The sequence below is a fragment of the Monodelphis domestica genome, chromosome 1 (assembly GCF_027887165.1).
Source record: "Monodelphis domestica isolate mMonDom1 chromosome 1, mMonDom1.pri, whole genome shotgun sequence".
Taxonomy (NCBI): domain Eukaryota; kingdom Metazoa; phylum Chordata; class Mammalia; order Didelphimorphia; family Didelphidae; genus Monodelphis; species Monodelphis domestica.
The window spans coordinates 442,030,824-442,168,580 of NC_077227.1; the positions used below are offsets into that span (position 1 = coordinate 442,030,824).

Below are 137,757 nucleotides of genomic sequence, written 5' to 3' on the forward strand. Positions count from 1 at the left end.
TTCATAAGAGTTTCCTCAGCAAAACTACGAGTAAAATGCCTTGTATGGAATATAAGCTCAGTGAATATTTGATAATTGTGAATGAATGAATATATTAAGAATTGGAATTTTGCTTCCTCTATATATAAGCAACTATTTTTTAAAATTAAAACCCTTACCTTCTGTCTTGGAGTCAATACTGTGTATTGGTTCCAAGGCAAAAGAGCAGTAAGGGCTAGGCAATGGGGGTTAAGTGACTTACCCAGGGTCACACATCTGGGAAGTATCTAAGGTCAGATTTGAACCCAGGACCTCCTGAGCTACCCAGCTGCCCCCTAAGCAACTATTTTTTGTTTTTAAAAAAACCATCTAACAAATGTCTTCTAAGTGTGTGCTATATACAAGACACTGGATCTGGTGCTGTGAATAACAAGGAAAAGAAAGTCCCTACTCTCAAGGAGTTTATGGTATGATGAGAGAGACAGAGAGAGAGAGAGAGAGAGAGAGAGAGAGAGAGAGAGAGAGAGAGAGAGAGAGAGAGAGAGAGAGAGAGAGAGAGAGAGAGAGAGAGAGAGAGAGAGAAAATTTCAGATACTCTAGAATATCAGTGAAAAACAAAAACCTGCCACCAAAACTGGATAGCAATTCAGCTACTAGTAGCCCTTCTTTGGGAGTTCTGACTTTCTCTATCAGACCCCAGGAAGCTCATCCCTGGGAAACCTTCATCAGCCCTGGTATTCACACCTCATTACTACTCTCTGTCCCTCTGACTGGAGGGCAGAGCCATGAACTCTAAAGTCTCTATTTAAACAGAGGCCTCAGCACAGGCATTTATTTCCTCATTTCCCACCTGGCTACACTCCTTTAAGAATTTTCTGACTTCTCCACCATGTTCCTCTTCTCTCTCCCCCTTTTTCAACTTTTTTTTTTAAACCCTTACCTTCTGTCTTGGAGCCAATACTGTGTTTTGGTTCCAAGGCAAAAGAGCTGGGGAATGGGGGTTAAGTGACTTGCCCAGGGTCACACAGCTAGGAAGTATCTAAGGCTAGATTTGACCCCAGGACCTCCTGTCTCTGGGCCTGACTCTCAATCCACTGAGCCACTCAGCTGCCCCTTCAACTTGTCTTTTTGTGTTGTCTTCCTCCAGTAGACTGTAAGCTCCTAGAGGGCAGGGATATTTATATTCCCAAAACTTAGTACAATACCTGGTATATGATAAGAGCTTAATAAATGTTTATTGTCCCTGAACAATCTGCAGGGATCTAAAAAACACTATCTACAAGCAGAGGATAAACTGTGGGAGTAAAAACACCGATGAAAAGCAACTGCTTAACTACAGGGGTGGAGGGGATATGACTGAGGAGAGACTCTAAATGAACACTAATGCAAATACCAACAACATGGAAATAGGTTCGAATCAAGGACACACGTGATACCCAGTGGAATCGTGAGCCGGCTATGGGAGAGGTGGGGGGGGGGGGGGGGAAGGAAAAAAAATGATCTTTGTTTCCAATGAACAATGTTTGGAAATGACCAAATAAAATAATGTTTAATAATTAAAAAAAGAAAAGAAAAGAAATGAGAAGAAAAGTGATTCTAAAAAAAATAAAAATAAAAAAATAAATGTTTATTGACTACTTACCAAATAGGAATAGATCAGCATATTATTTTGTATATGATAATATGCCCCAAATTGATCAGTGATCTAAATATTTTTTTAAATTACACCACAAACAAATGAGAAGAGTTTTTACCAAGTCCTGAGAGGATATCATTGGTGTACAAAAAATCTTATGTAAAATATTGGTGAATGCAGAAATAAATTAAACATTTTTTTAGCAAGTCAGATTTATACCAAGAATTCTATGATGATGTTAAGAGAATGGCATAATAAATCTAAATAATTAACATTCACAAAATACAAAGTGCTTTCCATTTATTATTTCATTTGATCCTCACAACCATATGAGGCTGGTACTACAGATATTATCCCCATTTTAGAGATGAGGAAAAGAGATTAAGTGCCTTACCTATGGAACCTCAGCTAATAAAATGCCTGAGGTAAGATATAAACACAGGGCTCTTCTACATCTAACCCTAGCATTTTTTCCCCATACTTCTTACTTATTCTCTATTCTTCTTAAAAAGAAAAAAAAATTAATCTTATTAATAGTTACAGAAACTCTTTAATAAGATTCAACATCCCCATACATTAAAAAAATGCAAAAGAAAGGTGAGATTTTTTCCTTAACACAATAAATAACATGTATCTGAATTCATAAACCAACAACACTCTATGAAATAGAGAAAACTTAGAACCTTTCCCCCTAAGAACAAGGACAAATAAAGCCTGCTTGCTCTCAACATTATTATTTGGCACAATTCTACAAATGTTAATAATCGCAACATAAAAATATTAAGGGAATAGCATTAGTAAAGAGGAGGCTAAAAATGTGGAGGTTAAAGAGGAAGCAAATATTATAATGGTTAATTTAGAAAACCCTGGAGTAGAAATGAAAATGTTAAACAGATAATGAGTAGCTTCAACAAAGTAGTAGTATAGAAGATAAATCTACAAAGTATTCAAATTTCCATATATCACCATCAACAAAAAAGAAATTGATATAGAAATTAACAAAAAAGATAACTTTTATATATGCACAAAGGTCAGAGGGATGGTTAACATTTGGAGCAACAAAGTCAGAGTTCAAATAGCTCTTTTCTTTAAAACCTTCTGTCTTAGAATCAATACTAAATACCAGTTACAAGACAGAAGAATGGTAAGGGCTAGGCAATAGCCTTTAAAAAGATTAAGGTTTTTAAGAGATATTTGTTTCTTCTCCTCCATTAAAATGTTGGCTCTACATTATCATGTAGTTCCTTTCAAAAGTCCACATAAATTTACCTTTCTAGGTTTCTCTGGATTCTTGTATTTGATATTTCAAGTTCCTAATCAGAATACTCAGCTTTGCAGGGTAAATTACTCTTGGTTGTAAGCCTATATCTTTTGCATTCTGGAAAATTATGTTCCAATATTTCCTCTCATTTATAATAGCAGCTTCTAGATTTATGCAAACCTGATTGTGGTTCCTTGTACTTGAACTGTTTTTATTTTTCTATATATTTATGATTCTTTTTCTTTGACATAAGAGCTCCGAATTTTGGCTATGACATTCCTGGGACTTTGCTTTTAGGGTTCCTTTCCTGAAGTGATCAATGGATTCTAATTCTATTATGCCTTCTGGTTCTTATAGATATGGGCAGTTTTCATTTATGATTTCTTGAAATGTAGATTCCAAGGGCAGCTGGGTGGCTCAGTGGATTGAGAGCCAAGCCTAGAGATAGGAGGTCCTAGGTTCAAATCTGGCCTCAGACACTTCCTAGCTGTGTGACCCTGGGTAAGTCACTTAACCCTCATTGCCTAACCCTTTCCACTCTTCTACCTTGGAACCAATATGTAGTATTTATTCTAAGGCAGAAGGTAAGGATTTTTAGGGAAAAAAAAAGAAATATAGACTCTAGGCTTTTTTTTTTTTAATCATGGTTTTAAGGGAAGCAAATTATTCTCAAATTCTCTTTCCTTGGTCTGTTTTCTATATTAGTTGTTTTTGATGTAGCTATGACTCCAGCCCCTTACTCTTCTAGACTTAGGCTGGCACATCTTCTCCTCAGGATTCTAAGGGTTCTCCCAAAGGGTTGAGATGAACTTACTGTTATCAAGTTGAGACCCCATTCCAATGTATTCTCCCTCACTGTTGACAAGTAGTCCTTAACTCTCTAGTTTTATTTAACCAATTAATATTGATTAGCTTGTACAAAGGGATATTTATTTCACAGATACAGCAAGAACAGAAGTATAAATATTTCTTTCCAATACTTTAGGGGCACACTATTCTTTATGTCATCTCAGTCTCTGGGGGAAGTAGATTTATATTCAACGTAGTTTCTACATATTATCTCCAACAAGTTCACAACCAAATGTGGAATCACTTGATTTCAGGAAAACCTGGGAAGATTTATGTGAACTGAGCAGAACCAGACTATTGTCCACAGTAATACCAATATTGTAATGATCATCAACTGTGAAAGCTTATCTACTATGATCAATGAAATGATCCAAGACAATTACAAAGAATCCATGATGAAAAATACTATCTACCTCCAAACAGAAAACTAATGAACTCTGAGTGCAGATTAAGGTATATTATTTTTCACTTTATTTTTCTTGGGAATTTTTTTTGCAACAGAAATTTCAAATGATTTCACATGTATAATGGATATTATATTGCTTATCTTCTCAATGCGTAAGGAAGGAGAAGAGGGAGAGAATTTGGAACTCAAATTTTTAAAAAATGAATGTTAAAACAACCACAACTAATGTGGCATCACTGTTGGATAAGTCCTTATCTCTTCTGTGGGTGGATTAAGTCTGAAAAATTATTCCTCAACTTGAAGCCTTGATGATGGACAAGTTGACCACAAAACCTAATTTGGACTCCATTCCTGGGTTTTCTGATAGTTTGCTTTTCTAATCTTTCAATATTCAGTGTTATAGCAATGTCCAATTTCTTTGCCTAGAATTGGGAAAGAATGCACACAAGAGAAACTGGAACAACAGCGGGGCTATTCACTCTCAGCTTCATGCCATCTCCCAGTGTTAGACTCGTCCCATTGTGAGACCGATAACCCATTCTCTACCAGAGGCCCTTAGCATCTTCTCCTCCTCCTCCAAAACCAGCAAGTCTGGGAAAACAAAAAGAACCTGCATATCACATCACTAACATAGCAGAACCATTTACATAGTGTCTACAATTGCCCCAAAGCTCTACAAGACATTTGCATTACATGTCATTATGCCTTTCTGAAAACAGGTACCCCCTCTTTTCCATGTGGGTTTATTTCTCTACAATATCGGATATCTCATATTTTTTTCTTTTTTTCCATTAAATTTTTTTCCTCTAATAGTTCTGTCTCATTGATTTCTCTTTAGTCTATTCTAGTTTTCAGAAAATCTATTTCTTTGGCAAGGTTTACTACTATATCTTCTCAGCTACTTATTCTCCTTTCAATTTTTTTCCTCCAGCATTCTCATTTCACTTTTTTAATCTCGTTTCATGTCTCCTAGGAATTCATGTAGTTCTTGTGGAAAACCATTTTGTTCTTTGAGAATCACTGCCTTAGATATAATAGATTCTTCTTTAGAGGCATCTGTATAATTGAAAAAATTATTGATACATCTATTTTCTTTGACCTATGCATCTCTGTAGTTTTAGTTCTTCAAGTGGGGCTTTCTGCCAGGGCCGTTTCCTGCCTCTCTTTTTTTTGGAGGGCTGGTCATTCCTGCCTGATCTTGCTCTAGGTTCCCTGTGTTTCTTCTCTGATTTCTACCTTTCCAGAATTGTTTTCCTGAATCACTGAGTATTAGATTAGTATTAGATCTCCAGGGCTCTCTTTGGCATTTCAAGATAGAGTGTTAGGGATTACAGAGCCCAGGGGACAGGGTTGTCCTGGTCTGAGCACTACAGCTCTGTGTGAAACATTGCTTCCTACTGCCACTCCCTGGGACTTCTGAGGTCTTCACCCTGGGATTTTCTCAGGGGCCCCCCTGCTCCTGTAAACCAACTGGAAGGAAGTGATGCTATTTTGGTTGGGGTGGGGTGGAGGACAGGTGAATTTTCCTATTACCCCATGGCTTCTGGTTGGCTTTTTGTTCAGTTCTAGGTAGAAAAAATCACTTGCATTGATAAATTATTATTTGGTTGATAAAAATTTCACAGTTTTTCTGGAGTAGCTATGTGGAAGCTGGGTGCTTTATCTCCCATTATGGCAGCCATCTTGGCCAGAAGTCTGTACTGCAAGTTCCATTGTGTCACCAAACTGCTTTAGAGATCTGCCATGTCCACGACTAGGTAGATGATAATCCTTTTATATTCTGCATTGATCAGACATTTGAAATGTGTTTTGAGCACCACAATTTAGGAAAATCATTGGTCATTGGGAGAATGTTTAGAGAGAAATGACCAGTATGGTAAAGAGCTTCAAAGATTCACTCAAGGAACTTGAGTTGAAGATATGAGGTAGAGGCGATTGGGGAAAGGGACATAAAAGTTGTTCTCAAGTATTTGAAAAGCTGTCATTGTAGAAGGGAGATCAAACTGACCAAGTAGGCAGATTTTTGTGGCAGTGGGTAGAAGTTACCAAAGGAGGCATATAATGGTAAGGTTAAACTTTCTAATCTAGGTGGTTGCAATGGATAGAGTTAAGAGGTCAGGAAGTTTTGAGTTCAAATATGGCCTATAAGGGGGAAAAGGAGTTATTTTTAAAAGGGTTGGACTTGATTATTTAAGAGTGTGGTCACCAGGAATTTAATTAATTCCAAAGAGATTTTTATTTACAATTTACTTAAAAAATGAAGAAAGAGTGAAGCAAGAAATCAGAGAGAATAAGGCAAGATATCTAGCCTGAGCACTAAGTAATATACTCCCGGCCCCTCTGGGCAGGGAGAATTAGTTTCAACCGGCCTCAGCAAAGCCAAGGAACTGGGAAGTGTCTCTCAAGAGTAGGTCTCTCCAGAGGATAGTTTTTTTTTTTAATCCAGCAGTTAAGAGTCAGCCTTTCACTCACCACATGTCAGTCCAGTCAGCAGATTCTTCTGCCCCTCTTCACCAACCTCAACTTGAAAGCAGGAAGAATTCTTCCAGACTCCACTTCCAAAAACAATTAAGAACTCAACTCACAGGAAATAATACCTCCTTTTCAAGATGCTTCTTTTGCATCACTTCCTGTGTCTTCCCCTAATTTTACGTCTACCAATCACAGTTGATGCTTTGTTTTAGGACTGCCCAGAAGGAAGTCAGTCGATTCTGATTCATCATCCACTATTACACACTGTAGGTCAAAGACCTTCCCCACTCAATGTGTGAAATGGGGTGTTTTCACCTTTGGTGATTAAATCTAAAAATGGGTAGATCTCCATACTTAACTTTTAAGTACCGTGTTCTAAAAATAGACAAGGATTAAAATTTAATCTTCACAATCAGGGGAGAATTATTTTCATTGTTATAATCAGGGGAGTGTTAAATTTAATCTTCACAGGCCTTAGACACTTAGTAGCAGTGTGAGTTTAGGAAATTCACTTAACCCATTTACTTCAGTTTCCTTATCTATAAAATGAGAATACTTCCTTCCTATGGTTGTTGTGAGGATCAAATAAGAAAATAATTGTAAAGTGTTTAAAAAAATAGTAAATACTATATAAATGTCAGCTATTGTTTTTTAATTCTTATTAACAAGCCACTGGGGTGCATGGGGTACTCAGGGAGGAATAATATCTTTGGTATGGAGGGCTTGTTGTGCCCTCCTAGGGCAGCTCTCCAGCCTCTGACCCTCACCTGACACCCAGCTCTCACTTGTGGCTCCCCGTAGCTGCTAGCATGCGGCAGCGGTCACACCCCAGGCAACGACTTTGACAGGCCGGCTAAACTTTGTGAGGGTAGCCATCGGGTCGACGTAGACCCCTGGTGAACCAGGGCTTTGCTTACCCAGCATGTGAAGACTATTTCGGCAGAACAGATGGAAGAAACCAACAAGAAGGTTCAACGGCTGAGATGGTGACGCAGCAAAGCACTGTGGAGTGCTTAGGGCGTGTTGGAGCACAAAAGACAACACGGTTATCCAATGCAGCTGAGGAAATCTCCAGGTGTAACGACTTTTCGTGCCACTGGACTCAGGCTTCCAACGCCAAGAGAGTGGGACTGTCTCTGTGCATCGACTTTTCCACTTAAATCTTCACACACAAGTATCTTTGTGCACAAAAATGCACAAAGACAATCGTCATCCTCGGTTACTGAGAGACTACTACTACTACTACTACTACTACTACTACTACTAACAAGCCATTAGAGCTATCTCAAAATTTTCTCTTCATTGGAAGTCTTCAAACAAGCAAAGTCTGGATGATCACTTGGTAGGTACATATATTGAAAAGCAGATTCCTATTCAAATACTGCATAGACTCTATAGTCTATATGAAGTCCTTTTGTAATCTGAGTTTGTAATAGTCTCTGAGAGCCAATTTTTTAAAGCATTCAAAATAATGAAAAAACATATTAGATATCTTAGAACTAACCTACAAGATTTATGCAAACATAACTATAAATTTTTTCAGAAATAAAAGAATTAAATTATTAATTATTCTGTGTAAATGATTAGGTCAAGCTAAAAGAACATTACCCAAACAAATTTATAAATGTTTTACTGCAATGATCAAAATTTTAATGGTTATATTTCATATGACTTGATAAAATAATTGCAAAATTCACATGGAAGAACAAAAAAAATCAAGAATATCAAAGAAATTATGAAAAAGTAGGGGTTAAAGAACAAGAATTTATACCCTCATCTTAAATTATACTATAAATCAGTAACTTACTATAGAAAAATAGATCATGAATAGATAATGAGTTAGAAGCAAATGCATACAGTAGTCTAATGTTTGACAAACCCAGGATCACAATATGCTGGGGGGGAAAATATTCATTATTCAACAAAATCCACTGGGAAAACCAGGTTGCAGTTTAGCAAAAATTGAGAGCAAACCAGCATTTCACATAATCCATTATAATGAATCCCAAATGAATCAATACCTAATTTTTTCAAATAATAAAGAAGAGGAAAATGGATTATTTTATCTTTCACAACTATAGAGAGAACAAATTTTTAAGTCACTCTAAGTTAGAGTTAATTATAAAAGATAAAATATTACTTGTCAGCTCTGGGAAGGAGGAGGGAAGGAAGGAGGGAAAGAACATGAATCACATAACCATGGAAAAATATTCTAAATAAGTAAATAATTTTTTAAAAGATAAAATAGATTAAATTATAAAAAACTAAAATTTTTGCACAATAAAAAGCTATATAATCAGAAGAAGGAAATAGGCAAGGTAAAATTGCTAAGCATTTCTGATAAAAGTATATAACATACAATCTACAAGAAAGTAACACAAATTTATGAGTAAATCATTCTTTAGTAGAGGATATTATTAGTTATAATTATATATTCTAATTATTTGGAATAATCAGTATTAATAATAAATTTATTCTATTGCTAATAAATAGTAATTATATCAATAATAAACAATACAAATACTGATAATAATTAATAATGTTTGCAAAGCCTTTTACAGATTTTGGTTTTCATTCTCACAACCCTGGGAGGTAGATGCTATTATTATCTTCATTTTACAGATGAGGAAACTGAGTCTACCCCAGGGTCACAACAACTAGTAAGAATCTGAGGTAGGATTTGAATTCAAGTCCTCTTCACTGTGCTACCTATTTGCCTCAAAATTTTAAAATGACCCTTGAGATTCTACCCTAGATCAATTTAATAACAATAAAAAACAATTCATGCATATGTTAGTATCATAAAAGATGAAACAAGCACAAAGATAATTTTGCTCAGTGACTCTCAGATTATTCATGTTAAGCAAGGAATAATAAAAGCATGTGTATGTTCACAAATGGTTTTCACCAGGGTCCAAATGGAAGAGGGTTTCTCATGGTGGATGAAGCCATCCAGATGGTGCTCCTTATAATGAATACTGCTGATCACATGGAACCTTAGAATATCGTAAGGACTTGGTAAGCCCTCACACTAAAGGTGCTAGTCCTCTTGGAACACCGCATGCACCCCAGGCACTAGACTAATAATGTTTAAAGGAGCAGATAAGTATTATTCTAGCCTAGGACACCCTTTCCTTAATGAGACAAGAGTGGCCAACCAATCCCAACCTCCTGCTGCCCTCCTGGTAGAAATGAACATTTCCTTTGTGGAGAGGTAGGTGGAGAAAAGGCTGTATATGTCTGTTCTGCCCTACTTTGAGTCACACAATGACACTTCAGTACTACTGTGAGGAACTGCCCTCACTATACGTGTTTATTCTATTTTTTTCCTGTTAATTTAATTTGAACATTCATCCTTTCCCATGGAAGTCAAAATATCATTTATTAATTATATAATAATGAAAATATAATATAATCTATATAATGATCTAATAATAAATATGTAATAATAAATAATTTATTAATGGAAAAAAGAAATTAAATGCTTATAGGGGTTCAAAGAAGGGGGAAAGAGGACATATTATAAAAAGGTAGGATGGTCAGTAAAGCAGTTATGGAAGAGACAAACTTAAGCTAGGCAGTAAAGGAAGGGTAGGACTGAGGTAGGTGAAGGTGTGGGGAGAGAATATGTCAAGCCCCATCTCTGACACTTGTACCTACCTGTGTGACCCTGGCATACACTCAAACTTCTTGGGCCCTCTGTCTCCTCAACTGTAAAATGAGAGGACTAGGCTAAGTGGCCTCCAAGTTCCTTCTAGTTTTAGATATATGACCCTATGTGAAGGGAACAACTAACAAGTTGCCCTGAATACAGTGGAAGTAAAGAAATGTTCGTGGTATTGACAAAGTTGGAGCATTTTTTTCCCTGATGTCATATTATAATGAAAAGTAGAACTCGTTTGCAAGTTTGATTATCAACAGGGTGTCAGTAGATGGGTAATTTGTAATATAAGATGGCAAATCTTAGTTCAGAAGCCCAAATATTTATTCTTATTTTCGCTTTAGAAAGTATTTTATAAATGTTTAATTATTTAATTACATTAATAATATTAATAAAATATCAATATTTTAAACCCAAAAGAAAGTAAATGTGTTCTGTTTGCAGAGCAAGAGAATACCTTGGAGATTCTGGAATCCCCAAAGCAAACAACTGACATTTACCAGTAAGCCACCACTGGAAGTTGATTGCCACCTAGCAACAGAAAAAGGAATATTCCAGGGACAGATTCCCATATATTTTAAGAAACTCAGATTTGTTTTCTCATTCATCTTACTACAAGTAAAACTTAAGCAATGGAATACCAATTGTTACTGTGACATAAAGCAAGATACTTTGTATTATAGAAATTAGAAATGCAATTTCAAAAAAAGCATTTAAAAAATCAGGATAGATTAAGGATTGATTATAGGGGCAAAGAGCACATAGCAGTGTGTGAATGACTCTCAAAGCCACTATTTATCCAGCCCTAGGTGCTTTCCTGAGCTTTAGGACTAGTCATCACTGACTGACTACTAGACATTTCCAAATGGATGTTCCAATTGAGCAAGTCTAAATAAAACCGAACTTCTCCCAAACCTGGCCTCTTCTAAATTCTCCTCGCCCCCAACTTTTTCACCTGGGGAAGGAATCACCATATTTATAGACCCCCAGATCGGCCACTTTGACTTTCTCCTTGACTATTTCTCACTCTTATCCCAAGTATTGTATTAATTGCCAAATCTTGTCATTTCTTCCTCCAAAATAATTTCAACCTGTTTCCTTTGCTTTATTCACATAGTCCTAGTTTAGGTCCTAATCATCTCTCATGTAGATTACCTCAGAAGCCTTCCAATTGGTCCTCTCACCTAAAAATGTCTTGGCTCCACTTTTTCCTCCATGCAGCTGCCAAAGTGTTTTTCCATAAGGGCTAGTCTAATCATGCCCTCTATTCAATAAATTCTAGTGGTTTCTAAGATCAAATATAAGCTTCTCTGTCTGACTACAAAGCAAAAACTGAGAAAGAAAATGTTCCTATTGACTATTGTTGCAGAAACTTTTAATAAACTTTTAATAAAATACTAGTAACAAGATTACAGTGATATATCACACAGATCATATGGGATATATACCAGGAATGCAGATCTGGTTCAGTATTAGGAAAACTATAAGGATAATTGATTATATCAATAACAAAAACAACAAAAAATTAGCTGGTTAGGTCAATATATTCAGAAAAAGGCTTTCAACAAACTACAACACCCATTCCTACTAAAAAGTGTAGAAAGCATAGAAATAAAACTCTATTCAGGACAAGTTGGAAGCCTTCCCAATAAGATTAGGGGTGAAACAAGGATGTCTATTATCACCACTATTATTCAATAATGTACTAGAACTGCTAGCTACAGCAATAAGAAAAGTAAAAGAAATTAAAGGAATAAAAACAGACAAGGAAGCAAAACAAAGCATTCTTTGCTTTTGATACAATGGTGTATTTGGAATCTCCTGTTTCCTTCAAAACTTGCTGAAGTATTATTTTCCATATTAAGCCTTTCCTATTTCCTTTAAATGTCCCTCCAAGAACCTGGTAGGGAAGTTAAATGGCAACAGTGGATACAGTGCCAGGCCTAAAATCAGGAAGAACTGAGTTCAAATTCAGCCTCAAATGCTAGCTGTATAACTAGACAAGTTATTTAACACTGTTTGCCTTAGTTCCTTCATCTGTAAAATGAAGAAAATGGCAAATCTTTGCCAAGAAAATCCTAAAAGGGGTCACAAAGAGACAGACACAACTGAAAATAACTAAACAATTTAGTTTAATTCCTACCAAAAAATATTACCTTATATAGATCTTGTATATACCTATTTATGTATGTGTTTTCTCCTCTAAAGAAATGAAGTTCCTTGAAGGCATTTTCCCTAGCTGTCTCCCATGCTGGAAATCTCTTCTTCCTCATTTCCACTTCCTCTATTCCTTGGCTTCCTTCAAATCTCAGATAAAATCCCATCTTTTGTAAGAAATCATTCTCCGTCCCCTTTAATTTCAGTGACATCACTCTATGATCTCTAGTATTTCCTGTATTTATCTTGTTTGTACATTTTCACATCGTTTCTCCCATTAGATTGTGAGCTCCTTGATGACTGGAACCTGCTTTTGCTCTTCTTTGCATCTTTTCAGAGCTTAGCGCAGTGTCTGGAATATAGCAGGTACTGGATAAATATTTGCTGATTAATCTTTTGAAGATTAGATAGATTAGTGACCTAAAAATATACTACCAGCCCACACCAAACTATAGGAATTCTTTCAAAGTACTGTATGTCGGGGCAGCTGGGCAGCTCAGTGGATTGAGAGTCAGGCCTAGAGACGGGAGGTCCTAGGTTCAAATCTGACCTCAGACACTTCCCAGCTGTGTGACAATACACAGTATTGACTCCAAGATGGAAGGTAAGGGTTTAAAAAATAAAAACAAAGTACTGTATGTCATTCCAAAAATACTTCGTAATTACATCTGGGGAGCTGTTTAGCCAAGAATTACATTACAATGAGCACTGAAAAGACTCTGAAACAGATCTCCCCAGTAATAACAGAGGTAATAAAAAAATGTATGTACATATATATGTTTATATCCATTCAAGCCTCCTGGAAGTCATACCAGTGCCTCCAAATAATTTAAATCTGAAAAGAAAATGAGACAGAAGCAACCATCCTTTTCCACAGAGCAGAAAATTCTCTGCTTCCAGAATCCATAGTGATTTTCCTATGGCTTCCAAGTTTAATAAGGTCTATCTGATGGCCTTTTCACGCATTTTAAAAACCACAAACATCCTTGGATTGAATGTGGGGTCACTTATCCAGTAAGAGACCCACTTATGACAATGGAAGCAATCACGATTAAGTTATTTGACAGGTTCTTATTTCTTCCAGGCCATTATTGCTATAAAGGCATTTCCTATTTTTAAAAATCTAATTCTGTGCCATATTTGAAGAGACTTATTGTAGAGTAGGCAAACTAATCTGTTTTGAGGTGTATATAAACTGTGCCTTCTATTATGTTGCTTAGAAACAACCTAACAGTTTGGCTTTTGTTTTATAAAAATGTTGACAGAGGTTGTCTTGACCAACATTATTTCAAAATTAGAAGCTCTCTCAAAAAATGGGGGAGGGAGGGCAGCTAGGTGGCTCAGTGTATTGCGAGCCAGGCTCAAAGACAAGAGGTCCTAGGTTCAAAACTGACCTGAGACATTTCCTAGCTATATGATCTTTAGCAAGGCACTTAATCCCCATTGTCTAGGCCTTACCACTCTTCTTCCTTAGGACCAATACACAGTATTAATTCTAAGATGGAAGGTAAGGGTTTTTTTAAAAATCCTATCAGCTGCTCTAGAAGTCTTATGCACTTCTCACCTCAAAGAACATGTTGCCAGTCGTTGTCAGAAGTAGTCCTGGGCCAAATTCATTCTTTATTTTTTAAAAGAACAATTTAAAATCCTTACCTTCTATCCTAGAATCAATACTAAAAAAAAACCTTCTATCCTAGAATCAATACTAAATCAATACTAAATTGGTTCTAAGGCAGAAGAGTGGTAAAGCTAGGCAATGGGTAGTAAGTGACTTGCCCAGAGTCACACAGCTAGATCATGATTTCTTTTTTTTAAAAACTCATGGTGACAGATCCAAGATGGCAGCTTAGTAGCACCAAAAGCTGGATCCACTCAGAATCCTCTCAAATCAACCTTGAAATAGATCCTCAAAACAACTGGAGACACAGAGCCAGAGGACTGAGAGGACACAGTAAAGTGGCTCACAGAAAGAGTCTGTTTTTGTGAAATAAGGGGAAATCTGAAGTAAAACTACTTACAGAGGAGTGCAGGCTGCCCACCCACATTCGCACCTATTGCACCAAGTTCTGAACCTGGGCACAGAGCAACTTTAGGTGTAAAGATTAAAATTTAGGAATATGGGGAGACTGAGGCAGGTAGAAATTAGTTTCTCTCTGCAAAAGTATTATATTTTTTAGAGGTTTATTAAAGGTTAAAGATTAAAGAATATACAAGTAAGAAACATGTGCCTAGGCCAGAGGCCTAGACAAAATAACCTCACATCACGCAAGAGACGCGCCTGCTCCAAAACGGAAGTCCAAAAGAGCTAAGAGCCCGCAAAAGCTTTTGAATCAGCTTAAACACCTTCTCGATCTCAGCCCAGGTGAGATTACAAGGCATTCTGGGGAAGTGGAGCAAAGGCTCATGGGGATTGTAGTCCTGTATTCGAGTCTATTTTTCACACAGGGCCACAGGACCCTGCATAGGTCAGCAGCAGAGTATCCCACCTTGAAGTCCCAAGCCTTGGTGATGAGGGTTGCAGCAAAGAAAAATTCTAATTTAAGATAGTGTTCCCTCTAACCAGAAAACAGAATCTACCTTTTAGATATAGGTAAAAGAAAAGGAAAAAAGAAAAAGAAAAGAAAGGCTGGGAAATGAGCAAACAGCAAAAAGAAACATCAAACCATAGAAAATTTCTATGGTAACAAAGATGAGCAAGGCACAGATTCAGTAGGGGACAGAGATCAAAGAAGACACAAGCAAAACTACAATAGAAAAATGGGAATTGGTCTCAAGTGCTAAAAGAGCTAAAAAAAGAATTCAAAAATCAAATAAAAGAAGTGAAAGAAAAATGGGGGAAAGAAATTAAAGTAATGCAAAAAGAAAATAACAGGAAAATGAGGGGATGCCCTTCAATTAGAGAATGGATGAACAAATTGTGGTATATGTTAGTGATGGAATACTATTGTGCTAAAAGGAATAATAAAGTGGAGGAATTCCATGGAGACTGGAACAACCTCCAGGAAGTGATGCCGAGTGAGAGGAGCAGAACCAGGAAAACATTGTACACAGAGACTGATGTGGTACAATCGAACGTAATGGACTTCTCCATTAGTGGCAATGCAATGTCCCTGAACAATCTGCAGGGATCTAGGAGAAAAACACTATCCACAAGCAGAGGACAAACTGTGGGAGTAAAAACACCGAGGAAAAGCAACTGCTTGACTACAGGGGTTGAGGGGATATGACTGAGGAGAGACTCTAATTGAACATTCTAATGCAAATACCAACAACATGGAAATGGGTTCAAATCAAGAACACATGTGATACCCAGTGGAATCACGCATCAGCTATGGGAGAGGTGGGGGGGGGGAAGGAAGAAAATGATCTTTGTCTCTAATGAATAATGTTTGGGAATGATCAAATAAAATATTGTTTAAAAAAAAAGAAAACAGTTTGAAAAGCAAAATTGCTCAAATGGAAAAAGAGACATAAAAAATCCAATAAAGAAAAGATTTCCATGAAAAGCAGAACTGATCAAGTGGAAAAGGAGGTTAAAAGATCATGGAAGGAAATAATTATTTAAAAATTAGAATAGGTGGGGCAGCCGGGTAGCTCAGTGGATTTAGAGCCATGCCTAGAGATAGGAGGTTGTAGGTTCAAATCCAGCATCAGACCTATCCCAGCTGGGTGACCCTGGGCAAGTGACTTAACCCCCATTGCCTAGCCTTCTAACCGCTCTTCTTCCTTGGAACCAATACATGGTATTGATTCTAATGCAGAAAGTAAGGTTTGTTTTCTTTTAATTAAAATTGGGAAAAAATAAGCTAATGACTTCATGGTGTAAAAATGGAGAGTTGAACCCCAGACTTCAATCCCCAGAAGTCCTTGGAACTTCCCAGAGTTCCCCAGAATCTCACTTGAGTGCAAGATTACAAATTATTATTTAAAGAGGCTCTCCTCCTACTCGCTCTCTCTTCCTACTTCCGCTTCTTAGCACACGCGGCTCTCTACCAGGCAGGCAAGATATAGAGTGAGTGGTTGTGAATGGGCTCTCTGGGCCTAAACACATGCTTTCTATATTTGTATTTTCTTTATTTATTAATCTTTAATAAACCTCTAAAAATATAATACTTTTACCAGAGAAACTAATTTTAATCTTAACAATGGACATCAAGAAACAATAAAACAAAATAAAAAAGAATGAAAAAAATAGAACAAAATATGAAATATCTCATTGAAAAAAAACTGACCTGGAAAGCAGATCCAGGAAAGACAATTTAAGAATTGTTGGACTAGAGGTGAAATCAAGATGGCAGCTTAGAAGCAGCAAAAGTTCAGATCTTTGAAAACCCTTCCTTACTGATCACAAACTGAATGCTCCTAGGGGACTGAAATTCAAACTTAACAACAGGACAGAGGCAGGGAACCCTCCTTCTGGACTCAATTCAAAAGGTATGCCCCCTCCCCCCCAAAAGCCAGAATCCGAAAAACACTCCAGTCTAAGGGAAAGTCAGAAGAAAGGTCCCAGGGCCCCTCCCCCCCAACCCAGAGCATTGAGCCCCCAGTAGCAGAAGGAATCTCTGGGTGGGCAAAGGAGCTGGTCTGGAGGGTGTACCTTGAGAGCAACCTGGGCCAGGCTCAGAGCATCCAACACAGGCGGCAGGGAGCAGCCAGAGAGAGATCGAAGAGCCTGCAGCCCCGTGGCTGGGTCCTTCCATCTGGCTCCAGTTTCACAGGAGGTTTTTGCCTCAGGGCACATCCAGACCAACCCAGTTGAACCTAATCCCATCAGGAGTCCTCAGAGCTCAAGGAAGCCAGGATCTGCTCTCTCCCTCCCCCCGCCCCCGCTAGAGTGCAGGGCCTCCTGCAAGGACAGGAACCTCTGGGCGGGCAAAGGGACTGTTGTACCTTGAGGACAGTGCTGTGCCAGGCTCAGAGCATCAGGCAGTGGAGAAGCAGCTAGAGAGAACTTCAGAGAGCCTGGGGGGCTGAGACCTTCCATTTGGCTCCAGCCTTCCAGGAGTCTTTGGCCTCAGAGCACATACAGCCCAAACCAGTTGAACTTTATCCGTTCAAAAGCCTCCAGAGGACAGGGAAGCCAACATTCCTCCCCCCAGAGACTGTACCAAGAGATCTGACAAAGCTCCAAGAAGGGAGATTGACAGCCCCAAAACAAAACAAAAAAAATGAGAGGAGCAAGAGCACAGACAAATACAGGGAGCAAAGAAGGGGGTAAACATAAGCAAACAACAGAAAAAGAAGAAAGAAATTACAATAGACAGCTTCTGTACAGGTAACGAGCAAAGAGCGAACAAAATAGAGGGCGAGGGATGAGCAAAGGAAAAATCTGAAATCCCAGCGAATTGGATACAGACTTTGGAAGAACTCAAAATGCAGTTCAAATGCAACTCAAAACACAATTAAGAGAGGCTGAAGACAATTGGGAAAAGAACTTAAAAACTATGACAAATCATCTGGAAACAGAAAATAGTGTCTTGAAAGCCAAAATCAACCAGGTAGAAAATGAGGCAAAGGAGATGAAAGATGAGGTGAAGAAAATGAAAGATGAGAAAAAGGAGATGAAAGACAAGGTAAAGAGGATGAAAGATGACCTCCAAAGAAAATCAGACCAGAAGGAAAAGGATGACCAAAAAGCCAGGAATGAAATCCAGTCTTTAAGAACCAGAATACAACAACTAGAATTAAGTGACCTCACAAGGCAGCAGGACACTATAAAATGAAACTAAAAGAATGAAAAAAATGAGGAAAATATGAAGCATCTCATTCACAAAACAGAGGATTTAGAAAATCGTTCAAGGAGAGACAATTTAAGAATCATTGGCCTACCAGAAGACCATGACAAAAGAAAAAGCCTGGACATCATATTACAGGAAATTATTAAAGAAAACTGGCCTGATATCCTAGAACAAGAGGGAAAAGTGGAGATTGAAAGAATCCACAGATCACCTCCTGTACTTAATCCCCAGCTGATAACACCCAGGAATGTTATAGCTAAATTCAAGAACTATCAGACCAAAGAAAAGATATTACAAGCTGCCAAGAAGAAGTCATTCAAATACCATGGAACCACAGTGAGGATAACACAGGATCTGGCTGCATCCACACTGAAAACCGAAAGGCATGGAATATGATATTCCAGAAAGCAAGGGAACTAGGTCTACAACCAAGAATCAACTACCCAGCAAAACTGACTATATTCTTACAGGGGAAAATATAGTCATTCAACAAAATAGAAGAATTCCAAGAAGTTGTAAAGAAAAGTCCAGACCTGAACAGAAAATTTGATGTCCAAGCACAGAACTCAAGAGAATCATCAAAAGGTAATTTAAAGAGGGGGAAAAGAAAAAACAAAATTTTTGAAGAGACTCAATAAGTTAAAATGATATGTATCCCTATGAGAAAAGAGGTCATTAGTAACTCTTAAAAACTGTTGTTATTGCCTAGGCAGCAAAAAGAAGTACACTTAGAGGGAACAGTGACAAACTGTATAGGATGAAAGGACAAGACATAAATAGGAATATAGATATATGCATGCATAAATAAATACACATGTGTATGCATATATATGTATGCATATATATAACTAGAGCTAAAAAATAGGTTAATATTAAAAGAAATGGGAAAAGAAACAAATGGGGGTAAATTTATATGTCACAAAGAAGCTCATGGTGGGAGGGGGGAGAACATCAACACACTGGAAGGGTAAAGAGGTCGGAAATAGGAAATACTCAACTCTTACGTGCTTTGAAATTGACCCTCAAAGAGGGAAGAACAATCCAATCAATTGGGGCAGAGAATAGATTTGCTCCCTATAGGAGAGTAGAAGGGTAACAAATGGACTGGTGGGGAGGGAAGCAGTACAAGGGAGGGAGGGGGTGGGAGGTTAATTTTAGAAAGAATATAGGGAAAATAAGGGGGGGTGGAAGAAGGGGGGGTAGAAAGGGAAGTAAAATAAGGGTGGGAACTAGGGACTGATTAAAAACAAACATTGGTGTAGAAGGAAATAGTGAAAGAAGAAAAGGCAGGAACAGGAGTAGAAATCAAAATGCTGGGTAATACACAGCTAGTAATCATAACTCTGAATGTAAATGGAATGAACTCACCCATAAAACGCAAGCGAATAGCAGAGTGGATTAGAATCCAAAACCCTACTATATGCTGAAAACATAGAAAAAACCATAACTAAGTTCATTAGGAAGAACAAAGGATCAAGGATATCCATGGAAATCATGAAAAAAAATGCAAAGGAAGGAGACTTGCATTCCCAGATCTCAAACTCTATTATAAAGCAGTGGTCATCAAAACAATTTGGTACTGGCTAATAGACAGAAAGGAGGATCAGTGGAATAGACTTGGGGTAAATGACCTCAGCATGACCATCTATGACAAACCCAAAGACCCCAGCTTTTGGGACAAAAATCCACTATTTGATTAAAAAAAAACTGCTGGGAAAATTGGAAGACAGTGTGGGAGAGATTAGGTTTGGATCAACACCTCACACCCTACACCAAGATAAATTCAGAATGGGTGAATGACTTGAACATAAAGAAGGAAACTATAAGTAAATTAGGTGAACACAGAATAGTATACATGTCAGACCTTTGGGAAGGGAAAGATTTTAAAACCAAGCAAGGCTTAGAAAGAGTCACAAAATGTAAAATAAATAACTTTGACTACATCAAATTAAAAAGTTTTTGTACAAACAAGACTAATATAACTAAAATCAGAAGGGAAGCAACAAATTGGGAAACAATCTTCATAAAAACCTCTGACAAAGGTTTAATTACTCAAATTTACAAAGAGCTAAATCAATTGTACAAAAAATCAAGCCATTCTCCAATTGATAAATGGGCAAGGGACATGAATAGGCAGTTTTCAGATAAAGAAATCAAAACTATTAATAAGCACAAGAAAAAGTGTTCTAAATCTCTTATAATCAGAGAGATGCAAATCAAAACAACTCTGAGGTATCACCTCACACCTAGCAGATTGGCTAACATGACAGCAAAGGAAAGTAATGAATGCTGGAGAGAATGTGGCAAAGTAGGGACATTAATTCATTGCTGGTGGAGTTGTGAATTGATCCAACCATTCTGGAGGGCAATTTGGAACTATGCCCAAAGGGCGATAAAAAACTGTCTGCCCTTTGATCCAGCCATAGCACTGCTGGATTTGTACCCCAAAGAGATAATAAGGAAAAAGTCTTGTACAAGAATATTCATAGCTGCTCTCTTTGTGGTGGCCAAAAATTGGAAAATGAGGGGATGCCCTTCAATTGGGGAATGGCTGAACAAATTGTGGTATATGTTGGTGATGGAATACTGTTGTGCTAGTAGTAGTAGTAGTCTCTCGGTAACCGAGGATGACGATTGTCTTTATGCGTTTTCATCTATGATAGATGAGTGTGCACAAAGACACTTGTGCTAAAAGGAATAATAAAGTGGAGGAATTCCATGGAGACTGGAAGAACCTCCAGGAAGTGATGCAGAGCGAGAGGAGCAGAACCAGGAAAATATTGTATACAGAGACTGATACACTGTGGTACAATCGAACATAATGGACTTCTCCATTAGTGGCAATGCAATGTCCCTGAACAATCTGCAGGGATCTAGGAGAAAAAACACTATCCACAAGCAGAGGACAAACTGTGGGAGTAAAAGCACCAAGGAAAAGCAACTGCTTGACTTCAAGGGTTGAGGGGATATGATTGAGGAGACTCTAAATGAACACCCTAATGCAAATACCAACAACATGGAAATGGGTTCGAATCAAGGACACATGTGATACCCAGTGGAATCTCGTGCCAGCTATGGAAGGGGGGGGGGGGGGGAGGAAAAGAAAATGATCTTTGTTTCCAATGAATAATGTTTGAAAATGACCAAATAAAATAGTGTTCAAAAGGAAAAGAAAAAGAATTGTTGGACTACCTGAAAATCATGATAAAAAAGCCTATACATAATATTATAAGAAATTATCAAAGAGCCCTACTATTCTTGAACAAGAGAGTAAAATAGAAATCGAAAGAATCCATAGATCCTGCCATAAATAAATGACAACTCCCAGGAATATTACAGTCAAATTCAAGAGCTGCCAGGTCAAGAATAAAATAATGTAAGCAGTCAGTAAGAAACAATTGAAATATTGTGAAGCCCCAGTCAGGATTACACAGGATCTTGCAGCTTCTACACTGAAGGATTAGAAGGCTTGAAATAATGATATTCCAGAAGGCAAGGGAATTGGGTTCACAATCAAGAATCACTACTCATCAAAAGTGTCTATATTCTTTTAGGGGGAAATGATCATTTAATAAAATAGAAGATTTCTAAATATTCCCTTTTTTTTAAACCCTTACCTTTTGTCTTGGAGTCAATACTGTGTATTGGCTCCAAGGCAGAAGAGTGATAAGGGCTAGGCAATGGGGGTTAAGTGACTTGCCCAGGGTCACACAGCTGGGAAGTGTCTGAGGCCAGATTTGAACCTAGGACCTCCCGTCTCTAGGCCTGGCTCTCAATCCACTGAGCTACCCAGCTGCTCCCTCTAAGTATTCTTAATGAAGAGACCAAACCTAAACAGAAAATCTGATGTCCAAATGCAAAATTCAAGGGAATCATAATAAGGCAATATGAAAGAGAAAATTTAAGGGGTTCAATAAGATTGAATTGTTTATATTCATACATGGAAGGATATTTATAACTTAAAATTTTTTATCATCATAGTAGGTGGGAGACATATATATAAACAGAGGGTGTGATAGTAAGCTGTTTAAGATAATATGCAAAAAAATCAAGGGATGAAAAAGGGCTTTGCAATGAGAGAAATGTGAAGAGAGAGGTAAAATGGAGCAAATTATATCGCATAAAGAGGTTCAAGGAAAAAATATTATCACAGCTGAGGGGAATTATTACAGCAGAGGGGAGGTTGAAGGTAGTGACAGGTAATACTTAAACCTTACTCTCATCAGATTGCCTCAGAGAGGGAATAACAGTCATACTCACTGAGATATAGAATCCTGTCTTACTCTATAGAGAAGTTGAAGGGGGAAAGAAAGGTGATGGTGGGGAAAAAGTAATATAATGGAGGGGGAATGGGAGGTAGTGATTAAAAGCAAAACACTTGTGAGGAAGGACAGAGTGAAAGGAGAAAGTGCAGGATTAAAAGAAGAAAATAAGATAGAGGGGAATATATAAATGGTAATCATAACTGTGAATGTAAATAGGATAAACTTACCTATAAAAAGGAAGTGGTTAGCAAAGTGGATTAAAAACCAGAATCCTCTGAAATTCTGTTTACAAGAAACCCATTCAAGGCAGACACATACCCAGAGTAAAAGTAAAGGCACAAAGCAGAATCTATTGGACACCAATTGAGATTTTTAAAAAAGCAGGCTGATCTCCGACAAAGCTAAAACAAAAATAGATCTGATGAAAAGAGATAAGGAAAGTAATTACATCTTGATAAAAGGTATGACAGACAAAGAAGTAATATCAGTACTTAATACATACACATCAAATGGTATATAACCTCCAAATTTTTGAAGGAGAAACTAAAGGAACTTCAGGAGGAAATACACAATAAAAATATACTAGTGGGGAACCTCAACCTTCCCCTAACAGAACATAACCAAAAAATAAACAAGAAGTAAAGAAAGTGAATTAAATTTTAGAAATAGATCTCTGGAGAAAACTAAATGAAGATAAAAAAGAATATACCTTTTTTTTAGTAGCACATGGTACATTTACAAAAATTGATCATGTACTCGGCCTTCACAACAAAACAAAAACTTCACAACAAAATGCTGAAAAGCCAAAATAATAAAGGCATCCTTTTCAGATCATAATGCAATAAAATTATAATCAATAAGGTTTCATGTAAAGGCAAATTAAAAAGCAATTGGAAACTAAATGATCTAATTCTTCAAAAGGGATGGATCAAAGAACAAATTATAGAAACATTCAATGATTTCATTAAGGAGAATGACAATGAAGAGACAACATATCAGAATTTATGGGATACAGCCAAAGCAGTACATAGGGGAAAATTTATATCCCTGAATGCTTATATTAATAAAATAGAGAAAAAGCAGATCAATGAAATTAGCATACAATTTTTAAAAAACTATAAAAAGAACAATTTCAAATCCTTAATTAAGGACTAAGTTGGAAATCCTAAAACTCAAAGGAGAAATTAATAAAATTGAAAGTAAGAGAACTATTGAACTAATAATTAAGACTAGGAATTGGTTTTATGAGAAAAAACAAATAAAATAAATAGAGCACTGGTTGATTTGATTTTTTTTTAAAAGAAAAGATAGAGTCAAATTATCAGTATCAAAAATGAAAAGGGTGAATTCATCTTCAATGAAGAGGAAATTAAAGCAATCATTAGGAGCTATTTGCCCAATTATATGCCAAAAAATCTGACAATCTAGATGAAATGAATATTTACAAAAATTTAAATTGCCCAAATTAACAAAAAGGGAAATGAAATACTTAAATAGTCCCATCTCAGAAAAAAAATTGAACAAAACATCAATGAACTCCCTTAAAAAATCCCCAGAACCAGATGGATTCACAACTGAATTCTATCAAAAATTTAAAGAACAATTAATCCCAATACTATATAAACTATTTGGCAAAATAAGCAATGAAGAAATCTTACCAAATTCTTTTTACAGCACAAATAGGGTGCCAATACCTAAGCCAGGAAGACTAAAAACAGAGAAAGAAAATTAAAGACCAATTTCCTTAATAAATATTGATGCAAAAAATCTTGAGTAAAATACTAGTAGACTATAGCAATATATCACACCAAGATTATTCACTATGACCACATGGCATTTATACTACAAAATGCAAGGCTGGTTTAATATTTTTTTTAAAAGTCATGACTTTTTATCCAGCTCATTATTTAGTTTCACCAACTGTCAAGACTTTTATCTCCTTTGGAAAAGATATTACTGCTTCTTATTACTAAATTTTTGCTTGCCTATAGGGTTTACCTTTTAGTTATTTAAAGGAATGCTTCTCCCACTGCCACCAATCTTAAATCCCTAGTTTTTAAGAGAGAACTGATTAATATATAAATTAGATGTAGTGTGTGTAGTAATTCAGGAAGATGACCCTTGACTCATTCTGGCTGTGAGACTATGAACAAGACATTTAAAATCTCAGTGTTCAGATCTATAAGTTGAGGAGCAGTGCTGTTCCCCATTATAAAGTAAATTTCCTCATTGGGAATTTCAACACCAATGGAATCACAGGTACTTAATTCCAAAACAAACAAAAAACCAAACACACACACACACACACACACACACACACACATGTAATCAGAAGGAACAAATAAGATTATTTTGGTCAAATATATGTTTTTTGCATTTTAAAAAATGATAAATGTTTTGGATATTATGGTTTTACATATTATTATATGAGTTTAATAATTTTGCTAATTATTAGGTCAATATCTACTTATTAAAATTCATCAGATAGCTAAGAGCTCCTAGAATAACCATAATAGACATTTCATCTGATCTCACTTGATCCTTATACAATCTTAAAAAGCAGGTGTTATCTCTATTTTATAATTGAGGAAATGTAGTCTTGAGATTTGATTTGCCCAGTTTAAATACTTCTGGCAAGTGTGTGAGGGAGATTTCAAACCCAAGTCCTACCTCCAAGGCTCCACCCACATTATACTGCCAAATAATTATTAATTAAAATTTATAAACACAGGCAGCAACTATGCCCATAAGTTTAACTGAAAACTGAGGTATTACTGTCAATATAATTATCACTTCCAGAAATGTGAAAAAAATGGTTGTAGGAGGACCTTTGGGCAGGAGCCAAGATGGCAGAGGAGAGCTCCCATCCATAACTCCTTCAAACAGATCTATATCCTGATGGGGAAATACAGAAAACATTCATAGTAAACACTGTCTGGTCCAAATCAGCAATAGCAAGACAAAGAGATCGGCAGATACTGGGGACAGGGTTGGTACTGTTTTCTTGTTAGCATGGATTAACATTTTAGCTTCTGAGGGCCTACCGTAATTTATAGGTATCTAGCTCCCCAATAAGAGCTCTTATTTTCTATAGATCATTCTTTTCAATGAAATTGTACATGTGATGACATGACATAACATTTGAGAGTCTACCTGACCAAATAAAATATAGGTAAATAATGGGATCATACAAGGTATTAGAAAAACCACTGGACATTAAGTCTGAATGATGAGGCACAAGCAGAATAACCTAATTGGTGTGTGACTAAAACACTGTCCTTGGCCTCATGAAGATTGTATTCTAGGAAAAAGATCATGCCAATACAAATAGTTATCAGTAAACAATATTACCTAAGTGCACTAGAAAGTAAAACTGTTTAACTGGAGCTGAAAGCATTTTGCCTCAAATAAGAAACTTCCTAGAGCAGAAGATATTGAAGTTGGGTTTTGAAGGATAGGTAAAGAATTTAGCAGGTAAAGGTGGGAAAGGAAAAATAATACATGTGATATTTAAAGAAGGTTATACAAAGTAGTTCAATGCAGGATGGTTTTAGAAAGAATCACTGACCAGAAAAATAGGAAGAAGCTGCAGAGTTGCAGTCATGGGCATCCAGGTCTGATGAGGAACTGAAGAAATGTAATGAGAGTGAGAAAGAAATGGACAAATTTGAAAAACATGATAATGGAAGACTCAGCAGGATTTGATGATTGGCTAGAAACAGGAAATAAGGAAAAGTCAAAATAATTCTAAATTTAAACCCTATATTCTCTTTTAAGGAAAAGGATACTTATGTATCAGTTCAAAAGTTTTGTTTTAAGAAGGTGAGATAATGTAAAGGGCATAGGCTAACTTTCCAAGCTATCAGAAAAAAAGACATGTTAATTATGTATATTTCATTTAAAAATCCCTTAAAATTTCATGATAATGTGTAATATCCACAAAAGGTAGGTCAAAAGACTCCAGATACAAGTTTAACCACTAAACATTTGATATTTTTGCAAAATGGAAAGGCATATCAGTTACTAGCAACACATTCGTCCAGAAAACAAACTAATTTTCAAAACTTAACAGTGGATAATAGGGGAAGATTATAGATAGCACTGTCTCACAAACAGCAAACAAGGCTGAAGGGGAAATGAGTCTGCAGAAAGCTTGGCATGAAACCCAGATAAACCAGATTGTCTCAAGAGTTTTCATAGATGAAACTGAAAGATGACAAAGAGCCTGGAACAGATCTGTGCTGTTTTCATCAGTAATGACAATGGAATCACCATGTTTCAAGACTAATACAGCAGTCCCTGTTTTGCTATATAAAAAAAGCCGAAATGAAAAAAGTAAAGGCTGATTTTCTAAATAGTTGAAGGCCTAGATACTTGAAAAACTAAAAAAGAATGATGGGTGTTAATATTACAAGGGAGGGGGGGGAGCATTTTGTTTTGACACAATACACACTTCCAACAAATCCTCAAACAACATTTCCCTTCCTCCCCAAAGAACATTCCCTCAAAATAGTTTAGCAAAGTGTCCAAAAGGGCAATTGGACCTTAGAGTACATCATTTTCTACTTCTTGGCTTACCAATTATTAACAGAAAGAAAGTATGCTTTAATTTTGATACAGTGGTACCAATATAATCTAATTATGGCTGATCTGAGTTTTGTTGCCTTTTAGAGTTGCTGTTATTTAGATTGTTTTAATTTTTATTTAGTAAAAAAACAACAACAAAAAAAAAACACCTTGCCTTAAAGCTTAGAATCAATACCAAATTGGTTCCAAGGCAGAAGAGTGGTAAGGGCTAGGCAATGGAAGTTAAGTGACTTGCCCGTGGTCCCACAGCTGGGAAGTGTCTGAGGTCACATTTGAACCCAGGACCTCCCGTCTCTAGGCCTGACTCAACCCACTGAGTCACCAAGCTGCCCCCATCCTTGTTAAGTTTAGTATGTATATGTTCTCATTTGCCATATGCGACACTGACCTTTGTTATAGGAAACAAAACTGCCATTTAAAAACTATCCCCTTGCCTTGCTCTCAGATCAAGTGAGAGAAGAGGGAGGAAGAAGAGAAAGAAGGTGGAGATGAGGAGGAGAAAGGAAGGAAGGATTGAAAGGAGGGAGGGAAGCAGTGAATATTATATTTCAATCAACAACTACTAGAGCATTATTTTATTATAAGGCTAGAAAAAAATAATAAAGTATATATGGGAGAGAAAAGATGATCAAGAATCTCAAAAGAATTTTCTTAAAAGGAACAGGGTGGAGGCTAATAGACCCAGAAGCTCAAACTCTCAAACTATACTACAAAACAATAAAAATTAAAAATAACTTGGTCCTGATTTTAAAAAAACAGAATAATCAATGGAATGGATTAGATATACAACATATAGAAGCAAAAATGTCTAATACCCAAGTATTCAATAAACACAAACCCAGTGGTTAGGATAACGACTATTAGACCAACACTTTATACATTATACCAAAATAAACTACAAATGGATATGTGATCTAGCTATAAAAGATCACATAAAAATATGGGGAAAATTACCTTTCAGATTCAAGAATAGAAGAAAATTTCATGACCAAACAAAGAATAAAGAATCACAGGAGATTAAAAGAATACTTTTGATTACATAAAACTTAAAATGTTTTGCACAAACAAATCTAATAAAGTTAAGATTAAAAGAGAAGTGCGAAAAAAATCTTTGCATCAAATTTCTCTGATAAAAGTATCATTTCCAAGGAAAATAAGGAACAAATTTATAAGAATAAGAGCCATTCCCAAATGAAAAATGGTCTAAGAATATGGAGACAGTTCTCAAGAGAAGAAACCCAGGCTATCTATCTATCTATCTATCTATCTATCTATCTATCTATCTATCTATCTATCTATCTATCTATCTGTCTGTCTGTCTATCTATCTCTATATATGAATGTGCCAAATTACTACTAATTAGAAAAATACACATTAAAGCAATTTCATCTTCTATCCACCAGAGTGGCAAAGACCACAAAAAAGGAAAATTACAATTTTAGAGGGACTGTGGAAAAATATACACTTTGATACATTGCTGGAAGATCTGTGAATTGATAGTTATTCTGGAAAGTAATTTGGAATTATGCCCAAAAAGTTTCTAATATGCCCATTGAACCAGATATATCTTTGCTAGGCTTATACTCAAAAGAGATTGGGGGTGGGGGAAAGGAAAAGCTCCTAGATACATAAAAATATTTATAACAGCTCTTTTTGTGATGACAAAAAAAATTAAGAAATAAAGGCTGTCCATCATTTGAAGAATAGCAGAATAAGTTGAGATATAGGAATGTGATAGAATATTATTGTGCTTTAAGAAATGAAGAAATAGATTATTTTGAAAAGGCATATGAACTGATGCAGAATGAAGTAAAGTAGAACCAGTATAATTTATACTATCACATCAATATTATAAAAATCAACAGTTTTAAGGACTTTTATAAACTAATGAATTAAATTAGCAGAACCAGAACCAGAAGAACAATTTATACAATTACAACATTGTAAAAACAACTTTGAAAACTGAAAGAACTATAATCAATACAATGAACATCTATGATTCTAGAGGACCAGTGATGAAACCAAATACCCATTGCTAAGACATGACAAAACTAGGGACCAGAATGAGGATTTTGTAAAAAAAAAAGTTCTCTCGCTCTCTCCCTTCTCTCTCTCTCTCTCTCTTTCTCTCTCCTCTCTCTCTCTCTCTCTCTCTCCCTCTCTCTCTCTCTTTCTCTCTCCTCTCTCTCTCTCTCTCTCCTCTCTCTCTCTCTCCCTCTCTCTCTCTCTCTCTCTCTCTCTCTCTCTCTCTCTCTCTCTCTCTCTCTCTCTCTCTCTCTCTCTCTCTCTCTCTCTCTCTCCTTTCCTTGTTCTCAACCCTTCCTTGAGGAAGGAGATTACCCTTGAATCTCACTTTCATCTAAACTTATCAAAAGAAAGTAAAATATACACATAACCACTCCTGTAGAGTCACCTTAAATGCCTGTGCTGTCTTCTTTTTATTGAGTCTTCCCTTAAACAGAAAAAGACAACTCTAATTGGTGGACTTTTAAAAAGAAGTTAGACGAAGAGCTCTCAGTCCCTCCTAATGACCACATTGTTAATGGGAATATATAAACTGAGAAACTGGCCTAGTTATGAGATTTCAGCAGCCCCCTGTAATCAGGGCAAGAAAAACTCCTTTTTTCTATTTAGATGTCTCCTTCATGATCCAAGTCACCCCAAACCTCAGTGAAGGGGCATAAAGACAGGAGTTGATCACCTGGGAGATGGATCTAGCTCAAGCCAGGTCCTATTTACTAAGTGAAGAGAACCCAGATTCCCAGTGTGTAAGACCCAGCCCAACCTGGGTTAATGCCTTAAGAACAGGAATGCAATTGCCTTCCTAACATTCTCCTTGCTGATTCAGCTTTAGATCTGATCTGGTTTCTTCTGGTCAACATAACTTAGATCCTTAGTTAAGGGTTTCTCCATAGGCAGAGGTTGTCCAATTTCCCAGAAGTATAGGGGTAGATTAAAATAATAAAATATGGTTTTATCCCAATTACCACAACTGAATACAATTTTCTCACAAGACAAGTTTGACCAGACACATAATTGGATAGAAAGGGCTAGCTCCCGAATTGAGTCACAAGATGAAGTCAGAGTAACCACTTGCTATCCTAATCCTCCTAATTTTCTTAATTTCATCAAATACATATATGGCCTTTGTTCCTAAATCAAGGAGAGATGAGAAATAAAATTAGGAACTAGTATGCCTATTACTAATTATTCTTAATAATAACTGTTGTGTAAAAAATTAAATTAGCAAAGAAACTAAATCAACATTAAGCATTGGGACCAGGTAGGATTTTTACCAGGACTTGGTTCAGTTTAGGAGAATTATCACCATAGTAGAGGATATTAATAATAAGAACAACAAAAAATATATTATTATATAAACAGATGCAGAAAAACATAACAAGGTACCATACACATTTCTGTTGTTTTGTTTTTTTAACCCTTACCTTCTGTATTGGAGTCAATACTGTGTATTGGCTCCAAGGCAGAAAAGTGGTAAGGGCTAGGCAATGGGGATTAAGTGACTTGCCCAGGGTCACACAGCTGCAAAGTGTCTGAGGCCAGATTTTAACCTAGGACCTCCCGTCTCTAGGCCTGGCTCTCAATCCACTGAGCTACCCAGCCCACATTTCTGTTTTTTAAAAACAAAGCATACTAGGAAACATAAGAATTAATGGATCTTTCCTCAGTATGCTAAATAGAATATCTAAAACTAAGAGTCATAATTTTCTGTAGGGAACATTTTTGAGCATAGCATAAACTTTGGTTTGCTTGTATAGGATTTTTCCCTCAAGAAATATTGAGAATACAATAAACTATACTACTTCAAAATAACTCATTAGCTACAATTCTTTCAATACCCACTTCCAAAAGCAAACTTCAGGTCTTTTGAAAGGTGAATTGTTATTCTTATTGTATATCTTCTGGAGCACATGGCTGGCTGGTCCTCCTTGGGTCTTACCCCCTTCCCCACTCTCCTCCTAACCTAAGCGTGGAGGAGTTTTAGCCTCAAGACTTTCACAAAACAAAAGCCAAGCAGCAGCCCAAAAGCTGAGGGCAAAGTCACTGTTTATTGTAGTATTTTTGTATTTATTAACCACTTAACATATATAAAACCATGCTGCCATTTTTATAAGGTTCCTTTCTTTCTTTATGTGTCACTGATGAAGTTTCTAAGCATTGTACACTTAACCCCATTTCCCCCATAAGCTCTGTGGTTGTGGTATGACTACATATTGAAATAACTTTTGAAAGTGCATATTATAGCATAACTTATATACCAATATAAATTCCAGTTGAATACATGATTTAGACATAAAAAAAGAATTAGAGGTGCAAGGGAGAAATTACTTTTCAGATTTATAGATAAAGAGTTAAGGATCAAACAAAGGATATAATCACAGAAGATAAGATGGACACTTTTGATTAAGTAAAATTATAAACTTTGCACAAAATCAATGAGGTCAAAATTAGAAGGGAAACAAGTAACTAGGGGAAAATCTTTCTACAAATCTCTCTGAAAAAGGTCCCAGTTGCACGGAACCAATTCAAACATACGAGTCATTTCCCAGTGGTCAAAGAATATGAACAGGACATTTTCAAATAAAGAAATCCAAGCTATCAATAGCAATTATGAAAATGTAAAATAAAACTCTGAGGTTCCAGTTCACATCCATCACATTTACTAATTTGAAAAAAAAAGGAAAAAAGGAAAATATTGGATGAACTTAGGGAAAAACAACTGCAGTGATGCATTGCTGTTGGAACTGTGAAACAGTTCAACCATTCTGGGAAGCAATTTGAACCATGCCCCAAAAGTCAATATACTTTGCATGCCTTTTGACCCCACCCCCCCAAAAAAAAACCACTACTAGGCATATATGACAAACAGATCAAAGAAAAAAGATAGAATCCATATTAAAAATTCATTCAAAACATCTATTATACAGAGACGGATATACAGTGCTACAATCTAATGTAATGGACTTCTCCATTAGTGGCAATGAAGTGATCCTAAACAATAATACAGAAGGAAAAACAACTGCTTGATTACATGGATCGAAGGGATATGGTTGGGGATATAGACTCTAAATGAACATCCTAGTGCAAACATCAACAACATGGAAATAGGTTTTGATCAAGGACACATGTAATACCCAGTGGAATTGCACATTGTCTACAGGAAGGGTGGGGGCAGGGGAGGGAGGGAAATATGATTCTTATAACCAAGGAATAATGTTCTAAATTGACTAAATAAAATTTAAAAAATTAAAAAAACAAACATCTATTATAAGAGAAAAACCAATTAAACAATTCTGAGCTTTCAAATCATGGAAGAAAGAAAGGAAGAAAAGAATGAATGGATAGATGGATAGATGGAAGGAGGAACCAGAAATTTTGACATGAAATCCAACTAAGCCATAGTTCATTTTAAGAATGTTCATAGAAGAAACAGGGAGATTTCTGGTCAAGATGGCAATGTTTTATAGGTTGTACAGAAACTCAGTTTTTCCTCAGAAACCTCAATAAATATTTGAAACTAACATCTAGATAAACTGATGATAAATATGAAAAGATTCAAGTGAATTCTAGAAATGCATAAAAAGATGGCCAGAAGGTAAAACTTAATAGGTGTCTTAATCAGTGTCAAAAGAAAAAAATATGCTAATACTTATTCTTAATGCTTTTTATGTTCAAGTCTTCGAGAATCTATTTATTTAATCTACATCTAAACCATTTCTACCTTGGAGGAAGAAATGTCCATACTTGACTAGTACTCTATGCCATCTGACTGCTCCAAGAAGGTTTCAGGAAACATTTATAGGAACCTTGAACAAAGAAAAGATAATATGTAAAAATAGCTCGGTTTAACATTCCAGAACTGAGTAACCAAATTGCCATTACATTCCCTCCACAAGACTACTTCCTCTCATACTGTGAACTTTAGATTTACTCCACCCTGCTTAGTCTAACAAAACAGGAATGCCTACACCCCTAACTTAAGGATTAAGTATTGAGGAGGATGGCCTATGACAGACATGTGCTAGCAAATGACAAATCAGAAACAACTGACAGACTCCTGGGCTGTCCTAAGTCAAGCTTAAGCTACCATTGGTACATGTGAGACGTAGGAAAGTGATGTAAAAATGGTCTATATATTTTGTGTCACTTCCTCTCTCCAACCGTCTTTGTGTGGAGAGGTGGCTGGTGGCAGGGTGCTGAGCATCTTGGCGTGGCGGCAGCTATTTGTCCAGGTTTGGTGGTGAGTTTCCTTGATACAATATTGGGAGAAACTTAGTGGCCTGGTTCAGGTGAGGCATCTTCACTGAGTTCTCTCAGAGTTTAGGCTGATTCTTTTCTCCTTTACCTTCTAAGCACTATCCTCTTAGGAAAGCCTCTAATCTTCTGAAGGGACCTCGTGGCAGAGGTCTTTGAACTCCCCAGGCAGAAGAAATCCTATAACCTTTCCCTCTCTCTTCTCCTTAATTCCTTCCCTCTATATTAATTAAACCACCATAAAATTTCCAAACTGTCTTGGGTATTTTGTTTGGGATATTCCCTGGTGACCAAATTAATTTAGATTAAGTCACAACCCTAAAATTACCCTTACAATACCTGGTGTTAAACAAAGAGACCATTTCTTTCTTTAAAAAAAAGTTTTTTAATGATTTGTTTTTATACCAAAATCACTTCCTAATTTACCTCCCCTTCCCATAATAATAATATGTGCCAGGCACTGTGCTAAGGGCCTTACAATGATCATAAAGAAAGCAAAACTGCTGCAATCAACCACATTTCTTAGTCCTTCAATTTTCTTTTAAGATATTTCATGATCTCTGCTCCAACTCTAAGACTGGTGAATGTATTTTTGTCCAGTTCAAATGTCCTTTCTTATAATTTTCATTTATATTTTTGCCATTGTACATATTTTCCTCTTAATACTGCTTGTTTCACTATCTTCCAGGGATATTTTTTAAAGTTTTCTCAACTGAGAAAGATACATCCTAATGTAATCACTTCAAGTGGGTGGGAAGGCAATTACTGAACAAGGGAAGAGTTAAATTTAGTTATTACCTTTAATCCATTTTCCCTAGAAAAAGCCTTTTTCCCCTTTACCTATACTAATCTTCCCAATGGCTTTTCCTGGAGTCTAAAAAGAGTTTTTGATAAGAATGTTATTTCTTCATATTTTCAGTTCTACAAAAGGGCTTTAAATATGCTTCTACACCAGGGAAGCCAGAACCAGCTCAAATAAACTCAGAAGCATCAGAGGCTAGAGTGGGGTTCCATCAGGGGTGTGCTGACAAATGTTTAACAATAAGTGTATGACAAAAACATTTTACAGTGTAACTTACATTATCAACATTTTCTCTATCACTCAATGATTCCTGGGATATATATATATGCTTAAACTGAAAATTTAACAATCAGTTTTCCCAAGTTGTAATAAATCAAATCCAGCACTCCACTGGGTCCAACACAAACATTGGCAATCTGGCTGAAGTCATCATAGGTGGGGAGAGGAGAGACAGCTATGGTGTCTGGAGCTACCATTGATAAATACAAAACACAAAAATACATGGTTATGACTACAGCAATAAGAAAAATAAATTGAAGGAAAAAGAAAAAACAAAATAATCTATGCAGATAATATAGTGGTTTACCTAAAGATTCAATTAAATAATAAAAACAGTACTCTGAAAAAATTCTCAGCTTCTCTATACTGTACCAACAAAGACTTGAAGATAGAAGAAAATCCATTTAAATTAAATGAGAACATATAAACTATTGGAAGTTCATTTGCAAGACAAACACAGGAATTGTACAAATACAACTATAGAACACTCTTTACAGAGTTAAAACAAATAATTGGAGAAAAATTAATTGATCATGGTTGGGCCATGCTAATATTCTGACAATGCTACAAAAAAATAATTTAGTTATTTAGGGCCATACCAGACTAGCAAAGGATTATTTAATAGAACTAGGCAAAATTATAACAAAATTCATCTGAAGGAATAAAAAAAGGACAGAAATCTTAAGAGAAATAATGAAAAACATGGGAAGGAAGGCATCTAGCAGTATAATATCTCAATATATATTATGAAATAGTAATCATCAAAACAATTTGGTCATGGCTAACAAAAACAGAAAATGCTATTAATGGAACAAATTAGAGAGACAAGATCCAGAAACAATTGGACATAATTACAAGGTGTTTCTTAAATCCAAAGACATGAACTACTTAGGTAAGGACTCATTACTGACCAAAACTTCTAAGAAAATTGAAGAGCAAACTGATAGAAGTTAGGCACAGGGTAACGGCTCAAACCATATTCCAAGACAATTTATTCACACATATATGGACTATATATAAAAGATCAGATAATAAATAAGAGAATGGAAAGGAATCTCTTCATAACTTTGGACAGTAGATAAATTCTTGAGCAAACAGGAGGAGATAAGAATTGATCACTGGAGATAAAATGGACAATTTTGAGTATATATGGTTGAAAAGCTTTTGCATAAATACAAGCAATTTTATAATGAATTAGAAAGGAAGCTGTTATCAGGGTTCAGATGAGAGATTTTTGTAGCAAATTTCTCTGATAAAGCTCTAATTGATAGGGAATAGGAACTAGGCCTATGATTTAACTGGAGTAAAGAATTCCTTGATGTCAGAACTCTCTTCACCACACTAAAAGTTTTAGAAATTTGCCTACAGCATTGAAAAGTTATGTCTTGCCAGTGTGTGTTACAGGCAGAATTTCCACTTGGGTTGGGGGTGGGGGGAGGGAGTTGTGTAGCTCAGTGGACTGATGGCCTCGAGATAGGAGGTCCTGGTGGCCTCAGATCCTTCCTAGCTGTGTGACCCTGGGCAAGTCACTTAACCTCCACTGCCTAGCCCTTACTGCTCTTTTGATTTGGAACCAATACTTAGTACTGATTCCAAGGCAGAGGGTAAGGGCTTAAAAAAAATTTTTTTTTCAACTCAGGTCTTCCTGACTTCAAAGCCAGTTCTCTATTACAGAAAGAGAGGGAGAGAGGTCTGTTCAAAGGATATGAACAGGCACTTCCAGGAAGAAGTCTAATAACTACGAATAATATGAAAATTGCTTCAAATTACTAATAACTAAAAAAAGGCAAATTAAACTCTCTAGATCCTACCGCACACCCATCATATTTGCAGGGATGACATAAAAAAGGAAAGTGACAATTGCTGGGAGGGGCTCTGGGTGGATAAGCACACTTAAAGCACTATTGGCAGAACTATGAAGCAGCTCAACCATTCTGGAAAGCAGATGGAATTAAACTGTGCATATTGTTTTGACTGTAGCTTATTAAAGAAATCTGTTATGATTAAAGTTATCTTGAGAGACTGATTTTTTGATAAGAATATAAATTTATTGATTTCTATTCAAGTTCAATGAGCAACATAACTGATAGTGGAACAGGTCTCCCTGGTCTCTCTTGGGAACCAGGGACAACCTGAGCTGGGTCAGACAGTCTAACAGATTTTTAGTAGCTTAGTATTCAGCCCCTCCCTTGACAATCCCAAGACATCTTTAATTAAGAGATGGTAAATCAACCCATCCACCCATCCCCATTCCCACAGGTGACTAGATCAAGTCCACAGGAAAAGAACCTCATCTCCATTTATTAACCACATTTTCTTTAAAAGGAAGACATTCCTTAAGATTCCCAAGGGCAAAGAAAATGCAAAAAGCAGCAAACTAGATGATATCTATGACCCAGATCCCAGACACAGGAATACTAGTGATTCTCCCTAATATACAAGAATACATAAATTGACAGATCATGACAAAGGGAAAGGACTCATATTTATAAAAGCATTTATAGCACTACCTGCTATTGTTGCAAAGAACTAGAAATTAAAAGGATGTTCATCAATTGGGGAATGGATGAACAAATTATTGTATATGAATGTAATAGATTATAACATCATAAGAAATGAGGAGAGAGATCCAGAGAAACCAGGGGAAAATTGAAGTGATATGAAGTAAAATAAGCAAAACCAGAAGTATAAATATAATGTATTGAAAACAATTTTCTAAGTTTTAAGAATGCAATGACTAATAATGACTTGATAAATGCATGAATCTCACCTCTTGAAGAATGATGGGACTCAAAGTACATAGTTAAACACCTTCAGACACAAAAAATAAGAATGGACTTGTTACACTTCTTTGTCATAAGGTAGGGTTCTTATTTAAGGAGAAAGTAAGGTGTAGTGATAGTGTTATTAAAAAAAAAACACAAAACACCAGTGAAATATTTTTTAAATACACAGGAGAGATCAAGTTCAGGAGACAGAAGCAAATAAGGCAATGTTGGTACTATACCATTAAATTTTCAAAACTATATGTAATACATTCAATTTCATATGTAATCCTCTTTTTTCTGGCCTTTGTATATAGAAATGTTTACCTTTATTGATAATTTTTTAGATTTTTTTAAAGAAAGGAAGACAACAGGGGCAAAAAAAAGATGTGGGGGTGCTATCTATTTTTCCCATTGATGACAGTGGAACCATCATATTTAGACTATAACCTCAGTAAACAATTGCCTTTTGAGGAAGTAGAAAAGTATAGAGATCAGATTAAGTACACACAAGAAATATATATATTGAAGCAAAAAATACAAAACCAAAAGAATTGCATTAATACCAAATAAACTACATTAAAAGAAGTATCAATGAGAATGAAAACAAAAAATCCTGATGAGCCCTTAGTGACTGAAAATTATATTCGATATGTTGAAACTTAACTGCAGGTAATTATTGAGTATGTTTGATTGTATTGTCATTTGAAGTTATTTTTTAATAACACATTTTAAAGAGAAATCAATTGGAAACTTGTTAGACTATCATATGGTACAGAGTTTGGCTTGGGTCTCCTATATTTTTGAACTTGTATCCAAGGGGTGGTTCATCTCATTGAGATAAAAGACCATATTTAAAGAGACTCCACTTAACCAATTAACTTAAAAGGTAGTGTTATCTGACCCTTAAAATGCCCTATCTTCATAACTATTCAGAAAATTGCCTGAAAACTAATACTAATTTAAAAAACCTTATAGGGCACACTTTAACATTTTCAAAGCATTGCTGATGGCACTGGGTTTGGAGTCAGAAAACCTAAGTTTGAATCCTGGCTCTCCTCTTTGTATGTGACAAGCTCTCTGAACCTCAGGTTCTTTCATCTATAAAATAAGATTGGAATAGATGATCTCTATTACAGCCTCCAGTTCTACATCCACAATTCTATGTCTTCCTATAATATCTTTATGAAAATGGTTTTATGTAAGAGACAGTATGGAAAAGTGGAAAGAGCATCAGATGTGGAATCAAAAGAGCTGTTTAAATTCCAGCTCTGCCACGTAAACTACCTGTTAACCTAAAGCAATTAATTTCACAATCTTTCTGAGCTCATTTTCTCATTTTTTAAATGAGAAATTTACAATGAAAGGTTGTAAATGAAGTAGATGTGAAAAATAGCTCTAAAATCACTAATAATTAAAAAAACATAAATTAAAGTAACTCATGTTCTACCCATCACACATTGAAAATGTTGACAAAAAAAAAAAAAGACAATCGTTGGAAGGGCTTCAGGAACACAAAATAGTATTGGTGCATTGTTGGAACCACGAAGTGGGCCAGCCATTCTGGAAAGCAATTTGAACTATGCCCAAGATATATTGACCCAGATCATGACTAAAACACGGCAGCTTTTTTTTTGTTGTTATAGCAGGACTGAAAACTATGGAGATATCCATTAGTAGGGGAATGGATGAATACATGAAAATGGAGTATTATCATTTTCTAAGAAATTACTCTAAATGGACTGTTTTAGAGAAAGAGGAAGATTTGTATGAAATGATGCAGTTAGGCAGAAACAAAAGTTATTGACAAAATGATCACAATACTGTAGGAAAAGCAACTCTGCAAGACTTTTGATCAGTGACATAACCAATGATTCCAGAGGGTCGATATATGTATAATACCCATCTCCTGATTCAGGATGATGGACTCAGGGCAAGTAGCATGAAACACACTTTTAATCATGAATAATGTGGGAACTTATTTTACTTGATTCCATTTTCCACAAGACTTACTATCTTTAGTGATAGGGGATGAGTGCAAAGGAGCAACAGGTGAGCAAGTGTTGCCAAAAAAAAAAAGGAGAGTAAATGAAGCATTTCTTTTAATGTACAGAAAAGATCTGAAGGGGGGAAAACACAAAGGGTTCTTTTTGAAACTTTGAAAGTTACAGACTGAATTTATTATATATGTGAGGTATGTGATATCCATGTAAGGTGTGTATATATCCATGGTGGTTGTTTAAATGCACAGGGTACAATGTATAACTCTCTGGAATCGTGCCTACCTTTCTCCAGGGGAAACTGATTGCTCTTTTGAAGGGTGTAAAAGTAGCCATAAGACCACCCTTTCTCCAAGGGCCTAGAATCAAATACCTCTAAATATTTCTCTTCTAATTCTACCTTCTCATGACAGCATACAATAGCACTGAGTCATCATTCTCTCCACTTAACAGTCTAATTCAAAATGCTCCAGGCGTGAAATCTAGTTTACATATACCCAAGAAATGTTATACATTATATAAATGTTCAACTGAATGTATAATCCCCTTTTTTATTCTATTTTGCATATTAAAATACTCCATTTGGAGTGAATATCAAAATAAAATTAAATGTGGAAATTTAACTAGATGACTTAAGATCTTTGATAGCTCTAAAAATTCATGATGCTATATATTAAATATATATTGAATCCTTGGGGGAAATTTATTTTCACAGATGGTTTGCCACTACAGTAGACCATGCCTTCAGAGTCACAAATGACAAAGACAAGGAATACAGGGCAGAATGGCAGAACTGGGAATCGAAGTTGAGATTCTAGATCCTTTGACTCTAAATCCAGTGACCTTCCCCCTGTGATAGTGCCTCTACAAGATAAAACCCCATTATCATTTATAGCTGCTCTCTTTGTGGTGGCAAAGAATTGGAAACTAAAAGGATGTCCCTCAAATGGGAAATGACTGAACAAATTGTGGTGTTGTATAACAGCAATGGAATATTATTGTGCTATAAAGAATGATGAACAGGATGATTTCAGACAGAACTAGAAAGACCTGTGTGAATTGATGCACAGTGAAATTAGCAAAACCAGGAGAACATTGTACACAGTCACTGAAATACTGCACAATGATCAAATGTGATAGATTTTGCTACTAACAGCAACACAATGATCCAGGACAATTCTGAGGGATTAATGAAAAATACTATCCCTTCAGAAGAACTATTAGAGTATAAATACAGATGAAAACATGATTTTGGGGGGTATATGTTTAAAGGTTTTGGTTTTATAAGATTATTCACTTACAAAAGTGAATAAAATGGAAATGCTTTGTGTGATAATATATGTATAACCAACCCAGATTGAATTGCTTGTCAGCTCTGGGAGAGGGAAGGGAAGAAGAGACAGAGTATGGATCATATAACTTCAGAAAACTTGGGGAAATTTGTTAATTTTAAAAAAACATTATCTCCAAACTTCATTATAATGACCAAGTTTGCCCCAAAAAAGAGCTGAAAAATATTTTCCCATCCTTCTTGACAGAAGAAGGCATCTAAGAGAATATGGGGGGATATTACATATACCATTAGATTTTGTTGATATGTAGATTACTTTTGCTGAATTGCTTACTTTTTTTCTCATTTTTTGTTACCAGGGACAGCTTCATGGGGAACTGAGGGAAAGATATATTTAAAAATTAATGTTAAAAACAAAAGATATCAATAACTTTTTAAAAGTTAAAAGCCTTAAATGTAATATTATATCATTACTACTAGCATGGAATTATTCACTGAATGGATTTTCAAAGATAATTTTAAGTAAAACATACCTTCTCAAAAAATTATCAAGCTGACAAATAAAAATACGAATTTTATAACAAAATATGGATCATAAAAGAATTTCACACTGGAGTTGACAATTTTGAAAAAAGGGATTTTCAAGATATCTCCAAGAGGAAGATCTAAAAAGTGGGGTGAGGGAGTTGAGAGATACTCTATTAGCAGCAACTATAAGAAAAAAAGCAACTGAGTAAAGTAATAAATTAACCCCAGACGCCTTCTCACCTAAATTCTATGGGAGAAAGATCTATGTATAAGGTTATTATAGCACAAGGGAAAGCATATTTCAGGAGGCCTAGGTTTGAATCCCAGCACTACCACTTAATTATCTGTGTGTCCTTTGGCCTCTAGACTTGTTTCTTCATCTGATCTTTAGTTATCATTTATCACTCAAATAATCCCTTATTACAATCTGTAACATGGTGTTGGACTAGACCCTCTAAGGTTCCTTCCAAATCTAAAAATCTATGAACCTATATTTTGAATGTATACTTAACAAAAATATTCAACAGGAATAGGTTAATTTTCACAGATTTACTAGAGTAGACCAAACCTTTAGTCACAAGTTGACAAAGATAAAGAGAATGCAATGTTTCTTTGAGTTCTATTTAACTTCATATAATGAATTCTATATATTATTTATATTTAAGACTGAACAGCTCATGAAAAGACTTCTATATTGATGGAACCATTTCAGAATTTTTGAATAATCTGCTTTACATACATTTTAACTGTCATAAAAATTATACTTAACAATTACGGGAGACAATTATGTTCTTAAAATTTTTGCTGACTAGTCATTTGAAGATCAATTTTTTATACCAAAATTGAAGGCCTATTTCTGAGACCACTGATCAAATGTATAAAATGCTTAAACAAATCATTTTCTAAAAATATTGCTTTAATAAGACAAAATGTAAATGATAAAATATATATTAAATCCAATCTCAAGCAGAAAACCTAGTGTCCCTTTCTTGTAAATTTTAAGCAAATGATTTCATATCTACATTATTTTCTAAACAAATGTCTGAAAATTAAATTAACCATCTTCTACGTCTGTCAATCTGTCTTTACAGTAACCTTACCTGTTATCATCACTGTTTTTAATTAAGATTTTAAAATCACTTTTCTAGTGGTTTGTTAGCTCTATATGTATGACTCATACATTAGCACTACTTTGGGAGAAGTCTAATCTACACTCCTTCAAATGGTTACTACAATGACGAAAAATAAAGTAAATGGCCTTTTAGGACACCATCCCCCAACCTATATCCTCTATACTATTATTGAAGCAGAAGAGGCACTAAAGGTTGAGAATAAATATAACCAGACTCCTAATTTTATTGCCTTACCTTAATATAAGCCACACTAATTTGGATTTTATAAAAGATTTGAGGATTGAATATGTGAAATCATTAAGTTTATGGGTAAAGACTTTAATAGCATTTAGTGCAAAATAGATAAGCTATAACAATAACATTTCACACACTGAAAAAACAAAAGAAATGAAATACATGACAATCTTCACTAGAACAAATGGCTGAGCAATATTATTAAAACCATATACTTGGTTTTACCTTAAGAGTTATTATTTCCAGAGAACAATGTTGTTACATTTTAATCATTTTGAGTATGTTGGATATAAATCCATCCAGACAGAACATTACTGCTTAAAAAGTAATAACCATGAAACATTTTGCCTATAATATAATTTATGTTTAGGTTAACAGGCACCAACTTGAGAGCAGAAAAAAACTTTTGTTCAACCAAGAAATAAATCATACTCAAGAGGACATGGTGGTATTTCTGAATTTTACTGACATATCCTTAATATTTATCTTCAAGTATTACCCAACTTCTCCACTAGCTGTCTAGAAGCATCACCAGGATACAAGCTAGACTCTAGACCTTCAACCATAAAAATAAAAGACCAAGAACAAACCTTAATTAAAGAGAAAAATTACATTATATATTCTCTTAATATTCAGTTCAATAAAATAACAATTACCAGTTTATTAAAGGTTAGATGAACTGTACATATGTAAACTGTTAAGAGCTGAAAAATCCGAAATATATTTTGAAAAGCAAAATCACTCTCTGAAAGTATTTAAAATATTCCATTTCTGGTGGCAAATCTAAATGCTATGAAGCATTTTATTTCCCTGCTCTTCTCTTACTTCTCCCCCCCTTTGCATTCATCCAGCATATATTTTCAAAAGACCAAATATAGTCACATATTCCAGACATGAAACACTGACACTGCTTCTTGGTAAACAAGAGAGACACAGAAAAGTCCAAGTTTACAACTCTGCTCCAAAAGTGTTGCACAGGCTAAATGATGTGAAGGATAAAAGGGGAGGGGGGAAGGAGAGGAAAGAATCAATGGCCCTTGTTGATGCAGGCAGAGTACTCCTGAGAGTCCTTAAGAATTTAAGAATTTGTTGATGTAATCCTGAAGAAAGTTCCAGCAGTTTTGCAGACAAGTATTAGAGAATAAGTCTTTGATTGATAATTTTTCTATTTATTTCTGCCAAGGCGACTGAAAATACGAAAGCCTTTTCATCAGAAAGGTTAGCATAGATGTCAACTTCCTTTTCCTGTCTCTCTGTTAAAAGAAAAAGTTAAAACATCATTATGTTTAGAGGTAAATACAATAATTAAAAATCAGACAGCTCAATAATGTACTAGTAAAGCAGATGTAAAATCTTTGATGTTACTAATGCTATGTTCTAGAACTAAAGTTTGAATGAATCATTATATAACAAAGAATTAAAATGCTTGATTATTTCCAGAAACTAGTTTTGAAAATATGTGAAAATTTAAAACTAAGGCTCCTTAACCTAAAGGACAATAAACACGAACTTACAAAAATTATAATACATTCTCTACCAAAATTAAAATATTTTCCAGCTCCAAACTATTATGAACACCAGTGTCTAGATTAAGATAGATATCAACTCCCCAAATGATAGATAGTCCCCTCTGACAAACAAATACAGCTTCACCAAGACATTAATTGCTTGCTTTGTCAGGCCACAACTGTCGAAAATAAAATTTAAGCTATAAAATGAGGCATACTAGCCTAATTGACTTCAGTGAGACAATATATGGAAAGCACTTTGCAAACTATAATAAGCTACATAAATGTAGCTTTATTAATTCAAGTCCCAAAGCACCCCACTACAACCATAGTTAATCTCTAAATCCTGTGTTCCAAAAGAATTATTCTTTTTAAAAATGGATAACAATAATATATCCTGCTTTTGCTGAAGTAGTCATTCTTTTTTTTTTTAACCCTTACCTTCCGACTTGGAATCAATACTACGTATTAGTTCCAAAGCAAAAGAGTTGTAAGGGCTAGGCAATGGGGGTTAAGTGACTTGCCCAGGGTCACACAGCTGGGAAGTGTCTGAGGCCATATTTGAACCTCCCGTCTCTAGGCCTGGCTCTCAATTCACTGAGCTACCCAACTGACCCCTGAAGTAGTCACTCTTAAACAGAACTATAATAATATTATAATAACTACAATAATAGCTAACATTTATATAGCATTCTAAGCTTTGAAAAGTGCTTTACAAATATCTCAATTTATCCTCACAACTATCTTGTGAGGTAGATGCTATTATTATCCCCATATTTCACAGTTGAAGAAATTGAGCAGAAGTTAAGTGACCTGGCCGAGATTCAAATAACTAATAAATATCCATGGCTATATTTGAACTCAGGTCCAGCACTCTGTCTACTATTCAACTCAGCTGCCATGAAGAAGGTACTTTGATTTTTCAAATGCAATAGTAAATTCTGTAGTAAAATACTAATTATTCATCTGCCAGAATTTCAGACCTATGTAACAAAAAGTATTACTAAAAACTATACTACAAATAAAAATGTAGAATTCATTTAGGTACTTTTTTGTTGGGAAAATGTTAACAATTCTAGTATAGTGCCTTGAGAGTTAACTAAGGACAGTAATAATAAATTTAAGTCTGAAAAAAAAACCCATCCTTTTTAAAATAGAGAAAACATGAAAGGCATTTAGAAATATTTCTATTTTTCAAATATACCTTTAGGCTTCATTCAACTCACAAATGTTTAAACTACCCTAAAACTTTAAAAGAAACTGTCATTATGTGTTTTACAGTAAAGATTTACTCAAAAATTATTCAAAATAGTAAACGTTTGTAGATAGGAAGTTCAGGACTACAGGTTAAAACTAAAAGTAAATTAACTAATTAGTCAGTAATAACATTAAAGAATTTGTGAAATATCAACTGTAATATTCATATTTTCACAAGCTGACCTTTCCAACATAAAGAAGTTTTAGAAAGTACTAATTTTCATTAAAAGTCTATTATGTTCACACTAATGAAATGCCTCAATTCACGTTTCTTTTTATCTAAATATTAAAAAAGAAAAAGAATTTAATTAATTCCAAAAATAGGTAGTTTTTCTTTAAAAAGTGATTTTTTAAACCGATAATAACTCCCCAAATCTTGCATTTCCAAATAAATACTCCCCTTAGGAGTTTGGATATATCAAAGATCATAATACTATGTAGATATTCACTTCACTGACTTAAAGGTGATTAACCTTGGTTCCTCCCTCTCACACTTACTACCAAGTGCTCTCCTAGTCCACCTGTTCTTTGAGCCACAATCCCTTTTTGCAACAACTAAAGAGGTCATTTTATTTTATTTATTTTTATTTTCTGTGTTAAACAATGTTTTCCCCCTCTTCTTTGTTGATTTTTCTACCATACTTCACATTTCCTAACCATAATCAGCTTGATTACTCAATTGTCTAAGATCTAGAAGCCAAAAAAAAAATCAAGAAAATTATCCAAGAAATATTTAAGTATCTAAGCAAAGGCTCACTAAAATTAAAATATGGCCCAATAATACCATGAGCCTGATTAAGTAGACCAAAACTTTTCTAAATGCTTCACTGTTAAAATTGCTAGTGCTTAATCAACAACTGGCAGATATGTCATAAAATAAGCTCAAAGGGCTACATATAACCAAGAAGGGGAAGTTAAGAACAATTAAAATACTCTATCAAAGTCAGAAACAAATAAAAATGTTCATGGCACCTAGGGATTTTATACAACAAACATTTAAGGCATGTTCTCTTATAATATCAAGAAATTTAAAATCTATGCTAAAGATACAGTTTCAAAATGCTTTATAAATTATTTTTAAAGAATCAAATACCCATTTTATTTCATTGTTGGGTTTATAGCACCTGTAATTATACTTTCATATTCTACTTGTATAATATTTATGTATATTTTATTTTTCCTATTAAAAACCTATTAAACTTCTCCATGAGAAGTAGAATCATATCTTATTTTTTGTATGTACCAAAAGCAACCTACCACAATCTCTTACATAAAACAGAGAATCAAAGAAAGTATTTATAATTTAAAAACAAATTTAAGTAAAAACAGTAACCGCTGAGTAGGCTATTTCTACTGAAGTAAAAACTAGTTTTTGATTAAGTAGAAAATATCTTTTCAAAAGGTGTATCTGGGGGCACCTGGGTGGCTCAGTGGATTGAGAGCCAGGCCTAGAGATGGAAGGTCCTAGATTCAAATCTGGCCTTAGACACTTCCTAGATCCTGGGCAAGTCATTTGACTAGCCCTTACCTCTCTTCTGCCTTGGAACCAATACACAGTATTGATTCCAAGACAGAAAGTAAGGGTTTTAAAAAAAAAAAAGGTATATCTAATTCAATTAGGCAAATTTTAATAATAAGTCCAAAACCTCATTCTGAAAAACATAATAGCAATTCTTTTTGTCTTTTTAATCTAATCCCATAGGACAATAGTTCTAAATAGTTTACCAATATCAATTGGTCCTTTAAAAAAAAGTCCTTATTCCTTGGTAAGGGGTAGGGAACTTAATGCAAAGTTGATATATAATTTGTCTTGATGAAGTTTTTGTTGTTCTTCTAGGGCAGTGATGGTGAACCTTTTAGAGACTGAGTGCCCAAAATGTAAGCCTCATGCCACATGTGAGCCCCCCTCACCACCCCACTCCTTACCCCATACAGGGGAGGGAGGAAGTGCTTCCATTGGGCTGCTGGGCAGAGGAGCTGGTCATGTGAGAAATGTCCTCAGGTGCCTGTGGAGATGGGGAGGAGAACAGATCCCTCCAGCACATATGCCATAGGTCTACCAAAAAGGTTATAAGGGATCGCTCTCAAGGACTGGGATATATTGAGAAATGAAAAGACATGAAAACAAAAAAGTACCAATAAAAATTAAGGAAAAAATGAAGGTTTGCCTAACTTAAGCTTAGTTTGCTAAACTTGGTTTTCTATATGCAAAAATAATTCAAACAAGATGTTTAGCACTTTTCATAAATCAACTCTTCCTTATACTTGAAAGCTAATAAAAAAGCAAATATGTCAGGTGAATAATTTTAAATACCTTTAAATTAACTTTAAAATAACTTTATCACTCTTAGCAAGAAAAAAATTTTATTTTATAAGTTATGATTATGTAAATATGGAATATATAAGACCTAAGCCATTATTTGTAATCTAAGTTATTAAGGAAAAGTTAAGCATTTATGACAGACTAACTTCTTAAATTCAAATGATCAATACCAGAGTCATATTCCTTTATAGTGCTACCTAGTTATGATAAAAGAATTTAATGCTTAAAAAAATACTACTCCAGTAATACATACCTCTCTCTTCCTCATGTTTTTTGGCAGATGCACTTTTAGGTCTTCCTCTTCCTCGTCTGATATGATCTGACTGGCTGCTACTTCGAGACCTCTTTCTGTTTTCTAAATCTTTATTTACTGTGGAATTAATCTTCTCTCTCCTAACTCTCTCTGTTCGTCTCCTCTTGGCATCATGCTTATTTTCTGTATGAATAAATAATAATCATAAATTTTAGTACTTTCATAATTTTTGCCTTGAAACTCATGCCTTTTCCTTAATTTTCAAATGTTCTACATGGCAATAGGTACAATGCCTAGGGTATAGGCAAATTAAGCTAAATACCATTTGCAGCTACAGTCTGTGATGGAAAAATTTCAACCTAATCCAAATTCTGATAATGCTTAAGGTAAAGAATCTTTCAAGGGGAAAATTTCTTTCCCAGCTTAATTCTAATCTCACAATGAAAAATGAAAAACTGTTCCATGGAAACCTTCCCACCTTCCTTCCTCTCTCCCCCTCTTCCCAAGCCAATATAGTAGAGGTGGATAAGAGCCAAAGGGAAGAACCATTCCGATTTCCCTTTATCTCTCCACCTTCAGGACTAGATAAAAATATGAATACTTTCTAATTGCAATTCAGAAGCAAGATTAACCTTAACTACAATGAACAGTAAAAGATCATGCTTTTAATACTAGTTAGGCAAATGAGTAATTTCACTTTAATGCTTGATGAAACATCAAGCTACTTTTCCCTGCCATTTTTTACTGGTATGACAGATATTTTACCACTAACTTTAATATTAATATTCCAATGGAAAACATTATAAAATCACACATGTTTAAAATGTGCCCGTGTAAAATGGAAATTTGTTCATGAAAGTATACAATTGACTACTTTTATCCTAATCTCAAGTGGGAAAACAAATAATAATTATTTTAAGATAGTTAGCATAAATAAACCAAGTTGAACTACAATGAGTCTTTGATAAGAATTCAAGTCTTATAATCAATATACAAATATCCTTTGTCCTAGGAATACAAATGGATTGCTTATTTTAATAATCTTATTTTATAACAAATTATTCAAATTGGTCAGGTAAAGTATATTTTTAGAAAGAAATGCCATCAAAGGGAAAAGAGAACTTTCTTCTAACTTAATCATCAATTGTATATACCCAAACCTTACATAATTCAAAATCAGTTAAATTCAACTGAAGAAATTAATTTCATTTTTCACCATATAACATAGGTTTATAATCAGTCAAATTTAAATCTTCACTTATTTAAAAATAATTTTCATGGCCTATTTTCAGAAAATTAAATTTGATAGATCATCTAATCAAGGATTAAGGGCCCCTTCGGAAATTTAAGACACCGATTCTTAAAATTTACCCTCAAATCCTGTATCAGATGGGTTATTCAGAGCAGATTTTTATTTCCAAATTATTCAAAAAGTTAGACATCTAACATTTTCCACCATAGATTCTTTCTTTTTTTTTCTAAGCCCTTACCTTCTGTCTTGGAATCAATACTGTGTATTGGTTCCAAGGCAGAAGAGCCATAAAGGCTAGCCAATGGGGGTTAAGTGACTTGCCCAGGGTCATATAGCTGGGAAGTGTCTGAGGCCAAATTTGAACCTAGGACCTCCCCATCTCTAGGCCTGGCTCTCAATCCACTGAGCTACCCCGCTGCCCCCCCATAGATTATTTCTTGATACTTTTTATTAATCAGTAGATGTTTAATCAAGTACTTATTATCCACCAGGCACTGTTCTCAATGTTGGAGATGCACATACAAAGAATGACTAATCTCAACAAGTTTATAGGAGAGACAAGTATATATAAAAATATACAAAAGTCAGTGGCATAAAGACATAGAGAGTAAGAGATAAAGAGAAATAAAGTAAATCATATCTCCACACAAATGTCTTATATCTTGAACACAGTATCTCTTTGTCTTTAACAAAATTAGCTCCCTTACAAGTTATGACGATTTTATCAGTAATACCACAAGTTGTCTAGCCCCACAATTTATAAACTATTTAAATCATCTGTGTGGCTTTACTTTCTTTTATCCCCTATATCCATCTTGTTACAATGGTCCTGTCAATTCTTTATTACTTAGTCTAAAACACATTTAGTCTAAGCCTTCAACGAACCTTATATCTGGATTATTGTGATAACCACTGGGTTATTATCCCCTTCTAATCTATGCTATACCAATAATAAGATAATCTTCTTATGTAAAGTTCTCCTACTTTACTTTACTCCTACTTAAATCCTCCAATATTTGGTTCCACCCTACCTTACCAACTTTATTTCCCACTACTCTCCAACATTCATCTTTCATTCTAAACAGGTCAATTCTTTTCAACTCCCTTTCAAAAACCAACTTTTGGCCCCTCCCTATTCATTATATCAAGTCTGAACAACTTTGCCTAGCTTTGAAGGCTTTCCATAATCTAGCCCATCTTCCTGCCTTGCCAACTTTATTTTCCACTACTCTATAACATTCACCTTCCACTCCAATTATCTGTGCCCTAAACAGTTTATATTCAATTACTTCCTTAGTGCCTTTATTAACACTATTACTCATCAGCAATTCCCTTTATCTTCTCTCCTATTTATCCATCAGTATATCCATCCAGGTCTATCTCAATTCCTGCCTCCTCTATTTCAGCCTTGACTGATTTCTTCTCTTAAAACCTCTGATGCAATACAAAGCACTGAAGTTGGGTCTGCTGTATAGGATGGTGATATTCATAAGTCTGAGATGACACAGTCTATTTATCACCACAACGATAAAGGAAGTAAAGGGTCCTTCCAGAGCAAAAGAATATCATATTGAATAATTTTACTACCAGTTGTGATTAATAGGACAAATCATTTTTTAAAACACTAAATTTAAAAAAAAAGTCATTCAAGATAGAGAAACCTTTCCAAGTAAAGTATTTTGAGGGTAATCTAACATTTGGACTTGTACAATACCACCATGTATATCAAAAGTGCTTCAGACAAACCTCACTAAAGTGAGCCTAATATCATTTTACATCATTTCAGAGGATTTCTTTAAATCAGCCTCTCCATGTACACATAAAATATTCTTTTAAGAGAATTACTTAACACAACTATATATATAGATCAAGGATATTTTCATGAATAAAAAAGCCTTATTTCCTCCCTCTATCATATCCTCTCTAAAAGAAGGAGGATCTAATGTCTTTATCCCTTGCATGTATAAACAGTTTGGAGTTAACATTAGTAGTTCAGACTAATTAATATTTAGAAATTTCTTATCAGCTACCAAAAATTTGGTATTTTCCTTCCACATTCACTACTGTTCAAACTAGAATAGGGGGGAGAATGTTAGATGTTTTACCAGCACTGAGTTAACAAGTTTTTTTAAACAATACCGTGTATTGGTTCTAAGGCAAAAGAATAGTTAAGGGTAAGGCAATGAGGGTCAAGTGACTTGCCCAGGGTTATACAGCTAGAAAGTGTCTGAGGCCACATTTGAACCCAGGACCTCCCATCTCTGGGCTTGGCTCTCAATCCTCTGAGCCACCCAACTGCCCCCAGTTAACATTTTAAAAGCCAAACTAATATCAATGTCACATGATTTAACAGAAAGTAATAATATATGTCAAAGAAACAGTTTAATTGATTTCTAAATTTACATAATTTTACCAGAAGCTTGAACTTGGTAAATTTACAAAATGTTATTTGTAATTTCTTCCACCAAACTGGAAACAAATAGCAAAGAGTCCAAGTTACCTGCAGAAGATGGTGATTTCTCTGAGTGTTTTGCATTTAAGAGCTTTCTACTAATAAATATATAACCACAGGGGCATGATTTACATGCAACAGGAACCTGAAAAAAATAGAAATACATTGAAAAATTTTAAAACACGAGATATTCCTTACATTTAAAAATCACTAGAGAAACACTAAGGAAATTTTCTTTTTTCCATTATTTTTTTCATGAATACTAAGCTAGTCTTTACAAGAGAACCAAGAACTTTACACCAAAAAGTAGTACCATATAAAAGAAATTAATCTAAACAAACTACAGTACTACCAGCAAAATGATTATAGCTAGAAAACTGCAATTCACATTGTAAAGAAACCCATTCTCCTGCTGTTCTGCCTTTGATTGGCTTAGTTATATTACTGCTTTTTATTCATGTATTTACAGAATAGTTTATACTCTTATGTAAACACTTGGCCTAATTAAGTTAATTATAATTTTGGCAGTATTTTTTTTCTGACTTTGTTTAAGACTACCAAGCAAGATTTTTTATTTCTGTTTAAGAAAAATTATTTTAAAAAATGAATTCTAAAATAATTTAATACCAGCTTTCGGATGTTCAATAATCAGTTATTCAACATGAAATGTGGCTCCTCAATAATGACGTTGGATTAAGTGACCTCAGAACTTCAATAATGAACTCGGGTATTTGTTAAAACTTTTAAAAAATAATGGCACCTCCAATAAGCTTTTAAAAAAAACTAGAGGAGGGGGGAATTCCCCCTGAAGTTGATCCTTTACCACTCAGCAAGCCTTTTATTATACTTATCCACCTCAATAAATTCTACACAAGGCTCTTTCTTATACAGAAGGAAACCAGCCAAACCTATATTCAATTAACACCATCAACTACTGCAGTAAGATGAAAAGCACAAATTTGTCTTTGAGTTTCAGAATGTATATGTATACACACTGGTCTAGTTTTCCTTCAAATTTTATTGTTAAATTCACCACCTATAAACTTATTAACAAAATTTCTTGGTTAAATAACATCCCATGTCAGTGTTGCTACATTCTAAAGCTTTTCTACACAAAATTTTGGAGAAACTATCATTTTTTTCTTATGCAGCAGAATGATCTACTAGAGGCCTGTGATAAAACAGCTTGTCATACAAAGCCTGTCAAAGTCAGATAATATTCATTTATTATCAAATTGTTAATTATTAAAATAAAAGGTGTAACACCCTACAACAAAAATTCTTGTTTTAAATGTTGATGCTAATAATAAATTAATGAAATACTCTAGCACATTTTCAGGATTTAAAAAAAGAAAACCCCCAAAATATTTAGTATGAGTGGCTTCACCAATTCCTTCCAGTCAACTTATTTTGTTTCAGTTTCCAAAGTACAGATAGTAAATAAATTTATAAGGAAAAAATGTTGGTCTTATTTTGTTTCCTTGATTTAAAAAGTCAAGGCTATAAAATAACCACATTACTGAATGCTTCATGTAAATTCTGCCCTGGTTAGAGTCCTAACTTCTTTTCCATGGAAGAGATTTAATGTTTGCTATATGTCAAATGGAACATCACTTAAATGGAAAAAAGCTGCTCTATAAAAAAGTCTAAAGGAAAAACAGAAACATACACATGAGTAAAGATACCAGATAGCTGACAAGAATCTTGAACACACAAAATTGGCTCAGCAGACTATGTGGTTAATGGACGGGAAACACTTTGAGGATGAAAAGCATTATGGGGTTTAAGTGTTACAAGTTTAAATTTGTCTGTTTTGCATTTTCAGTACATTTTAGCAAAGATGATGTTGCAAAGAAAATGAAAACTTGTGGTTCTGTTTGCTCAGCCTTTGTACTTAAAAGATTTTGTTGTTGTACAGTTTAATATGCATTCCTGATTTTACAGAAATCGCCAATGTATATATTTAAACATGTTTTCAGACTAAGGATTTTTAGTTATAAGTAATAAAAATAGAAAAGATGTGTCTGTGATACAACATGGTGCAATAAAAAATCATCCCATACTATTTTAATCTATTTAAAACAGAAAAATTTGGCTTTTTAGTTTTCCTTTAGAAAAGCACAAAAAAATAAGAATGACACTTCAAATCAGAATTATTCACTAATTTAACAAACATTTATTAAGCAATGTGAGAGATATGGCATTTAGGTTAGGCACAGTTCCTGTCCTCATAGAGATTACTTTCAGATAAAGGAAAAGGTTGCTTACAACATAGTAAAGGATTGCATGATGGTACCAGAAAGTAGAGATTTTCTCCCTAGCTCTTTCTTTCCATAAGATAGAATTTACTATGTATACTTTAGTACAAATTTACTTTAATAAATTATTTTTCTTATCTGGACCCCTAAATGTGTCACATAAATAAATATTAGGGGGGCTTTTTCCTTTACCTTCTGAAGTCTTACAATCAATACTAAATACCAATTCCAAGGCAGAAAGGCAGTAAGGGCTAGGTAATTGGGGTTAAATTTGCCCAGGGTCACAAAGGAAATATTTGATGCCACATTTGAAACCAGAATCTCCCATCTCCAGCCCTGGCTCTCTATCCACTGAGCTACTGAGTTACCCTCAGATACTAGTTTTTAAAAAACAGTGGCAGTTCTAATTTGGACCTCGAGTTGGTCCCTCATACATGAAAGGCCACAACAAATTCAGTTAGAATACTATTTTGAAAGAGTAAAAGCATTTCTGTGATTTATCAGAAGGAAATCCTAACAGTATTTTGATTACTAAAAGGGACTCAGGCCAACTCCTCAAAAATTTTCTTTCTTTCTCCAAGCAGGATATTAAAAACAGGTATGCTACTTTTTTCCTAAAATACTACTTTATGCCAAATAAAACATGTCAGAATTTGCAAAGACTTGTGCCCTACATAAGCAGGAACACATAATGCATACCACACAAATCTTAAACTTCTACACAATTAACCAGAACAAATGGAAATGATTTAATATGGAAATAACTTTTTGCAAAGGCAATAAAGCATGCCAAAATATGAGTCAGAATTTTATTAATATTCACCCTCCTCTGTTTTATCCATTAAAAAAAAAGCAGGAATGGAAATACTTTGTGCTCTGGAAACTCTGCATATAAAACTACTAAATCATTTGTATGTTGCTTGATGATCTGCATACTGGTATGGCTGACGAATACCAGAACTATACAAAACTGCTCAACCTTTCTCTGATCCTCATTTTCACCAAATGCCCATAATAGATCTTTAAAGAAAACATTACAGAATCACTGTCAGCCCACAAGATTTCTCCTTAAAAGTATGTACTGTACTGTACACTAAGCCTTTAAAAGTCTTTACGATCATTTCAGAAAATAGCTGAAAGAAAATTACTGGAGGAGGCAAGAGGAAAGGAAAAAAAGAGGACAAAAGAGGGACTCATTTTGAAAATATTCTACAGTGGTACAAGTGAAAAATACTCAAATCTAGATTTTACCATTCAATAAAAGATTATAAAAAAGATTAATTAGGAGTTTTTAACACCTTAAATGAGAAAATTTTATGCCTTAGAAACCTTAAAATCCTGAGTAGCTAAGCCTATATAGAGGCATGATATAAAGGAATTCCCATTCCAAAATTAAGCCATGTAAAGTCATTCATTCAATTTAAAGACTATAGACTTCAAAATTCACTAAAGCTTAGTTAAAAACCCATTAACTGTGGTTTCTGCTGTCATATTAAGAGTGACCACCCAGGTCACACAGGGGCAAGATATTTGAGCCAACTCCTCACATATTTTAAAACTGAACACAGCAACCCAATGTGGCAAGAGTAAACAATCAGTGCTGGGGGCCTAGATTAAAGCAACAGACATTTGGCATTTACTCTAGTACAGAAGACAGTGGGCGGTAAATGCTCGTTTAGAAACCATCTGCATGGAAACAGACCAACCTGAAGGCTTACAGCCATCTTTTTCAGCAAAGTAGACAGTGTCCTTCAGACCCCAAATAGCCAAAAAGGCAAGGTACTCAGGATTAACAATTATACACCGAAAGGAGTATCCAGTGTAAACACTATAAGGATACAGGGTGACTTTTCCCAGAGTGGGATAAATAAATAACATTTGCTCTATTTTACACATCTCCATCTGGAGCGGCTTAGAAAGAACACTAGATTTGGAGTCAGGGAACATAGATTGGAATTCCAGCTGTACAACCAGTGTATTATCTTGGGCAAGTCCTTTAATACTTCCTAGGCTATATTTCCTTTTCTACAGAAAGACATGGTTGGACTAGATAATATCTAAACGATCTACAGAATAAATGCTTATTAAATGGAAATTCTATTGGTCTCTTCCAGCTCTAAATCCTGTATCCTCTTAATCATATTTTATATGTATTCTATTTATCTCCGTGCACTGTTCATTCCCTTTTCCTCTTCACCCAGTCTAACCCACTTCTAAGACAGTAAGCTCTTGGGCAGGCTGTAATTATCATACTCAGCATTTCCTCCAGCACACAGCACAGTGCACAGTAGGTGCTTAACACACGATATATAGAACTGAATGAATGTTTCTTTTTCTTCCAGCACCTGGCATTGTGAGCATGTCTATCAAAGGTCGTTTATTGACCCCCAAAAAGAGAGGGGATGGGGAAAGGGTAGACAAACCTATGAACCGGATGGAAGGAAGGCCAAGTTCAAAGATCACAAGAGTCCTGCCCACCATAGTATTACCTCCACAAGGAGGGATGGGGACAGCCCCCAGGCTGCAGAAGAAAATCCCTAGGCTGTGGGGCTGTCAGGTCAAACCTCGTATCCCCTCTCCCTAAAAAAAGAAGATCCCAGTTGGGAGCAGACTTCTGAGTCCTAGTTTCCTCCTCAGCCCCAACAGCCCCATTCGCCGGGGTCTCCGCCAAGCTACTACCCTCAGGAAATTGGGATGCCCCAAGACACTCCCAGGGGAGCGCCGACCAAGCCTAAAGACCACCTCCCCATCCTGCCTCAGATCCCAAAGCAAAGGGATTGGGAAGGAGGTAGAGGTTGCAGCCCCCCTTCCCACCCACCCAGAGCGGTCAGCCGGCCCCTACCCCAGCCCCAACGGCCACCGGCCAACCGCCGCCCGCGCCCCGCCTCCGGACACCCGCGCCCCGCCTCGCGTCCCCCCCCTCCCCACCCTCCCTCAGCGCAGCACGCGCTCTATCGCTCGCCGGCGCCGCGCGAGCCCCCTCCCGCCCGGCCCGAGCCGGCCCAACCTCGGCTCCCAGCCCTGCCCGAGGAGCCGGCGAAGGGGCGCTCACCTGTTGATCACATTCCGGGCAGGATTTGGTGGCCATCTTCACTTTCTTGGCTCTAGTTGCAGACATGCTCTTTCCCCTGGACAGAGGAGGCGGCAGCTCCTCCCCTCCCTCCACAGCAGCCCGGCCCGGCCTCGGCCTCAGCCCCGCCCCGCGCGTCCTGACTGACTGACTGACTCAGACTGACCGAGCGGGCTAGGGGCTCGAGCAGCCCTCGAGGATTCTGAAGGGAGGGGGCGGGGCTCCGAAGGGGGAGGGGCGGAGAGATAGGGGGAGCGTTCACACCGCAGAAAGAAGGGCCGTACCCATCCTCTGCCTCGTCGCCCCTCCCAGGATCACTCTCCTAGCTCCTCAAGCCCCTCTGCTCTACCGCCAGACACGCAGCCAAACCCGCCTGCGCGCACCCGCAAATCCTCGTGTGTGGATCTCTGTGTCTGGATGGGGGCGGGGGCGGTGAGGATGGGTGTAGAGGGAGCGCCGCGCCTGCGCACAGCGGCAATGGGCGGGGTGCGGGGGACAGAAAGCCGCGAGGCGCCGGCGTGACAAACACCACACCCCTTCACTTGCCTGATAGACAGACCCCCTGTTGGGGAGGGGTGTAGTGGTAACAAGGGCCCAGTTAACCAATCAGAAGATAGAAGTAGTTGACAGTTTGGCTAGGACCCCGCCCCTATTTCTGAAGGCGAAAGGAGCGGGAAGGCTGAGCTTAGAGTTGAAGGGTAGCTTGTGAGCGAAGCATGGAATTTAGGGTTCAAACCTCAACGTTCACCAATATGCTGTGTGATTTTCCACAAGTTGCAGTGTGTTTCAGTTACCATATATGGAAAACGTGGCGTAGATATGATATTTCAGTGCTAGTGGAGTGTATCATAGAGATAGAATGGACAAATTGTTTTATTCAGTTCATGTACAAAAAAAAAAATTCAAATAACTGCCAGAATTATTTTCCCAAAGTATAGATCTGACCATGTCATGCATGCCATGTTATCCAGTAAATTTCAGGGGGATTATTAAATATTTTCTTTGACACTGTGAAGGTTCTTCACATTTGACACCAATCAGCCTTCAGCCTTATGATAATCCTTTTGTGCATTTTTACATACTACATTTCTACCCATCAGGGTCTGCACTGCCTAGTCGAACTGGCTTTCTTGCTGTTCCTCCTACAAGACACTCGTTTCCTTCCCCTGCCTTTGCAAAGGCCGGTCCCTAATGCCTAGAATGTATTACCTCCTCTGTTTACCTTAAAGCTTAACTCAAATGTGACCTTTACTGATTGTCCTAGGTTCTGGTGATTCTACTTCATAATCTTGTATTTGTAAACTTATTCTGTTTATTTATTTGGATTGTTTTGTATTTGTTAATTTGTTCTGTTTTATTTATTGCAAATGCATTTATATATCATGTCATAGAAACTAAGTTTCTTGAAGGCAGTGTCACTTTTTTTGATTTTGAATCCCCATGGCCTAGTACACAGGAGATGTATAATAGATACTTACTTACTGATTGATTTGAAGACTCCAAATATTCACAACCTTCCACAAGTTATTACAATTTACAGGACCTCAGTTTCCTCATCTATAAAAAAGAAGGCTTAGACTTCATGATCTCCAAGATCCTTTCTAGATATGATCCTATCATCTAGAGCAAAGAAAGACATAAAAATATTTATATTTACTACCTCAGCTACCACCTTAGTTCAGTACTTCTAGATCCTGGTGGAATCTGGATATATGTTATTTAGAAAAAACATGGTTGAAAGTTAATATTAGACAATGTGTGATAATTGAAAATGTTTGTGGAAAAACAGGTGATATTCCTGTTATGATATATTGCCTAGGGAAGAACCCTAAATTGAAATGAAACTAGAAAACTCAAGTAGTCCCAGCTATGCCACTTAATAACTGTGTGCCTTGGCTAAATTATTCAGGCACTCTCTTACCTCATTTTCCCCATCTGCAAAATAGAATCAATTATCCTCAAATTTTATGAGAATCAAACAAAATAATGTATGTGAAAATAAATCTGTAGAAAGTACTAAATAAATATGAACTGTCATTATCCTAACTAAATTATGAATAACAAAAAGCAATTTACACTAGAAATAGAAAGAAAATAAATGCAAAAAATTTTTGTCACAAATGAGAAGCCTCTTAACTTTCTTTGTAATTTCTGGTGTTTCACCAGATCTTGTTTACATGAGCATAAAGGGATGATAGGATTCTATGCTCACAAATATGCAATTACTTGAGAAAAGGCCCTTGTTAATTACAGGTATTAGGTACTGTATAAACCAGGCTGGCTATTTAAAACTCTTCCTTGTTCTCTCTTATAATTAGGACATGAGCTATCCTTAGTTAAGTACCTAAGGGAAAATTAAAGGAAATAATTTCCTTTGCCCCTGAAAAAGACACTGAAATCCCAGTAGCTTTAATCCTCATCTCCTTCTTTATATATGACATCTGGAACACAAAGTGTTTTACAAGTTGTTATTTTGTTTTGCTGATTCTTGGCAGTTCTTCAAATGGATGAGATTTTCAATGTTGTTTAGAAAGCAAAGTTAACTCAAAAAATGAACAGGTCATACAGAACCACTCTGGAAGCCTGGATTGAGAGTCAGGAGGCTTGGGCCTGTATCTTTGCTCTGACATTTCCTATCTTCATGATCTTGAGCCAACCTGATGAGTCTCAGTTTTCTCTACTATAAAATTTGCAGGACTATTATATGTAAATCAAGTAAACCATGAAATGATATAGAAATGTGATTTCATTATACTTCAGGGTATCTGTGAATTCATGGATGTCGGAATTCATATCATCAGTACTGATCTTAGCTCATCCATGTCTTCTCATCCTGTATGACTATTGTCCAGGTTCTTCCATTCATTCTCCATAGTGGAGCAACCTCAAATGTCAGTAACCTTCATCTAGGTCTTTTTTGCAATTTGCATGGGCTATTGAAACCATCAGGTTATATCCACATATTAGCCCTCACTCTTTCACACCACACTCTCAGTAGATCTCCTTTGTCAGGTCATACAATTCCTCAATAATGGCCTTAACACCAAGAACTCCTAACATTTTTTGGTATCCTTGACTCCTTAGGTAGTCTAGTGAAGCCTAGGGATCCTTTTTCAGAATGACCTTTTAAAATACATAAAATAAAATACACAATTCTTCAGAGACTATGGTATTTCAAGATTTACAACCATAGAGCACTTCCAGGATCATAGGTCCATAGAGGAAGAATTGGAAGGGACCTGAGAGAGCATCTAATCCAACCTTCTCATTTTATAGAGGAAGAACATAAGGCCAAGAGAAATTAAGTTACTTATTCAGTGTCAAGGAAGACAGAATAGAGATTGATACCCAGGTCCTCCATCTCCAGATCTACTGCTCTTTCCGTTGTACCATACTATTATTTGTTTTCTATATCTTACAAAAAAAAAAGAACAGCTGTGTGACCCTGGGCAAGTCACTTGACCCCCATTGCCTAGCCCTTACCACTCTTCTGCCTTGGAGCCAATGCACAGTATTGACTCCAAGACAGAAGGTAAGGGTTTAAAAAAAAAAAAAGAAAACTTTGTGCTAAGGAGGAACTTAGACTTACTATTTCCCAATTTAATGCAGACCACTATCTTCCTCTTATTTAAGTGGTATAGTAGATACAGTGTTAAACATGGAAATAGGAAGATCTGAGTTCAAATCTTGCCTCAAATATTTCCTTGGTATGAGTGTGGGTAATTCAATTAACCTATCTGTTTCAGTTTCCCACCTGTAAAATGGGAATAATAATAACCTTTAGCTCCTGTGGTAGTTGTGAAGATCAAATGAGAAATAGGTAACATATGTAAAGCACTTTGCAAACTTTCAAGTACTTTATGCATGCTATTATCAAAACATTACTAGTATTCATTTCCAGGTCTAATTCACTATATGTCTACAGTTCCTCTCCCAAATAAATGATTAGTTATACTGAGTAGTCTGGCTTGGCCATGTAACTGAATATCAAGGTCTGGACAATAAGAATTTTTTAATCCATCTAATTTTCCTATTTTGATTGTTAGACCAATCTCTTGAGTCATTATAAATCTCACTAAAGCAATTTCTGTAATATTCAAGAGTTTGATGAAATCAGTATAATGACATCTGCAAATTGGAGAAACATACAATGTCTGGGAAGTCTCTCTTCCATTTAGACTTTGAATAGCACATCTTTTCAGACAATGATGAATACTTTCAGGTAGCATGTTACTGTTGTTAGATCATTTCAGTCATTTTCACTTTGTGACCCCATTTGGGGTTTTCTTGGAAAAGATAAGTGGTTTGCCATTCCTTCAACAGCTCATTTTAGAAATGAGGAAACTGAGGTAAACAGGGTTAAGTGACTTACTCAGGGTCACTCAGTGTTTGAAGCTAGATTTGAACTTAACAAAATGCTTCCAAGCCCAGTGTTCTATCCACTGTACCACCTGACTCAGGTAGTATCTCTCTCTCTCTCTCTCTCTCTCTCTCTCTCTCTCTCTCTCTCTCTCTATATATATATATATATATATATATATATATATATATATATATACATATACATATATTTCTATTTTATGCTTGCCTAACATTAATAATCAATGAAATATTGAATTTATCAAGGGAATCTTAAAAAAGACGTCTTACTAGGGGCAGGTAGATAGCACAGTAGATAGAGCATCAGGCCTGGAGTTGGGAGGTCCTGGGTTCAAATATGACCTCAGACACTTCCTAGCTGTGTGACCCTAGACAAGTCACTTATTACCACTCTTCTGACTTAGAATGAACACTAAGACAATAGGTTAAGTTTTTTAAAAGATAGACTTTTTACCAAAAGAAAGCCTTTAAAACAAGAAGATCTTATCTTGAAGACCATAAATCCTCAAAAGATCCATGGATGGATTTCAAGGGTCTATGAACTTGTATGTATGAGGAAATCTTGATTTTTACTAACTTCTAACTTAGATTTAGCATTTTCTTCCATGATGAAGGTAGGCAACAAGCCACAGAAGTCACAGTTCTTGTGTCTTTATTACCTAAAGAAATCACAGATATTTTCACAGACATCATGTTACAGTTACAGATACCTTGAAATACAGTTAAATCTCATCAGTATTTCAAAATTACCCTAGTTATTAGACCCACTGCTCAATCAAACTTGATAGACACCCTCCTACCTATAGATGCTTTGCACCATAACTGGCCAGATATCAAGATCCAAAAGCTTCACCAAACTTCTAAAGGAGTCAACAAAACCACCAAGAACTGCTTTTAGGGTATGCTTTGTGTTGCTAATACTTTTCATTTAAAAGGTACTATTATTGTTCATGGAGTTGTGAGCTGATCCAACCATTCTGAAGAGCAATTTGGAACTATGCCCAAAGGGCCAATAAACTGTACCATACCCTTTGATCCGGTAATACTACTATTGGGTCTATATCCAGAAGAGATCATTTAAAAAGAGGAGAGGATTTAACTGTATAAAAATATTTATAGCAACACTTTTTATGGTAGCAAAGAACTGGAAATGGAGGGGATATCAGTTGGGGAATGGCTAAACAAATTGTGGTACATATTGATGATGGAATACTATCATGCTATAAGAAATGATATGGAGGATGATTTCAGAAAAAAGCTAGAAAGTGGGGCAGCTGGGTAGCTCAGAGGATTGAGAGCCAGGCCTAGAGACAGGAGGTCCTCGGTTCAAATCTGGCCTCAGACACTTCCCAGCTGTGTGACCCTGGGCAAGTCACTTGACCCCCATTGCCTAGCCCTCACCACTCTTCTGCCTTGGAACCAATACACAGTATTGACTCCAAGACAGAAGGTAAGGGTTTAAAAAAAGAAAGAAAAAGCTGGAAAGATCTCCATAAACCTATGCAGAGCAAAATAAGCAGAACTGAGAGAACACTGTACATAGTAACAGCAATATTGTATGATGATCAACTGTGAAAAACTTACCTACTCTCAACAATGCAATAATCTGGGACAATTCAAATGGCAGGAATGCTATCCACTTCCAGAGAAAGAACTGTTGGTGTCAGATAGATGCAGATCAAAGCATATCATCTTTTTTTTTTTTTAATTTTTTTTTAAACCCTTACCTTTCATCTTGGAGTCAATACTGTGTATTGGCTCCAAGGCAGAAGAGTGGTAAGGGCTAGGCAATGGGGGTCAAATGACTTGCCCAGGGTCACACAGCTAGGAAGTGGCTGAGGCCGGATTTGAACCTAGGACCTCTCTTCTCTAGGCCTGGTTCTCAATCCACTGAGCTACCCAGCTGCCCCCCATATCATCTTTTATACATCAATGTATTTGCAGTTTTATTGGGGGTTTTGGTTTTCTATTTGCGTGCTCTTATGACAATGACCAATACTGAAATGTGTTTTGCATGATTATATTTGTTTGACCCAGATTAAATTGCTTACCATCTTTAAATGAGGGGAGGGAAAGGATGGAGGGAGATGGTTTGGATCTTATAATTTTGGAAATCATATGTAGAAAATTACTATGATATGTAATTGGGGAAAATTTGTCTTTGAATTTTTAAATATGGTACTACTAATAAAGGAATGCATTAATTTGTTCCCTACTTGACACAAATTGAAACCCCTTTTACAACACAATAGTCCATTTTCAAGAATTCATAGCAGGAAGGAACTCTGGAGATAATCTTGCCCAAGAGCCTGATTTTGTAGATGAAGAAATTGAGGTTAAGAAAAGCTAAATAGTTCATTAAGTTTTCACTCATAATAACCAGCTGATTTGAAATTTGATCATTTGACTTCAAAATCAAGCACACTTTTTATTAAACAATACTTTCTCTTTTTGAGAGTCAAATTGTTACCTAGATGCTAGCCTAACTGATGCAGGATTGTTAGGTCAGCCCCTTCAATCAGAGACAAAATAGAAACAGCTATAGTGACTTAAGAATATCTATGAGTACTAAAGGAATCCTAAAAACCTCAGTTTTTAATGATCAAATGTTCACATTTGCAAGAAGCTTCAATCCTTGTTTGTTGTTGTTCAGTCAATTTTCAGTTCTTAATGGCCCATTTGGGGATTTTTTTTTTGGCAAAGATACTAGTTTCCCATTTCTTTTCCAGTCTGTTTTACTGATGAGGAAACTGAGGCAAACAGGGTCAAGGGACTTGTACAGGGTCACATAACTAGTGTCTAAGACCAAATTCGAACTCACCAAAATGTCTTCCTGACTCCAGGCCCAGGTGCTCTATCCACTTCACCACCTAGCTACCCCAGTAGTGAATTTGTTTACCTCACTACAAAACCAAACATCCCCTTGAGAAAACAGTAACAAATAAATTGTTTGTTGACTGCTAGAAAGAGGCACACCAGGGCACTATTACGGATGCTATGAATTGTTTCAACCATCCTGGGAAGCAATCTGTTATTAAGACAGACTGCCACTAAAATGCTTACACTTTTTACAGAGAAATCCCACTGTTCGGCATATACCTCCAAGGAGAGAAAAATCAAGTAGAAAGATATTTAAAGCATTGTTTTTTTCATGGCAACACAAAACTAGAAACAAAATAGGTGCTCATTGGTTGGAGAAAGGCTAAATAAATTGTGGTGCACAAATGTGAAAGGATATTATTTACATAAGGAATAGTAGATATAAAGATTCAGAAAAAATGGGGTTTAATATTAATTAATATATCATGAAGTAAACAGAACCAAGAAAACACAAGGATTACAGCAATGTAAATGGGAAGAACAGAAAAACAAAACCAAATGCCATATAAAATTATAATAACCAGTTTTGGCCCCAGAAAAAATTTGAAAAAATTAACCTCCCACTCTTTGCTATAAGTAGGGGACTCCAGGTATAGAGTATTATATAATACTGTCTGTTGGTTTTGTTGAATTTGTTTTTCTTTTTAAGTATTTTTTTACAAGAGTTTGCTTATTGAGTAGGAGGAAAGGGAAAAATATATGTTCAAAAATTAATAGGACTTAAAAAACAAGAGGCATCAATGAGAAAATTAAACTAAATAGCCTCTAGAATTTGTGGTCCTGCCACAGATGATAAAGCTGTGTCAGGATAACCCATATTTTGGAGCAGGTACCTATGCAAATTCACTACCCTGGACTAGACAAAGACTAGGCAGTGAGGTCCTTGTGCCCCTCTCCTTATACCTCCTCAGTAGGAGTATGCATATTCTGTCCGAGTACAAGGTTTATATATTATTCACTATACACTACAGTTGGATCAATTTAGTGTGAGACTTGTATTCTTTGGCATCTGAACCTGACCAGAACACTAAGGATCATGGGACTCAGAGCTAGAAGGAACCTTTGAGATCATCTAGTGAAACCTCCACCCCCACCTCCTGTTCTTCCAATGATGTTGTCTGAATTTAGCAAGGCTGGCCTTTATACTACAGACATGCAATCTATCACCAAATCCCAGCTGGTGAGATCTGCCAGAGCAAACATTCTGCCTACATAGCCTTAAGAGAACCCAGAGTCACCTCAACCCTGCAATGAGACAACAGGAGAACACTTGAATGTGAGATTATATAGCATTAAAGACTTTTCCCCCTCCCTTATTCCATTTTTTTTCATAAAGGTGGAAAGCTATAGAAAGAAATTTTCGTCATCAAAATGAAATGTGAATATTTGTGCCTGCCATACCTCTCAAAAATTTCCTTTGTAATGTCTTTTGTTTTTAAAAGATAGACAAAGAAAAAATGTTCATTAAAACCAAATCCACTAGCATAGACTACATTCCCCACCCAGAATCCCCTACCTTTCCATGATATATTATTAACAAATCTGGAGATGTGAAGCTAGATAGCTCAGTGGATTGAGAGCCAGGCCTAGAGATGGGAAGGTCCTGGGTTCAAATATGGCCACAGACACTTCCCAGCTGTGTGACCCTGGGCAAGTCACTTAACCCCCATTGCCTAGCCCTTACCACTCTTCTGCCTTGGAACAAATACACAGTATTGATTCTAAAATGGAAGGTAAGGGTTAAAAAATTTTTTTTTCTTTACATCTCCAGATTTGTTAATAATATATCATGGAAAGGTAGGGGATTCTGGGTGGGGAATGTAGTCTATGCTAGTGGATTTGGTTTTAATGAACATTTTTTCTTTGTCTATCTTTTAAAAACAAAAGACATTACAAAGGTTTTAAAGTAATGTATTATGGATAAGAGTGCATACACTTAACAGTCTCATGAGAAAACTCACTGAAATAATCTATGTCTGCCAGTTTTTGCAAGGTAAGCTCCAGGTGCTAAGAACAGTGATGAAATTCTAACCTTGCAATTCTGTCCTTAACCACCTGGTTGGCTTTAGATATGAGAAAGCTTAAAAAGACTCATTACTATTCCCCATTCCACTTTTTCTTTGGTTTCCTGGATTTCTTTTATGACCTATTGTCCTCTAAACTGTTATCATTTCACTTTGTGCTAAGGAATTGCCCTTTGGCTTCTAAAAGTCTCAGCCTCAACCCATCCTTTAAAATTAACCTTCCAGCAATTGCCCAATTCTGTTACTCTGAATATTCAGTTTAGTGATTTGTGGCCATTTAAAATACTAGGGGAATTTTATGGTTTTGTTGTACATAGGCTCTAGATTCACTCTCTGAACCTCCCCTGATGACTCAGATGCCTAGAGCTTGACTCCTTCCCCCACCCACATTCTATGGGTAATTTCTGAGTGGTTGGACTTTTCTAATATTTTCATTCTAATTCATTCTAATAATTCCATTCAAAATCTCCCACGTAGTGTGCGCCCTTCAATATCAATTACCAGACTCATATCTCCCCAATACCAATCTATAACTGATCTTTCCTCAATGTAAGTAACACCATTTACTTTTTACAAAGTGATATTTACTGAGAAGGCATTGCAAAAACAGAGGTTTCATAACCTCAGAAACTGGGAGCCCACTGGGCACCATGACCTTGGACCTTAGGGACATGAAACAAGTTGCTTACTATCAACTCTTCCTCTAGTCATTTCTAAGTATGGCCTTGTCAAGTCACTCCTTTGCTGACAGGACATGGGGTTGTCAACATGGAATCTAGAAGCCCCCCAATCTTGTAGCCTAGAAAGATGTACACTTGAGGCTTTCACCTCATCCCATGAGAGTTCCTCCCTGAAGGAAAGTCCTACTTCACCAGTCTCATACTAACAATAGATCCTAAGGTAGTTTGAGTAACTTTTCCATCAGATGTTAAGTATCTCTTTCATCCCAATGGTTTCTCCCCTTAGACCAAAGTCTCTGCCAAGATGGCCCAGTCCTTGGCTGGGTCCCCCCCTCCCCCCCATTTTGTGTTCATTGTAAAGCATCAGCCCCTCACTGTTATTCCTGTCTGGAACTCCTCATTTTCCTTTATTACCATTGTAAAGTCAATCAACTGTCCCTCTCATCCTCAGCCCCCATGTTTCACCTAGAAAGGTATTTAAGCTCCCCAACTTTAATGGCTCCTTGGAATTGTCCAATCTAGCAAGTTGGCTTTCCCAGGGGTCAGTGTCCAGAGTGACCAGAGTTCAATCCTCCGACTCTGTGTAGGCGTGTGGCGCACAGCTCTGTGTAGAGGTCTACTATCGCATTGAACCCCTTTCCTTTGATTAAAGAGTGGTTTTTTCTGTCTATTTAATAGCCTTGTGTTTTTTCTAAGTCAACAGGGTCTTGATTCCTCACTTGATTTGTTACTGGGTTAGGTCAAAAAATCCCTCTTGACCAGGCTCTGCTGCCACACATACCCAAAATTCTACTGTAAACTCCAGTTGCTGGACCACTAACGGATTTTCTGATCACTTGAAGCTCACAATGTCAAAACTTGGTTTGTTCTGACTCTGACTCACAGTCATTTAAGACCAGGAAAAAACCAAACACAAAGGAAAAAGAAATAGCAGCACCCTGGCAGGCACATGATATCCCAGATAGGGAGATAAAGCCTCTCCCCCTCCTTGGAGGCTCATAGCAACTCTTGCCTGACAATGTCAGGGAAGAGAGTTCTTCCATTCATTCAGGCCTTTTGTGTGTATGCACACTCAGTTCTGGCACAGGTGCTAGTTTAAAAAAAAATGATTTGTTTTGTTTTTAATCACCACCCAGTAGGCTGATAGAAACAAACAGGATACCTGTACATGCTCTGAGGGAGGGAGGGAAAAGACCCCTCTGTCATAAATTCTCAGGAGGCTCTCCAAGTCTCCGTGTGGGTTAGCAGCAGGAAGGAACGATGAGTATATTCTAAGGCTTGGGCCTTATTGGCCAGTCCCTGTCTCACACACGTTACGACTGTGACTAACAAGCGACTACACTGTGGTGACGGCAGGGGAATTCATTCATTTGTTAAATAGATGTTTATGAAACTACTACTAACTACTATGGCTACAGGGTCATGTGCCAGACATTAACGTAGAAGGAAGAATAAATAAAACTTGGACTCTGCCCTCATGAAACTTATAATCCATAGAGGAAAAAGTGCTTAGCTCTCCTACAAAGGATTTTGAGTTCATTTCAATTCTAAAAAGATAACATCCTACTTTGTAATACCTCCCTCTTGTCCTCTGTCCTATTTTTTCTGTCTCTTTTTGCAAAGCAGCATAATATAGTAGAAAGAATGATATATTTGAAATCATTGTATTGGCAACAATATATTTGAAATCATCCTTCCATTTAGTAATGTGACTTTTAGAAAGGTACTTAAATTCTCTAGGCCTCGGTTTCCTTATCTGTAAAAATGAGCATATGAGAGAAGTAAAACTAGATGCCTCTTAAAGGTCCTTCCGGCTCTATATCATTGATTTTGTGGAAGCATGATAGCTTGTACAAAGTAAGAGCTTTATAAATATGTGTTGGAGTTTCTGCTATTCTATGTTAAATATACTTGTTTTCTTTGATGAGTGGATGTCATCAGAGACAGGGTACAATGGAAAGAGCACTAGTTCAAGATTCAGAGGACATGGGTTCAAATCCTGCTTCTAAGGTTTTCTACCTGATTGACTTTGGGTAAGTGGCCTGATCTTTCTGGACTTTTGTTTCCTCACCTATGAAAATAAAGAAGTTGGACTAGATGGTCTCTGAGATCCTTCATATCCTCTCTTGGTGTCCACACAACATTGAGATATCAAGAGGAAGTCTCCTAGCACTTTGGGAGAATCCCTATGAAAGATTTATGGGAAGAAAGAGATAAGCACACAGGCTAAGAAAGCACAAATGGCTTGTGATCAGTACAACTGTAAGAGAACTCCTATCAACAAGATCACAGATCCATCCAAGGCTCAAAGCTGTACTGAACCTGTAGTGGGAAAGAGACCATTAGGAGAGCCTTGATGTCTTCAGTTAGTAAAATTAAAGAAGATCAGGTAAAGGTAACAAAAAACCCCTAAGGTGTTAAAGTCTTAAATTAAGTAAAAAATGTATCCATACTCTTTCCCTTTTACCATGGTCAGTGGGCTGCCCTATTGTTCCACTAACTATCTCGAACTTTCTAGATCAAAACACCCTTCCCTGACTACCATTCCTCTATCTATACATGTGGTTTCCTCCTATTAAAATGCAAGGTCTCTGTAAAGGCAGGGAATCTCCATTGCATTGGGGCCTCCAGTGCTTGGCACATAGTCGGTACTTAATTCTTTTTCATTAATTCACTTACAAAGTATGAACCAATTCTCCTCTCAAAATTGATAGAATTAAAGGGCAGCTAGCCATTGACTGGCTGAGGATTTGGCAATGCACCAGTGGTGCTTTTTTAAAGGAAAGAGATGGCTTTGAGGAATGTGACTTCTACAAACTGAGAAAAGAGATAGCCTCTGGCTATCAGGAATTGAGCTTTTGGGGGGCAGCTGGGTGGCTCAATGGATTGAGAGCCAGGTCTAGAAATGGGAGGTCCTGGGTTCAAATCTGGCCTCAGACATTTCCCATCTGTGTGACCCTGGGCAAGTCACTTAACCCCCATTGCCTAGCCCTTACCACTCTTCTGCCTTGGAACCAATACAATCAGTATTGATTTCAAGACGGAAGGTAAGGCTTTAAAAAAAAAGGGGGAATTGAGCTTTTGGGGAGCAGTGTGAGGATACCACAGAAAAGGAAAGGAAGTCAGGGCCCTCAAGGACCAGAAGTGTGAGTGTCTAAGCCATGTGTGTTCTCTACTAGAATACTTTAATATCTGCCTACTCTTCTGACTGACATCTTGTAGATGTGAGAATTTACCCTAGGCTTAAGGAAGAAATGTTTTGCTACTATTATTCTTATGAATAGTAAGCAAAGTAAATGCCTTTACTTTGAACTAATTCTGTCTACTGGATGAGTGTCAAAGGTGGAGGCTCATAAACAATGGGCAGCCTGACTTACAGATTACCTTGAACTTTGAGGTAGTCACTCTTCTGGGATTCCAATCTGTGAGTGAAAGATAAGGGAAGCCCCAGAGGGGATGCTACAAACTATAATAACTTAGAGTTTGTGGTTTTATGTTCGATCATTTGATCATTTTTAATTTTGTTAGATGAGATGTTTGCTCTTGTTAATGACTCATAAATTTGAGGTATAAAGATCTTGAATACATGATTTCAGCATGGTGGGCAATCCCTTCTTCATTGCTGATCACTCCTAAACCATCCATTCTTTTTTACAAGATTTTCAATCTTGTCTTTAAATAAATCTTCCACTGAAGACTGACAATGCACTAAAGGCCAGCCTCTGATTCTTTTAACACGAAAATACTAATGCAATGCTTGGTTACTACATTTGGATTTTTAAAAAATAGGTTTAAATTGAATAAGCATGGGAAGGAGAAAAAAAGAACCATTGTGTCTCTTTGACTTTTAGCAACGAATATGGAATATTAACTGTAGTCTATGGGAAGAGTTTTAAGTGGGGCACTAATCATTGCCTTAAGTAGGTCACCTACTTACAAAAAAATTCCAGAGTTGAAATAGAAATGACATTAGAGAAAATTGTTCTTTTGGAAACATTCTAATAATATAAAATGAGGGGGTTGGATTAGATGCCCTCTGATGTTCCTTCCAGATCTAAATCTTTGATTTTACAACCCTACGTCTAGGCCCGTGATGTGATTATTTTTTTGTTTAGACCTGCTTATGGTTTTATGTGTGGAATCTCCCTCCACAAATTAGATTTCATTCTACTTTTCTCCCCCCTCCCAACAACAACAACAAAAATATCATACTAGTCCTTACTTGGCACAAATGACTTTGCTTGGGTATTATTGGTTTCCAGAACAGAAGAAAATGTGGTCCCTGTCTTTGAAGAGTTTAGACATTAAATAAGGAGGCAGACTAGACGATAAGCAAAACCAGAAATATTTGTACACCTGAATACACAAATAAGACTTAGCAGCATGCTAGGTTTGCAGTAAGCTCTCAATAAATTCGTCACTGTAAGTGGCCACAAATATGCCTCATCACAGTGAGATGGTGGGAAATGCATAGTGTGTTTTGACCAGAGCATATGCTTTCCTCTATGCAAAAACTACCTTTTAGAAAATTTGTGTGTCAATTATGTTTAGAACGTGAATGTAAGGATTCCTGAAATTAAAATCATCCAAAGAGAGAATTCAAGAGGGAGGGAGCGCCTGTCACTAGCAGTCTTCAAATGATGACTAAGTGATAGCTTTTAAGGAATACTGTAGACAGTGTATGCTCCAGATCCTCTCTGAGGTATTCAAATTTCAGGTTCCATGAATGATTTTAAATACACCAGAGAATCTTGACAGTCAATGAGGGTCAATGATCTCTAAGGTTATTTTCAATTCTTAATCAATAACCAGAGCAGGATGCTGAAATGAAGTGACTTGTCCCAAGTCACTTCACCCAGTATAGTTAGGATTCACATCTGTGTCCTCTTACTACAAAGCCAGTGTTCTTCCCTGTATACCATACTCTCTCCCAAAGTGCCTCCCAGATATAAAATAAAGAGAATCTTCTCTTTCTAATTCATTTTTTAAAATAAATCTGGCTTTTCTAAATTAGGATTTGCTTAAAACAAGATCCACCTGTACAAATCCCCATTAGACAATAAATAAAGGATCAGCATACTGACCTCCAGCCAACTAGTGACCACCAGCTACTAGCCAACCCTCAATTTTCATCCTTTTCCCAGGGCCTTGTAAGTCAGATTCTTTTTTTTTTTTTAAACCCTTACCTTCTGTCTTGGAGCCAATACACAGCATTGACTCCAAGGCAGAAGAGTGGTAAGGGCTAGGCAATGGGGGTCAAGTGACTTGCCCAGGGTCACACAGCTGGGAAGTGTCTGAGGCCAGATTTGAACCTAGGACCTCTCTTCTCTAGGGCTAGCTCTCAATCCACTGAGCTACCCAGCTGCCCCCAAGTCAGATTCTTTTTGACAATAACAAGGCTTTGGAGGATTTTGTCAGTGACCTAAACAATGTTATATTATCATTTTTATGATATTTGTCAGTGTTTTCCAAGAGCTAATAAAAACTAAAATGGTCATATAAAATATCTCCTTTGTCTGGATATGACAAGCACTGAACTAGGAGACCAGAAGGTGGTGTAATCAACAGAGGGCCAGTCCTGGAGTCAGGCCAACTCATCATCTCCATGAGTTCAAATCTGGCTTCAGACACATACTAGCTGTGTGACCCTGGGCAAGTCACTTAACCCTGTTGGCCTCAGATCCTCATCTGTAAAATTAGCTGGAGAAGAAAATGGCAAACCACTCTAGTATATTTGCCAAGAAAACCCCAAAGTGGGTCACAGAGAGTTGGGCACAACTGAAAAGATTGAACACCAACAACAGAAAAGACCAAAGGACCTAAGTTTAAGTTCTGATCATCACTTATGTAAGTCATTTCATTTTTCTGGGCCTCCTCTTTCTCATCTGTAAATTGGGAATAATAATAATGCCTTCCTAGGCAAACTAGTTGGTTCAGTGGATAGAACAATGGGCCTGGGTTCAGGAAGATCTGAGTTCAAAGCTAGCCTCTAGACATTCACTGGGTATGTAACCTGGACAAATCACTTAACCTCAGTTATTAATCCACTGCAGAAGGAAATAGAAAACCACCCCAGTATTTTTGACAAGAAAACCTCCAGGATAGTATAGTCCATGGGGTCGTGAAGAGTTGTATATCACTTAACATCTAAACAACATCAGCAATAACAGCACCTTTCTTCCAAGCAAAGAGAAAGAGAAAAGAGATTTAAGAAAGTCTGATAGCACAAGTACTGCATTTGCAAAGAGAAACAAGAAATCTGGTGCCTTGTTAGCAAGAAAGAACTACTTAAAATAAGAAGCTGCCTCCCACCCCAGGGAAATTCCTTACAAACCCTGAATTATTCTCCCTTGTTCCTTGCTCTGGCCAGGCCTCCCTGGCAAGAGCTTTCCCCCAGAACAGTGATGGCGAACCTATGGCACAGGCGCCAAAGATGATATGCAGAGCACTCTCTGTGGGTTCATGGCTGCCCTCCCTCCATCCAAAGTTCACTACTAGAAAGGCAGAGAGACTAGAGCAGAGCCACTCCTCTCCCCCTCTCCCCCATGCCTGAAGACATTTTTTCTCATGCCCCACCCCTCTGCCCAGCAGCCAATGGGAGGGCTTTCTCCTTTCCCTGGGTGAGGAAAGGGGGTGTGGTGGGGCCTTGCACTTGGTGTTGGAGAGGTATGTAGGCACAGCACTTGGTCTGAGGGGTAGGGTGGGGGCAGGGCCCAGCACTGCATCTCTAAAGGGTTCACCAACACTGTTCGGGAGGCTCTCCTCCCACAAGGCTTTGTGTTTTGAAACATGAGATCTTCCTCCACTTTGTGCTCTCTTCTCACCTCTGTATCTAGTTGGCTACCCCTAAACTAATCTGAAAGAAAAAAAAAAGGTGGCTAAGATGCTGGAATTTCCTGCTTCTTGTCCCAGCCAGAACAAGAATTGCTACTTAAGGTTGGTTATGGGCCGCTGTTTAGAAACTGCTTTAAAATACTTAAAGGGCTACAGAACCGAACCGTGAGGCTCTCATGCCAACACTCTGTCTTCTTTTCTCACCTGAGAAGCAGAGGTCCTCTGCAGAACCTTGGAACCAAAGTGCAGATCCAACCTGCGGACGCCAGGTGGCGTCCTCGGCCCGTCCATGGCCGGCGGCAGAATGTTTGCTCGGCCTCTTTTACACTCCCATGGAATTCTCTGCCAGACTCCCAGTTCCCTTGCCTCTCTCGGGGTGAAGGCTGAGATGACAGAGAAGGAATCCTGCGTGTGTGTGTTTTATGGTGTTCATCGGTGACGGAGTTGTTTCTGCAACCCCCACACTGCCACATGCCCTAAGCATGAAGGGTGCCTCAGGAGAGGAGCAATAAAATTAAATAGGAAGAGAAAAAATACAGATGTGTGTGCACGCACACGCGCGCACACACACACACACACACACACACACACAACAAAGATTCTGGAAACAAAACATTCAGAGAATAGTCTTATTCAACAAGTCAAATTTAAAAAATCCTTATTCACCCTATACCAAGATAAGTTCAAAATGGGCATATGATTTAAACCTAAAGAGTGATATTAAAAGTAAATTAGGTGAGTGTGAAATAGTCTACTTGTCAGATCTATGGGGAAGAAAAGAATTTAAGACCAAAAAAATCTTTGTTAAGAATCTATTATCTGGGTAGCTGGGTAGCTCAGTGGATTGAGAACCAGGCCTAGAGATGGGAGGTCCTGGGTTCAAATGTGACCTTAGACACTTCCTAACTGTGTGACCCTGGGCAAGTCACTTGACCCCCATTGCCTAGCCCTTACCACTCTTCTGCCTTGGAGCCAATACACAGTATTGGTTTTTTTGTTTTTAATTTTTATTTGAAATATTTTTCCATGATTACATGATTCATGATCCCTCTTTGCCCCCCTTTCTCCTCCCTACTCTCAAAGCCCACAAGCAGTCCCCCTGGGTTACACATGTATCATTGTTCAAAATCCATTTCCATGTTATTCATATTTGCAGTACAGTGAACCTTTAACATAAAAACCCTATTGCTCTACATGGTGGATCATTTATTTTTCTAATGCACTTCTGTTCCCACAATTCTTTCTCCCAAGTTCCTCTGGATTGTCCTGGGTCATTGCATTGCTGCTAGTAGAGGAGTCCATTACATTTGATTGTGCCACAGCATATCAGTCTCTGTGTACAATGTTCTCCTGGTTCTGCTCCTCTCACTCTGCATCACTTCCTGGAGGTCGTTCCAGTCTCCATGGAACTTCTCCACTTTATTATTCCTTTTAGCACAATAGTACTCCATCACCAACATATACCACAATTTGCTCAGCCATTCCCCAATTGAAGGGCATCCCCTCGTTTTCCAGTTTTTGGCCACCACAAAGAGTGCAGCAATGAATATTCTTGTACATGTTTTTTTCCTTATTATCTCTTTGGGGTACAAGCCCAGCAGTGCTATGACTGGATCAAAGGGTAGATATTCTTTTATCGCCCTTTGGGCATAGTTCCAAATTGTCCTCCAGAATGGTTGGATCGATTTGCAACTCCACCAGCAATGAATTACTGTCCCAATTCTACCACATCCCTTCCAACATTTATCACTCTCCTTTGCGGCCATATTGGCCAGTCTGCTAGGTGTGAGGTGACACCTCAGAGTTGTTTTAATTTGCATCTCTTTAATCAGAAGGTATTTAGAACACTTTTTCATGTGATTACTGATTGTTTTGATTTCATCCTGTGAGAAATGCCTATTTATGTCGATTGACCATTTATTTGTCAGTTGGGGTTTGGCTTGATTTTTTTTTATAAATTTGACTTAGTTCCTTATGTTTGGGAAATTAAACCTTTGTCAAAGAGTTTTGTTATAAAAATGTACTCCCAGTTAGTTGCTTTGAAGGTAAGGGTTTTTTTTTTAAGCTGATTGTGTACAAGGCCTGGAGGTAGGTGCTGGGAGAAAAGACATGCTGTTAAAAAAAGAGGGACTGGTAAGGCAGAGGGACAAAGGAAGACTAGAATGGATAGGATTTGCTAAAGTAACAGAGAACATTCTTTGAGCCACTCTGTCCCCAAATGACTTCCAGATGGTCCTTCCTACGATTTTGATTCTGCTTTATTTAGTAGTGTTGACGTAAGTAATGTTATCCACTGAGAATGAAATGAATTCTAGAGATCAAGGGTCAAATCCTGCCTGACACTTAATAACTGTGTAACCATGGACAAATCACTTAAATTCTCCATACCTCGGTTTCTCATCTATAAAATGGAAAGAATCATGCCTTACCAACAGGCTCTGTTGTGAGATTCAGATGAGTAAATGAACGTCAGGCATGCTATAGGTCTTGAAGTAGTAAATGTCAGTTAGCATTCTTTTTTTTTTTAAGTTATATTTTATTTGATCATTTCCAAGCATTAAGCATTCTTATCACTGAATGATAGCTAATAGGGTATAGAGATAGAAGACCTGGGCTCAAATCCCAGATTCTATCTCCTTCAGGCTCTGTGATATCAAGTTTGTCACTTCCTTTCTCTGGGTTTTGTTGGCTGGCTGGCCTCTGAAGTCCTATCCAACTGTGAGATTCCATGAAAATGACACTTATGCTGCTTAACTCACAGGAGTGCTCTGAGAATCAAAGGAGATAAGAATATAAAGCATTCTGAAGTCTCTAAAGTGCTATAAAAATCCGAGTTATTATTATTACATTGTCCTTTCTGGCTGGGAAAACTTCCTGGTAACTGGCTCTCAGGATGCACCCTGCTCTAGAGAATAGAACTGCTACTGTTATGGTGTGCAGATGTGTACCTCTGGGGTTCGGGAAGGATACCTTTTGCAAGAATGCAAGACTCTAAAACTTAGCTTAAAAACAAAAAGAGAAATTTATTAATTTAGAAAGTAATGTTGAGAATGGCCAGGAGGATAGCAAGGTGGAACAGTAAGATGGGGAGCAGTTTTTGGGAGGACAGCATGAATGGAAAAGCTGTCCCCCAGAGGACATCAGTTCTGGGGATTTTATACTCTTCACAACAGATGCTGTGTCATGGTGTGGACATGACTGAGAGAGAGTGTTAGTCCCTCAGGCATTTGGTGGGGTGGGGTGGTCATCTGACTGGGGTCTGCCTGAAGGCATAAACATTCTGTAACAAACCAATATCTTGAGGTGTAGCCTGATAGGATCGAGGTGTAGCCTGGAGGTGCATCTCTCTGTCCATAATAGTTTGCCTGAGTTTCTGGGGGTACAGTGCCCATGTCACTACTATCCAACTATTTATTTCACTGAACCATAGGCATTTGGGACAGGAAGTGAATAAACTTTTCTTAGCTTCTTGGAAGCAATGTATTTGCATGAAATAAAACCAACTCCTCCTTTTCAATTGCATTACAGCTTGTTACCCCAGAAATGGATCTGGGGGTATGTGGGTATGGGTATCTGTGTGTCTGTGTATAAGATGTGGTCAAGTCTCTGGGTATGACTGGACAAGTTACTCAGCCTGAGGCATATATTAAAGAATAGGCAACTCCCTACGTGGATGAAATCACAAGTCCACTCAACCAATCAACAAGCATTTATTAAGTGCTTAATATGGGCCAGGCACTGGGCACTGAGGATATAAGAAAGGTAAAACTCAGAATTCTAATGGAGGAAACTTCATGTAAAAAACTAGTCACATACAAGACATATAGAAAGAGACACCTTGTTTTATTGTGCTTCATTTTACTGCACTTTGCAGATATTGCTTTTTTTTTTTTACAAATCCAAGGTTTATGGCAATGCTACATCTATAGGTGCCATTTTCAAACATTATGCACCTACATTGTGTTGTATAATTGAAAATCTGTTACCCTAAAAAAAAGAACTACATTTTCCGGGAGTCTACTGATTTCCTGTCATTATGTACTTCCTGTAGACAGGGGATATTAGGTAAGGATATGAAAAGGGTCCCACTTTCTTTTTGGCCCTGTTGGCAAGCATGGTGGTGGTGAGTGGGGATTTTGAAATGGCTAATCAGCCATGGGCACACGGTCTTTATTTTGTATCCTCTTTATTCCTTGATTTCTAATGATCATTAATATATCTCCTAAAATATAATATTTCATTATTATTGAGATTTAATTTTAATTCCTACAGTGTCTTTGTGTCACATTTTGGTAACCCTCACAATATTTCAAACTTTTCCATTATTAGTCTATCTTGCTACAGGGCACCACTAATATAAGATGAAGAATTTAATCAATAATTGTTATATGTTCTTACTGCTCCACCAACCAGGAGCTCCCCATATCTCTTCTTTTCCTCAGGCTTCACTGTTCCCTGAGACACAAGAATATTAAAGAATATTGCAGAGAAATGCAAATTAAAACAACTGTGAGATACCATCTCACACCTATTATATTGGCTAATTATGACAGAAAAGGAAAATAATAAATGCTGGAGGGGATGTGGGACAATTGGGACACTAACACATTGCTGGTAATTGTGAGCTGATCTAACCATTTTGGAGAGCAATTTGGAACTATGCCCAAAAGGCTATAAAACTGTGCATACTCCATCCAACAATACCATAATAGTCACTGAAGGTACCAGAAAAGACCTCTTGCGGAAAGTGGGATTTGAGCTAAGTCTAAAAGGAAGTCAAGGAATTCAAGAAGGTGAATAGGAAGAGTATTCTGACCATGGGGCACCACCAGGGCAAAAGCAAGGGGCCAGGAGATAAAGTGTTTTGGGCATGGGCATTGTACCCCCAGAGACTCAGGCAAAAAAAAAAAATCAGGGAAATTCCTTTGCTCTCTTACATCCTTGTGACTCCTAACCCAAAACATCTGATAACACCTATAAGACCCTGAGAGGATTATCCTCCTTGGATTGTCCTTTAGCTTTAAGATGGACAGAGAAGTGCAACTCCAGACTATACCTCTATACCATCGGGCTGTATATCAGACATCCATCTGTCCCCTAAACTATGATGGTCACCAACTATGTCTCTAGGCAGAACCCGTCAGATGACCAAACCCCCCCAACTGAATGCCTGAGTGTTTAGCACTCTATAGTCACCATGACACACAATCACATCTACACTGTTATAAAGAGTATAAAATCCCCAGAATTGATGTCCTCTGGGGGACAGCTTTTCCATCCATGCTGTCCTCCCAAGGAACAGCTCCCCATTTTGTTGTTCCACCTTGCTATCCTCCTGGCCATTCTCCACATTATTTTCTAAATTAATAAATTTCTCTTTTTATTTTTATTTATTTTTAAATTTTATTTAATTGATTAATTTAGAGTATTTTTCCAGGATTACAAAAATCATGTTCTTTTCCTCCCTTCCCTCTAACCCCCTCCCATAGCCGATGCACAATTCCACTGGGTCATTGGTCATCTCTTTTTATTTATTTTTAATTTTTTAATTTTTAAAAAAACCCTTACCTTCCATCTTAGAGTCAATATTGTGTATTGGTTCCAAGGCAGAAGAATGGTAAGGGCTAGGCAATGGGGGTCAAGTGACTTGCCCAGGGTCACACAGCTGGGAAGTATCTTTAGTCCAATTTGAACCTAGGATCTCCCTGTCTCTAGACCTGGCTCTCAATCCACTGAGCTACCTAGCTGACCCCCTTTTTATTTTTAAACTAAGTTTCAGAGTCTTGCATTCTTGCAAAAGGTATCATTCCCAAACCCTGGTGGTTCAACTTTAGTATCCCACAACATTTTGTTTGAGGAAAAATTAGTAGGCCAGTGTTGCTAGATAGAGTATGTGGAGTGGAGTGAAGTATAAAAAGAATGGAAAATTAGAAAGGACTCAAGTTATGGGAAGTTTTAGATGCTGACCAGAGGACTTAATATTTTATTCTGGAGGTAGTGGGTTGCTATCAGAGTTTATTGAGTAGGGAATGACATGGTCAAATTTGCACTTTAAGAAGATCATTTTGGCAGCTGAGTAAAGGTTGGATTTGAATGGAGCCTTGAAGCAGGATGACCCATTAGATACCTACTACAAAAATCCACACAAAAGGTGATGAGGGTAGTAGTTGTATGAGTGGAAAGAAGATTTAAAGGAGAGATGTTAGAAAGTTAGAAATGAAGAGATTTTGCAAAGGATTGTGTATGTGAGGTAAGTGAGAATGAAGAGTCAAGAATGATACTTGACTTGCAAATCTGGTGACTGGTTAGATGAGGGTGGCTTCAATAATAAGAGAGCAATTGGGAAAAGAGGAGGGATTGAGTGGGAAGAGAATGAAAATGTTGAACTTATTGAATGTGAAATGCCTACAGGAAATTCAGTTTGAAATGTCCAATAGGCAGATAAGTCCAGGCTACAGAGAGAGACCAAGTCTGGATATCCAGGTCTAGGAATCATCTTTATAGCAATGATAATTGAACCACTAAAAGCTAATGAGAGCTCCAACTGAGATAGGATAGAAGGAAAACAAAAGAAGGTTTAGGATAGAACTTTGAGGGACACCCATAATTAGTGGGCATGACATGAAAGAAAAACCAGTAAAGAAAGGGGCAGCTGGGTGGCTTAATAGAAGAGAGCCAGACCTAGAGTTAGAAGAACCTGGGTTCAAATGTGACTTCAGACCTTGGGCTAGTCACTTAACTCTATTTGCCTAGCCCTTGCCCATCTTTCTTGTTACTACAGAAGAAAGTAAGGGTGAAAAAAAAAAGAACCAATGAAAAAGACTGAAAAGGAGCAATCAGACAGATAGAAGAAGCAGGAGAGATAGCAGGGTAACAAAAACAGACAGAAGAGAATATCCAAGAGGAAAGGTTGATCAACAATATCAGATACTATAAGTACTAACATTTATATAACCCAGTGGAATTGCTTGTTGGCTCTGGGAGAGGGGAGGGAAGAGAGGAGAAGATAAAATGAATCATGTAAACATGGGAAGATATTTTTTTTAATAGTATTTTATTTGATCATTTCCATGCATTTTTCATTAAAGACAAAGATCATTTTCTTTTCCTCCCTCCCACCCCCCGTGGCCGACGCGTGATTCCACTGGTATCATATGTGTTCTTGACTTGAACCCATTGCCATGTTGTTAGTATTTGCATCAGAGTGTTCGCTCAGAGTCTTTCCTCTGTCATGTCCCCTCAGCCATTGTAGTCAGGCAGTTGCTTTTCCTTGGTGTCTCTACTCCCTCAGTTTGTCCTCTGCTTTTGGATAGTGTTTTTTTTTCTCCTTGATCCCTGCAGATTGTGCAGGGACATTACACCGCCACTAATGGAGAAGTCCATTATATTCGATTATACCACAGTGTGTTTGTCTCTGTGTACAATGTTCTCCTGGTTCTGCTCCTCTCGCTCTGCATCACTTCCTGGAGGTTGTTCCAGTTCACATGGAACTCCTCCACTTTATTGTTCCTTTGAGCACAATAGTATTCAATCACCAACATATACCACAATTTGTTCAGCCATTCCCCAATTGATGGGCATCCCCTTATTTTCCAATTTTTGGCCACCACAAAGAGCGCAGCTATGAATATTTTTGTACAAGTCTTTTTGTCCATTATCTCTTTGGGGTACAAACCCAGCAGTGCTATGGCTGGATCAAAGGGTAGACATTCTTTTATCGCCCTTTGTGCATAGTTCCAAATTGCCCTCCAGAATGGCTGGATCAGTTCACAATTCCACCAGCAATGAATTAATGTCCCTACTTTGCCACATCCCCTCCAGCATTCATTACTTTCCATAACTGTCATGTTAGCCAATCTGCTAGGTGTGAGGTGATACCTCAGAGTTGTTTTGATTTGCATCTCTCTGATTATAAGAGATGTGGAGCACTTCTTCATGTGCTTATTAATAGTTTTGATTTCTTTATCTGAAAACTGTCTATCCATGTCCCTTGCCCATTTATCAATTGGGGAATGGCTAGATTTTTTGTACAATTGATTTAGCTCTTTATAAATTTGAGTAATTAAACCTTTGTCAGAGGTTTTTATGAAGATTTTTTCCCAATTTGTTGTTTTCCTTCTGATTTTAGTTACATTGCTTTTGTTTGTACAAAAGCCTTTTAATTTGATGTAGTCGAAATTATTTATTTTACATTTTGTGATTCTCTCTATGTCTTGCTTGGTTTTAAAGTCTTTCCCTTCCCAAAGGTCTGACATGTATACTATTCTGTGTTTACCCAATTTACTTATGGTTTCCTTCTTTATGTTTAAGTCTTTCACCCATTTTGAATTTATCTTGGTGTAGGGTGTGAGGTGTTGATCAATTCCTAATCTCTCCCACACTGTCTTCCAATTTTCCCAGCAGTTCTTATCAAATAGTGAATTTTTGTCCCAAGACCTGGGATCTTTGGGTTTATCGTATACTATCTGGCTGAGGTCGCTTTCCCCCAGTCTATTCCACTGATCCTCCTTTCTGTCTCTTAGCCAGTACCAAATTGTTTTGATGACTGCTGCTTTGTAATATAGTTTGAGGTCTGGGACTGCTAGGCCCCCCTCATTAGTGTTTTTTTTTTTCATTATTTCCCTGGATATCCTTGATCTTTTGTTATTCCAAATGAACTTTGTTATGTTTTTTTCCAAATCAGTAAAGAAATTTTTTGGGAGTTCCATGGGTATGGCACTAAATAGATAAATAAGTTTGGGCAGGATAGTCATTTTTATTATGTTGGCTCGTCCTACCCATGAGCAGTTAATGTTTTTCCAATTGCTCAAGTCTAGTTTTAGTTGTGTGGCGAGTGTTTTGTAGTTGTGTTCATATAGTTCCTGTGTTTGTCTTGGGAGGTAGATTCCTAGGTATTTTATTTTGTCTAAGGTGATTTTGAATGGGATTTCTCTTTCTAGTTCTTGCTGCTGAGCTGTGTTGGAGATATATAGAAAAGCTGATGACTTATGTGGGTTTATTTTGTATCCTGCAACTTTGCTAAAGTTGTTGATTATTTCAATTAGCTTTTTGGTTGAATCTCTAGGATTCTTTAAGTAGACCATCATGTCATCTGCAAAAAGTGATAACTTGGTCTCCTCCTTGCCTATTTTGATGCCTTCAATTTCTTTTTCTTCTCTAATTGCTACTGCTAGTGTTTCTAGTACGATGTCAAATAATAGAGGTGATAATGGGCATCCTTGTTTCACTCCTGATCTTATTGGGAATGCATCTAGTTTATCCCCATTGCAAATGATATTAGCTGATGGTTTTAGATATATACTGTTTATTATTTTTAGGAATGACCCTTCTATTCCTATGCTTTCTAGTGTTTTTAATAGGAATGGGTGTTGTATTTTATCAAAGGCTTTTTCTGCATCTATTGAGATAATCATGTGGTTCTTGCTGGTTTGCTTGTTAATGTGGTCAATTATGTGGATGGTTTTCCTAATGTTGAACCAGCCCTGCATCCCTGGTATAAATCCTACTTGATCATGGTGGATGACCCTTCTGATCACTTGCTGAAGTCTTTTTGCTAGTATCCTATTTAAGATTTTTGCATCTATATTCATTAGGGAGATTGGTCTATAGTTTTCTTTCTCTGTTTTTGACCTGCCTGGTTTTGGAATCAGTACCATGTTTGTGTCATAAAAGGAGTTTGGTAGAACTCCCTCTTTGCTTATTATGTCAAATAGTTTGTATAGTATTGGGATTAACTGTTCTCTGAATGTTTGATAGAATTCACTGGTGAATCCATCAGGCCCTGGGGATTTTTTCTTAGGAAGTTCTTTGATGGCTTGGTGGATTTCAATTTCTGATATGGGATTATTTAAGAATTCTATTTCCTCTTCTGTTAGTCTAGGCAGTTTGTATTTTTGTATATATTCATCCATATCACTTAAATTGGTATATTTATTGCCATATAATTGGGCAAAGTAATTTCTAATGATTGCCTTAATTTCCTCTTCCTCAGAGGTGATGTCCCCCTTTTCATCTTTGATGCTGTTAATTTGCTTTTCTTATGGGAAGATATTTTTAATAAAAATAAATAAATAAAGATTGAAAGGGAAAAAACAATATCAGATACTAGAGAAGACAAATAGAAGGATGAGGTCTGAGAAAAGTAAGAGTTCTGCAAAGTAAGAATTACTAGTAACTCTGGAGAGAAGTTTCAGTTTAACAATGAGACAAGAAGCCAGCTGGCAGTGAGTTTAGAAGAAAGTGGGAGAAGAGGAAATGAAGGCACCACTTGTAGATGACTTTCTCAATAAGTTTAGCTACAAAGGGAAGGAAAAATATAGAATGATAGCTGGTAGGGATGGTCCGATCCAGTGAGAATTTTTAAAGGATAGGGAAACATGAACCTATTTGTAGGCAGCAGAGAAGGAGTCAGTAGATGGGAAGAGTTCAAAGATAAGAGAAAGGGCAAATGATAGTAGGGAAATCCACTGGAGGATCCAGAAGAGAATGAGATCGAGGGTTCACTTAGATGGCTGGTCTTAGTAAGGAGAACAACCATCTTTTCATTTTAATATAGAACTGAGGGAGGAGAGAGTGAGAGAAGATGCCTAGAGTGATATAAAATGAGGAGGAGGAGGAGGAGGGGAAAAGAAGTGTTTTATTGAAGTATGAGACTTTTGGAGAAGTGGCAAAATTAAAACAGCTATCGTAAAGAGTAGGATAATGAATGAGTTTAGGAAAAGCAAAAGGGCCCGGTTGAAATTAGATAACATAAATAAATGCATGTAGTAAAATTGAATTGACATATATATATTCATTATATGGTACATGCCCAGTGTTGCCAATCCTGATACCAGTGGAGTTTGGGAGCCTACTTCTGACCTTGTATGACTGATGGGCAAATGACTTGTACTTTGAGATGAGGAAAAGTACTCTTTTTTGGCTATAGAATTGGAAGAGCTTATGACTCAGTGAATATATAAAAGACAGCAAATCCCTTTCTTCTTTTTTTTTCTTTTTAGTCACAAATCACGTCAGTACTATTTTGAGCTACTCACTGTATGAGAGTGAAAGAAATGGCTTGACCTAACCCCTGATCCCAGCCTGGCCATCAACACAAATGCTTTTAAAGTACACATCTTGCTTAAGTAACTAGCTGGAGACCAATCATCACTTTGGACACTTTTGTTTTTGTTCTTTCCTGATTTTAGATGAGTGAGTATCTATCCTGAAATGGGGAGCCACCTTGTAAATTTGAGAAGTCTAGAGGTCCTGGATCCTGTTGTGTCAGAGATAACAGAGGAAGAGTTCCCAGGAACTACCCTTATCAGAGAGATAAAGTGTATGGACTGAGATGACATGTAAAAGGCCAAATGACCAGCACTTCGAACTGCTTTATGTTTTGATACTGTTTGCATATTACTCTCCCAGTAGAGTATAGCAGTGGTTATAAGTTCTTATAGAATCCTGTTTTAAGTTATTCTGTTAATGAGCTCTGTGAATCTTTTATGTTTAGCACTTCTTTTGTGTATAGGAATAAATTATCTGTTGCAAACCTGATTCATATTATACATACATACATCTCCTTTTTGGAGAAACCCTAGATATAAGCCATAACCTAAGCTATAAGTAAATTTGTCCTGAAGCAGAGTGATGGGAGCATTTAATAAATTGAAGAGGGGGCAGCTGGGTGGCTCAGTGGATTGAGATCCAGGCCTAGAGATAGGAGGTCCTAGGTTCAAACCTGGCCTCAGACACTTCCCAGTTGTGTTACCCTGGGCAAGTCACTTAACCCCCATTGCCTAGCCCTTACCACTCTTCTGCCTTGATTGACTCCAAGACAGAAGTTAAGGGTTTTTTAAAAATAAATAAGTAAACAAATTGAAGAGTTTGAGATAAGGAAACCCATATCATTAGAGGATAGACTTGCATAAAATTAAACCCACTCCAAATCCATGGTCCTAAAACAAGGAGTGGGAGAAATATCACAGTTCAATGGTAGTTCTTCAATATTTTACCTGTGTGTGTATAATATATATGTATAAATATGTGTGTGTTTATGTGAATGTGTGTCTATATATTTATATAGAATATAGTGTATAAATATGGAAGAAGGGACTAAATATTTATCTAGTACATACTACACTGTTCTAAGTGCTTGGGAAAAAAAAAAACAAATTTCATTTGACCTTCACAATAACCCTGTGAAATAGATGCTATTATTATCCCCATTTTATAAATGAGGAAACTGAGGTAGAGAGAGGTTACTAGTATGTACATAGGGCCAAATATGAATGCAGGTCTTCTTGACTCCAGGTCCAGCACCCTATCCAGCACTCTGGCATCTAGCTGCCTCAGCATATATCTATAGGCATAATGTATCCATTGTCCCTTTTAATGCAATTGATACCATCTAGCCAATGTCAGTGATCACATATCTAGAGATATTTTTCAAAGTGGTATCAGATCCTTTAGAATCTGCCCATGGAATCCCATGAATACCTTTTGGTGTTATAGGACAGCTAGCTAGAGTTAGGTAAAACCTATTGTCAGGGACAAGATAATAACAATTCAAGCAAGTCTTTGCCTATTCTTATTACTACTAACCCTCTAGATAGTCAAGTCAGTTACTATTGGGTAACCTGCCTAATGATGAGCAAGAACCATCCCAGTTCTGACATTTAGCTACCTATATGATTTGGGGCCAGTCATTTCACCTTTGTAGGCCTTGGTTCCTCATCTGTAAAATGAAGTTGAATTAGACGGCCTCTAAGGTATCTTCCAGTTCTAGATAGGAACTTAATAAGTGTAATGGCCTGATTCCTTGATCCTCTTATTCATCCTGTCCTCCCAAGAAGAATGTTGTAAAAACCCTTTGAGGAGGAGAATTCCACCATTTAAAAATCATTTAATTCCTGGTATAGTTTACTCTTTGGGTGCTGAGTAGTTATTGAATAATGAATGTTTGTGGATTGAATTTTAGGGGAAAAATTCTTGATCCTAGGAATAAGGGGAGGTGGGGAGTTATGTTAGCAAAAGACATAGGGTCCATGAACAAAGAAATATCTAAGACTACCTAAAAGAGTTTTCTCTTGTTTTAGACTGTAGTATTATCCATCAGGAATTCAAGCAAATTCCATCAAGAACACAAGGGGAATAAAGGTCTGACCAAAATTGCTTTAAATCAAAAAGATTTATATAACTATGGGCACAGAATAAAATGTGTTTCCAGTCACATGCTCTTTGGGATGGTTTTCAATATGCTGCTATTGTTCAGGAGTGAAAAAGAAACAGAACACATTTGAGAAAGGTTTCTAACCTAGATAGGGAAACAGAAAATATAGAAATAAAGTATAATGACAATGCAAAAAGCATACGGAAATTAAATAGTTGAGTTTGAAAAGGAAACCTCAGCAATAGAAACTAGATCATCTTGAAAGCAACAGTTTAATTTTGTAGGTTGACCTTAATTACTAGATACAAGCTTTGAAATTAGAAAGGAAGATACCATTCAAAAGAACAGCTTAAACTTGATTGTACAAAAAGGCCAATTTTAGTCTCCAGTTTTCTCTTCTAGTTGAAAACTGAGTCATTTGTAGAAAGTTGTGCTAAGTGGAAGAAAGCTATAAATAGTTTATAAATTCATTTACTACGTCAGGAACTAATGTAGTTATTGCTACCAAATGAAGCAAAATCTTGAAGACTGAGGCCATGGAGGCTAAAGAATGTTTTGTACAGAAAAATTTGCAATGTGGATGTCCTTAACATTCAGAATTAAACTCTAATTATACAGAAATTGAGATTACTGGCAAATCCTACCAGATTGTGAACTTTATCAAGATTGATTAGATCTGGAGAATGTCAGATCTGATACAGGTTTATTTCTTGAGAGGTACAGAAAGGAGGAACTGGGTTAAATACAGGCAATTATTTCTACAGTAATGTTGAAGGAGCTGTGGAAAGACAGACCTACCAATATTAATATTTAATACTAATACATCATAGGTGGAGTTGTGAATTGGTCCATTGATTCTGGAGAAAAATTAGAACAATATTAGAAAATTCATTCAATTAAATGGACATTTGGATCTGGTCCTATCACTTCTGATTATGTACTCCAAAGAAGTCAAAAACAGAAAGGAAAGTACTATGGAGATTTCCTCAACCTAGAGGTCCTAAAATTGACCTGGAGAATAATACCTTATACTTAATTTCTTTAATTACAGGTCAATTAATCAGGGAGCAAGTCTGGAAGATAAAAAATTTAATTAACATCAGTTGATGAGTAGTTACCGGCAGACAGTAAAGCTCTACTGCCACAACATTGGGAAATATACAAATATATAAGGTTTTACACAACTTTAATTCAACTATATTATTAGCAAAAGGAGCCCATGAGGGGGTGCTGTTCAGATTCTTTTCTTATTTAGGAGATCAAGTAATAGAGAACAGAAGTCAGCTGATATGGGGGAAAATTTGCTAATCTTGGAATTAGAATGTGAACTCATCTTGGAGTCTCAGAAGTTTCAAAAATCAGGTTTATATCAATGGGATAATGAATTTCTCTGAAGGTAGTCTCATCAGAATATCCTTAGGAAGCAGGAAATATCTAAGATAATGGAAGCCTCCAAGATAGAAACCAGTAAGGCTTCTACCTCCTGTTTGCCCCACTGTCAGCCTAAATACCTCTATTCACAGAGTTCCATAGCTCTAATTCCTTGATCTTTAAAGACACTTTTTCTAAGGAAAAGTTTCTCCCATACACACAGTAAATTAAAAAAAAAAAAGATTCTCTCCATTTCCTCCACAATAACAATACTTTTGTGGTAGCAAAAATAGGAAGCAAAGTAGGTGCCAATCAAGTGGAGAATGGCTAAATAAACTGTGGAGTATGGATGCAATTAAATTATTGAACCATAGGAAACAAGTGAACAGAGTTCAGAGAAATTTGGAGGGACTTGTATGAATTTGTGAGGAAACCAACTAGCAGAACCAAGAAACACAATATGCAGAATGACTACAATTAATATAAAGGAGCATAACACTGAAACATTTCAGAACTCTGATCAATGAAGTGATTAGCTTTGACTTTAAAACAATGATCTCTAAAATTCCTTGATTGTGCATCCCTCTCAGTAAAAAATTGTTCCCATCCCCAAATGTGTATATTTACTTGTTTATAAGTTGTATACATGTCCTACTATCCTAATAACTCTGCATACAATAAAAATAGAAATTTTAATAGGGATGAGATGACAAAATAATACAGGTATCCTTTCCACATTCTGACTTTCCCTATCCAGGATTAGCATAAGGAATTAAATGAGAAATTGGGGAACGTTTTGTAGAAGCCACAGATGACACATGAAGGCCAGTAGATGGCACAGGAAAAGTTTTGAAACTCAGAAAGCATAAAATCTGTGTATAATATTGAATGATACCAAATGCTTGACACAAATTTTACAATAAGGTAATGTAAATGTCTCATGAAAGAAAAAAAATTCAGACTTCTACTTTGGTATAAAAGGAGGGCTAAGAAATTTTATGCAGATTTTCCAGATCAAGGAGGCATTGTAATCCTAATCCCTACAATGTGGAAGGAATACCTGTATTTGACTTAGAGTCACTGGATAATAATCTTCAGTTAACTGAGTTAATATGGTCAGGCATGAACTTTAGGAAAATAGCTTTGATAGCTGTGTCAGAAAGGATTGAAGAAGGCAGCTGGGTGGCCCAGTGGTTGGAGAGCCAGGCCTAGAGATGGGAGGTCCTAGGTTCAAATCTAATCTCAGACACTTCCTAACTGTGTGACCCTGGGCAAGTCACTTAACTCCCTTTGTCTAACCCTTACCACTCTTCTGCCTTGGAACCAATACACAGTATTGATTCTAAGATGAAAGGTAAAAAAAAAAAGAAATGGGGATGAGGGATGAGACTTGAGGAATGAAGATCATTTAGGAAGTTGTTGCAATAGTCCAGGCAAAAAGAGATGAGGGCCTGACGTGGAATAGTGGTTGTGTGAGTAGAGAAAGGAGACAGATACTAAATATATGAAGATAAAAATAATCACCTGGAAATTGAGTGGATACATGAAATAAGAGTGATCTGTTGAAGATGAAAACAAAATTATAGGATGTGAGAATGATGCTATCCTTGATAGAAATAAGTAAATTTGAAAGAAGAATGGGTTTTATAGACAGTTAATGTATTAAATTGGAGATGTATATGACCACTCAGCCTTGTCTCTCATCTTATGAAACTCACTAGGGCTTATCCAAAATGAAAAGGGGCTTTTACTGGTCACTCCACCAAAGGCAGAACGTGTTGCTAGTGAGGTGCCTCCTGCTGCCACTTAACCTATCCTCTTCAGTTCTCTCATTTGAAAAATGAAGAAAGTAATAGCACCTACTTTCCAAGGTTGTTGTAAAGATCAAATTAGATATACATGCAAAATGCTTTGTCAACCTTAAAGCACTAAATTCTATAAGTGCTAGTTATTATTATTTAGATATAGGCAATGTGTTTATTTTACTTAACTTGAACTCCTAGTTATAACAGAGAAGTATATCTAGGAAGTCATTGATATGTTTTAATAAAAGGGTGAGGGAAAATGTGTATATAACTTTAAAATAAAGTTTCTTAGATGGTGGAGTAGAAGAAGGGAAAGTTCAAACGACTATGAGAATCCTCTCCAACCAACCTTAAAATAATGCTTCAAAGCAAATACAGGAGTGAAAGACCAAACAAGGAGAGGAAGAAAAGCAATTTTACTGCAGAGAACAACTTGAAAGATTCTGAACCTTGACCCAAGTCAAAGTCCAGACACTGAGACTCTGCCTAAGCCAACAGCAGTGCAACCCTCTGCATACCCCATTAAGTTCTAAGTCCCAGTCCAAACCTACAGTAAAGCCTGGAATCCCAGTGCAAGGTCAGTGTGGGGCTGGGAATCCCAACGCAAGTGTGTAGTGAGGACTTGAACCCCAGCACAAGACAGTACACAGCATCCCTGTTTTGTGTAAGCTCAGGGCAAGGTCTCAAGCCCCATAGAAAGAAAATCTGCTGGGAGCTCGGCTGTGTGAGACCAGACTAAGGTCAAGAGCTACCCCCTACCAAGCTTAAGGGAAAGTTACAAGCTGCAGGGTAAAACAGCCCACAGTGTACCTGACCTGATCAAACCCAGAGTGAAATAAAAAAAAACAAACCACCTAATCTTGAGGTTAGACCCTGAGCCCAAGCACAGGGTAGCTGACAGTGCTCTGAGGTCTGTAAGTCATCAGCTGTTTCAGGGGAGTAATTGAATCAGCAGTGGGAGGTGGTTTTCAGAGCTCTCAGATCACAGGTCGTCATACCACCTTGGACAATCTGAAACTTGCAGAAACACAGAAATAGAAATAAGGGTAGCATCAAAGAAAAAACTAAAGCTTAAGAGAGTGCCCTCTCAACTCTGAGAACATAGCCCACTTTTAAGATAAAAGTGAAAGTCAAGAAAAATACTGGGAAAATGAGTAAACATAAACACAGATACACACACACACACCTAACCATAGACAAATTTTATAGCAACAAAGAAAAGTAAGGCACAGATATAGAAGGCAACAGTGAAATCAAAGCAAATGCATGCAAAACTTCAAAGAAAAATATGAATTGAATTCAGATTATGGAATAGCTCAAAAGGATTTCAAAAATCAGTTAAGAGAGGCAGAGAGAAAAATGGGAAAGAGAAATTAAAGTAATGCAAGAAGAAATAACAGCAGAACTGACCAAATGAAAAAGGAGGTTCAAAAGCTCATGGAAGAAAAACATTCCTTAAAAATTACATTTGGGCAAGTAGATGCTAAAGACTTCATGAGACATTAAGAAACAATAAAACAAAATTTAAAAAATGAGAAAAAAAAACAGAAGAAAATATCTCATTGAAAAAAAAACTGACCTGGAAAATAGATCCAGGAGAGATGATTTAAGAATTATTGGACTACTTGAAAGCTGTGATTAAAAAAAAAAAAAAGAAAAGCTTGGACAACATAATACAAGAAATTATCAAAGAAAACTTTCCTGATATTCTTGAACAAGAGAATAAAATAGAAATTGAAAGAATCCATAGATCACCACCTGAAATAAATCCCCAAATGACAACCCCCAGGAATATTACAGCTAAATTCAAGAGCCCCCACACACACACACACACACACCCCAAGATGAAAATACTGCAAGCAGCCAGAAAGAAAAAATTCCAACACCATGGAACTGCAGTCAGGATTACATAAGACTTAGCAACCTTCACATTAAAGGTTTGGAAGGCTTGGAATATAATATTCTGGAAGGTGAATGATCTAGATTTACAAGCTAGAATAACCTACTTAAGCAAAATTGAGTACATTCTTTCAGGAGAAAAAAGGGTCATCTGATAAAATAGAAGATGTCCAATCATTCCTAGTGAAAAGGCCAGACCTAAACATAAAATGTTATGTCCAAACAAGACAAAGGCAAATTAAATTAAAATTAAAAGGCAAATTAGAAAGAGAAAAATCAAGGGATTCAATAAGGTCAAACTATATGTATTGTTTTGCTCCATGGAAAGATTTTTTTTGTAATTTTTTGTAATTCTTAAAATTCCTCATCATTAGCAGAGCAATTAGAAGGAGTATACATAGACAGAGGGTGTAGGAGTAATCTAATTAGGGTGATATGATATATTTTTAAAAATCAAAGCATGAAAAAGAGGAGTACATGGAAAAAAGAGAAAGGAGAAGTAGAAAGGGGTAAATTATATCACTTAAAGAGGTGTAAAAAAACTATTACAGTGGAGGGGAGGATGAAGGTGGTAACAGGAAAATCTTAAATTTTACTCTCATCATAGCGGGCTCAGAGAGGAAATAACAACCACACTCATTAAGGTATAGAATTCTATCTTACCATAAGGAGAATTAGGATGGAGTTAGACATGGGGGAGGGGCTATAGAAGTGAAGGAGAAGTAAGGGGTGGTGATTAAAAGCAAAACACCTCTGAGGAGGAACAGAGTGAAAGGAGAAAGAGCAGGCTCAAAAGAGGAAAATAAAATGGAGGAGAATACAAAATTGGTAATCATAACTGTGAATGTGAATGGGATGAACTCACCCATAAAACAGAAGCAGATAACAGAGTGGATTAAAAAAACAGAAACCTATAATATCTTGTTTATAAGAAACACATTTGAGGCAGGGAGACACACACAGAGTAAAGGTAAGGGGCTAGAGAAAAATTTATTGTGTATCACCTGAAGTAAAAAAAGCAGGAGTAGCAATCATGATCTTAGACAAAGTTAAGGCAAAAATAGATCTGATTAAAGGAGATAAGGAAGGAAATTATATCTTGCTAAAAAGTATTTTATACAATTAAATAAGATAAACACTTAACATATATGCATCAAATAGTATAGCTTCCAAGTTTTTAAAGGAGAAATTAGATGAACTTCAGGAGGAAATGGGGGACTCATTTTCCTCCTTTCAGAACTAGATAAATCAACTTTAAAAAATAAGCAAGAAAGAAGTAAAAGGAGTGAATGAAATTTTAGAAAAGTTAGAACTAATAGATCTCTGAAGAAAATTGAATGGGAATAGAAAAAAAATACCTTCTTTTTAGCATGACATGGCACTTATACAAAAATTAGCCTTGAATTAGGGTATAAAAACATCACAGATAGATGCAAAAAAGCAGAAATGTATCCTTTTCAGATAATAATGCAATAAAAATTATAATCAATAAGGGTCCATGGGAAGACATCAAAGTTAATTGGAAACTAAATAATCTAGTGCTAAAAAAAGGGGTGGGTCAAAGAACAAATTATGGAAACAATCAATAACTTTATTAATGAGAATAACAATGAGGAGACAACATATTAAAATTCATGGGATAGAGTCAAAATGATAGTTAGGGGAAATTTTATATCTCTAAATGCTTACATCAATAAAATAGAGATAAAGCATTCCATGAATTGGGAATACAACTAAAAAAGCTAAAAGAAAAACAAATTAAAATCTTCAATTAAAGACTAATTTGGAAATCCTAAAAATTAAAAGGGAATTTAATAAAATTGAAAGTAGGAAAACCATTGAACTAATAAATAAGACTAGGAGTCTGGGGGCAACTGGATAGCTCAGTAGATTGAGAGTCAGGCCTAGAGATGGGAGGTCCTGGGTTCAAATATGGCCTCAGAAACATCTTAGTTGTGTGACCTGAGGCAAGTCACTTGACCCCCATTGCCTAGCCCTTACCACTCTTCTGCCTTGGAACCAATACACAGTATTGATTCCAAGACGGAAGGTAAGGGCTTAAAAAAAAACAGATTAAAGAGAGAATTAATTAGTTTGATTTAAAAAAATAAAAGAAGAAAATCAAATAATCAATATAAAAATGAAAAGGGTGAATTCACTATCAATGAAGAGAAAATTAAAGCAATCATCAGGGGCTATTTGCCCAACTAAACACCAATAAATCTGACAACCTAAGTGAAATGGATAAATATTTACAAAAATGCAAATTGCCTACATTAATAAAAGAGGAAATAGAATACTTAAATAATCCCATCTCAGAAAAAGAAATTGAACAGCCATCAATGAGCCCCTAAGGAAAAAAAAAACTCAGGGTCAGATGGATTCACAAGTGAATCCTATGAAACTTTAAAAAACAATTAAGCCCAATCCTATATAAACTTATTTGGAAAAATAGATAAGGAATCCTACCAACATCTTTTGGAGACACAAATATAACACTATTATCTAAGCTAAGAAAAACAAGGACAGGAAGAAAATTATACACCAATTTCCTTAATGAATTTTGATGTGAAAATTTTAAAGAAAATACTAATAAGAAGGCTAGAAGCAATTTATCAAAAGGGTCATTCACTATGACCAGAGAATATTTATACCAGGAATTCAAGACTGGCTTACTATTAGGGAAACTATTAGCATAATTGACCATATCAATACCCATACTAACAGAAATCACATGATTATCTCAAAAGATGAAGAAAAAGCCTTTGACAAAATAAACGCCATTCCTATTTAAAACACTAGAAAGGAAAAAAAAACAACCTCTAGAAAGCAAAGGAACAAATGAACCATACCTTAAAATGATAAGTAGTATCTACATAAAACCATTAGCAACTATCATCTGTAACGGAGATAAGTTAGAAGCCTTCCCAATAAGATCAGGAGTGAAGCTAGGATGATTGCTATCACCACTATTATTTATTAGAAATGTTAGCTTTAGGAATAAGAAAAGAAAAAGAAATGGAAGCAATAAAGGTAGGCAATGAGGAAACTAAACTATCTCTCTTTGCAAATGATATGATGATACACTTTGAGCATCTTAAAGAATTGACTAAAAAAACTAGTTGAAGTAATTCATAACATTAGTAAAGTTGCAGGATACAAAATAAATCCACATAAAGTATCAGCATTTCTAAATATTACCAACAAAGTTCAACAGCAAGATATAGACAGAGAAATCCATTTAAAATAACTCTAGTTAATATAAAATACTTGGGAATCTACTTGCCAAGACAAATCCAGGAACTAGATGAACAGAATTATAAAATGCTTTTCACACAAATAAAGTCAGATCTAAACAATTGGAAAAAAATATTAATTGCTTATGGGTAGATCAAGCTAATATAATAGAAATGACAATTCTTCCTCAATTAATTTACTTATTCAGTGCCATACCAATTAAATTGCCAAATAATTATTTTATAGTTCTAAAGCACAAAATAAAATTCATCTGAAAGAACAAAAGGTCAAAAATATCAAAGGAATTAAGAAAGAAAGAAAGAAAGAAAGAAAGAAAGAAAGAAAGAAAGAAAGAAAGAAAGAAAGAAAGAGAAAGAAAGAAAGAAAGGGAAGAAGGGAGGAAGGGAGGAAGGGAGGGAGGGAGGGAGGGAGGAAGGGAAGGAGGGAGGGAGGAAGAAAATGTGAAGGAAGCTGGCCTAGCAGTACCTGATCTCTAACTGTGTACTATAAAGTAGCAATCATCAAAACAGTCTGGTACTGGCTAAGAAATAGAATGGTAGATCAGTGGAATAGATTACACACACAGAATATACATGGATAAATGACCTTAGCAACCTAGTGTTTGGTAAATCCTAAGATCTTAGCTTTTGGAATAAGAACTCGCTATTTAACAAAAACTGCTAAGAAAATTGGAAAATAGTATAGCAGAAACTAGGTATAAATCAATATCTCACACCCAAGATAAGGTCCAAATGGGTGTATGATTTAGATATAAAGAGTGATACAATAACTAAATTAGGGGAATATAGTTAACTGGCCAAAGAATATGAACAAGAAATTTTCAGGTGAAGAAATCAAAGTTATCAATAATCATATAAAAATGTTCTGTATCACTCTTAATTAGAGAAATACAAAACAACTCTGAAGTACCACTTCACACTTATCAGTAAAGGAAAGTAATAAATATTAGAGGGGATGTAGCAAAATTGGTACACTAATGCATGGTTGGTAAAGTTGTGAATTGATCCAACCATTCTGGAGAGCAATTTGTGACTCCATCCAAAGGGATATAAAACTGTATATGCCCTTTGATCCTGTAATACCACTACTGTATTTATATCCCAGAGCAATCTTAAAAAGGAGGGGAAAGGACCTACTTGTACAGAAATATTTAGTATAGCTCTTTTTGTGGTGACAAAGAACTGGAAATTGAAGGGATGTTCATGAAATGTGGAATGGCTGAACAAATTGTGGTACATGTTGGTGATGGAATACTATTGTGCTATAAGAAATGTTAAGCAAGATGATTTTAGAAAAAGCTGGAAAAATCTGCATGAATAAATGCAGAGCAAAATAAGCAGAACTAGAAGAATACTGTACATAATAACTGCAATATCATGTCATGATCAACTGTGAAAACCTGGCTACTCTCAGCAATGCAATGATCTGGGACAATTCTGAAAGACTTACGACAGGGAATTCTATCTACCTCCAGAAAAAGAACTGCTGAAGTTGATCAGATGTATATCAAAGCATATTATCATTCACCTTGGGATATTTAGTTTTATTTGGGGGGTTTGGGTTTTGTATGAGTATTTTCTTACAACAATTACCAATGTGGAAGTATGTTTTGCATGATAATATTTGTATGGCTCAGATTAAATTACTTATCATCTCCAAATTGGAGGGAGGGAAGGGATGAAAGGAGATGGTTTGGATCTTATAATTTTAGAAAGCATATGTTGAAAATAATTATTACATGTAAAAATCTTTGAATAAAAATAAATAAAATTTAAAAATTTCTGCTTTCATTGGGGAGGGGATAGAATGGAGGGAAATAAATACACAACTAGTATCATAACTTTTAATGTGAATGGGATTAATTCACCCATATATTGGAAATGGATAGCCTAATGGATCATAAGAACATACATAAGAAACACATTTAAAAATGAGAGACACACATAAACTAAAAATAAATGGCTGGGGTAGAATATACTATGCCTCAGCAGATATAAAAACAGCAGGGATACTAATTATGATCACTAACAAAGTTATAGCTAAAATAGATATAATCAATGAGATAAATGGGGAAACGCTATTATGTTAAAAGGTACTAGAGGTAGCAAAATATTTTCCAAATTAAACCTACATGCATCAAATGTTATGATATCTAAATTTTCAAAAGAAAAGCTAAATGAGCTATAGATGAAAATATGTAACAAAACAATAACAGTAGGGGGACTTTATTTTTCCCTTCTCAGAACTAAATTAATCCAACTGAAATATAATTAAGAAAGAAGTCAAGGAAATTAATAGTATCTCAGAGAAGTTAAATATGGTATATATCTGGCGAGAATTTAATAGAAATATAAAGGAATATGCCTTCTACTTAGTGGCACATAGTACCTTTACAAAAACTGATCATATATTAGGGAACAAAAACATTATAGTTAAATGTAGAAAAGCATAAATATTAAATACATTCTTTTTAGGACATAATTCAGTAAAAATTGTACAGAGTAATGGAAACAAAGCAAAATTAATTGAAGACTAGCCTAATCTTAAAGAATGAGTCATTAAAGAACATGTCATAGAAACAATAAATAATTTCATTAAAGAGAATGATAAAAATGAAACAATATATGAAAACCTGGATGATACAGCAAAAACAGTAATCAGAAGAAAATTTATAAGTCTAAATGTTTATTTAACAAAATAAAGAAAAAACAGTTCCATTAATTAGGAATGCAATTTTAAAGACTAGAAAAAGAAAAAATGTTTAAATCCCAACCAAACACCAAATTAGAAATCCTGAAAATTAAAAGCAAGATCAATCAAGTTGAATGTAAGAAAACCATCGAATTAACAAATAAATCTAAAAGTTGTTTTTATGGAAAAATCAACAAAATAGATGAACCACTGGTCAATATTTTTTAAACGAGGAGAAAACCAAATCATTAGCATTAAAGATGAAAAGTGTAAATATACCACCAATGAAGATGAAATTAAAGCAATTATTAGGCATTATTTTATTTAAATATGTGACAACAAATTTAACAATGTAAGTGAAATAGCAGAATACTTACAAAAATATAAACTGCCTATCTTATCAAAGAAAGAAACAGAATATCTAAGTAAATATATTTTAGAAAAATAAATTCAACAGACCTTAAATGAACTTCCTTAAAAAAGCATCAGGATGAGATGGATTCACAAGTGAATTCTACCAAAATTTAAAAATCAAGTAATTTTGATGTCAAATAAATTTTTTGAAATAATAGGTAAAGAAGTTTTACCAAACTCATTTTATGGAGCAAATATGGTTCTAATACCTAAACCTGGAAGAGCAAAAGCAAAGAAAGAAAATGCATAATTCTACCTAAACTAATCTATTTACTCAATGACATCCCAATCAAGTTTCCAAAAAAATGATCTTATCAAACTAGAAAAAAATAATAATAAAATTCATTTGGAAAACAAAAGATAAAGAATACAAAACACACACACACACACACACACAAGTGAAAATAAAACCATAAAGGAAGATCTAGCAGAATCAGATCTGAAACTGTGTTATATTATAAAGCAATAATTATCAAAACTATCACTCGCTAAAAAATAGAAAGATAGATCAGTGGAACAGAAAAGACATACAGTAAACAGTAGTAAAAGATTATAGTAACTTTGAATTTGACAAAATAAAGACTATTGGGATAAGAATTCACTATTTGGTAAAATTGCTGGGACAACTGGAAAATAGTTTGGCAGAAACTAGGAACAGACCAAGATCCTACACCATTCACTAAAAGAAGATCAAAATGGATACAAGATCTAGACATAAAAGGAGATATCATAATCAAATTAGAAGAACCAGGAACATATTACCTATCAGATTTGTGGATAGGAGAGGAATTTATGAGTCAACAAAGTTGTAGAGCATTGTGAGATGTGAAATGGATCATTTTGAGTATAGCAAATTGAAAAGTCTTTGTACAAATAAGATAGCTGTTGCCAAGATTCAAAAGAAATCAGAAAATTGGGCAGAAATTTTTATAAACTATCTTTCAAATAAAAGTCTCATATCTAAAATATATAGAGAACTTCATCAGACTGACAATAGCTGTAGATCATCACCTCTAGTCTCAAATTAGTTTTTAAAGTACATTCTGAGACAAGAAGGGTATATAAATTGGGTGGTAGGGATGGTGATGGTAGAAAGCAAGAGAAATTTCCTGCTATGGAAGAAAATCCCTTTTTCAGGATAGAAGAATAGATTCTGAGATTTTCCCAAAGAATTTAAAAGCTCCCATCCTCCACACAGGAACTGGAGGTCATAACATTATCCAGGAATGACCTTCTCGATTCATGTGCATGGATTGGGGACAAAGGAAGAAAATGCATTGAGCATTCTTGTACCTATCTTTTCCCCACAACTCCTTTGTTGCTCCCTGCTTTATCTTCTGAACAGGGGAATTCCAAACAAGATCCAGCTTGCAAACATTTTAGACCTGGCAAGAAATCATTGTTACAACGAGAAAAGAAACCAGTCTAACAGCACTTTTATAAACCATAGAGTATGACAACAATTCCCACAAGTCTGTCACTCTGATTTCCACTCAATCATCTTGGAAATAGTTCCAGAAGGACAAATTTAATTTCATGGGGAGAAGTTCTTCAGAGGCTTCCGAACAACATGGTCACACCCCATAATCTCCTCAGGTTGGTTGAGCAACTTACGAAAATTGTCAAGGACTCTCATGATCAACCCCTTTAATATTTTTACCACTGAGATCCCTAAAGAGTATATAGGAAAGAATCTAATGTTTGCTAATGGCTGGCCACTTTAGAACACAAGAAAAAAGAAAAATCCTGACTCCATACATTGTGTATGCATTGAAATTCATTACAGTGAAGAGCCTGGTCAGCTGAGGGCATAAAAAAAGTTTGAAACGGCCAAGTTTTTTTTTTTTTAAATATATTTTATTTGATCATTTCCAAGCATTATTCGTTAAAGACATAGATCATTTTCTTTTCCTCCCCCCCAACCCCCATAGCCGACGCGTAAGTCCACTGGGCATTAGATGTTTTCTTGATTTGAACCCATTGCTTTGTTGATAGTATTTGCATTAGAGTGTTCATTTAGAGTCTATCCTCTGTCATGTCCCCTCAACCTCTGTATTCAAGGCAGTTGCTTTTTCTCGGTGTTTCCACTCCCATAGTTTATCCTTTGCTTATGAATGGTGTTTTTTTTCTCCTGGATCCCTGCAAGTTGTTCAGGGACATTACACCGCCCCTAATGGAGAAGTCCATTACGTTCGATTATACCACAGTATATTAGTCTCTGTATACAATGTTCTCCTGGTTCTGCTCCTCTCGCTCTGCATCACTTCCTGGAGGTTGTTCCAGTCTCCATGGAACTCCTCCACTTTATTATTTCTTTTAGCACAATAGTATTCCATTACCAACATATACCACAGTTTGTTCAGCCATTCCCCAATTGATGGGCATCCCCTCGTTTTCCAGTTTTGGGCCACCACAAAGAGAGCAGCTATGAATATTCTTGTACAAGTCTTTGTGTCCATTATCTCTTTGGGGTACAGACACAGCAGTGCTATGGCTGGGTCAAAGGGTAGATATTCTTTTGTCGCCCTTTGGGCATAGTTCCAAATTGCCCTCCAGAATGGTTGGATCAGTTCACAGCTCCACCAGCAATGAATTAATGTACCAACTTTGCCACATCCCCTCCAGCATTCATTACTTTCCTTTGCTGTTATGTTAGCCAATCTGCTAGGTGTGAGGTGATACCTCAGAGTTGTTTTGATTTGCATCTCTCTGATTATAAGAGATGTAGAACACTTTTTCATGTGCTTATTAATAGTTTTGATTTCTTTGGCTGAGAACTGCCTATCCATTTCCCTTGCCCATTTATCAATTGGGGAATGGCTTGATTTTTTGTACAATTGATTTAGCTCATTATAAATATGAGTAATTAAACCTTTGTCAGAGGTTTTTATGAAGATTTTTTCCCAATTTGTTGTTTCCCTTCTGATTTTGGTTATATTGGTTTTGTTTGTACAAAAGCTTTTTAGTTTGATGTAGTCAAAATTATTTATTTTACATTTTGAGATTCTTTCTATATCTTGCTTGTTTTTAAAGCCTTTCCCCTCCCAAAGGTCTGACATGTATACTATTCTGTGTTTACCCAATTTACTTATGGTTTCCTTCTTTATGTTTAAGTCACTCACCCATTTTGAATTTATCTTGGTGTAGGGTGTGAGGTGTTGATCTATTCCTAGTCTCTCCCACACTGTCTTCCAATTTTCCCAGCAGTTTTTATCGAATAGTGGATTTTTGTCCCAAAAGCTGGGATCTTTGGGTTTATCGTATACTGCCTTGCTGAGGTCGCTTTCCCCCGGTCTATTCCACTGATCTTCCTTTCTGTTTCTTAGCCAGTACCAAATTGTTTTGATGACTGCTGCTTTGTAATATAGTTTTAGGTCAGGGACTGCAAGGCCCCCATCATATGTGTTTTTTTTTTTATTATTTCCCTGGATATCCTTGATCTTTTGTTCTTCCAAATGAACTTTGTTATGGTTTTTTCTAAATCAGTGAAGAAGTATTTTGGTAGTTCAATGGGTATGGCACTAAATAGATAAATAAGTTTGGGTAGGATGGTCATTTTTATTATATTGGCTCGTCCTATCCATGAGCAGTTAATGTTTTTCCAATTGCTCAAGTCTAGTTTTAGTTGTGTGGCGAGTGTTTTGTAGTTGTGTTCATATAGTTCCTGTGTTTGTCTTGGGAGGTAGATTCCTAGGTATTTTATTTTGTCTAAGGTGATTTTGAATGGGATTTCTCTTTCTAGTTCTTGCTGCTGAGCTGTGTTGGAGATATATAGAAAAGCTGATGATTTATGTGGGTTTATTTTGTATCCTGCAACTTTGCTAAAGTTGTTGATTATTTCAATTAGCTTTTTGGTTGAATCTCTAGGATTCTTTAAGTAGACCATCATGTCATCTGCAAAGAGTGATAACTTGGTCTCCTCCTTGCCTATTTTGATGCCTTCAATTCCTTTATCTTCTCTAATTGCTACTGCTAGTGTTTCTAGTACAATGTCAAATAGTAGAGGTGATAATGGGCATCCTTGTTTCACTCCTGATCTTATTGGGAATGCATCTAGTTTATCCCCATTGCAGATGATATTAGCTGTTGGTTTTAGATATATACTGTTTATTATTTTTAGGAATGACCCTTCTATTCCTATGCTTTCTAGTGTTTTTAATAGGAATGGGTGTTGTATTTTATCAAAGGCTTTTTCTGCATCTATTGAGATAATCATGTGGTTCTTGCTAGTTTGCTTGTTGATGTGGTCAATTATGTGGATGGTTTTCCTAATGTTGAACCAGCCCTGCATCCCTGGTATGAATCCTACTTGATCATGGTGAATGATCCTTCTGATCACTTGCTGGAGTCTTTTTGCTAGTATCCTATTTAAGATTTTTGCATCTATGTTCATTAGGGAGATTGGCCTATAGTTTTCTTTCTCTGTTTTTGACCTGCCTGGTTTTGGAATCAGTACCATGTTTGTGTCGTAAAAGGAGTTTGGTAGAACTCCCTCTTTGCTTATTATGTCAAATAGTTTGTATAGTATTGGGATTAACTGTTCTCTGAATGTTTGATAGAATTCACTGGTGAATCCATCAGGCCCTGGGGATTTTTTCTTAGGAAGTTCTTTGATGGCTTGATGGATTTCAATTTCTGATATGGGATTATTTAAGAATTCTATTTCCTCTTCTGTTAGTCTAGGCAGTTTGTATTTTTGTATATATTCATCCATTTCTCCTAAATTGGTGTATTTATTGCCATATAATTGGGCAAAGTAATTTCTAATGATTGCCTTAATTTCATCTTCATCGAAGGTGCTGTCCCCCTTTTCATCTTTAATGCTGTGAATTTGCTTTTCTTCCTTCCTTTTTTTAATTAGATTGACCAGTACTTTGTCTATTTTGTTTGTTTTTTCAAAGTACCAGCTTCTTGTCTTATTTATTAAATCAATAGTTCTATCACTTTCGATTTTATTAATTTCTCCCTTAATTTTTAGGATTTCTAATTTGGTTTTCTGCTGGGGGTTTTTAATTTGATCGCTTTCGAGTTTTTTCAATTGCATTTCCAATTGATTGATCTCTGCTCTCCCTTGTTTGTTAATATAAGCATTCAGGGATATGAATTTACCTCTGATTACCGCTTTGGCTGCATCCCAAAAGGTTTGAAAGGATGTTTCGCCATTGTCATTTTCCTCGATGAAATTATTAATTGTTTCTATGATTTCTTCTTTAACTAAACGGTTTTGGAGTATCATATTGTTTAATTTCCAATTGGTTTTAGATTTGGTTTTCCATGTACCATTACTAATCATTATTTTTATTGCCTTGTGATCTGAGAAGGCTGCATTCATTATTTCTGCTTTTTTGCATTTGTGTGCTATGTTTCTGTGACCTAATGTATGGTCAATTTTTGTGAATGTGCCATGTGGTGCTGAGAAGAAGGTGTATTCCTTTTTATCCCTATTTATTTTTCTCCATATGTCTATTAATTCTAATTTTTCTAAGATTTCATTCACTTCTTTTACCTCTTTCTTATTTATTTTTTGATTTGATTTATCTAAATTTGATAATGGTTGGTTTAAGTCTCCCACTAGTATGGTTTTATTGTCTATTTCTTCCTTCAATTCTCCTAGTTTCTCCATTAGAAATTTGGGTGCTATATTATTTGGTGCATACATGTTGATTAATGATATTTCCTCATTGTCTAGAGTCCCTTTTAACAAAATATAATTACCTTCCCTATCCCTTTTGATCAGGTCTATTTTTGCATTGGCTTTATCAGATATCATGATTACCACTCCTGCCTTCTTTCTATCAGTTGAGGCCCAGAAGGTCTTACTCCATCCTTTAATTCTGACCTTGTGGGTGTCAACCCACCTCATGTGTGTTTCTTGAAGACAACATATGGTAGGGTTTTGGATTCTAATCCATTCTGCTATTCGTCTACGTTTTATGGGTGAGTTCATCCTATTCACGTTCAAAGTTATGATTGTCATTTGTGGACTCCCTGGCATTTTGATTGCCTTCCCTAATTCTAACCTTTTCTTCTTCGGCTCTACCTTTTAGTCCAGTGATTTACTTTGAATCAGTCCCCCTTGTCCCCTCCCTTGATGTTTCCCTTTTTAGTCCCTCCCTTTTTCTTCCCTCCCCCTCCCCCCTCTCTTTCCCTCCCTTTTTGTTCTCCCTCTCCCCCTCCCCCCCTTGGTTTTCCCTTCTCCTTACCCTTGATGGGTAAGATAGAATTCAAGATCCCAATGGATCTGGATGTTTTTCCCTCTCAGAGTTGATTTCCCTGAGATTGAGGTTTAAGTAAACCCCCCCCCCTCTCTTCCTCTCCTTCTTATAGGAGTTTTCTTCCCCTCCCCTTCCCATGTGAATCTTTGTGTGAGAACGATTATTCTATTTGGTCTTTCTTTACCCCCTATTTATACATTACATTTTCCCCACATATTAGTATACATAGATTGATATAAATGTAGTCCTTATAGAAGAGAGTTTGAGTAAAAGAAGAAGATAACATTTTTCCCCTTTCCTTAATATTTACCTTTTCAGGTATTCCTTGCTCTTTGATTTTCGGTATCAAACTTTCCACAGAGCTCTGGTCTTTTCTTTGCAAAGAGTTGGAAGTCTTCTATTTTGTTGAATGCCCATACTTTCCCTTGGAAGTATATAGTCAGTTTTGCTGGGTAGCTGATTCTTGGTTGGAGACCCAGCTCTCTTGCCTTTCTGAAGATCATGTTCCATGCCTTACGATCATTCAGAGTAGAACTTGCAAGGTCTTGGGTGACCCTGATTGGCATTCCTTTATATCTAAATTGTCTTTTTCTGGCTTCCTGTAGGATTTTTTCTTTTGTTTGATAGCTTTGGAATTTGGCAATTACATTCCTGGGAGTTGTCTTTTGGGGGTTTAGTGTAGAAGGTGTTCTGTGAGCTCTGTCAGTGGCTATATTGCCCCCTTGTTCTAGAATCTCTGGGCAATTTTCTTTGATTATATCTTGTATCACCATGTCCAGTTTGGTGTTTATTTCTGGCTTTTCTGGGAGTCCAATTATTCTTAAATTATCTCTTCTCCCTCTATTTTCCAGATCTATCACCTTGTCGGTGAGATATTTTATGTTCTCTTCTAATTTCTTGGTGTTTTGGCTTTGCTTTATTAGTTCTTGGTTTAAAGCCTGGTTTTCTTTTACAGTTTGGTCAAACTGGTTTTGTAGATGCGTGAATTTCTTTTGCATTATTTCCCACTTTTCCTCCCAGAAGGCTTCCATTTTTGGTCATTTCTGATTCAAATTCTTCATGGGTTTGTGGAGAGTTTCCATTTCCTTTGGAAGATTTTGGAGCATTTTCTTGTATATCTTCTTCTATCTGCTCTGTATATTGTATTTTGGCTCCATAGAATGTGTCCAAAGTCGCCCCTTCTTATTTTTCTTGGTATTTTGGGGCTTCTGTGCTTCTGTGGAGTTTGCCATCTCTGAATGTGGAGGATTAGCTTTTCTTATCTCTGTCTGGTGTTCAGAGGCTTTAGTCCTGGGCAGATTGTCGGTTCTATGAGCTTTCCCTGGGTTAAACTGAATATGCCTCACTGGAACTGGAATGGAAGGGTCGGACCACGAGGCCACACTCTCCCCCAGGCTCTCTGGGTCGGGTTGCTGTCCCGAAGTTGCCTTCAGAATAGCTGGCCGTGAGGCTGTTTCGTCGGCCTGCGGGGGGATGGGCTGCAGCTTCCCCAAGCTCCGAGGGCAGGGACTTTCACTGAGACTTGGATAGCTGGATCCAGCCCGTGAGGCTGTCTTGCCCGCCCTGAGGGTTGCTGTTGTTTCGACCAGCTCTCTGCAGCGAGAGCCCCAGGCAGTGACTTTCACTGGGACTCGGATAGAAGGCCCTGAGGGTTGTTGTTCCGAGGACCCTGCTCTCTGAGCCGGGCGGGGCTGCGGCTTCCCGGAGCCTTGGACTCTGCGCTCCTACCCCTGAGGTCCGAGTGATCTCGGGTTCTGGCTTTTGAGGGGAGCCGTACCTTTTGAACCGGGTCCAGGTCCAGGAGGAGGGTTCCCAGGGTCTGTGCTGTTGATCGTTTTGAATTTCGGCACCTTAGGAGCTTATAGTTTGAGATTGGTCGGGAAGGGTTTTCCGGAGATCTGAACTTTAGCTTTCTCTAAGCCGCCATCTTAACCGGAAGTCCGAAACGGCCAAGTTTTATAAGTGTTGGCATCATCTAGTAAAATTAAAGCTGGCTTAGGAAGTGATTTGGAGGCAAGTTTGCCACCAGGATCTATTGTATGAACTTGGCCAAGTCACTTAATCTCTCCAGTCCTCAAGGTTTTTCTCCATAAATTGAGGGGATAGACTAGATAAGTAAGAGACAGGGCAATAGGAAATCTTTAGGGGGATGATGGGGAGAAGAGGGAAGAGTATCTGCAAACCAAAGAACTCAATAGGAGATACTGAGTAATTGAGAAGTACCTCAGTTAGGACCTAGAAGAGAGGGGGACACATGGGAGAATTCATCTTAATTCATCCAGGAATAGAGAATTATTCAAGCACTCCCAGTAGAAGGTGGTTTCATAGAACCTGAAAAGGCGACCTGGAGTCCTCTTGCCTTGGGTATGAAGAATTGTGAATCAATCACCTTCTCCCCTGATTCAGTATTGAAGAGCTGGTGGTATCTCCTGAGAAGTCCGGCAGGCATCAAGAGTTTATTAAGGACTTACTGTAAGCCAGGAACTGTGCTAAATTAAGCCAATGATAAAAAGAAAGGCAAAAGACTGTGTGCCCTTGAGGAGCTCACAATCTCATGAAGGAAAAAGACTGCACAACTAGAGAGAAAATCTGACAGAGAACAAATTACCCTGGAGCTATACTGGCCTGTACAGGCCCTCCTCTAGTCCCCCCATGCTCTTGGGCTAGCTTTATCTACTGGGTGGTGAATCCTTTCTTATTTCTTAGTGTGAAGATAGGAAAGGTTAGGACAAAAGAGAAAAGGGCCTTTCATTAGATGAATGGATTAAGGTTGTTAACTAGAAAATTGCAGAGTACCTCTTGTCTTTTAATAATTAATAATACAGTTCTGGGTTAATATTCCTAATGGTTGAGCAACCATATCTCCTTCTTCCTGGACTTCCCTCCTTGAGAGTCAATCGAGTTTTTCCCACAAAACTACACCTGAGAATTCAAGCTGCATTGAAAATAGCCCGAATTGCCTTTCTCTAACTCTACTAAATCAGGATATTGACCCCATCTGAGGGCAAGCTCCATCTGTCTTCTGAAGGAGTTAAACTAAGATGTCCCTGAGTGAAATACCCTCCTCCATTACACAGGAGACATTAAAACCTCTTCCAATTCAATTTGGGGTTTCAGATATAGATCTGTGGGGGAAATCCTATTATTTTGTAAGAAGAATACTCTAAAAGGTAGGGGATATGTTCATTCATCTATTAGGAATGTTAGGCTGGAACTATGTTGTTACATATCTTAATTTTCATTTTTGGATTTCTATAAATGTTACTTAAAATTGTTTTGGCATAGACACATAGGGAAATTATACCATTTTGGATACACGTCTCCCATTGTTTGTTTGTTTTTATTCACTTACCTTCTGTCTTAGAATCAGTACTAGGTATTGATTGGTTCCAAGGATGAAGAGTAGTAATGGCTAGGCAACTGGGGTTAAGTGATTTGCCCAGGATCATTCAGCTAGGAAGTATCTAAGTTCAAATTTGAACCCAAGATCTCCCCTCTCTAGCTCTAGCTCTCTTTCCACTGGCTTACCTAGTGCCCTACCAAAAATACTGGGAATTAGATTAATCTTAAATTATATAAAATTGTTTCTAATGGGCAAAGGCCTAACCATAGGACACAGTATTAATTTTTTTCTTTAATATTGCTTAAGTAGTTCTATATTTGTTTCCTCAGAGCAATGAGGGAATAACCAAACAAACATTATAACTGAAAGGGTGGGGGGGGAACCATATTATTCAGAAACACAGTTCCTAGGACCCAGCAACATACTGGAACTGACATGTTCAGTATTTATCAGTGTTCCAGCAGAACAGCAAATATGTATTCAGTCAGGTCATCTTGATAGAATGAGGAATAGGTTTTGTAAGAAGAAAATTTACTTGTCTGTAACATGTACCAAGTGTACACTTGTGTGGTGGTCAAGAAGTAAAGAGCTAAGACAGCCATAACTAGGGCAAGATGATCTCCCATTTAGCCAAGAATTTTAAAACTTAGAAAATCTTGACAGAGCTCCATTCATTCAACAGGTATAAAGAGCTACACTTAACCCCTAAAGAGAATAATATTTAAAACAGAATGCTACTGTAGAAGAAATTCAGTACTCTTTATTTTAGGGGCAAACCTGCTAGACTCAACTTTTATTAATTTAGATTATTTAAATCTAAGCATTTTTACGTATATAAAATGAGGTCCAAAGCTGGTTAGGGTCTCCTCATGGCTTTGAGAATCTCTCTATTCCATATTAGTTTGGAATAACAAAAAACAAACACTAGGACATAATCCAGTAAGGGACATGCAGACACTATACAGTATAAGACATTGTTTCAGAATTTAAACTTAAAAAAATATAAATAAGTTTCTCTTTTTCCTATTACTCCAAAGAATAAATAGCTTCTTTATGTTTCTAAAAGTGGGAAGGGAGAAGATTAGTCGGCTTCCATACTACCAAATAATATACTTCCTTCTGCCTCCTTCCCTGATCTCCCCAGCCATACTTCAGTCCTTCCCTTTCCTACTTCCTCACAGATCTACTCCTTTCCTGGTAGCAGCCTCATAGTTTCCTTGTATTTCTGTGTTCCCTCTACTGGGCAGTACTCTGATTCCTCTCCACATTGGTCCTTGTTTTTGAGGTCTTCCCTAAGATTTATCCCTCCCATTTCTAAACTGAATTTATCTTTATAAGTGGATTTGAGTATACTTATCTCTGACCTAGAAATCCCACTGCTAGGCATGTCTCTGATCAAGAAAATCAGTGATAAAAAAGAAAATCCTCATAGCTGTTTGACACTGGGCCTATTCTGCTGATAATGGCCAAGCTTGGTCCCACAGAAGATGAGTGAGAAGGTTCCACTACCCACAATATCTTAGCAGAGGTAGAGTTAATGGATGTGGAACACATCATATAATGTCAGATATTTTTCAAAGTGTTAGTGTTGCTGAACTTTTTTTACTCTTTTTTTGTTATAAGGGTTAATTCTGGGAATGGAAAAAGATTGAGATATTTTTAAAAATGTAGGTGATATTTTTTTTAACCCTTACCTTCCGTCTTAGAGTCAATACTGTGTATTGGCTCCAAGGCAGAAGAGCAGTAAGGGCTAGGCAATGGGGGTTAAGTGACTTGCCCAGGGTCACATAGCTGGGAAATGTCTGAGGTCAAATTTGAACCCAGGACCTCCCATCCCTAGGCCTGACTCTCAATCCACTGAGCCACCCAGCTGCCCCCTAGGTGATATTTTTAAAAAGATATCAATAAAACATTTTTAAAGCTGATTTGAGGGTTCCTTTTATGCTGTTTGCCCCAAGCACATTATGTGGTACTTGTCTGGATAATAGAAGTGCTATTTAAGTCTCTAAGAGTCATAAATCTTCTGCCCAAATAACTCTGAACTGTATTATATTATATAATATGTAATGTGGGAAGGAAGGCAGGAGATTAAACTTCCTAATTATATTCTGCTTTAGTTCAAGTGAATACCAATATTGGAACATGAAACGATCTATCATTTTGTCAGTGTGGGAAAGTTCTAGAATTGAACTACCTTCCATCAATGCAGATTGTATGGAAATATGCCCTAGCAAATAAATACTAGAGAGTTGTTTGAGGCATATTAAGATTAAGTGACTTGCCTGGTGTCATACAACTAATTTTGTTTTAGGATTTGGGATTTTTAAAAATCTTTTATTAAAGTTTATTTAATAAGATGGTACAGGTGGTAGAAAATACCTCTCCCTGGCAGCTAAGTGGCACACTGGATAGAATATCAGGCCTGGAGTTGGGAATACCTGGGTTCAAATTTGACCTCAGATACTTCCTACCTTTTTGGAACTGGGAAAGTCTCTTTATTCTGTTTGCCTAGCCCTTGCCCTTCTGTCTTAGAGTTATTGCCAAGACAGAAAATAAGGGTTTGTTTGTTTTTTTTTTAAAGGAAAGAAGGAAGGAAGGAAGGGAGGGAGGAAGGAAGGAAGGATGTGATATGGGGGTACAGGCTTCCCCTAAGACATCTGAAAACTCCAAAAATGTACTAAGTCAAAGAGAACTCATGAAACTCTTTTCTGCTTCCAAAAGAAGCATCCAACCCCCTTTGGACTTTCCCCTAGATCTTCAATTAACATAGACCTAGATATGCACCTCCTGGGCTCTATCTACCCTGATAAAACACTGGGTGGTACCTAATCTAATCTTTCTTTGGATTCTAGAGACCATCTCCTACACCTCCAACCCCAAGGAAATTACCTCACTCCTAACTCATCCCATCCCCCTTTCTTCATCCTGTAACCCAGGGGTCCCCAAACTTTTTACACAGGGGGCCAGTTCACTGTCCCTCAGACCGCTGAGGGGTCAGACTCAAAAAACCTAACCCTAACCCTAATCCTAACCAGTATACACATTGTGGGATTCCCTTCCCCAGATTCTACTATGCAGCCACATAATCCTTTGCAGGTGCCAAGCAAAGGATTATGTCATGGGGAAGTAGTACTGTACTGGAGTTACTCCCCTCTTTGCAGTGCTGCCACATACAGTGCTCCTCTCACTGACCACCAATGAAAGAGGTGCCCCTTCTAGAAGTGCAGTGGGGGCCGGATACATGGCCTCAGGGGGCTGCATGTGGCTGAAGTTTGGGGACCCCTGCTGTAACCCTTGTATTGAAAGGAGCATAAAATGCCCTTACCTCATCTCCTCAGGGAGGCAGTGTCAACCTCTGCAAACTGTCTCCCAGCCAAGGCCAATTCAACATGACTTTTAAATTAATAAATTTCTCTTTTTATTTTTAAGCTAAGTTTTGGAGTCTTGCATTCTTGCAAATGGTATATGTCCCAAACCCCAGGGGTTTACCCCAAGCCTCCCAAAAGGAAGGAAGGAAGGAAGGAAGAAAGGAAGGAAGGAAGGAAGGAAGGAAGGAAGGAAGGAAGGAAGGAAGGAAGGAAGGAAGGAAGGAAGGAAGGAAGGAAGGAAGGAAGGAAGGAAGGAAGGAAGGAAGGAAGGAAGAAAAGAAAGAAAGAAAAGAAAGGAAGGAAGAAAGGAAGGAAGGAAGGAAGGAAGGAAGGAAGGAAGGAAGGAAGGAAGGAAGGAAGGAAGGAAGGAAGGAAGGAAGGAAGGAAGGGAGGGAGGGAGGGAGGAAGGAAGGAAGGAAGAAAGGAAGGAAGAAGGAAAGAAGGAAGGAAGGAAGGAAGGAAGGAAGGAAGGAAGGAAGGAAAGAAGGAAAGAAAGAAAGAAAGAAAGAAAGAAAGAAAGAAAGAAAGAAAGAAAGAAAGAAAGAAAGAAAGAAAGAAAGAAAGAAAGAAAGAAAGAAAGAAAGAAAGAAAGAAAGAAAGAAAGAAAGAAAGAAAGAAAGAAAGAAAGAAAGAAAGAAAGAAAGAAAGAAAGAAAGAAAGAAAGAAAGAAAGAAAGAAAGAAAGAAAGAAAGAAAGAAAGAAAGAAAGAAAGAAAGAAAGAAAGAAAGAAAGAAAGAAAGAAAGAAAGAAAGAAGTTTACCTCCCCACCAAAGTCTGGATCACACAACTAGTTAAGTATCAGCTATAAGATTTGAACCCAAGTGTTCCAGGCTCCAAATTTATTAGCCCTTATACTACATTGAAGTTAATATGATTTTGAATATCTTTAGTACATACCACATAGGCAACAGGGAAAAGTTCCCCTGAAGTATGTTGGAAAAACTGGAGGAAAGCCAGTTTGGTATTAGGAAATTAAGTGAAAATAAAATTTCTGAAGCAAATAACTGAGACATTATAGTAGAATCCAGAAATCAAGAGAAGAAATGGAGCAGGACACAGACAATCCAGAAATATCAGGGGACAAATGAAGGATTCCTCCAAACTAGTCTGGCCAGAAAAGACCATCCTTGGCAGGAGTGTTCCACCTCTAAGATTTGCATATCTCCTGATAAATAACTTCTTCAAACTCAGGCCTTCCCCCTAAGTCACCTGCTCTTTCCAGTCATGATGTCAAACTTAGCCCCCTTTTCTCTCCCAAAGTTACCCATCCTTGAGGACACATGTCAACCTCAAGTCCTTCTCAAACTCACTGAAGTCACCACCTCCAGCCCCCAACTGTAAAGATTAAAATTTAGGGGAGATGGGGAGACTGAGGCAGGTAGAAATTAGTTTCTCTCTGCAAGAAGTATTATATTTTTTAGAGGTTTATTAAAGGTTAAAGATTAAAGAATATACAAGTAAGAAACATGTGCCTAGGCCAGAGGCCTAGACAAAATAACCTCACATCACGCAAGAGACGCGCCTGCTCCAAAACGGAAGTGCAAAAAGAGCCAAGAGAGAGCCCCTCAAAAGCCTTTGAATCAGCTTAAATACCTTCTCGATCTCTGCCCAGGTGAGATTACAAGGCATTCTGGGGAAGTGGAGCAAAGGCTCATGGGGATTGTAGTCCTGTATTCAAGTCTATTTTTTACACCCCCCCACCAAAGTCACCTGTTAGTCACATATCTTCTGCCCCCTTGTTTGTCAAATATTCAGTCCTCCCACAAAACCCCATTTTTTATTACTTTAGGCAGACAGTCTCCCCCTGGGAAGCTACCTCCAGGCTATCAATCTCCCTAATAAACCTTTTTAACTTTATTAGGGTGCTTTTGTAATTCTTTAAGTGGGAAATCTTTGCTGAAGAGCTTTTAAAAAGAGAAATCTACAACTTTATTATCTCTCAGTTTCTCCACTGACAAAACAAGGAACTTTATTTAATATCAACAACTATGTAAAGACTGTCAACTTGGAAGGCAGCTGAGTGCCTTAGTGAATTGAGAGCCAGGTCTAGAGACAGGAGGTCCTGGGTTCAAATATGACCTCAGACACTTCCTAGTTAAGTGACCAAATACAATACTTTGTATTGGTTCCAAGACAGAAGAAGGTAAGGGTTAAAAAAAAAAAAGACTGTCAACTTGAAAAAACACAGAACCACTAAAGTAGTCAGTAAAACCCAGTCCTTAATCAAGAAAGAGATCTTGCTTAATATTCACCCACCACCCAGTCAAGCACCCAAAAAACCACACAGAGTCAATGTCTCTGGGACTCTGGGAACAGTATCTCTGAGAGAGAGGATCACCGCAAGAGATTCTCCAAAGACTAATAGAACATAGGAATCTTATGTACCTTTTGGGGAACTCAGGACATCAAACATACACTGACAGGTTGTAAGCAGGCTTGGGAAAGAGGCTGTAGCCAGAATCTTTGGTATCAGGGAGTGGCCTACTACAATGTATACTAAAAGGATGGTTCCTGCACAGGTATTGGTCTTCTTGGGAATGTATCTCTGATGCAATGGGGGAAACTTCTAAGATTAAAAGGATATTTTAACATTTGATTATGTCTATTAGTCCCCCTAATTGGGATCATCAAGCACTTTAAGGTCTATGTTCAGTCTGAAACCAAGTAAGTCTGGGATTTCCCTCTGGATGAGTTCTCAGGGGACAAGAGCAAACTTGGGGTTCCCAAAAACCCAGTTAACAAGACAAAGAACTTTGATAGACCTGAGAACTTTGATCTGCCCAAAGACCAACTAGGAATGAATGCTACTCATTGCCCCTACAAGTTGTTTTATGAAAACCCCAAATTTTCCTTTGTCCCATGGGAATTTGTCTTCAAGGAATTCCCAGACTGACCCTTGCCCCAAATTGAACAATAAGCCATCAAGCACCCATTAAGCACCCAGAATAATAGTAATAAAAAAACTCAAGACTTAAATATCCCTTTTTGGTTTCTTAGTTTCTCTTATTATATTTGTGCCTATCCCAGATACCCAAACTTTAGACTACAACCTGGTTACTAAGCCCCTATGTAATTGGTCACTTGACCTTATTTTCCTTTATTCCTCAAAGTATATAAGTTCTTCAGTTCATTGGAAATTCCCATGATGGAGATTCCCATTTGTGGTACATTTTCCCAGAGTCTCATAACTTAGCTCAGTGTGGCATTATTGGTTTGTGTGTGCATGACTGTGTGGTGGCCATAGGACCATTTCCTTTGTCTTAATTAAAGACTTATTCTTTTTATCTACTTTAGTTGGTTCTGTGTTTTTTCAGGTTGACGTGCCTGACAGAGTGATGATGGGAGTCCTTGGACCTGGTTGGCTTGGGAATTTGTTTTACTTGAATATGCATATCTATTACAAAAAGGTTTTGTTTTCTTTTTCTTCATTAGTTGTGGGGGAGGGGAAGAGTGGAGAGGGAGGGAGAAGAGAGAGAATAGATTTTTAACTGAAAAAGATAAAATTTAATTTTTTTTAAACCGTTACCTTCCTTCTGCCTTGTAGGCAGAAGAATGGTAAGGGCCAGGCAATGGAGGTCAAGTGATTTACCCAGAGTCACATATTCTGGGAATGTCTGAGTGATTCAGATTTGAACCTAGGACTTCCCATCTCTAAGCCTGGCTCTAAATCCACTGAGCTACCCAACTGCCATTCTGGTAGTCTCTAAAATCCCTTCTCACTCTCACATTTCATTATTCTATGAAGTGCCTGGGGCACATTTCTAACCTGTGTTTCTCTAAGAATAAAGATGTTTTCATTTTCTTGTTTTGAATCCTACTTTTTGTTTAAGGATATTTTCATTTCAGGATTTTTTTAGACTTGCACAAAATTTCCTTGTACCCAATAATTTTAATCCTCATCATTCTGCTGTTCCCACCACAAGCTAATTTGCTTTTCTTAACTGTATAGTATTCTTTTCCCACTGAATGATTAAGTCTTTATAATTTTAAAAGTAATGCAAAGAAGTTAAATGGTACAATGGAAAAAGCACAAAATTTGGAACCCAATGACCCAAGCTCAAGTCCTGGTCCTCCTTCCTATTTTTGTGACTTCCAACAAATCCCTTAATATCTCTGGGCTCCAAAATCCTCTTCTCTAAAATGAAATGGTTAGATCAAATGACTTCTAAGACAAAAGTTCTTAATCCATTTTTTTAACCCTTACTTTCTGTCTTAGTAATGAGAGGAATAATTACCTACTTAAAAGAATCTTGAACTCCGTGTGAATGTGTCAAAATCTCTTATTTCATCCTCAAGAGAACAGGTACACCTAAGCCAATGTTACAGCCAGCAAGTAAGAACTGGGGGGGGGGGCGGAGCAGGGCCCAGCATTTTATCCCTAAAAGGCTTTCCATCACTGTCCTATAGCCTTTTAACCAATTAAAACAAGGACTGTTTCAACCCTCTCTATATGAAATGGTTGAGAACTTAAAACTTAAATTATTTTGATGGAAAGGGTCACAGTTTCCATCTTAGCGATTCATTCAGAGGAGTCCACCATTTTATTGAACTTCATCTCTCACAGTAACATTTCTAAGACAGAAGAGCAAGGGCTAGGCCAGTGATGGTGAGTCTTTTAGAGACAGAGTGCTGGGCCCAGAACCCCCCCCCCCCCACTGTCTGCTGTGCCCTTCCCTCCCATAAGTGCTGGGCATGCTCCCTCCCCCTTTACCCCACACCACATAGGGAAGGGAGAAAGCACTCTTATTGGGCTGCTGGACAGAGGGTTGGGTGAAATGAGGCATGTCCTCAGTGAGTGTAGAGAGGGGAAGGCGAGTGGCCCAAGTGCTCTGCTCTCTTCCAGCTCTGCCACCTGTGAGCCACCCACCTTACTCCCTGTGTGCTCCCATTGGCTGCTGGGTGGAAGGGTAGGGGATAGGAAAAAAATATTGTCAGGCATGATGGAGAGGAGGAGGGGAACAGCCCCTCCCAAGTCCCTCTGCCTTTCTAGTAATGAACTCTGGGGATGAGGGGAAGGGCATCCACGTGTCCACAGAGAGTATTCTGTGTGCCATCTCTGGCACCTGTGCCATATGTTCACCATCACTAGACTAGGCAAGCAGAATTAAGTGACTTGCCCAGAGTCACAGTTAGGAAGTATCTGAGGACAAATTTGAATTCAGTTTTCCCTGATTCCAGGCCTGGAGCTTTAATCATTTGTGTGTGTGTGTGTGTGTGTGTGTGTGTGTGTGTGTGTGTGTGTGTGTAATGGACCATTTTGCAATTAAGGTGAAGCCTGTGGACCCCTTCTCAGAATAATGTTTTTAAATGTATAAAACAAAATGCATAGGTTACCAAGGAAACCTAATTATATTGACATTTCCCAAATATTAATTTTTTTTAAGTTTATGAACTCAGGTTAAGAACCCCAGCTCTAAGGTCCCTTCTATTTCTAGAGTTATACTTCAATTAAGCAAGGTTGGCTCATATTTCAGAAACTAGAGCCTGGAAACTGGCTAAGTCTCATTTTGGAGCTCCCTGCCAAATGGCAGGATTATGGGAGAGATGGTTTATGAGAGAAGTGCAGAGTCTAGCTCATTTGTGCCCAGGTCTACCTTTTCCCTGTGCTATGTTAGGGGGAGAACTGTCCGGATTCTCAAAAGATCTCCCACCTAAAGAATTACAAAAGGGGCAGCTGCATGGCTCAGTGGATTGAGAGCCAGAGCTCCAGACAGGAGGTCCTAGGTTCAAATGTTCAGATACTCCCTAGCTGTGTGACCCTAGGCAAGTCACTTAACTCCCATTGCGTAGTCTTTACCAGTCTTGGAAGGAATACACTCTATTGATTCTAAGACCAGAGTTAAGGGTTAAAGGGGAAAAAAAAGAATTTCAAAGGCACCCTACTAAAGTTAAAAAGGTTTATTCGAAAGATAGTGAAAAGGCAGGCTTGTAGGAAGAAATAAGAACCTCAAGTAAGGAAAAGTGGGGGGTTTATTGGTTTTACCAGAGAGCCTAATACTTGACAAACAAGGGGGCAGGTGACTTGTGACTTAAGGTGAGTTTGTAGGGGAGGGCTGGAAGTGGCTTTGAGGAGGGCTTGGGGCACTATGTGACCTCAAGGATGAGTAACTTTGGGGGAGGATCCTAAGACTGACATTTTGACTGGCTAGGACAAATGGCTTGGGAGAAGAGCTGGAGGTTGAAAAAGGTGTTTATCAGGAGATATACAAATCTCAGACCTGATTAGGGGACTCCTTTGTTTATCCCCTGAAACTTCTGGGTATTCTGTGTCTTGCTCCATTCCCCACTCTCTTTATTTCTGGGTTCTACTACACCTAGATTTGTAAAACCATCTGTTTCCTCTTTTAATGATCTTGGCTTTGATCAAGTCTTCTCTGCTTTCAGGGGGCCTCATTTTACTTTATTTTACTGTCCTGCATGAGAATATTGAGAGCTTCTTATTAACATTTGAAAAGTACTTGACCCGGAAAGGAAACAATAGATCATAGATTTTAGAGCTGAAAGGAACATTAGTATGGAATCCCCTCATTTATGGAGAAGAAAAAAATAGGTCTCAGAGAGGTGAAGAGATTGATTTGTTAAGGCCACTTGGCCAATTTGGGGGCAAGGCCAAGGTCTGACCCCAGTTCCCCATTACCTGAGGGAGGTGAAAGGACAGAATACTGAGTTTGGGGACCAATTAAAAAGGTTGTTGAGCCAATGTCATAAATTATGTCATGTTTCTCAGATATAATTAGGAAAATTATTTGCCTTGTTTTTATAACATAGTCTAGGAACTGAATGAAACTTTTTTGGGGGGAAGGAGGGCTTTGAAGTTTCTAGAATAAAAGTGTAAGTACAAAATGTCACAGAGTATTCACAGATCTTATTTATTAAATTCAAAAAGCTTTTCATGAAATTCCCCTGGGTAGAAGACTAATTCATTCCATGTGTCATGGGCATTGAACCCCCCCCCCCAACTCAGGCAAACTCTTATCAGGGAAATTCCTTTGCTCCCTTACACCCTCAGACTCCCAACCCCAAATATCTGACCCAGAGAGGATTATCTTCCCTGGAGTGTCCCATTGATCCAAATCATGAGAACCACCCCCATGCCTTCAGGGAAAACTCCTCCCCAACCTCTTGTCTCAGAATCAAGTCTTCATTGAATATAAAAACCCCCAGAACTGAGGCATTCTGGGAGCAACCTCCCATGTTGCTCCATTCATGCTGTCTTGCTTGCCAAAAATGCAACATTACTAATAAATATCTCTTTACTTTTAAGTTAAGTTTGGAGTCTTGCATTCTTGCAAAAGGTATCCTTCCCGAACCCCAGGGTGCACATCTGCACCCCATGACACATGTAGCAAATATTTTAGAAAGGTGACACCTTAAAAATATTTATTTTTCTGATGCTTAATGTTTTGTCTGTGTTGTTAATGAACTTTCACAGATGAAGCTATTGCACTGAACTGCCAAGAATTCTCTCCTCTGATCCTTGGATTTTTCCTACAATTCTAAAGTGCCAGCAGCAATTGAGGTAAGGTTAAACCTTCCTAAGCTTCTTGCAATATAAGGAAGCAAGAAACCAAGGAAATATGCAACAAAAAAAAAAAGCTTTCTTGAAGAAAGTTTTATTATTGAAAAAAGTTGTTCTCTTCTTCCTTCTCTGCTCTTCCTTTTTTCCATCTTTAACTTCTTTACTCTTCCTCTCTCCATCCCTTCCTTTCCTCTTACTTCTCATCTACAATTTCTTTCCATTTTTTCCCTCCCTTTTTCATGGTTCCTATAGCCTTCCTGTTAAATCTCTTCCTCCCTCCTCTTTCTCTTTCCTTCTTTCTCACTCCATTCTTTTCTTTCATCTCTCAGTTTCTTTCTCTCATGTCTCCTTTTTCTTTTCTCTTTTCCCTCCCTCTTCCTTTTCTTCATTTTTCCTCTCATCCCTCCTTTCTTTTTCTTCTTCCTTTATTCCCCCCTTCTTTTTTCTCTCACTCCCTGCCTTCTCTCATTCATTCCCTTTCTTCCATCTCACTCTGTATCCAGCATGGGGTTGTAAACATATGTCTACTGTGTTTCATAAACTGCTCTGATAAAAAATGTGGTACCCGAACTAGTTCTTTTTTTAAAAAAGTCAACAACAACTGAAAACACTACTTTTAAAATTATGTTTATTTAATATCATTCCCCAAGAATTACGTCAATGCTGATCCTTTCAAATGTCCTTGTGCCCAACTTTGCTTTGAACCCTGTGGCTGTTTGAATCATCACAGGTTTAACTTTAACTCAATCTGAAACATGTCGTAATTCTATGGGTAAATGTATTTTTTGGCCATTAGTCAATAGATCATTTTAACTAACATTTGACTGAATGAATATACTATCATTTGTTTTCAAGAGATTCTGAGAAAATAGAATAATATATGACCTTTAACTTCACCCTAAAAACTGTATTCTTATAACCCCACTAGCAAAATCTCTTATATAACTTCCCTTTAGAAATCATTCTGTCATTTGAACAGGATAAAAATGTGAACTTTGCTCATAAAAACTCAAAAGAAATCATAAGTGGTTGTGGTCATCTTAAATTCTGATCATATTGAGAGTTAAAAATAAAAGAGTTCTTACAAAGAGGAACTCTTAGTTTCTAATTTTGAAATTGATTTCAAAATATGCCCCTCTTTTGAAAAATATGATTATTAGACTGTCAATGGAGCCTACAGAATTATGACAGAACTCCTCCTTAAAGAGAGGCCCTGCATAAATGCTTCCTTTACTTCCGGAAGTTAGTATTGACCTTGTGGCCACCTTTGACAAAGACTACAGTCATCCTAAAATAAAATTTTTTAAGCAACCAGCAAAAACACAAGACTGTGTATTGGTCAAATTGGATCTTAGCCTTTCTTAACTCTTCTCTGTTTTCCTTCTCTGAATAGTTTCTAAGGAAGGGCCTGCTAACTTTAGTGTCACAGGACCACTTTAGCCAAAATATTATTGGGGGGTTGGGAGAGCATTCCCATTAATCTGCTAGGAATTTCATCTAAATTCAAGATCTTCCTTTTTATTAAGCAAGTCCCTCAGGAATGAGCTAGTTTGATGAACTGCAGGTCTCAACACATTTTGAATATTAACCTCTCCACTGATCCTAATCTTTTTAGATTCTTTATTGTTTAGCCTTCCCCTCCCTGAGTGGGAGAAAACTTCTTGTTCCCTATCTGAAAAAGAAAATAAATTATCAGGCTGGACTCCTCTCTTCATCTTGGCTTCCTTCAACTTTTGGCCAAAGCCCCACCTTCTCCACCTTTCCCTTAAATCTCTTTTTAATTTCAGTGCCTTCTCCCTGAGATTATTTCCAATTTACTCCATATCTTTCTCTATTTATCTGGTTTGTTCACAGTTGTTTGTATTCTTCTCTTCCTTTAGATGGTGAGTTCCTAAAGAGTCGGAACTTTTTTTTACCCTTTTTTGTATTCCCGCAGCTTAGCCTAGTACTTGATACATTCATTGTTGTTGTTCAGTAGTTTTAGCCACAATCCAATTCTTTGAGACCCCATTTGGAATTTTCTTGGCAAGAGATACTGGAGTAGTTTGCCATTTCCTTCTCTGGCTCATTTTACAAATGAGGAAACTGAGGCACATAGTGCCGAAATAACTTGCCCAGGGTCATTCAGCTAGTGTCTGAGGTCAGATTTGAACCCTGTGGCTATTTGAATCATCACAAGTTTAATTTTAACTCCATTTGAAACCTAAGAATAAATGGATTTTTACCTATGGGTAAATGGAGACATTCAAAAGCAGGAAGATGAGTCTACCTACCTACTTACCTGCCCCATAAATGCATGTTGATTGACCAATAATAAAACAATAAATCTTCATATGAGGAATACTTAAAGCACTAAACATACAGTCAGTAAGTCAAAAACATTTTTTCAGTGCCTGCTCTGTGCCAGGCACTGTGATAAGAACTAGGGATACAAAAGCAAAAGACAGTCCCTGTTCTTATGCAAAGGCAACAGGGCATAAAAGCATATTTTTAAAAATCCTTTTTAGGAGGCAGCTGGGTGGCTCAGTAAGATTGAGAGCTGGGCCTACAGACCGGAGGTCCTGAGTTCAAATTTGGCCTTATATACTTCTCAGCTATGTGATGCTGTTTAAGTCACGTGACCCCCATTGCCTAGCCCTTACTCTTCTCCTTAGAACCAATACACAGTACTGAATCTAGGATGGAAAGCAAGGTTGTTGTTTTTTTTATCCTTTTTTGTTTCTCTAGAAGTATTAAGAAATAATATTTTTCTCTTCATTTCTAAAATGCTAACCCAGACTTTATTTTAAGATATCTTTTCCTTATTCGTGATTCATATAAATGTTATCTGTCTTGGAGAGATAGGGCGGGGAGTTGTGTCAAAGGACATAGAGGACTATGCCAATTTGAACATTTCTCATAGAAATGAGAAATTTCATGAAAATGGCTTAGATATAGATTAATGTTAAGTTAAGTAATATCATTTCTGGCAGCCAGAAACCTAAATTCAGAGTATAGTATTAGTATTAGTTTTTTTCTTTAACAGTTATTTAGTAGAAAAAGCCTTGGATATGAAATCAGAAGTCTCACATTTGGGACTCAGCTCTGCCACTTACTATGTGTGACCTTTGGCAAGTCTGTTTCCCTCTCTGGGCTTCAGTCTCCTTATTTGCCGTATGTGGTAGATCAGATAATCTCTAAAGTCCCTTCTGATTCTTTAGTCTTAATATCCCTTCTATGAATTTTGGACTCTAAATCCAGCTACCCATTACATTATCTTGTAGTCACCAGCATCACTTTATATTCCATTGGTAGCCCCTTCCATCCCATTGGCAGATAACAGACACCATATCCATGGACATAATATTCTCTTTCTGAAAAGGCAGAGCCCTAGCTGTGTGACCCTGGGCAAGTCACTTAACCTCAATTGTCTTGCCCTTGCTGCTCTTCTACCTTGGAACTAACACAGCATTTATTTTAAGACAGAAAGTGGGGGTTTAAAAAAAAAGCCAGGGCCATCTTTAGACATGTAGCCATGGATAAATCATATTGTGTGGATAGTCCTGCCTCTACTTTCCTTAAATGTTTAAAAACATATCAAAGCTGATAAAACAAACATCCACGACTCTAATGGTTAGATCAAGTAGAGATGCTACAAAAAAGCAGCCCAAAGGATGGATTCAGTAAAGAGAAGGAGATGTCTATTTGCGGGCATCATTCCTAGGTAATCAGGTCCAGTCCTCCTTGATAGTGATGGCAGGTAGGAATTTTCATGATGTTTGCATATGAACCAAGTGGATTGTTGTAGACAGGGTGATGGATTTGTAAGCAGACCACATAGGTTTGAATCCTGACTCTTCCAGGTGTAATCTTGGACAAGTCAGTGAGTGTCTCTCTGTGCCTCGATTCCCCCATCCATCTCCAGATAACATCTGCACTACCTACCTCACAAGACTGAGGATCAAGTGAAGAAGTGGATGAAAGGAGGGGTCTAAACATCAGCTACTGTTCTGTAGGGGAGCCCATCAGACCTGTTTGTTGGTGTCCTTTAACTGGAGGTACACACTGTCTCTCAATTGAAAATAAGGATCATGAACTTGAGCTAATCTTCCCTTGGAAGATAAACAACCCTTAATAAAAGCTGCACCTCCCCCCAAGCGCCCACCATCGTTGCCAGTCATCTCCACCTCCATCCTCATTGCTCCATCACTATTATCCTCACTGTCTTCATCATCAAACCACATTTTCAGGGCTTTGTTGCTTGTGGCAGGAGCACTTTGCTGAACGCTAAACAAAGAGAGTGACACAGACCCAGTCCCTGCCTGGCAACGGCTTGTAAACTATGATAGAAACACTGAGAACATGCTCAGCACATTGTGAGGCTGTACTGTTCTTTGTGTACAGAAGGTGATACTATTGATCAGTGGGATGTGCGCTTCGAGTTGTTTTTGTAGGAAATGGTAGAGATGGATTTGTACTGATCCATCAAAGTCTTCCCACCCAGTCTTCCTCAGGAAAACAGTATGTCCTTGCAAGAAGGTTAGTCTGAGGTTGAGGATCTGGTCCTATACTAGAATAGAAACAATAATCCAGTACATTAGTGGACTAGTAAAATGCTACAGTTAGTTGGATAAGCAACAGAGAGAGAGGGAGGAAACAAAAAGGGGGAGAGAGAGACACAAGACAAAGACAGAGACAGAAAGAGAGGGAGGCACAGCCTGACTCAAGGTGTCTGTGCCTTGGTGGAGTCACTAAAGGACTGCTTTCCATCTCAAAAACTCTCTTAACAGTATCAAGTGAGTCAATTATCTGCATTTTGACGGAAATTTATATTATCTTTCATTTTTATAGAATTTTTATTTCCAGATATATTACCTCCTTTCCTCATTCTCAACCTAGAGAGCTAATCTTTATAACAAAAAGGCAGGGAAAGCTGTTCAGCAAAACTAACCAAATGGCATCAACTCAATATGAGAGTATAACCCAGACCCAGACTCAGCCACTGGTCCCACTTTGACCTTCCTGGTGAAAGAACAGATCTAGTCTCTGTCCACTTTTCTTTGTATCATCCATCCTTTGGAAATGAACTTCTTTCCTCATTTGCCACCTACTAATACTACTATGCAGTAGTATGCTAGTAAGTGTTTAACAACCAGGTTTCTGGGGGGAAAAATCTGTGACACACTTTAAAGACTAATTTTCGTTATTAACATTTTCTTTGTTAGTTTCTTAAATCTCAACAATCAACAAAGCAAAAAATCAAGCCCTTATTTGTAGCAGTTACCAGTTTGTATGCTTTTACACACTCTTATTCCCTATGACTTTTCCAGTTTCTTTCTCTGTCCCTATGCAAAGAGGTCTGGCTCATGCATAAGACCCCATCAGTTTGCTTGTCTGATGAAACCTCTCCACATAGAGGATATTAGGAGTTTGCTTTGGGGAAAATCATTAAGATATAGGAGAGCCTATGGAGTATGCATTGACATCTCTGTGGTTCTAGTTGGCTAACTGCATGATTTAAGGGGAGCTTTCTGATTGGCTTTGGAGAAATGTCAACATCAACTATTCTTTTGTCTCTTTTGCTCTTGGGGAAGTGAACTGGATGCCTCTTTTACTCAAGGCCTCTGGTAAAAGACCATGCTCTAAGGGCAAGACTTTAGGGCAATGATGGAGAACCTTTTAGAGACCTGTGCTGTGCCCCCTGCCCAGTGCAGGGCATGCCCACCCCCTTGCCCCCCATAGGGGAGGGAGGAAATGTTCCCATTGGGCTGCTGGCAAAGGGGCAGGTGGTATGAAAAAAAATGTTGTCAGGCATGTGGAGAGGGGGAAGGGAACAGCTCCTCTCAAGTTCCTCTGCCTTTCTAGTAACAAACTCTGGAGGTGGGAGGGAGGCTGACATGTGTGCCCACAGAGAGGGCTCCATGTGCCATCTTTGGCTCGTGTGCCATAGATTTGCCATCACTGCCTTAGGGTCTCCTTCCCTTCTCAGGCCATATGATCCTGAAAAGCATGACTTGGTCCATAGTATTTTTATTTATTCTGTTCAAAATGGAGTAGAACCCCTGACTTGGGCAAGTTTCAAAGGTCAGGAAGATTAAATCTGAATCCAGGCAGGATTTTATAGCCAGCACAGCATTAATGTGTCAAAGAGCAAGAAATGATCACCAGCAGTGACCTTCAGGACCCTCCCACCCAGGAGGAAGGACTCATTTGGCATTTGTGTTGAAATGAGACATGAATTTGATGGGACCAGTGCTTTGTAGGAACTAACTTTCAAGCCTACTCTCCAGATACCAAGGCATTTTGGGAAAGAGTCTCCCAAGATGTGTAGAAAATATATGCTTGTTTTTTATGTATTTTTGAAGTAAATATCTCTTTGTAAAACTTGATTGGTGTTCAGTGGTTATATGAAACTGGTGCCCTAGAAATTGGCTGCTATCAATTGAGTAGTGGAGGCTTGATCTAATGGCAGCACAAGACACCCCAACCCCTCAGGGTAACTCCCTGGAACCCTGAGGGACAGATGTAGCAGTTTGGATCTTGAAGAGAAGCCAGAGCATATAAGTTATACAAATGATAACTAGAAGATAGTTAGGAAGCTTAGTGGATAAAATGCTGGGCCTGGAGTCAGGAAGACCCAAGTTCAAATCTGAACAAGGACACTTCCTAGCTGGGCAAGTCACTTATCATTTTTTTGCCTTAATCCACTAGAGAAGGAAATGGCAAACCACTCTAGTATCTTTTCCAAGAAAATTCCATGGATAGAATTAGTGTGCTATGGTCCATGAGATCACAAAGATTTGGACATGACTACACAGCAAATGACATGTAAGCTCATTGAGGGCAGAATCTGGTTTATCTGCTTGATGCTTAATCAGTCTTTCTGGGCAGCGTGGTGGTACAATGGATAGGTCTGAAGAGTTAAAATCTGGATTCCGACACTTACTAGCCAAGTGACCTTAGGCAAGTCACTTAATCCTGTTGGCCTCGGTTTTATCATCTATAAAATAACCTGGAGAAGGAAATGGCAAACCACTCCAAAATCTTTGCCAAGAAAACCCCAAATGGGGTCACAAAGAGTCAGACAACTGACTGACAACTGAACTGAACATCAATACAATAATCAGAGATCAGTTAGGAAAAAACAAGGAGGTGGTGAAGACTCAGTGATTATAAGCACTGGGCCTGTAATCAGGAAGAACTGAGTTCAAATCCATCCTGAGACATCTACTAGTTGTGGGTCTCTGGGTCAAGTCACTTAATCTCTGATTGCCTGACAAAATAAACCACTGGATCCACTGAAGAAGGAAATGGCAAACTGTTTCAATATCCTTGCCAAGAAAACTCCATAAATAGCTATGGTCCACAGGGCCACAAAGAATAGACACAAGTGAAAACAACTAAATAGCAATGACTGGAGATCATTTAGGAGAAAACTGTCCCCCTTGCCCCTCCTCAGTTTCTGTTATCCAACCCTGTTCACCTCTTGTACTGTGCCCTCTGGAATTCTCATTCCATATTGAGCAAATTACCTTTAGCACTAAGAGTTCTTTCACCCATTCCCCCATCTAGAGAAGCGGTCCCCTTCTGAAGATAGTGCATCTCCAACTATCCTCCCCAATGCTGTCAGTACCTTCTCACATTCCCAAGCCTGCCCCATGGTCCTACAAGAGAAATAAGAACATTCTTTGTTCCTCCTTGTCATTCCAGATTTTTCTTTGTCTTCTTCCCTCTCTAATCTTTCTTTTTGAGATCCATTGATTCTCTAATCAGTCAAAATTATGATGGTCAGATATACAACACTTAGGTCACTCTCTCTCCTTTCTCAACGAGTCCAGTAACTGGCTCACCATTTTCCTTTCCTCTCCAAATCCTGTCCTTCTCTTAAGTGACTTCAATATTCATGTAGATTCTACTTTAATTTTTCTAAAGCCTAACTCATCTTTGCCTCTAACCTCTCCCCTTTTCAAACCTTACTATTGCCATCAAAGGCGCCTCTAGTGATGCAGGTCCATGAGCTCTGCTTTGACCTCTTCTCACTCTCCTCACCCACGTGTTTAAGTTGTGGCTTGTTTTCACTTTCACAGCAACTCTTATTCACACTCTTTATCTGACTACCACCTTAGTTTAGACTCTTAACCCTTCTCAACTAGATTACTCCAATAGCTTCTTAATGAATCTCCTAGCCTCAAGTCTCTCAAAAACATTCCACTGTTTTTTTACACACTGCTGCCAAATTAATTTTCCAAAAACACAGAAATGCTCAAGTGGCTACTCTATTCAACCAATGCCAGTGACTTTCATTTTCTCTAAAGTAAGATATGACCTCTTATGTTTAGTGTTTATCCTACACAGCTCAGTTCCAATATGTCTTTCCAAGCTATTTGTATATTATTCCTCCTCCTGTACCCTAAGGTCCAGAAAAATTAGCCTTTTTTGTTCCTCACTCAAGACATGCTACGAGTCTTCCCTGTGCCTTTACAATGGCCATTTCCTCACACCTGGAACACATTCCCTCTGTATCTCTACCTAAAATCCCTCCCTTCCTCTAAGATGCAGCTCAGGCACTATCTTCAGCATGAGGTCTTTCCTGATCCCGCTCAACTACTAATCCTGACTCTGGGGGTCCTGGAGCTAGCTAGAGAGAGCTGATTGTTTAATTTTCAGTAGGAGCATTTACACCTTGGAAATAAGCAAGGTGATCAGGACTTGGTTGATTATTTTGTTGATTGTGATGCAGAAAATGTTAATAATATACATTAAACTTAAATTTCTTTCATTTCAGGTACAATTTTTTTTTAAAACCCTTACCTTCCATCTTGGAGTCAATACTGTGTATTGGCTCCAAGGCAGAAGCAGGCAATGGGGGTTAAGTGACTTGTCCAGAGTCTCACAGCTAGGAAGGGGCTGAGACCAGATTTGAACCTAGGACCTCCCATCTCTAGGCCTGGCTCTCAATCCACTGAGTCACCCAGCTTCCCCCTCATGTATAATTTTTTTCCCAGAAAACCAATTATTAAATACTTACCAGCACAGTCCTGCCTCCTCATAATACTTTAAATTTAACTACTCTGTTCAAATGTGTGTATGTGTATATATATATACATATATAATATAAACTTTGTATTTATTCTATATATGTATATATAGAGAATTTGTATCATTGAATATAAAATCATTGAAAGTAAAGATGGTTTCATTCTTTGTACTTTATCCCCAATATTGAGCCCAGTGTTTGATACTTTTTAAGTCCTTAATAAATACTTGTTGATTGATTGTTTTGTATTGATTATATTTTGCGTTTTGTATAAGGTGTATAAGAAGACTTGATGTCTTTATTCCCTCTGACATATTTTCAGATATGTTCTATTTATTTTTGTTAAATCATTCAAAAAAAAATGTATGGCATGAACATGCTGTTTAAGGGGAAGTTTAGGTTTCTTTTCCCTTCTAAATATAATCAATACTGTGATACCTTAGACAATTCAAGCAACAACTAGTAATCATAGTTTACTTTGGTTTTATTTTAGGGAGAAATAATATCTTTAATATATGTCCAGACATTGGAATCCTAATGTTAGCTCACTAACATTCTTGTGGTCTGATAACAGTATGTGGCTATCAACTGAATAATAGAATTGAATTACTCCTTGGTCTCTAAAATACACTGTTGAGGTATCTTAAAATGTTTATAAAGCTGTCTTCCTTTTATATGCTTAAAAAAAATTCATAGTGCTCCATGTTTGCAAAGAAGAGAGGGAAGTATATTTTCTAATTTTGGGGACCAAGTTTGCTCATTTCATTTATAGTTTATGTTTTTTAAACCTACCATTTACATTATTGCAGTAATTTTCCTACTTCTGTTTACTTCACTTTGTGTTAGTTCATTTACATCATTCCAGGCATCTCTTCATTCTTCATATTCATGATTTCTTATAGTGTAATAATATTCTATTTCATTCATGAACCAAATTTTGCTAAGCCGTTCCCTAATGATTGAGCATCCACTTTGTTTTCAGTTTTCCTCCTCTCTTCCTCAGCTAGATTCCTCCAAAAAGCCATTTATACTGGCTATTTTCCTTTCCTCTCAATTCTCTTACAAGCCTATATAGTCTGCCTTCCAGTTTCATCATGCAATGGAAAATGCTCTCTCCAAAATTTCCAATGATCTCTTTGTTGCCAAATCTAATGATTTGTTTTTTCTTAAACTTTATCCTTTTTGACCTCTTCAAATTGTTTGACACTGTGGGGCACCTTCTCCTGGGTTTTTATGATACCCGCCTCTCTCACTTCTCATATGACACATCAGTCTCTAGACTTTTGTTAGCTCCTCATCTATGTCAAGTCCGCTAACCATAGGTGTATACTAAGACTGTCTTTTCCATTCTACACTTTCATTTGGTGAACTCATTACTTCTCATTGGTTCAATTATTATCTTCTCACAGACCATATCTAGATCTATATATTCAGCTCTAGTGTCTTTCCCCTTAGTCATCACCAGGGGTGGGCCAGAGCCAGCTCATAACAATGCCAACTACTTTGAATGTTACATTTTTCAGTATGAGCATTTGCACCTCAGAAATCAGCAAATGCTACAAATCAGAGTTTGATATATTGTTGTGTTGATTTGGATGGCTTCTTCTAAGAACCTCCATTTAAGGAGGGTACTCAGGCCAGCCAACTCTTCATTTCCCACCACGTTGCACTCGGTACTTCTTCCTGTAAAGATTAAAATTTAGGAATATGGGGAGACTGAGGCAGGTAGAAATTAGTTTCTCTCTGCAAGGAGTATTATATTTTTTAGAGGTTTATTAAGGATTAAGGATTAAAGAATATACAAGTAAGAAACATGTGCCTAGGCCAGAGGCCTAGATAAAATAACCTCACATCATGGAAGAGATGCCTCTGCTCCAAAACGGAAGTCCAAAAGAGAGCCAAAAACCTTTGCCACCAGCTTAAATCCTTCCTCCATCTCGGCCCACCTCAGAATTCCCGTGAGATTACAAAGCATTTTGGGGAAGTGGAGCAAAGGCTTGTGGGGATTTTAGTCCTGTATTCGAGTCTATTTTTTACATTCCTGTTCCACTCCTCACCCCAAACTTTTAGGCCTCCTTGTATTTGTCTTAACCATTAGAATATAAACTCTTCAGGAGCAAGGACTTTCTTTTTGGTTTGTATTTACATTCTCAGCCTTCTAGCATAGTACCTAGTATATCATAAGTGCTTAATAAATGGTTGTTGCATGACTGTTTAAATTTCAAAAAGTAATGGAGAAAATTTTTAATGAAAACAGATTCAACTTTCAAGTATGTCATAGTTTTGAAAAGCTCGTTCTTAAATATTTAGCAGCATGTGCTTGCCAATCACTACTAGACATTTCACATTGAATATCCCAAAGTTTATGTATATAATATAAATATACACACATATATATATATTTATACACACACAAAAGTATATATAGAACAAGTATATATGTATGTGTATATATGCACACAATGTATATATACATGGACTTGAAGAACAATTGTATATATACTTACATACATACATATGTATATATGGAGTAAGTGTCTGAAACAGGATTTGAACTAATTTCTTTCCTGATTCCTGGTCTACTGTGTAACCTAGCTTCTAGTAAGCCAGGGTTCAACAATACACATACACACACATATACACATATAATATAACATATAAAATGTTGCAGGGAGCAAGGTGACTGAGTGGATTAAGAACCAGGCCTAGATATAGGTGTTCTTTGATTCAAATATGGCCTCAGACACTTCCTGACTGTGTGACCCTGGGCAAGTCACTTAACCCCCATCATCTAGCACTTACCATTCTTCTGTCTTGAAATCAATACACAGTATTGATTCCAAGATGGAAAGTAAGGGTTTTTTAAAAAAATGCATATATGCACATAAACACTGTTCTTCAAGTTCATGTGTGTATATGTATATGTAAATATATATAATATATATATATATATATTTTTTTTTTTTACTGTAGATATAGGTATAAAGATTTATACATATACTTGTTCTTCTCCCCACTGGAATGTAAACTCCTTTTGAGTGAAGAGTTGCCATGGGCGGGGTCCAGCCTCACAGGTATAGAACAATCAGTCAAAGTAAATAGCAAACAGAAGACAGCTTAATCAATAAGGCCATGGGACTGCTTTGCATCTGACAGCCGCTCCGCCATTCCCAGGCTTGGTTTTGATTTTTATACCCATTTTCTTGGCATGCAGATTGCATTACCTAACACACATGTTCAAAGAGAGATAATTGGAAAAGTGATACATTAACTTTTAACAAATCACTTGATTAACATTCTATATTCTTATATTGTGATTACAGAATACAAGATAAATGATTTCGTCACGGGTGGCTTACTAGGGACTTTCTGAGTTACTGATTTGTGTAATTGAGTCACTGAGGCATACTGAAGCTTGATGTACTTGTACTTATTGTATGAGCCTCTATGATTGATTTGTGTGCTGGCTTCATGAGAATAGGTTTCTGTGAGTGGGAAAGTTTTTGGGTTTGGCCTGTATCTGCGGTTTTGCTGGGAATTATGTACCTAAGTAAAAGTTAACCTATGATAGTCTTTTTGGGATTGGGTTTGAGGGTCTGATCTTTTGGTGATGTTTTAGAGAATTAGGGTACAGGTGTTTTGCTCTTGCATTATTTGAGACTAGGGGGAATAATAATCATGTCAATTCATACGTAAGGGGCATTGATGAAAGAGGTCATGTAAAAGAGGGATTGGGTGGGCAATCACATCTCACCAAGCACCACTCTATGGTCTCCTCAGCTAAGAGTGTTTTATTTTTGTGTTTGTATACCCAGTGCTTGGCAAACAGCAGGCATCTAGTAAACGCTTGTTAATGGATTGGTTGAACTCAACTCTTCTCTGGGGTCAAGTTTCAACATTATGATTTTACAATATTCTGTTTAGTTTTATTATCATTTCTATTTACATTGTGGTAGTCATTGTGTATATGTTTTCCTGGTTCTTCTTACTTTACTCTTTATTAGTTTATATCAGTCTTTTCCTGTTTTTTCTGAATTCTTCATAGGCTATTTCTAAAGGTGCAATAATATCCAATTATATTCACATTCTGATATTTGGTTAGTCATTCCCCAATCAACAACTGGTCTTATTTTGTTTTCATTTGTTTGCCAACAAAAAGTGCTACTATCAATATTTTGGTGGCATAAGACTTTCTTAGTTATATACTTAACAGTGGGATCTCTGAGTTAAAAGTATGGACATTTTAGTCTCTTTCTAAAAATAATTCTGAGATCCTTTACAGAATGATTGGATCAATTCATAGTTCTATCAAGAGTATATTAGTGTTTCTGTATTTCTGTGGTCTCTCTAATATTTATATCATACTCCCACCATTTGTCATCTCTGCCAATTTTCTGGATGTGAAAGTAAAAATTCATAGTTATTTTCATCTGAATTTCTCTTAATATTAACAACTTGGGGCAATCTTTCATATGCATAAAAATAAAAAAAGTAAACAGTAGAACAATTAGATAAGCTAGCACTTATAATTTTATAAATATTAGCTAATTTTAATTTCACAATAACCCTGAGAGGTAGGTGTTATTAATCCCCATTTTATAGCTAAGAAAACCAAGGCAGACAAAGGTTAAATGATTTACCAGGTCACACAGCTAGTGTCTGACAGGATTTTAACTCAGTTCTTCTCTATCTACTAGACCTAATCCCTTAATTCTATTCATCAATTTGACTTCATCTTCTATGGGATATTATTTAGTTCATACCCATATGATCTGATGATTTTTCCTACTTCAATTTAAGTCTGAATTTTGCAATAAGAAGTCCATGATCTGAGTTCCAGATATATATATATATATATATATATATATATATATATATATATATATCTGTATAGCTTCTTCACCTTTGGTTGTGAAGTATATAATCAATCTGATTTTCAATATTGACAATCTGATGATATCCATGGGTAGAGTCACCTTCTGGGTTTTTGAAAGAGTGTTTAGGATCGGGTTTGCTATAACCATCCAGCTATCTTGACAAAACTCTTCCCTGCTTCATTTTGAACTCCAACATCAAACTTGTCCTTTACTCCCACTATCTTTTGAGTTCCTACTTTAGCATTCCAATCCTTGGATGAATGTGACTTTTTTTTTTGGGTGGGGGGGAGTTATTTCTATAAGATGTTAAAGGAATTTATAGAACTGATCAACTTTGTCCTCGAGGACATCCTTGGTTAGAGCACACATGTACATTATTGTGATGTTGAAGGGTTTGCCTTGGTTTTGAAAGGAAGCAAAAGTATTTTCTAAAATGGAATAGTAAAAGCAGTAGACACAACAACATTTTCTCCACAATGTTAAGGTATACTCTCCCACTAATGCAGACAGCTTGTGTGTGAAGAGGGGGTTCAAATTTAACATTCTCTGGTATTGAGACACACAAAGAATATAGCCAAGGCAACTCATAAATGTAGGGCCTTAATATCCCTTTTCTCTTTGTTGGAGTCCTCTCAAAGCTCTCTGTTGGTTGTCAACTGTGCTGGAGAGTGACAAGGTTGGGTTTGTTCCTCGCAGAGCAGGGCATCTCTGCTAGAAAGGATCATTCTACTCTCTGGTATTCCCTGAGTTCATTCCTCAGTGGGCTGGTGTCATTTTCTATGCCCTCCAGCTTCAGTTACAGGAGTAATCTTCAATTTGGATTCGGATATGCTCTTTCAAAAAAAAAGCATAGACCTTTAGCCTAGGACTGGTAGAAGCCTTTCCAGTTCTATTCCCTTGAGCCTTGGCTCTGAATCTTGCAACCTCCAAAACTGGAATTAAGATAGAAAGGTTTAGTCTTTTTATTTGACCTCTCTTGCTGGCCCACTGCTGAAATGCTGCTCAAAGGATTTCCTAGTCTTTTCATATGCAAACAAGCTACACAAAGCATGGCAGGCATCCTTTAGGAAGTTATCTATTTCCCTAAAAGAGGCTCTCCTTCCCTGGCTCTTCTCCTTACCCTTTATGAGTTACAAATTTATTGCATGCCTTTCTATGAGTTGGACCCCCCAAAACTCTGAAATTCTTTCTGACATTGAAGTTCTATGATTCTGGGCTGTGATTGAATGTCTACACCAATGAAAGGGATGTATGGGATGTTTGGGAGGACTGGTGTGAGAGGTTACTGAGTTCTTTTCTAGGCTGCTCATCCATCTTTAGTGTCCACTTTTCACCCAATTCTCACTAGACTCCAAGAAGCTGTAGCACAGGCAGTGGACACATATCAGTAAAATTGTCTCTGCGGGTAGACTGAACCAGGCCAAGAATAATTGACACACCTTAAAATCTGTAGGTGCATTAGGGGAATGTCTATCCCAAGACTGTGAAGAATAGGTGAATGAAAATAATTTGTTCCAACAGCTATGAAGGTGGTTGAAACAGGAACAGAGAAGCTCTTAGGACTTAGTCAGACAATGAAGACACCAAGGTTATCTACTGAATCCTGGGCCACTGCTAGTTGATCTGACTTTTGTCTCATAACTGGACTTTGATGACTCTAGAGGAAAGAGGGAGGCTTATGACTTTGTGAAACTCTAACTTAAGCCCAATTCATTTGCAAGTCAAGACATCATCCCTTGATGTCATTGGTCCTTTTTGAAACAAAGGATGAACAACACCAGTGAAATTACAGTTTCTTAAAGAAAGTAGAATTTCCCGGAGGAAATCTGTGAAGCAGATAGAAGCTTCTGTGTCAGAGATAGATTAGAAATTTTGGAAGAAGAGTGAAAGCTGTTTAGTTGGGAAAATAGATCTAGTTCCCTTAGCATCCTAAGTAGTTCTTCCTAGTTTTTCAGTATAGGAACATAGAGGAACCCATCATTTAACATCTCCGTTTCCTCAACCATTAAAAAAAAAAAAGAGTTGAACCATATGACTTCTACAGTTCTTTCCAGCTCTAGATCTACGACTTTATAATTTTTCCTGTGGTTCATTTATTATCTTTATCAGCAATACATTTAGTAAATCAAAATGGTATTTCTGAGAGGACAGATTCAGAACTTGCCCAGGTATAACATGTCTAATATTAACATATAACATATGAATAATCTGAAGAGAAACCAGGAAGAATAATGGAAGGAAATTTGTCTCCACTTTCTAGGTCTTCTGTTTATATGCCTAAAGGTGCTATGGTACAGGGTTAGCATTCAAAGTCAATCACAGTATGGCAAAAATTAGGTTTAGATTAATCTCTCATACCCTCTTCCAAGATAAGGTCAAAATGGGTATATGATTTAAACATAAAGAGTGATATTATAAGTAAATTAGGGGAACATAGAATAGTTTACCCGTCAGATCTATAGAGAAGGGAAGAATTTATGACTGAACAAGAGACAGAGAACATTACAAGATGTAAAATGAATAATTTTTATTATATTAAATTAAAAAGGTTTTGTACAAATAAAACCAATGCAGCCAAGATTGGAAGGGAAGCAGCAAAGTGGGAAAAACATTTTACAACAAATTTCTCTGATAAAGATCTCATTCCTCAAATATATAAAGAACTAAGTAAAATTTATAAGAATCTAAGTAATTCCCCCAATTAACAAATGGTCAAAGGATACCAGTAGGCAGTTTTCAGATTAAGAAATCAAATATCAATAATCATGTGAAAAAATATTCTAAATCCTTCTTGATTGAGAAAGGCAAATTAAAACAGTTCTGAGGTACCACCTCACACCTATCAGATTGGCCAATCTGGTAAAGGAAAGTGATAAATGTTGGAGGGAATATGGCAAAATTGGGACACTAATGCATTGCTGGTGGAGTTGTGAACTGCTCTGACCATTCTAAAGGACAATTTGGAATTATGCTCAAAAGGCTATAAAAGAATGCATACTTCTTAAAATTTTTATTTAGTCAATTTAGAACATTATTCCTTGGTAACAAGAATCATATTCTTTCCCTCCCTCCCTCCCCTATTTCCACTCTTCCCATAGCAGATAAACAATTCCACTGCATATTACATGTGTCCTTGATCAGAACCTATTTCCATGTTGTTGATGTTTGCACTAGGATGTTCATTTAGAGTCTACATTCCCAACCATATCCATGTAATCAAGTAGTTGTTTTTCTTCTGTGTTTCTACTCCCACAGTGTTGCCTCTGAATACGGATAGTGTTCTTTCTCATAGATCCCTCTGGGTTGTTCAGGATCACTGCATTGCCACTAATGGAGAAGTTCATTACATTCAATTTTACCACAGTATGTCAGTCTCTGTGTACAATGTTCTCCTGGTTCTGCTCCTCTCACTCTGCATCAATTCCTGGAGGTCATTCCAGAATGCATACTTTTTGATTCAGTAATACGACTGCTTGGTCTGTATCCCAAAGAGATTTTTAAAAATGAAAAAAGACCTACTTATAAAAAAAAATTGTAGCACCTCTTTTTGTAATGGCAAAGAATTGGAAACTAAAGGAATATCCCTCCACTTGGGGAATGATTGAACAAATTGTGGTATATGATGATGATGGAACACTACTGTGCTTTAAGGAATGATGAACAGGATGATTTCAGAAAGAACTGGAAAGACTTACATGAACTGATTCAGAGAGAAATAAGCAGAACCAGGAGAACATATACATGGTAACTGAAATATTGTGGAACAATGTGATAGACTTTGACAATGATCTAGGACAATTCTGAGGGGCTTATAAAAAGAATGCTATCCACCTCCAGAGAAAGAATTGTTGGAGCAGAAATGCAAATGAAAGCATATAATTTATCAGTTGTTTATTTGGGTATTATGTTTTAGGGTTTGGTTTTATAAGATTATTCACTTACAAAAATGAATAAAAAGGAAATATGTTTTGTGTGATGATACATAATATAATCCAGAAATTTTTTAAAAAATGAATAAAATAAACAGGCATAAAAAGTCAAACATAACAAATGTTTATGAAGTGTCTACTATGAGCAAAGTTCTATACCAAGTGTTGGATGAGGAACAAAATTTAGAGAAAATAAAGATTCTAATATTGCTTATTTAATCAAAGAGATGGCCGTAAGGGGGAAAAAGAATCCAATTTCCTAATTTGTTTTGATGAAAACATCCTGGAATAACATTTCACCCTTAGTTCTCTAATTCTTTATTCTCCAAGCAAACTTCTGATCTGTATTTAAGACTTGTGCAAATGGATAGCATGAGATGTTCTATCATATATATCAATTAAGCTCAAATGACATTTATTGAGGGGGAGTTAGGTGGCACAGTGGAAGAGCACCAGGCCTAGGGTTAGGAGGACCTGGGCTCAAATCAAGCCTTAATACTTCCTAACTGTGTGACCCTAGCCAAGTCACTTAGCCCTCAGTACCTAGCCTTTGCCCTTCTCTGTCTTAGAGGACAGAAAGCAAAGGTTTAAAAACAAATGCATTAAGCATCTAGAATGAATAAGACTATACTCCCAAGAAAGGCAGGGCTGCTTGGAGATACAAAGACAAAAAAGTTTCTGCTCACAAGGAGCTGAAGCTCTTCCTAGTGGGGAAATCACATATATTCAAATAGGTGTGTGATTGCATCAGTTTGATATCTGGATGTTCTAACCATTGATATAGAATAAATCCATCAATGCCTTTCAATTCTATAAGACTCCTATCCCATATTGATGCATGAAGAAAGACAAGTGGGCAAGACGGCTGAGCCAGGAGTTAAGAAGACCAGAGTTCAAATCCAGATTCAGACACTTACTAGCTGTGTGACCATGGGCAAGTCACCTAAATGCTGTCTGCCTCAGTTTCCTTAACTGTAAAATGGGGATAATAATAGTATCTACCTTGAAGGACTGTTGTAAGAATCAGATGAGATATTTGTAAAGTGATTTGAAAACCTTAGAGCAATATATAAATGCTATATCTAGACAGCAAGAGGGATCAATTGAGCAAACTTCTCAGTTACATGTCTTATTTGAGAGGTTCAGTAATAAGGAGAGTGACAGGGGAGAGTAGGCTAACCTGGGAGGGGGGCAGCATATTAGCCTTGGAATCTCAGTAATTGCAGAGATCAAGTTTGTTCCAGTGGGATAATGCATTTTTCTGAGGTTAGTCTCATTAAAATGTGTTGATAGGCTAGGAAATCTCTAAAATAGTAGAAGACTACTTCAAGATAGAAAGCAGTATAATTTATCCTGCTCTTTCTAACCTGAGGATCTCTATTTACGCAACCTGTTTCTTTTTATTTCTA

At 37.0% G+C, this 137,757-nt stretch overlaps 1 protein-coding gene across 3 annotated transcripts; it reads right to left on the minus strand.

Annotated features, from left to right (window-relative positions):
- Window positions 1–4,207: 4,207 nt before the first annotated feature.
- On the minus strand, window positions 4,208–57,184 carry C1H16orf87 (chromosome 1 C16orf87 homolog). 3 transcript variants are annotated; one of them, XM_056812251.1, is made up of 4 exons: window positions 56,675–57,172; window positions 51,413–51,509; window positions 47,661–47,843; window positions 4,208–4,722 (listed from the first exon to the last, which is right to left on the minus strand). In XM_056812251.1, the coding sequence occupies exons 1-4, from the start codon at window positions 56,738–56,740 to the stop codon at window positions 4,637–4,639; spliced, it is 432 nt and encodes a 143-aa protein (XP_056668229.1). In that variant the 5' UTR covers window positions 56,741–57,172; the 3' UTR covers window positions 4,208–4,636. The 3 variants fall into 3 exon arrangements, with proteins under 3 accessions (XP_056668229.1, XP_001363112.1, XP_056668230.1); XM_001363075.5 differs by lacking the exon at window positions 4,208–4,722 and adding an exon at window positions 42,383–43,572 and having other exon boundaries at window positions 56,675–57,184; XM_056812252.1 differs by lacking the exons at window positions 4,208–4,722; window positions 56,675–57,172 and adding exons at window positions 42,383–43,572; window positions 55,329–55,361.
- Window positions 57,185–137,757: the final 80,573 nt, after the last annotated feature.

Excerpts from the sequence above, each read along its gene's own strand:
- C1H16orf87 (XM_001363075.5), bottom strand. The coding sequence starts at position 56,740 with ATGTCTGCAACTAGAGCCAAGAAAGTGAAGATGGCCACCAAATCCTGC. Across the intron at positions 47,844-51,412 it reads GAAATCACCATCTTCTGCAG|AAAATAAGCATGATGCCAAG; the intron begins GTAACTTGGACT and ends TTATTCATACAG. Across the intron at positions 43,573-47,660 it reads AAAACATGAGGAAGAGAGAG|AGAGACAGGAAAAGGAAGTT; the intron begins GTATGTATTACT and ends TTCTTTTAACAG.